Here is a 144,179-nt window from a genome sequence, read left to right on the forward strand (position 1 = left end):
GAGGGTGCTAATAAACCTGGGAAATATTTGGCATGGCAATTGAAGAAGAAAAGGGAAAAGAAAATAATAAATAAAATCTGTGAAGAAAATAAAACGTACTTGGAGCAGACTACCATTAGTAGAGCCTTTTATAAATTTTATGCTAAGCTGTATAACAAAAAAGAAGTAAACAAAGAATCAATAGCATCATATCTGGAGAAAACCAAACTTCCAGAAATCTCGGAAGCTTGGAGAAATAAGTTGAACAGTGAAGTAACTGACGAGGAAATAAGCAAGGCAATACAATCCGCAAATCTAGGAAAGGCGCCAGGGCCAGATGGACTTACGGCTAAATTTTATAAGACAATGGCCAATGAACTGGCACCATTCCTAAAAGAGGTGATGAATGGAGTTTTTAGGGATCAAAGGATTCCAGATACTTGGAGTGAAGCGAATATATCATTGATCCCAAAAGAGGGCCAAGACCTGACCAACGTGAAAAATTATAGACCTATATCACTACTTAACAATGACTATAAAATTTTTGCGAAGATATTGGCGGAGAGATTGAAGGGGTGGCTCTCGGAAGTCATAGAGGAGGAACAAGCAGGCTTTTTGCCAGACAGACAAATAAGAGACAACTTAAGGACAGTGATCAATGCTATTGAATATTACGACAAGCGTTGTGACAAAGAGGTTGGTTTCTTCTTTGTAGACGCTGAAAAAGCGTTTGACAATTTAAACTGGGACTTTATGTTTGCCACTATGGAAAAGCTACAACTGGGAGAAAGATTTGTCAGAGCAATTAAGGAAATTTATAGAGACCAGACTGCAGCAATTGTAGTGAATGATGAATTGACCAAGAAATTGACGATTAGTAAAGGAACGAGACAAGGTTGCCCGTTATCTCCATTGTTGTTCATTTTAGTATTGGAGATTCTGATGATACAAATACGACAAGATGAGGAAATACGAGGAATAAAAATAAAGGACTATTCATATAAGGTCAGAGCATTTGCAGATGACATAATGCTAATTGTAGAAGACCCACTGGAGAACATGCCAAAAGTGATAGAAAAGATCAAGGAGTTTGGAGACTTGGCAGGTTTCTTCATTAACAAAAAGAAGTCAAAGATATTATGCAAAAACATGACTAAGCAGAAACAACAATTGTTAATGGAAACAACGGATTGTGAAGTAACTAGTAAGGTGAAATACTTGGGAGTTGAGCTGACTGCAAAAAATATAGATTTGTTCAAGAATAACTATGAAAAATTATGGACTCAGATAGAGAGAGACTTGATCAAGTGGAATAGATTGAACTTGTCATGGTTGGGCAGGATTGCAGCAGTTAAGATGAATGTGTTACCAAGAGTAATGTTTTTGCTACAGACAATACCAATCATCAGAGACTCTAAACAATTTGAAAAATGGCAGAGGAAAATATCAGATTTTGTTTGGGCAGGCAAGAAGCCTCGAGTGAAAGTAAAAGTTTTACAAGATGCAAAGGAAAGAGGCGGAATGCAACTGCCCAACCTGAGACTTTATCACGATGCAATCTGCCTAGTTTGGTTAAAAGAGTGGATGACATTAAAGAATAAGAAACTACTAGCCCTAGAGGGATACAAAAAAATTTTTGGATGGCACGCATACCTATGGCATGACAAAGTAAAGGTCAACTCGATGTTCCTGCATCATTTTGTAAGGAGAAGTTTATATACAATCTGGAAGAAGTATAGAATCTACCTACAAGAAGGAACCCCCTTGTGGGTGGTTCCATATGAGGTGATAGATCCGAGAGCTGTTGATAATGAACAACAATGTTTAACGTACAAAGAAATAACTAAAACTGAAGTATCTAAACTTAGAATAAAGACGCAAGAGGAACTATCACCTAACTATGATTGGTTCCAGTATAGACAGATTAGAGACTTATACAATTCGGACTCTGCAAAGGGGGGCATACGAACAGAGAATTCGGAACTAGAGCAGACCCTTCTTAAAGAAGACAAGAAAAGAATATCCAAGGTATACCAAGTACTGTTGAAATGGTATACCGAGGATGAGACAGTTAAAACACAAATGGTGAAATGGGCTATAAATTTTAACAAAGAAATAACAATGGAGGCATGGGAATACTTGTGGAAAACTACAATGAAGATAACGACATGTACTAATATTAAAGAGAATATTTATAAAATGATCTATCGTTGGTACATGACACCAAAGAAGATTGCGCTAGGGAATTTGAATACTTCTAATAAATGCTGGAAATGTAAGAAGCATGAGGGCTCCCTCTATCATATGTGGTGGTCGTGTGAGGTAGCCAGGCAGTACTGGGGGGAAATAATAAGAGAAATGAGTGAAATTTTACAATTTCAAATTAATAAGAACCCAGAACTCCTGCTACTGAACTTGGGAATGGAGGGAATTCCAGCCCAACACAGGACGTTGATATTTTACATGACAGCAGCAGCTAGACTTTTGTATGCGCAAAAATGGAAAGTACAAGAAGTGCCAACTATCGAAGATTGGATCTACAAATTGCTGTACATGGCAGAAATGGACAAGATGACAAGAAAACTGAGGGATCTGGACTCAGGGCAGTTTAACACAGACTGGGAGAAGCTGAAACAATATCTGGAGAAGAAATGGGAGGTGGGAGGAAAACTGTGGCAGTTTGAGAACTACTGAAGTATAATAAAAGTATGAAAGAGAGGGGTGACTTAACCGGGGGAGGAAGAGAAATGTGAATTTATAAGCAGTTAGATTAACAGATTGATATATATATAGATATGTATAGGTTAATTGATAGAACATTGATAGAGAATAATTAATGATAAGGTTTAAACATGAGGATTGAGTAACTAACAATATTTTCTTTCTTTGATAAGATTTATATGCACCAAACTGAATGTATAGAAGAGTCAAATTGATTGATTATGTGATGAGCTATATAGAATTGCCATAAAATGCTGAAATGAGTAATATATAGAGAACAAATTTAAATGTGGGAAATTTTTATGGTTTATGATATATAGATTTATGATATATAGAAATATTCAAAACTGGAAAATGGGATAAATTGTTTATCCAAAGACGTACAGTTTGGGTGTATAATAAGAAAAGTAGTTAAAGAGGTACTGCTTAATATAATGGAGAATGTATATCTGTTTTAGACAGAGGAATTTAATAGAAGTAAGGGAAAAGGGACAAAGGGTGGGAAAGCTGTTGGAAGTCTACAAAAGGGGGGGAAAGGGAGGGGGTTAGAAATGAAAAATTTGGGGAAAATTGAATGTAATGTAAAAATAACAATATTCTAACCCAATAAAAAAATTTTCAAAAAAAAAAAAAAACTGGCGCAAGTGGCGCTCCATCAAGAGCAGGGAGCTGGAGTCCCGTGCCCATAGCCCCCAGACCCACATGCAGGACCTCCATCTTTGTGGGATTTATGCTACTGGACATCTTTGTGCTACTGGACTCTTGCTCTTTTAAATTATTGTACTGTCTTTTGATGCCAAATATCAATAACTTTGAAAAAAGGTTATATGTCCATCTATTTTCTCCCACCTGAGTGAAAATGAGAGCAATACTACATGTTACAGTGCCATGGGTCCAGTAGTTTAAAAATTGCCATGAGGGGTTCAGAGGCACCATGCCATCTTGTCCCCCCCCCACTTTTTCAAGTGCCAAAACAGCCCCCACAACTATTTCAGCACTTGAAAATGTGTGCAGGGGAGGGGAAACAGTCTCTGTTCCCTGTGTGGTAGAGGAAAAATGGGGGGAAATTCCACACCATGGCTTCTGGCACAAACCTGGAAGTAACGTTATCATGTTAGGACAACACTCTAGAATTCAACTGTATAGTGAAAGCATAGAGTTTTGGGAAATCCTAGCGTGCAATGATGTTGCAACATCACAGTGATGTTGATTAACATGTCCCTACCACCTAAAAGCTCCCTCCAGGATGGAAACCCTAAATCAGAACAGTAAAATATATGGAACAAACAATGGAATCACAACAACTATAATCCCTTCTGCATAGGCCAATTTCATCAGTTCAGTTCCCATACTTCAGCACTTTTTTCATTACCATCTGTACCCAATTTGCCACCATGAGTAGTCTCTCCGGCTATTATATGGATTTTCTGCAGCTTTCCTGGGTGTGCTTATACCCCAGCTTTTTAAAAACCCTTAAAAACCCCCAGCTGTTTCCTGTTTTTCTTCCGTCTTTTAGCATTCCACTCTCTTTTGCTCCCCTCCCACCCTCTGCCAGCTCACTTCATTGAGATCCCAACGCATTTTGACATGGTGCAGACTGAAAAAACGGCACCACACTGACCAAACATGAAAGGTGCAAAATGGCACAGACAAGTTGATTCCATGCCTTTCAGCTTGACTTCAGCCAGGCCTGGGTAAGTCATGCAAGACAGGTGGTACCAATTTTCCCAGTAGTTGCTACCAGGTCTGGCCTGAATGAGTCCTCCCTCAAAGGCCAAAACAGCCCTAGAAAGACTTTGTCCCTTCCCCTGGCCTTTTACTGACAGAAACCAAGGTTGGAACCAGCTGGCGATGCTTGGTAGTTGCCTAGCAACAGCCACTGAGGGCATCCATTTCTTGAAGCTGTAGGTGTTGCTTTTTTATTTGGGGAGGTTTTAACTCTCTCTTTTTTTAAGATGTCAGATTTTTCTGCAAACCTTGGGGTTTTCCTTATGTTTGAAGAAAGACATGTCTTTTCTATTAATGGCTCCAGTCTCAATTTGGCCACACTGAGAATTAGAAATATTGACGTACAACAAGCAATGGAATAAAAACTAAAGTCCCCCCCCCCCTCAGATGAGCAAAATTGCCACAGCAGCCTTTATCAGGGATGGTGGTCCTGTAGACATTTTGAGAGAATCTGTGAACACAGGAAGATCGAAACACCGCTTGTTCATGCGTTGTTCTCTACTAATGCCCTTCCTGGCCTCTGTATTTGCAGTATATCAACAATTGCCCATTTAGGCACATTTACTGGCTATAGCAAATGAGGTTGAAGGTTTAATCATTTTGTTGCTAATATTTTTATTTTCCCCATTTCTATATTCAAATGAAATAGATGACAGAGAATCAATAGAAAGGAAGAAAAGCAGGGCATCGAAAAGTGAATTCTGACCACTCAGCTGACTGGGGATAACAGGCTAAGTACATGAGCAAAGACAAAAAGCTACTAAGCACATTGCTTAACTCCCTTGAGCAATTACTTGTCATAAATCTCCCGAAGGGCTGAATAGGTGCTGTGAAGGATGTCTTATCTGTCAGTACGGAGAAGTGGTTACAGTCTGGTTGACATGGGCTATTATGCCAGTGTTTTATGTTAAAAGCTACAGTGCAGGCTTTTAGAATATCCGTGTGACTGCTGTACAAAAGAGCCAAAGATGGCTTTGACAATGTCCATATTAGGTGGAAGTAATGAGAGCGGAGTCCACTGATATATTTCAGTTTCAGAAGAATTTTCTTCAAACAAGGAGCCAAAGATTGTTCTTGTAACCTAGATAACTCCCAGCATTTCTTTCAGGTACACTGACCAATGGTGACTCAGATGTTTTTCTGTTCTGGTTCCAGCTGATGTGAATTTATGGAAAGAAAAGAAACAATGAAGATGAATCCAGGATTGCACTGGAAGTATGGCAGATTTGCAAATAGTAATTCAAATTTAGTAATAGTAATAGTAATAGTACTAACTGCACTTATATACTGCTCTTCTAGACAGATTAGTGCCTCACCTAGAGTGGTTAACAAGTTAGTGTTATTATTCTCACAATACAGCTGGGGTGCTGGGGCTGAGAGGAGTGGCTTACCCAAGGCCACCTACTGAGCTCATGGCAATAGTAGGATTCAAGCCAGTGGAGTGTTGATTTGCAGCTGAACCGCTTAACCACTGTGCTACAGCAGCTCTCTATTTCAGTGCCAATTTATAGCCTAGGAGCCACTATACTTTGGTTGATTATACAGCATAAAATAAAGGCACATTTGTGTTTCAACATTTTACTATTATAATGCCTGAAAGTTCTATTCTGCCAAATTTTGCAAATATTCCAGATCTTGCCCTAACAAAAAATTAATGTAAAGGCAAGATATGAATAAATGTGTGATCCCAAGCCTCTTCTATGGAATGTCTCCCCCTAAATAAAAATGGCAGCCACTTTCCTAACAAATGCAGAAGATACAGTCTGAGCTGCAGTAGCGGAGCTGGGCTATCTGGGGAAGGAGATCCCGGATATGAGAGAGAGAGAGGTAGATGAAGAAAAAGAGACATTTTTAAAGTTGCTGTATTCCTTTTTAGGTTTCAGGGGGATTGTTATACACATATGTGACAGGAAGAGTGTGAAATAGTCCAATAATACAACAGCATGACATTTATGTACTGGAATTTTTTTTAATACAGAAGGGATTAGTTTTGAAGAAGGGTTTTTTTAGATTTAGTTTTTATGTTGAACATAACAGGAACATTGTTCTCGTGTTGCATTTCTGAGGAAAGGTAAAGAATAAAATTAATTTTTTTCACTACCATATACAGTCAGTATAATTTAGTAATTTTCCTTTTACAAATTCAACTTGAGAGAAGTACTAAGGCACTTACAATTTCAGTCACACCTCCCCTGCAAAGAAGGAAATCGTAACTTAAGCTGCCATTGTAACTTCCATGCCATCTGAGCCTTGAAGATATTGTATGGTTTCAATTTCATGTGTGCTTTCAACTTAAGCTTTGTGACCTTGCCTTCCCTTGTTCTTTTCCTTTCCTTTTATTCCCTTAGAACCTTATTGATTCATAAATCTTGAGCAGCAGAAAATACTTATTCCTTATCTTTTTTGGATGCAAAGGCTAAAAGGACTGAAACATATTTTGCAATCGCTAAGGTAAATTTGGGATCCTTATTGCTAAGCAAAAGAGCTTGGGTTTCTGGAGTATAAGGGGACGGTTGGTTAATAAAGGGCGTAATATAATAATCCCTTATATTTTCCAAGAGCAGGGCATGAAAGGATATAAGGATCCTATTAAGGCCACAAGGGCAAATTCTGTTGGAATAGGGTCTATTAAAAAATCTCTCCTGTAAAACCATTGTGGGTATAATATTCCATCTTGCAAAAAAGAAAGCCCTGCAGTATCATGGGATGGTAAGATAGTACATATAGGTAAAGGTAAAGGTAGTCCCCTGTGCAAGCACCGAGTCATTACTGACCCATGAGGGATGTCGCATCATGACGTTTTCTTGGCAGACTTTTTTATGGGGTGGTTTGCCATTGCCTTCCCCAATCATCTACACTTTACCCCCAGGAAACTGGATACTCATTTTACCATCCTCGGAGGGATGGAAGGCTGAGTCAACTTTGAGCTGGCTACCTGAACCCGGCTTCCGCCAGGATCGAACTCAGGTAAGCAGAGCTTGGTCTGCAGTACTGCAGCTTACCACTCTGTGCCACAGGGCTCTTCTAGTACATATAGGGGGTATCAATTTGGGGGAAGGAAGACCAAAAGATAGGGGTGAACAAATTCTGCAGATTCTCAAAATCTAGCTGTTATGGTCGATTTCTAGGACATGGTTTTTAATCAGAGAAAATGCTTTGAATTTGCCCATCTCAAAAATATCATCAATTGACATTCCAACTATCATCAGTTTCTCATCCTGGGCTTTCATCCAAGTGTATTGGTGGGTATCCCAATTTAGAACATCTAACAAACCGTCTTCAGCATAGAGCAGTTTTAATCTCAGTTTAAAGGCATATAGCCATGCTCTTGCTTCCCGGGATTGCTGTCCAAATTCTGCCCACAATACAACGTTAGACACTCAACAGGAGATATTCAATATTTTCCTAAGAAATTGTGCTAAGAGTTGGTCAATAATATCGGAGATAGCTTTAATCCAAATAGCTGAAGAATAATGGGGGTCACTTTCAGATTAAAAGTTTGCACCACTCCAGGAATATACTTCCCTCCCCTATTGTGGAAAAACCTATGTATAGCATTTGCACATAGTTTTGCTTTGTTAAGCGCTGTTCTAAATTGGGGAGTCCAGGAGAGATCTGCTGAAAACAGAATCCCCAAATAGGAGAAGGTCTTGACTTTCTCAATATTGGACCTGTTGATTGACCATTGAGACGGGTTCCATTTCTTAGTCTTGGTGAAAACTAAGATCTTAGATTTCAAGTAGTTGATCACCAAGCTTTCTCAAGAGCAATAGTTGAGAAAAGATTGCAAGGTCCTTGCAGCCCAACCCGAGTTTGAGACAGAATCGCATCATCCGCATAAAGCAGAATAGGTACACCAATCTCAGCTAATTTTGGTGGATGGCAGCAGCCATCCATGATGTACTCCTTTCTTCCCTTTTTCTTTATCCCCAGTCTCTCCTTCTGAGCCCATGGATCAATGCTATATAAGTACATATATATTTGTTCACATGTTAATGTTAATGACATGGATGCCTATTTAAAGGAATGACTGTAACAGGAATGCCAATTTGGGACAAGACTGGGTCCTGTAGCACCTTAAATACCAACTAAATTTATTACTGTACCCAGATATTCCTCTTCTACTACAGACCAATTTGGAGCAGGGGTCTAAAAGGAAAAAAAGGAAAGTGCAGCTCTAAAGCTCCTGGGTTTTAAATGAGAACGAAATACCAGAGTGCGTTGCTCACATGCCAGCTAAGTGGTAGGCTTAATTTATTGTGGGTGGTGGAAGGGATAAGAGAAACTATAAATGCCTTCTCGCTAAAAAAAAATTAAATTGCATTTTTTTTTCAAAATGCTGATACCAAACTTGTCCCCTAGATGTCACTTCATTCCTTCTGGTAAAAGAAATAATATTTGCAGAACATAAATTAATTGCTATCAACTGGCTGAGAAAGGAGTAGCTCTATATAGGATTGCACTGGAAATCTCTTTGTAAGTCTGGACATATGTAAAGCTGCAATCCTATGCATACTTATGTATGTCCTATGCATACTTATGCTTTGCATACATAAAGCTGCAATGCATACTTATTTAGAAATAAGTTCCATTGACTTCAGTGGGGTTTCCAACACATAGCATTGAACTGAGTGTGACCTTTTGTTTCTAGATCAAGATGGGTAGCCATGTTAGTCTATCTGTAACAGTGGAAAAGAGCAAGAGTCCAGGAGCACCTATAACACTAACACAATTAGTGGTAGGGTATGAGCTTTCATGAGCCTCAGCTCACTTCTTCAGATACAGCTAGAATGTGAATCCATCTGTCCTTATATCTTGGAGAATGGAGTGATTACACAAACTGAATGATAATAGCTAATGAATGACAAAGGAAGCCATGACTGAATAGGGCAGGCTATGCAGAGGGGTAGTGGGTGTGGGGAAATTAGCATTGGTAATAAGACAGTAAGCCTTTGTCTCGATTCAGTCCAGGTGGCTCACTATGGCTAGATCTGACTGAGCCAGGAGTGGATGATGCTGACACATCAACTGAAGCTGGGCAAAAGGACCATTGCAGCCACCTGGTTTTCTAAAGTGACGGCTGTGTCAAGCAGCACTCCCAACCTGCAAACCCAGCTTTTTAAGGGAAGTATAACCTCATCCAAGACAGGAGAGCTCTCAAGTTCCTGGTCTGCCTTACTACTAACCCAGAGAACCTCTGCCTTGTCAAGATTCAGTTTCAGCTTGTTCACCCTCATCCAGAACATTACTGGCTCCAATAGCATCCTCGGAATTAGGTAGAAAAGAAAGGTAGAGCTGGGTCTTATCTGCATATCAGTGACACCTCAGCCCAAACCTCCCGATGACCTCTCTCAGTGGTTTCATATAGATATTAAATAGTACGGGGCATAAGACTGAACCTTGCAGAATCTTCTTTGTTGAAGGGACTGGCCAGTTTGTCCAATGTAGAGAGTGGCGGGGCATAGCTGACACGTGATGACATAAATCACATTGGAGGATGAGGAAGAGTATGAACCTGAGGTGGTATGGCTGATGTTGTTGGGTCCACTGATGATGTTGCTTGGATTTATATGAGAACAAAGTTGGCATCTTGAATACCACACATGAATACCAGTGGGAACTCACTGGTCCCAACGTACATACAGGAACAAATTTATATGAATACACCCCAGGAACCTCAACCGGGCACCTTCTACCCCCTGCCAAAGATACACAAACCTAGCAATCCTGGATGTCCCATTGTCTCGAGCATGGGCACCATCACAGAAGTAGTGTCAGGATTTATAGACTTCATTCTGAGACCGTATGTCATTAATACCCCCGCTATGTCTGTGATATCACAGACTTCCTGAGGAAACTGCAGTCCGTTGACTATCTCCCAGAAAACAGCATTCTGGCCACCATGAATGCTGAGTCCTTGTACACCAACATCCCAAATCAGGATAAACTACAAGCCATTAGAAACTTCATCCCAGAAAAAAACACAGCAGATCTTGCCACTGAACTCTGCATGTCTTTGTTCTCACCCATAACTACTTCAGGTTTCGTGAGAACCTATACCTCCAGATCAGTGGTACAGACATGGGCACCTGCATGGCTCCTCAGCATGGAAATATTTTTATAGTGGACCTAGAACAGCGTTTTCTGAATGCCTACCCATTGGCACCTCTCCTTTACTTGAGATTTATTGATGACATCTTTATCGTCTGGACCCATAGCAAAGAAGCCCTTGAGCGATTTTACCAGGCTTTCCGCAACTTCCACCCCACCATCAATCTAACTGTGAATCACTCTACACAAGAAATATATTTCCTATACACTACGGTACTGGTACACAAGGGACACATAAGTATCACATTATACTTTAAACCCATAGATCGGCAAACATACCTACATGCCTTGAGCCATCACCTCAGCCACATCAAGCAATCCATTGTGTATAGCCAAGCCCTATGCTATAGTCGCTTCTGCTCTAACCCCTCAGACAGAGATAGGCACATGGAGGATCTGCAACAGACATTTTTGCAATTCCTGTATCCCCCTGACAGTGAGAAAGATGATTACGAAGGCCAGAATGACACAGGGACAGCTTGCTACAAGACATGGCCAAAGAAAATAACAACAGAACAACGTTGGTGGTCACCTACAGCCCACAACTCAAGCCAGTCCAACGCATTATTAATGACCTACAACCTGTGCGGGATTGTGACACTTTCCTCACACAGGCACTGGGGGACCGATCTTTTCTTGCTTTTCTTTTCTTGCCTGCTAACCTGAAACAACTGCTCACCCACAATGATAATCTACTTAACACTAACATGGACTCTGGTACTAAGGCCCACAACAAACCAAGATACCAACTTTGTTCTCATATCAATCTGAGCAACATCATCAGTGAACCCAACAACATCAGCTGTACTATCTCAGGTTCTTACTCCTATGCCAAATTGAACAAAATAACAAACAAAAAAGGGGGTTTTACCTGCTACCAGAAGACAGTGATGGAAGGGGATGGATAAATATCCCAGGGGAGGAAATTCCACAGTTGTTGCCATGACCGAGAAAGTTCTGTCTTGGATTTCCACCCAGCTAAATTCTAGGAGCCAGGGGCACCGAACCACAGCTTCAGAAGGTGATCATAGTGGTTGGGTAGGTTCAATACTTGAACATTGATCAATTCTCTGTAAAAGAACCCTGTGTTGGTTGCTTAGAAAGATTTCAGAATTGTAAATTGTTACCAAAGGAAAGTATGGATATTGGTCTATCGAGGGCTGCTTCCACACCTGGGTGATTTTCCATGGCTGTCTGGTTGCTGAGATGATTCTGTGTGAAATTGCCCTTGCAGGGAGACTCTAGACAGCCCAGGGTAATCCATTTTCTCTCATTTTTTAGCAGTAGTTTTTCTTTCGCACCTGATATGTGTTGAAGCTCTTTACCCTTGCTGTGTTCTCACATGACTCTCAGGATTCTCTGTCCACCCAGTTTTATTTTTCTGTTTCATTTTTCAGAACATGGGTAATGCAGTGCTGCACAGAAATCACTCAATACATTGAATTTTTTTTTAAACCTCTATGTATTTAAAGACTCCTTCAACTATCTCCTCCCCCTCCCTTAAAAGATAGGCTGAGATTTTCTTTCTTTTTTAAAAAATGAGCATGGATAGGAATAACAGAATACCTTTAACCAGCCCTTAAAAAGAAACACATATTTTCAGTCTCCAATGAACTCCTACCCAGGGGCAGCACCACGGTTTCTGGCTCCCGCAGCCGCCCCTACATGACGTCATCACGCAGCAAGCCGGGCCCATTGGCCGGCGGGTGGCTGGGGCGGCTCAGGGCTGTCCAGCTGCAACAGCTGCGGGCCAGGCATGACAGCTCTGTGGCGTGTGCCTCTGCCCCCGGCACCCCCTCCGGCGCCCCAGCGCCTGCAGCGCCTGCCTCACCGCCTCAACGGTGGCACCAGCCCTGCCCCTACCCTGTCTAAAAGGCAGGTGATTCTCTTCTGTTTATTTTGTTTATTTATGTTATTTATAGTCCGCCTTTTCCACCAAGACTCAAGGCAGACTACACAGAGTACAGTCAATTCCAAAGACATTTCAATAAACATGTGATAGGGTATATACAAGCAACTTTGCAAAGATTTAAACCAGCAGAAATCCAATGCAGAGTTCCAGAAATGCTGAAACAGAGCATAAGCAATTCTAAGACTGACATATTAAACAACATAGGAACTACCTTGTAGGACCATATTTACAGCAATTGCCAGCCTCTGGCCCTGTGCAGTCATCAAGAAATGAAACTAATGAGTGGTTGATTAGCTCTTCACCGAAGTTCTGCAATTGCCCTGATTTCCTGTTAGACAGGAAACAGCTCCTAGAGCCCTGCGTAGGAGATACCATTTTTTTACAGGTTAAAATAAAGCAGATTTTTGTCTGTGGACAGAATGGGCTGTTAACTGTGCGCAAATAGAAGACAACATTGTGTGGAAACATGGGGGGGGGCACACCAGATGGGTTGCTGAAACATGGGAAATCATTAGTGTGGAAGCAGCCAAGATCAGCACTGCCTGGTTTGAGGGTCCTGCATCAGGGACTACCTGATCCCTTTAATGCCAACACTGACCCTGGGGACCTGCATGCAAAGCTCAGCCCTCCCTGTGCCATTCAGCTGATAAGTTGTGATATAAAACTAGAGGCCGAATTGGACGATGCCACACTCCTGAGTCTGCCACTATGGAATGCAATGCCATAGTAGGGCTTGTTTTTTTACTTTTCAAAATGCCACGGAGGGTTGATCCTGCTGGGGACTGCAGCACGGGGGATCATGAGGAGCTCCATTCTCTTCTATCACACTGTTTTCAAGGGGGGATGGTGTGGAAGTGAAAGGAGCCCATCATCTCTCCATGCTGTTGTCCCCAGCAGGACTGGGACCCCACATCATTTTGAAAAGTTAAAAACCAAGCTCTGTCAATGGCACTGCAATGCAGTATTGTCACCAGCCCCTGCCATTGCAGCATATAGTGGGCATGCAACAGAAGGATTAAGAAGGAAATCCCATAAAGCAGAGAAACCCGCTAAAACTTTTAGCCTCCCAGTTTCCTATCTCTTGCAATGCATACACAGAGGCCCCCTGCCTTGACTACCTCCCAAATTCCTCCACCACTCACTCGCTCATGGGAACAGACTGCAGCGCATGCTGATGCTGCCGCACTCCCTTGACCAGCAACTGCATGTGTCCCGACTGTCCGCCCACCTGTGAGGGAGATGGTGAACTGGTGGCAGAAGCTGCTGATTTGGCCACAAGTGAAGGAGCAGCAGGGGTCGAGCAGCAGCAAGGGTCAGACTCCTCTGGACAAAGCTGGAGCGGCTGAAGGGGCCTTCAGCTCAGAGGAGGTCTACAGTTGATGGGAGGAGGTTTTCAGGAAGACACATTACATGCTGGACTTAGTCCATGAGGGAGTGGAGATGGATCTCCTTGAGAAGGAAGCTTGGGGTGATTGTTGTGAACCCAGCAAGTTGGTGGGAAGACTTGTGCAACTTTCCCCATTGATGTCTGGTCTTTGGATAGGCTTCTCCCCCCAAAATAGTGGCTGTCAGTGGGTTGGGTTAACAATTTCTCCAGGCCAGTGCCTGCTTCCTACTGTTTCCACTGTGCAGTAAGAACCAAAACAAAACGGGTCAAATCCACATTCACCCATTACCCGCATGTTTATCGGATATCTTCCGTTTGCCTCCAATCCGCGATTTTTTCCTCTTCATTCACATTCCTGCTTCCAATCCGTCTTTCTCGCGCGTCCCTCCGGTCACACGGCCGCTCAAAAACCGCTTTTTTGGGTGGAACCTTTTTTCCCCGCCCATTTTTATTTTATTTTTTTGAGCGCACTTTTCCGTTATTTCGATCTTGCCTTATAAAGAAACATCATTGAAGATAATGATGCCTCTCTTTCCCCCACTGACAGCACTGATGGCTCTCTCCCGTTTCTTTTTTGGAAATTTGGAAGCATGTGGGAAGCTTTCGTGGGCATTTCCTATGCAGGACAGTTCAGTGCCTGAATTTTACTGAAGTTTCACTTCCTTGGAGTATCATTATTTCAATATTTCATAATTTCGATATTACAGTAATATAAAATTAAAAAAATAAAAAACAGTTAAAAAGGAAGTTTCGCGAGTCCGTTCTGAGGATGGATTCACCCCAAAATGATTTTTCAAACTACCAGATTTGATTCAGAAACAGCATAATCAATAAATACAATGCTATGAAGTCAAAAACAGTCTTTTGCAGACTATGGAGCACTTGCAAGTTGAATCAGCCAATAGGAACTCTCGGAACAGCCGGAGAGACAGGAAGGGGGGGGGTTTAAAAAAACCACGTAAATTGCGCATTGGCCCATTCACGGCCACCGTGAAACTCCCGTTGAAAACCTGTGACCACATATTCGGGAGAAATGAGAATGAAATGTGTCTGTTTAATGAGGTAATGTGACTGGCACTCAGGATTGCGTGGGGAATGCGGGGAACATGCGACTTAGAATGAGTAATGTGGATTTGACCCAGATGAATGGCACCCTCCCTTGGTTGGAGGGTGCCATTATAACTTGGTTTCCCAGATTGGCTTTGCCATTTTTAATAACGCTTTAATGAAACAAAGCAGTGAATTTCAGGTGTATTTCCAGATTTTTTGTTTTATTTTGCACATAACTACTTACAACAGACTCCCTATTTTTATTTTATACTCACAACAAGTCTGTGAGATAGGTTAGGCTGAGAGGGTGTGACTGGCCCAAGGTTACCCAGTGAGCTTGCATGGCAGAGTAGGGATTCAAAGTTCGGTCTCCCAAATCCTAATGGGACCAAACCAAACTGAATCTCATATGACGAGGATGTTGGCCCGTCAGAACTCAACATTGGCTGATTTTGCACATGTTGGATAATGCACTTTCAATGCACTTTATCAATCATTTGGGGTGGATTTTTTGTTCCGCACACAAAAAAATCCATTCCAAATGATCTATAAAGAGGATTGGAAGTGCATTATCCAACGTGTGCAGAATCACTCATAGGTAGCCCTCCCAACTGAAGTTGGGGAGGGATATGTGTGTCTCTGGGTGAAGAAATATAGCAGTTCAGATTCTTTCAAATACCAAGAATCCTTTTACATTATGACTGTATCTTAATTTGAATCTATTTCTGCCCATCTGTTTTGTGAGATTGAGTGGGGGCGGGGGGACAATTTGATTCAGAGGTGAAAATACAGTAAAATGCCCAAGTGAAATGTTACTGTTTTCATACTATGTGAAACAGGAAAATCCACTTGAAAATTATCACTAAAATGCATTGAAAGTACATTTTTCAACGTATGTGAAAGCAACCTGTGAGGCAGACACTGCTGCGAGGTGGCTGAAGCACCTTAGGGTTGGTGCAGAATCTCCCCATGGGGATTTGATGGTGGGCAGAGGAACTGCTACCCTGCAGAAATGTCTCTTTGCCTTGACTGGTGATCTATGCTTAAATATTTGTACATAAAAGGAAAAATCACAAAAACACCACAAGTGCTTTCTTCTGCTATGGCAACCATCCAATTGAGGTGAGCACCACTCCCCAAACTTCTTGCTGATTGGAGAAGTGAGGAGTGCATAGCAAATGTAATGTGGCTGTCATTCTTGGGATGTCAACAGAGTGGCTATCTAGTGTGCAGAGAAGTAGAGCTAATTATAGGAAAACAAAGTAGTTTATTTTAGGAACAAGCATAGTTGCATAGGAAGGGAGAGGTGGGAAGTGTCCTAATTACATGCTGGTGGGAAGAGAGGAGAGAGAAGCAAGGAACTCTGAGAAGAAGCAAAAAAACAGCCTGAAAATTCCTTTGGGGGGGGAATTAAAGAAATGACATTTAACAGAGAGAAGAAGGTAGCTCTCCATATGTCGCCCCCTGTAGGAGCTGCTTCTCTTCTTGTACACCAGGTATATCTTATTCTAACATGAGCTTTCTATAAGACTCTCATTGTTCCATACCCTGAACACATTTGAGAAGGCAAATACTAAGCAAAATAGTGGAAGGGGGAAAGGGGACACAATATGCCACTCAGAGGAAACTTTGCATAGAAGTTTCTGGAACCAATGGCTTCGGTTTGTGAAGCACTTCTTTAGATTCATGCAGAGCTCTGAGGATGAATATTGTTTCAGCTTCTTTTTCCATTTGTGGGAAGATCAGCCATTTCATAAGTCAATTAAATATGCGAGGAACTAATAATAATTTGCCTGAATTCACATGCCTTCTGCTTTTCAGCTGCTGGGAGAAAGTTCCTTTTCACGGATGGCCAGAGTGTACCTGGTTGGATCCCCAGATAATTCACATACAGCTTTCTTACACCAAAGATTGCCTTTATCTTTCTGGAAGCCAGCATGCTCAGAACTAGGTAGGTTAGTGCTGTACCCGATAGAAAATCTGATGATGAGGATTGTTGAACAAGCAGGTGCCAAGAGCAGCTAGGGATATGGGAGGGGGACCCATGTTAATGGGGCAGGTACACATCTGCTGCTGCAAACATGCTGCATGGGCTACATGCAGGATGATTTACACATGGCATACAAGCAAGGCTTTTTTCTGGGAAAAGAGGTGGTGGAACTCAGTGGGTTGCCCACAGAGAAAATGGTCACATGGCTGGTGGCCGCGCCCCCTGATCTCCAGACAGAGGGGAGTTTAGATCGCCCTCCGCACCGCTGAGCAGTGCGGAGGGCAATCTAAACTCCCCTCTGTCTGGAGATCAGGGGGGCGGGGCCACCAGCCATGTGACCATTTTCAAGAGGTTCCGGAACTCCGTTCCCCCGCGTTCCCCCTGAAAAAAAGCCCTGCATACAAGTTATTTCTTACAAACAATTTCCATGTAGGAAACCTTGCTGTCAATATAGCATGGACTAATTAGGGTTGTCAGCTCTGGCTTGGGCAATTCTTCGATATTTGAGGGCAGTGCCTGGAGAGGTCTGTGTTTGGGAAGGTTGCTCACTGGGGATGTGATGCCATAAATCTGGGAGACCCAGGTTCAAATCCCCACCCTGCCACGAGACTTGCTGGGTGACCTTGGGCCAGTCACAGTCTCTCAGCCTAACTTAGCTCTCGGGGTTATTGCAAGGATGGGAGAATGAGGAATGCTGCCCCGAGTACCTTGGAGGAAGGGGGAGGAGTTTAATAAAAGTGAATTAAGCAGGATTATGTGTTCAGATATCTCAGTTCCGAGCAGAAGGCAAGGCTCAATTCAGTTTAGAGCAGACAGCAGAGAATGTGTCGAACTGGCTTTCATTGTGAATCTTCACCTTTGGGTCACTGTAGAAACTTCTATTGCTGGAAGAAGTGAAATAAATCTGCTTAATGACGTGTTGCCCTTTGAACCTCTGTGCAGCTTGTTGTTGTTCTCTGGAAGGCTTCTCTGCTTCCAAAGTAAGGAGGCATTTCTTTGGAAAGGGAGTGCTTCCCACAATGGTGTTGACCACAGTTGAGCTAATTAGATTGGAAAGAGCGTGCTCAGTGGCCTCCCTTCCCCCAGAAACCTTATGGGGATATGGCCCAGCCTGTGAGGGACTGATAGTGCCTCCTGAGCAGTTTCTGCCTGGTTATTTCCCTTCCCTCCTCCCAGAGTGGACCTTCCTAACAGCTGATTGTCAGGCAGCTGACTGTCAAAGGGCCAGCTGTCAGTGGGTGCCTGAGCCTTCAAGGGCCAGCTGCCATTGGTCAGTCGGCTGATGTGCAGCCCTTTATAAGGAGCCTCAGCCAACCTGCTAGACCTGGTTGCTGCTGGCTTGATCTTGTGTGGGACTGAGAAGGAGCGGGCACAGTCTTGTTTCTGCACTCACATCCCAACAACCAGTTTAAGATTGCCAGCCCTCCTTAATATTAAGGGACAGCTCTCGTGTAAAATGGTGTTTCCATAGAACACATTACAGAGTGAGCATTGCCTTCTTTCAAAAAGCGATCATCTTCCTAATACTTCACACTACAGACAGCATGGCTCCAATTTGATCAGGCAACCTTGCTGTGACTACAAAAGGCAATCTGAGCTGAATTACTTACAGGAGATGATCAATGTTTATACATCCAATTAGGCTAGCAGTGCAGAAGGTTGGAAAGAAATTATTCATGTTATCCAGTTCACTGGGGTCCTGTAATTTTTTAAAATGTAAACTTCCTGCACTGGACGGGAGACAAAATGTCACCAGTGAGCTGCCATTCCAAAAGGTTAGCTGCTGAGATATCATATATGGATGGACATGAAAGGCAATCAGAAAATGCTTTGTAAAAAAAGATGGACCCTGATCTTGAGAAATGCATAGGCAGGACGGATGTTTATTTTGTTTTACAAGCAAAATCCCCTTCTGCTGCTTTGCAGCTTTCTTTGCTTCCCTTCCTGCGTTAAAAAAGCAGCTTCCAATGCATATGGGAAGTTGGGTTGCCAACTATCTGGAGAGAGAAAAATGTTCTGTCCCTTTAATAAAGCCTTAATGGGGTGTTATTTAGCTCCAAGCCATGGAAAGCTTCGGCTGTCCAACTCTATACATTAAGCTTCTGTTAAAGAGACAGGACATTTTCTCCAGGCCTGTGAACAACCCTAATTAGGTTGGCAATTCCCAAACAAGAAGGGAAAACTCCTGTTGTGTATGTATAAGCCTATGCATACTTGCTAGATTTCTTTCTTAAAATGTTTAACATGTATGTTACAGTATTAAATTTCTTACAAGTAGGGGCCCTGCAAGAATCATGGGGCCTACCCCCAGATTCACTGCCTCAGCAACAGTGGTGGCTATGACAACTCCCCCGGCCTGGCTACCTCCTCAGCTCTGTCCTTCTTTCCACTATGGCAGCATGTGGAACGTCCAGATGGATGCTCCAACCACAACCACTCCACAGCTCGCCATTTCAACTGGAGAAAAACAGAAATGATCACGTAATTCCCCTTTAATCTGGGAGTTTCCTTCAGGAAAATCCCTGTGTGGAAGTAGCCACTCTTTGTCCACATTGTGAATTTTCTGGAAAGAGCTTCTGAAAATTAGGTTAAAAGATGATGGGATGTCATGAACGTGATTAACAAATAGTGTTGTTAGGATACCTGAAGAAAAAAAAACCACTCGAGTGACAATTATGCAATAACAAGTGGGGACCCACAAGATTTGTGGGGGGATCCCATCCTTCCTTCCTTTACTCACTTGCTTCCCCCTCCCCCAAAGTGTGGCCACCTCTGTGTCTGGCTCCCACTCTTTCCTAAGAAAACTCACAGAGGAGGGGGGTATCCCACTTACTGACACTGTTCCGTGCTTTGCCCACCTTCCCCCACAAAGCTGTGCTCACCCACTCATCCTCCTCACCTCTTTGCCTCCTCTCACCCCTTGGTTCTTCTTCCTGTTGTGGGTATGTGTGTGTCTGTGTGTGGTGTGGCAGCTGTGGCTCCTGTCCTCTGCAGTGGTGGCTGCTCCCCACCCCCCACTTCATCTCCCACATGGCTATCAAGTTGACAAAAACCGAGCCCTTCTTTTTTGGGAGGATTTAATTCCTCCTCCATTTTCAAATCTTCTCACATTTCTCTGAGAACTTGTGGGTTCCCCTAGGTTTGCAGAAAAAAATTGTTCTCTCTACACAGCCTCAATCCATAAGGGACTGTGTTGCAAATTAAATATATTTATTATTTGCTTATTATTTGCATAATAATATATTATTATGAATTGTGTATTATTGGAATTCTTGTCCTCTTTGATGGGCAGGTATGAAAGCATACGCACTGTAGCACTGGGATGAATGTGAGAGGGCAACAGAAATGACTACACGAACTAGAAAAAATGTACAGAGAGATGGATTTTATTTATAGAATATCAGAATACGTTTCACAATAACATACAACCATATGCTTTATTTTCTGTGAACTGATGTCTTCTGTTTTCTTTTCCTTCTGAAGTATTAAATCATTAAAGTAATAAAACAGAAAAAACCTATCACATTTTGAAAGTTTTCTAATGACAGAATAAACAATAAATGATCTTGAGTGACCAGCTGCATATTCAGAATTACTCGAGCTACACCCTTCTAAGCCCATTGACTTCATTGGATTTGAAGGGGGTAACTCTGTTTAGGATTTGCACTATGAGTGATTTAATAACAAATCATATCCATTAAAACATAACTGACCGCCATTATCACTGTGTACCATTGGGTTGCATATATTTTGTGTTTTAAAATGCTATGCTTGAACAATTATGTGTAACTCTAAAGTTTGCATCCAGTATTTTGAACATTTGTTCAATCCGATAACAATTATTGTCACACTTGATTTGTGCTTTAGGCAGCAGACTTTAGTGACAATAAGGATATAGCCCTCAGTAAAGTAAATTCATTCACAGTACATTATTTTATTTAAGATACTGTCATGCTTTCTCTTCTAGAAAAATACACAAACAATATTTTATTCTTATTTATAGTTAACTAATATGATAGTGAATACCAGGTTATAAGTATATGCATACATTTCTATTAACTGTACAACTCTAAGCAGAGTTATACTCTTCTGTTGAAGTCAATGGTATAAAAAATTGATGACAATGAAATTTTCCCCTTACAATTCAGTGCCCCAAACCAAGCAAGCAAGTTACCATTTATAGAAAAGGGGATCTGTAATTTACTGGGATATATTACTCTTCTTCCAAAGACATGTCAGCTGCTCGCCATAAATAATTTTCTTGCAGAGAAAAAGCAGTGTTAAATCAAAACTACAGAACCCGAAAGAGCATTAGATTTATAGCAATCTGATATGAGCTTTGCAGGTTCATTTCAAACATCTGCTTCTGGAATTGATTGACTAAGCATCTTGATCTCTTCTGTTCTCTCCCCATCTCTTCCAACTCTTTGCTGCTGAGATTTAAGGAATAAGCAGCAGCGGGGAGATGGTACCCGTCACGGTTTTTATATACATCTGAAAGTCGCTTCCAAAAAAGAGGCCTAGGTAATAGTTGAGGACTCCAGCCACAGACATAAGGAAAAGGAACGATATGATGCGTTTCCCAAAAATGTAACCAGGTGTGCTGAGAGAAAGAAAAAGCAAAGCAATCCATAAGAATATATCAATTCACTTGAAGAGAGTTAATCCTCTCTGTCTGTCATCAAGGTCAACTTAAATAGAGCTCAGATGTACGGATTAATGGGGTCAAACTCCACACTGATGTATGCTCCACAACACAATTAATTTCATGTGAGCAGTGCAGGTGTAAATCAGCCCAGGAATTGGTGCACTGTGCAGAATTTATGTATCTATAATAAGAACATTCCATTTAAAATGTACATATATCATATTCCAGCTATAGAAAATGATGGTCACTGATTCAATAGGCAAAATTCAATAGTTTTGCATTTTTAATTCATGGGGGCTAAACATCAGAAGATGACTACCAGTACTCAGTGCCAAAGTAAAGGCATCTCAGAGAAGTTGGACTGTTGAGCTTAGTAAAAGATTTGCTTTCAGAGGGCCAATTCATGTGGTGGACATGCAGAGAGTCAACAGATGTGATCATAGAATTCTCTGTTGGGAACTGAATTCCCAGAAGAACGGGGCCCAATTCAGACTAAGCTGCATGGGGTGCAATTTGAAAATATGCTGATGTAGTGCAGTGTTGGTATAAACATGGTACCACTGTGTCTCTGCTGGAAGTTGGTCAGTAAAAACTCACCCAGTGAGTTCAATTGTGTATATATATTGCCTTCCCCAGTCATCTACACTTTACACCCAGGAAACTTGGTACTCAATTTACCGACCTCGGAAGGATGGAAGGCTGAGTCAACCTTGAGCTGGCTACTTGAACCTGGCTTCCGCCAGGATCGAACTCAGGTCATGAGCAGAGCTTGGGCTGCAATATTGTTTTCCTGTGCCTCTTATCATGCCTATACATCTCAATGTGAGGGAGAAAACCATTACAGCAAAAATACGGCAATAAACTGAGACTCGGGCACATGGCATATTTATGGTGGGGGCAAAGAAATGTAAAAATGGGCAGCCACTTGATAACTTAAACTATTTTGACAAACCAGAGAAGATATAAAGTGAGAAGTTACCTCTGTGTCCTTTCTCCCAAATAGCCAACAAAATACTTCTGTCTTACAAACAAGTACATCAGCCCAGCAAAGGCAGCAGGAGCTGAAGAGAAGGGAAAAAATCAACACCTTTTAGTTTTCAATAAACTTTCACCAGTTTCAAACCTGTTTTAAATTTTCTGGATCAGAGCCAAAGATTTGAGAGAACAAAGGTTAAGAATATAAGAAGAGTCCTGCTGAATAATGCTAGGATCTGTTTCTAAACAGTGGCCAGCTAGATTCTTCCTGGAAGCTCACAATGGCAACAGCTATGCAAGTCATTTTTGTGAACGAGGCAGAGAGCATTAATAAAGAATTCTGTGCATTTCTACAAAATTACAATTCCCAAGGTTCTTTAGGGAAAACTATTTAATGAAAGCCCAGGTGAGTCTGATCTCATCAGATCTCAGAAGCTAAGCAAGGCTGGCCTTTTGCCCGTGTCTGAAACTAAGCTTCCACTTAACCAAAAGAAAGATGTATCTTTTCTCTTGGAAAGCTTTCAGCAATTAGTTTTCAGACCTGTCAAAAAACTAAGTTCTTTGAACCACCTGTTTATCATTACGTTTATTTTATATAGGGTTCAATATTGCTTTGCAACTCTTTATCAAACACAATGAGCGGAACTACAAGTGACAAAAGGCACAGGTTGGACACTTGTCAGCTTCCCTCAAGTTTTGATGGGAAATGTAGGCATCCTAGTCTTGCAGTTTGGCTCTCTGACTGCTGTCCAATGGACTTTTCAACTGTCACTTGTCCAACATTCCACCAAGCTGCCTACATTTCCCATCAAAACTTGAGGGAAGCTGACAAGTGTCCAATCTGTGCCTTTTGTCTCTTGTGGTTCTGCTCACAGACACCTGTCTAGAGTGTATTTCACTTTATTGAAAATACACCCGTTTTTTAATGAAACAAGTAATTAAAATATAAATAGTTATTAATATAAATCCTATAAAAACAGAACACAGGAAGGCAATACGAAATAAGTTTGCTAACATTTCCTAATAAATTCTAAGTTTAACATAATCAAAGTTTCTATGAAATGCATAGGTAAAGATAAGTTCTCACCTAAATTCTCTCAAGAGATTTCTTCCATCAGAGCTCTGCCATTCTATCTGAATTTGCATTTTTATAAGTCATCATATGCAAATACCTACGGTTTATTCACATGATAGCACAAACAAATGATAATTGGTCTGATGCTTCATTGAATATTCATAATTTCTATTGTATAACCTTCCAGTTAGTAAAAAACATTATACTCAAACTTGCAAAACAAAACTATAAATCGCTGAGGAAAGTCAGAAAAAGTTAAGTTGAGAGATCACTATTGGTTGAATCTCTGAGAGAGGAACATTAATCTCGATAGAGGCCACTATTTTAATTAACTGTCAAAAGATTAAAGCACACCTGTTAGAATTACCTAACACATAGGAAAAAAAACAGAGACGGTTCATGCAAAGTCTGAAAGTTCATCTAGAATACAAATGCTTGGCCTAGTATTGCTCAGTATTGATTATTGTCATGTGCTTTTATCTATATTGGTGCAACACTTTATTTGTAATTGGATTTATTTGACTATATTTAGGCATTATAGAGGTAAAGGTAGGAAAGAGAGAGAGAGCATCAATATACTGGATCTCAGTCTCACTCAGATCCCACCTTGAGAGTCCTAAACTCACTTGCTATGAAGGTAAATAAGAGGAGATACTGTTATCCATCCTTAGGAGCAGAGTGGATGAGTAATCTAAATAGGTAGGCTTGGTTTAGAAAACTATTCCACTGAGAAACCTCTGATCATCATGTTCATTGTAATTTGTTTTGGGTTGCCAGTTTTCCCCAGGCTGGCCTTAAAGACTGTGTCACAAGCAGAAATTCAGCAGGTAAAGTTTCCCACCCAGTATGTAGATCCCCTAAGAAGAAAGCTTCACCCATTGAATTTCTGTATGTGAAATAGCCTAAAGGAGCTAATCCTAGATCCATTTCAGTCTGTAGAGTAAACCTGTTACATCTTTTCCTCTTTTGCACTTTTGAAGTGAATCCTCCTCAGTTCCTTTGCTCAAGATCAAAAAAGCAACTTCCAAAAGGAAAATACAGTCTTGCTTTTTGCCCTGAACATCCAAAAAAAAAAAAAAACTAACGCAAGAGCCAGTGAGAGTTAGCTGAATACATTACCTTGGCTACAAAGCAAACCAGCACACCAAAGCACTGCAAGAAAGGTAGGATAGGCATCTCTGCAGTTCTGGCTGGAAAAGAAAAAGATAGTTTGATAAAGAGATACCATCCTAATGAGAATTTTAAAAAAATAATGTATCCATATGATTCAAACATATATGAAACAGTGGGAGTTTAATGTAGGGCCAGAAAGGTATCTATCTCAAATGTTGCTGGGTATAAACATTGTACCCACCTACCCCGATCTCCCATGACAATGGTTTGGATCCTCTCATGCACACAAGATGTGCTTGAGATGGCTGATCTCTGCTGCCTTGATAGTGACTCATGGGTGACAAAAAGAAAATGCTAGGCGTTGGGGCTCTAGACCCATGGGGCAAAACCCATGCAATATTGTTGCTTCTGTGTTGAATAGTGGTTAGAGCATTGGAATAGAATCTGGGAAACCCAGATTCAAATTCCCACTCTGCCATGGAAGCTCGCTGGGTGACCTTTGGCCAATCGCTCTCTCTCAACCTAACCTACCTCTTAGGGTTGTTGTGAAGACAAAATGGAGGAGACGACCATGAGGTAAGCCATTTTGGTTCCCCACTGGGGAGAAAGGTGGGGTATAAATGCACTAATACAAATGCACTAATGCACTAATCAGCGCAAGCACCCTTGTGCCAGCAGAAGGGAGTCACAAGATAAATCCTATTCATTGTTTCTGTATTTACATATTAATTATTCAAGGCTTAACTTGAACTAGAGCTCACCACAACCCCTGTTTTAAGTTCCAAGACATGGCCCTTGAACATGGAACCAGGAAAGGGATTAACTAAGGCTGTCGCCCTATTAAATAAATCTTAACAGCCCAGTCTTATGCATGTTCACTCAGATGTAACCCCCAGAGAGATCAAGGAGACTTACTCCTAGAAAAGCATGGAAAGGACTGCAGCATTTGTTGATCAACCATACTAGTTTTAGTCAGATAGTTGAAGAATCAACCAAATATGCATATGAATAAACACAGCTCATTAGGGGAAAAGTACATCTCACTTTTAGGCTGTGCATGCAAGGGTACCAGCAGATAGCGCTGTAGAAGAAGCTACCTGTCAGATGCCTCTTCTAAGGTGGTTCCTGCCACCTAATTTTTTTCTAAGAACTTGGATTCAAAATTAACAAACAAATCTGCTGCCCAATCAGCTAGCAGCATCCTTTTAATCAAGCAACTGTACAACTGTCCTAGCGGTAAGCTAGGACTGAGTAGAACTGAGTAGGAATCTGAGTAGACCAGTTTAAGATTGCTCTCTTTAAGAATTAATTGTTGGCGAAACATAGAAACCCTAATATTAATGCATTTGCATAAATTATAAAGATTAAATGTTTCCACAAGACATTTAGCAGCTTTGCAGACAGAATCATATACTTGTAGTAACTGGCTGATGTTGTAAGAGACATGACATGCCCTTGGTTTGCCCAAGTTCTTCTAACAACTAAAAGAATAGAAAAACCAATTTCAGTTATTGCTTTAAGAGGAATTCTACACATTTTTACTCATGGTGGTTTGGCTCCCACAAAATGTGAATAGAAAGAAAAACATGTGTAGCACTGTTCCACTAGTACAATAAACAACACATGGTCTACTGCAACCCAAAGCACTTAATTGCGGTACTGACCCAATTAAAAATGCCTTGTACCAGAGTACATATGGAAAAGAGAGTTTGCTTCCAAATAATTTTTATTTAGTACAAGCAGACTGCAAGTTTTGATTTTTAACACTTCTACTTGTGCGAGGTCTATATCACACATGGAAATGCTCCACCAGATCCAAATCAGTGAGTGAGCTGGTAGAATCCTGGATTGTTTCACGGCAGACAGCAGGTGGGGGGGGTCCTTTTTTAAAAAAAAATACTCTTCCACATTTATTTTATTTTATTTCACTGCATTAATACCCTGCTGCACATAATAAGCAAGGCAGGGAGATATTAGCATGCTGGCACAACAGCTATAGATCTCTGGCATGGCAACACTGCAGGGGTAGTGGATGAAAGTCTTGTTTAAACAAGATGCTGGAGACATGCGAATTTGCACAGGTAAGTTCTACTTTCTCTCTAATATCATGTTCCAGTCAGACCAAAGTTCAGAGCTTACCATACTCTGGAACCTTTCTTAGAAACTTGTGTTGGGATCCTGGCTTTTTATGATATATTAGCTAAGGCCATTGTGTCTGAGATTGTACAGAGTACCCTTCCCTCACCACCAAGTCAACCCCAGTAGATTCTTCATTAGTGGCATAGAAAATTTATTTTCTGCGATGGGAACAGCAGCAGCTGAAGGTAGCTTATTTTCCTGAGGTGGCTGCAAGCAATACACACTCTATGGGTTTCTTAAAATCTCACTACTTCCTCTTGTGGGAGTCTGGCAACCATTTTGGTAGCCCTGGCAACAGGTAACTAGAAATGGTGACTGAATTATCACAAGGAGGAATCTCATGATAGTTAGGGGAACTGGCATCTGCAGTTCAGTTTGCTGTACTTTTTTTTTAATGGGAGCCAAAGAAGCAAAAATGGCTTCAGGTCACTTCATTAGATAGCCAGGCCTGGACAGGAAGATGGAGTGGTGTCTTTTTTTTTTAATAATTGCATTTTATGCCACATTTCTCCAGAACAGAATTCAGGGGAGTGTACACACATTTCCCAGGCAGGAGGCCTCTCATTTAAGTGTTGTTCAGACCTATTTACATTTACAAGATGGCTATTCCATGTGCCTTCCAACCATACTTCCAACCAGGCTTGAAGTATCTCTATAGCAAAGCATTTTTTTGTTTATGCATCAATTACACTCCTAGTGGATGCACTTTCTTTACTCTAACATGTAGGAATACTCACTTGGCAGTGAAGACTCGGTCAAAGGCAGATGACCCTCCTCGCTGAAGAACTTTGCCTGTGTAGTTCTTGCTTTCATGTTCTAACTTGCTTGCAAAAAAGGCTGTAAAAAAAAACATGGTTTAGTTTCTTGCACCAATAGTGCAAGAATAATCCAAATTTTGCTTTGGATAGAATGTATTTGGACAGAATATTTTTTATTGATGTACTACAGTACACAAGCAATCCAATTTTTAGGAAATAAAGGAACAAGACTGCAAAACTACCTGAATTTTTTTGGTTTATGAATCCAATCCTCCCATATGCACCCATTTTCCCTTCCTGCCTCATCCCACTGATCAGCTGGCAATCAGCAGGCAGAGGTATAAATATGCCAGGTGTTTGCTTGTCATAAATGGGCACATGACAAGGCTATCCTTCAGGGACAGAACAAGCAGTCTCTAGTCCCTGAGCAGCTGTTCCATTGACCAACAGCATCTCAGTCTTGTCTAGACTGAGCTTCAGTTTATTGGCCGTCATCCATTCTATTCCATTCTTCAGGCACCTCTTCTGGACTTGCATAGAAACACCTGGCTTAGCTGTTAAGAATTAATAGAGTGGGTATCATCTGCATGTAGCAGGAGGGATAAGATGGAACATTATGGGATCCCATAGCATAAAAGCCAAGGGGCAAACATTAGTCTCACAGCACCATCTTCTGGAAACAGTTGGTCAAGTAAGAACCGAGCCACTGAAGCACAGTGCTTCCTACTCCCAACCCAGCCAGTTACTTCAGAAGGATACATGGTCAATGGTACTGAAAGCCACTGAGAGATCCAGGAGAATCAACAGGGACGCATTCCCTCGTCACTCTCCCAGTAAAGATCATCAGTCAGATCAATCAAGGCCATTAACATCTCAAAGTTGGGCCTGAATCCAGATCAAAATGGGTCTAGATAATCGGTCTCCTCCCAAACCACCTGAAGCTATGCAGCCAACACCCACTCAAGCACCTTTCATAAGAATGGAATACTAGCCACTGGGTGGTAGTTGCTTAGGTCATTTGGACCCAGGGATGCTTCTTCAGGAGGAATCTCACAGCCATCTCTTTCAAAGTGGTCAGAACTACACTCTTCCCCCAGGGAGGCATTGATTACCTCCAGAACCGAGTCAACCAACCCAATCTAGCATGATACTATTGCCATGATGAGCAAGGGTCAAGGCAAGGATTATGCACCCCTCCCCAAAATCCAGTTGATCTCGATCTGGATTTCAGGGATACCAAAAAGATCTTAAATTAGAGTCAGATTCCCTGATCCGGGTTAGAGAATTCTGGATTTAACCAGCCATTATTCCCTATGGAGAAAATTACTCCCTATGGAGGGCATTTTAAAAGATAACTCCACCAACTTTGCAGGGAACTTACTCCGGAGTGTCCACTAAAGACTCTCGAAATTTCAGAAGGATTGGGCCCTGGAGTCCAGTTTTATGGGCTCCTGAACAAGCTTCCCCCAGCCACTCTCCATTGTTTCCTACGGGGAAACATTTCCAAGGCTTTTAAACTCCAAGGCTTGTCACCCCAATCCATTTGCAAGCTTAACCAACAAAGCCCAACAGAACCAAACTGCACTTCATTTCCATCATTGCCACAGAATAGGCACAATTATGAGTTCTTTTCCTGTGTTCAGTTGCATTCGCTTCAAGGGTTTTTCCACTTGCAATCTGTCTGGCCAACCGTTTATCATCCAAAACTCCTCAGTAAACCAAGGGACATTCCAGACTCCATGGAAGAAGAGAGGGCACTTGTGGCAATCATGTCCACAATATTGGACATGTCAATATTCCAGAGTCAACTAGGGCTGCAACAGGAGTGCCAACCTTGCTGACCGGAGAATACCCAAGAGACACCAAGAATCCCTCTGAAGCCATCAGTCTCCTGAGGAAGACTGTCCTAATTAACCCCTCACCCATATTGTGGTTGGTCTATGACAAGATCAGAGTGGGAAACTCTTCCATTACCAAACCACGAACCTTATCCCCAGAGAAAACCAAATCAAGCGTATGACCTGCTGTATGCGCCAGTACCAGCATGTTCTGGGACAGTCTCATGGTGGCCACGAAGTCTTGAGCTGCTTCTGTTATGGCAGCCTTGGCACAACAATAAACCTTGGAGTCCTCACTGCCAAGTCCAAGACTGCCTCTGTCTGCTTAGGCCGGGAGACTGTTGCACAGCAGGATGGGCAGGATGCCATAAGGAGAAACGCTTTGGGCATATCCAAGAGCAAGTGGACCAGTTCCCCCAGAAAGGTTTTTTTTAAGTGCCCAGAACCATTTGCAATTCACAGGGGTTTAGCAGAGCTCTCTGAAGACAGGAAGTTTGAAAGCCCTGTCTTAGAAGCATGCTTTCAGTTGCCCAGCTCACAGCGAGATATGTCGAAGAAAAGAAGGAAGGCATCCACTAAATTACCCCTCCCAAAAACAGTTACTAAAGTTTTCTTTTTTAAAGAGGAAAGGAGTGGAAGGGAAAGCTAACAGACATGTTGCAACTTTCTGAAAATAAAACTAAAGTCTATGCTCTGATACCACATCCCCTCACACACATGCCTAATGGGCTTATTCCCATGGTAACCATGAGGTTTCATTCAACCGAGCCAATATAGCTATAGGCGCCAACAGTTTTGTGAAATCTAACTACTACTATTGGATACACTGGGATACTCTCTGGACCAGGTTTTGGTATACAACCATAAGTCCTTCTAAGGGCTACCGATGTGTTACACACAATGCATATAATAGAGCCTCCCAAAAAAATGTTTTAAAAGAGAGAAGTATCTTTAAGTGGAGTTTTGAGCAGAAGTGTGGATTGGAAGCGGGTACATCAAAACCCTTTCTTGACTTGCCTGTTGTGGATTCTCCATTACAAATTTTTCTTCCCTGAAGTTTTTTCTACTCAGGGTCAAAATGTATAGAAATATGCATTTTAACGTGGGTGGGGGTGCATAAAGTGATAATTGGAGTAGAGAAACGGCAGAGAGAGTAATGAAAGGATTACCACTCCTTCCCCTTTCCCACTCAAAATCTTCCCCTCCAAGAATTTACTTTTCTTAAAATTGTCATTTGGGTTCAGTGTTTGTAGCCCTAAGAACATTCTCACAACACAGTCAGAGTTAAATTTTCCAGAAGCACTCACTTGGGTTGTCAGCTCTGGGTTAGGAAATTCATGGAGATTTGGGGTTAGAACCTGGAGAGGGCAGGGTGTGGGGTGGGGACAGACCTTTTGGGGGTATAAGGCCACTGAATCCACCCTCCAAGCAGCCATTTTCTCCAGGGGCAGTCTGGTGATCAGTTGTAATTGTGGGAGATTACCAGTCCCCACCTGGAGGTTGGCAACTGCAAGCAGTGCTTCACTATTACTGATTCCCCCCCCCCTTTTGAAGGATAAATATGACCCCTAGCTAGTAATGGAAAACACTGGAAGCAACCATTCCTCTCTCTTATTTAATACAGAAAGGGGTGCGGATTTTTTTGTCCTGTGGCAAATCTGCTGACACCCACTCACATTCTACTAATCCAGGGGTTAGAGAAGCAAAGAGCTACCACCCAAGTCACTCACAACAACCTATTGCATATAAAGCATTGTGAGTGGGATCTCCTTGTAACCTTACTTTGCCCTTTCAGCTAAGTGCCTGCAGCTATGGGTGACGCTCTGTGGCCTTAATTAAGGGGGCATTACAGTTTTTAAAAGTTCATTGTTCTCTCCAAGGTCTGGCTCTCCCTCTCTCACCTCCTCCCTCGTGTGACTCTCTGCAGTGTTTGGAAATGTAGGTATTTGCAGCTAGGTTGACTCCTGCATATTTAACTGTTCTGGCTAGCTAAAGGCAAGCTTCTCCCTCTCTGCTTCTCAAGTTATTTCCTTTAGAGCAGCCACATTCAACTTAACTCCATGCATCCAGACTTCAGAGTATAACCATGATCCGTAAATCCAAACTCATCCAACCTTTAAAAAGAGGGAAAGGATTTGGAAACTCTGACACAAGATTGATGCAGCTTCACATCTACAAACATGACAAGGTCAATTTAGTTTCCCCCTAACCAATATAAAAGTTTATTCCTCACCCAGCTCCTCAAACATACCATTTTCTCTTACCATTCTGGATGACACTTAAAAGAGTAACAATGACCAGAAGAACGAAGCTCCCCACCACTTCTTGCTCCATGTTGGCAGCAGGCTGGATAGGATGTTCTGCTCAGCTTTTTTTTAGCAGCCCAGCAAGACAAACCACAGAAAGAGGAAGTGATCTTCTTCCTTATCTTGCATCACAGACCATTCCTGATACCTTCACCGAGTACGTAAGAGCAGTGCTATATTCTGATGTGCATTCAGTCACGTATCTGTCATCTGGGAAGAGGCTGTGTTCATATTTGTCTTAAATACATTTACTCAGCATATTTATTGCTTAGGGCAGACCCAGACATGCAGGTGACTGCATGCAGGTTAATCCAGGTGACTGCTTGGGATGTCAGATTTCGGGGGCACTGGGTTTATGGTATCTGTCATGGCCCATCTACCTATTCACCAACTGAAACAAATAGTATGAAAATGTTGCAATGCTGATCTTCCTACCCTGTGTTAACATTATTTTTAAACAGGAAAATTTATATCCATTTCCATACATTAATAGTGCACACAAGAATAATTTTAATATTACATGTACCACAGAATATTCAAAGATCATGATCTTAGTAAGTATTAAACCCAAACAAAAAGAACATTCATTTGTCATTTAGTTATCCTTTTATGTGACAAGAATAAGCCATGCATGTAGATTATAGACCAAAACTGTGAAATGGGCTACAGATTAAATTTTTTTAAAGAGGCATTCAAAAGCTGGAATGGATAGAAGGAGGAGGGCTGGCTTAGGGTACCTTTGGGTCTAGGGCTGGTTGTATATACATACAACAAGCATATATCTGAATTAGCATTGCAGAGTGCTTGGGTAAAATCTGAAGGAGTCTCCTCCTGTTCTCCAGATAAAATTCTGCAGGAACTGATGGGAAAATAGAATGACAGAAAAACAGAACAGCAGGTAGCTCCATGGCTTATGGTATTTAAAGCCCATCTTGAGTCATTAAATTGTTTGCAGATTTTTGTTCAGTAAAAGTGTCTGCCTGCTCTGTGTCTTGGATGAGAGATGTGAATTCTACTCTGCACATACTGTCAAGGGGCCTTTCTGGTACGGCTACTTACTTATTAAAAATTACTTATCACACCACACATCTGTAACTAGTAAATGCAAGTAGCTTGAAGCTTTCACCAGGATATGTGTTCTTTCTGCAGATCTTTCCTTATCTACACATAGCTGGATGTTGTGCTATCATTCCAGTAATTCACAACTCACCCCCCCCCCTTTTCCTGTGTGGATAAGACACAAAACACAACCAGGGGTTCATTAGCTTCCTAAAAATCTGAGTTTTATCCCAGATCTTTCAAAGGTTCCTGCAATCAGCCTGCTTAACACTGCACTGGGAGTTCTGCAAATGAGTGCCCAAGCAGGTGTGTTTTTTTGTTTAAAGCTTGTTTCATGTAAAAAGCTATTGCATGGGGCCCAGTTCTGGATCGTCGTGACTATGTTGCAGGAGAAGAGACAGTTTAAGCCTCCTCCCTACAGCCATTTCTCCATCCCCCCAAATAGTCCCATGGAGATGCTATTTGTCCCACTCACTATGATCGACACCAGGGACATTAAATACACAATACATTCCATAACCAAAAAGATATAATAATGGATTGAAGAAATTTGAAAGCAAGCAGAAGTCCAATACAGAGCCTTACTGAAACAGAACATAAGCAATTTGACACAACATATTAAATGACACTGAAACTAACTAGTAGGGGCATACTTACCTGGCCTTTGGCCTGTGGGGTAGCGCTAGGTTCCATCCTGTCCTTGCTATTTAACATCTACATGAAACTGCTGGGGGAGGTCATTGGGAGATTTGGGCTGGGTTTTCACCAACATGCAGGTAACACTCACCTCTGTCTTGTGCTTCCAGCTGATCTCAGGGAAGCTGTAGAAACCTTGAACTGGCACCTCTAGGCAGTATTGGAGTGGATGTAATAAATGGAATAATAATAAAACTGAAACTCAACCCTGACAAAAGTGCTACTGATGAGCAGAAGGTCTGACCCAGGATTTAAGGTGTCACCCATTCTGGATGGGATTGCACTCCCCTTGAAGGAACAAGTCCATAGTATGGGGATGCTCTCAGGCTTACTGTTGGATAAGCAGGTGCCTTTTACCTGCTTTGAGTGGTTAGCCAGCTGCGGCCTTTCCTAGGCAGGAAAGATCTGGCCACTGTTGTACATGCCCAGGTAATATCTAGATTGTATATGTAAAGTGCTGTAAAGTCACAACTGACTTATGGCAACCCCAGCAAGGGGCTTTCAAGGCAAATGAGAAGCAGAGGTGGTTTGTCATCGCCTTCCTCTGCAGAGTCTTCCTTGGTGGTCACCCATCCAAGTACTGACCCTGCTTAGCATCTGAGATCTGATGAGATCAGGCTAGTTTGTGGAAAGACAGGAAAGTGGGTGCTTTCCTGACCTCCTCAGGCAGGCCATCCCATAAAGTGGGGATCACCACAGAGAATGTGTGTGAATGGACAGCTTTTGTTTTGCCCATTTGCAGGGCCCTGTTCCGAACAGCAAAGTGCTGTGGCTCTTAATGATCTTAATTCACCACAGTTGAAGGCCCTTAATAATAATCTTCCTCAATAATCGGAGCATTGCAGAGGAGGATGTAGATTCAGTTATTTTAAGAAGGTTCTAGGTTACAAAAAAGGAACTTTAAGTATGAATAATCTCAAACCAAAGGTGATGTAACCAGTAGATTGCCTAAAAAGAAGCTAATGAAAGTTGCTTGCCAAAGTACATGTTCTGATACCTGTCATACGCATAAATATCTGCAACAGTCTTGCCGTTTCTTAGTAGAAATACCCAAAATTGCAATATTTTTATCTTGCATTTAGCAAAGACCAAGAGATTAGGTTAGACAAACCACAGTGGAACTACAGTCACACTCAGCATGCTATATTTGTTTTACGCTTGATTGCTGTGAAAGGGAAGTTACAGTGCAATCCCAAACAGAGTTGCTTTCTTCTAATCCCATTGGTTTCAATGGATTTAGAAGGTAGTAACTTTGTTTAGAATTGCAAGGCTAGTTACTTCCAGATACATACACGTAAGAACCATGTAAGGTATGAAGCAATACCATACTGATCTCAGATGGGAACATGCAGTTGATGAAATATTCATGTTGTACTTCATTCTGTAGGAACATTGGATGACAGTTTAAACTGGTGGAGCACCGTAAAGATTTCTGATGCACTGAGGTGCGGGGAGGCTGTGTAGTTCTGAAACTGGAGATGCTGGCCTCCAAGTTTATTCAGTGGCTAGCAATGAGAGACAGCTTTGAGGACTGGGGCAGAGTTGGATACAGAATGAGCACAGAGATAGAAGTATGAGGCCAACATATGCTTTGATTTTGGAAATCCATCAATCTTTGCCTGATCTGTCTGCTGGACAGGGGCAGGGCTATATCTGCTCCCAGCTGTGCCCTCTCCCCAGTAGCAGCACATGGTGGATGCGGCTGGTGGTACAGATACTGTAAACTTGGGGACATGGGGAAAATATGGTTTGTAGATCGTCCCTCCTCTCAGATGCGTTTATGCCTTAAAAACCCTGTAAGGAAATCCATTCGCAGATATCCTGCCATCATATCAAGTTTTTTTTCTTGTTTTAAACCAGCTCTGACTGAGGCTTTTTATTGTTTGTTGCTGTTGCTTAGTTTCATTTTTTTAAAAATCTTTACTCATGTACCCACAAAGGAAGTGGTTGGTTTTTTTTTTAATGGCCTGGTTAACAGTGCAAAAAGGAAGAAATATACCAAGAATGTAGAACCTATTATGATATTTATTATTAAGATTTCATGCTTATAAAGTATCTGACATGCACACATTCTGTGCAGTGCTCTTCTTTGTTGGTCTATTTTGATAGTCCATAACAATGATCACTCAATGAACTTTACAGCCATTTTCTCCAGCAAGGCAAGAAAATTATTTCAATAATAAAAAATTTTCCTAACTGATACAGTGTCCGCCTGTCATGTCTGTGCCTCATCCATGCCATACTTAATGCGGACCTGTTGTTCTGAACCAATGTTTCATGCTATAACTTGATGTCATATTACACTGCCATAACTGTTTCCGTTCACAGGCTTATTGAAGCTCCAGGTGTCTTATCTAACGGACTGTAGAAACTTTCAGTGCTGCTGACCGTGTATACTGCTCACTCCCAGGCACTGATGTGTCTCAACTTTGATCTCTTGCTTTCTGTCTCAACTTGATAGTACAAATATGTGAGACGTTCTCAGGACAAGTTCGCACCAAAAGTCCTGTTTTACTATTTTACTATTGGGAGGGGGAAGGAGCAAACGTGTGAGTTAAGAGGTCACTATTCCTGTCAATCTTGCTCTTACTGCTTAGATGCTTACCTTGCTCTGAGTAATTCTATGGACATATCTGTGGAAATGATTTGATTTCTGAATAAAGCCATTTAACCAAGAGCCTGGATTTCTTGTTGCAATGGTACAGGGATCTATCTGCCATAGCCTGTCATCTATAACCTGACATCTCCCTCTATCTCTATTTTCTCTCAGCCACTACAGCACTTTGGCCCATTTCCCCACATGTCACTGGTACCTCCTCTGGATTCTATGACCCACACACCTGGATGTTTGAATATTCTCAACTCTCATTCACCCTTTGGGCTTGCAACAGCCCTGATGATAATGCTTGAAAGCAAAATGAAGCCAGTGGGGCTGTGATTTAAAGGGGGAGACTGCTATTGGGGTAGATGGCTGTTTAACATTCCCCCACCATGCCATTTTCCTGCTGAAAATCAGCACTCCCAGCTTGTGGGTAGTACTTTTCAGTCAGAAACAGAATTTCACTGGAGCTGCCTTCTGTGAAAGAAAATGGTCAAGAGAAAGAACCACAGTACTGACTCAGTTGGAAAGTGCAGCTTACCTAATATGTTATGGAAAACAGAATCACACTAACCTGTAACTGTTGTTCATCAAGATGTTTTCTGTGCAAGCACATAATAGGACTGTCCTTGTGCAGGCCCTTGGTAGGATTTAAACAAACCTGCAAGACACCATTTCCCTGCCTAAACATCACCCCTCCCCTCAGTTCTCCTGAGACATCATGAGTCTCTCAGAAACAGAATGCATTCTGTTTCTCACAATGGGTCAGGAGGAAAGGAATGTGTGCTGGCATGGAAGACAAGGTAAGTGCAACATTCTTTTTCACCTTCAGTCTTCCGTGCAGTCCCACAATGGGAGACTAGCAAGCTACTCACCAAGGCAGTGTGGTGATGCTCTCACTGGAATAAAGAGTGAAGGACCTTGCCAACTGACAAGTTCCTTCTAAAGCTCTGCAGATATTCCCTAGGGGAACATCTTGTGCAAAAGCTTCAGAAGAAGCGTGGGTCCTTGTTGAGAGTACATATGCATCAAGCAGACAAGGCAACTGAGGTAAAAGGTAAAACCTGAACAGGCCCTTTAGTAAAACTGGGCCTCAAAATCACTCTTTCCCCATGAAACTTGAGAAAAGTTAAAGCTACTCTCAGGGCAGCCAACTCATTCACCCTCCTAGCTGATGGCTACTGGGAAAGTGACTTCGTTGGATAACAAAGCTAGCGAGCAGGTAGATAAAGGCTCAACAAGTTTTAACATTAGTTGTGCCAACACCAGAGAGAAAGACCATTGGGGAACAATAGGATCCCCAGAAAGGGAGAATTGAACAACCACTTTAAAAACATCTTGAAGGTATGATGGGAGAACAATGATTTCCCCTTCCACTAAAGAATGTGACAGCTGACCTGTGTACCTTCACAGATTATGAGACTAGCCCTGAAGATTTCAGGATCAGGAAATACTCAAGAACCACAGGCAGAGGACAAGTGGTGGGAGCATGAAGATGTCAATTTGCCCATGAGGAAAATGTTGCCACTTATGACTATAGGAGAGTCTGGTTGATGGTCTCCAAGTATCCAAAGGAGCCTCTAAACTTGTGGAGTGATCTTTAATGAATTGGCCAAATCAACCAGGCCCTGAGGTGCAACCTATCTACCCTGTGATGTGATGCCAGAACCCTGTGCAACCAGAGCTGGCAGAAAATGTATAATGAAATCTTGCTAATTTTTAAGGTGCAACAAGACTTACGTTTGGTTTTGCAGCAACAGTGTGAGGTTCTCTGTAATTACCTTGAGACTCCACGCACGTTTCAAGAGTTGGAAGTGGTGATGTTCTTCAATGTGTGTTTAATGGTGAAGCAAAAATTCAAACCCAGACACAAACGGCGGATAACTCTTTTCTGCACGAAGCTGAAGTTGGTTCCTAGTTCCCAGTTCCTTATTCGCAGTTCCTAGTTCCTTATTCGCAAAGCCAAAGAAAAATATTGTGGGGAAACTGAAAAGCTCTGAACCTCAAAATCAAGTTTGCAGGGGCACATATTATACACCTCCATATTCAGCAGACTCAGCCCTCTGAGTGGACCGATACTGGGTCATCCTACAAAAATCAAGTTTGCAGGGGCACATATTATACACCTCCATATTCAGCAGACTCAGCCCTCTGAGTGGACCGATACTGGGTCATCCTACAAAACCCAGATCTTGAGTTATCACCTTCAAAATAGGGTGCCTAATCTCTGGTTCTGGCACGGCAGACCGGGGGGAGCGGCGCAGGGGGCGGCGGGGGTCGCGGCACAGCCGCGACCCCCGGGGCCCCCCAGCCCGCCGTGCCAGAACCAGAGATTAGATCAGAACCAGCACATATCCTCATATGCGGGATAGTCTCTGGATTACAGGGTTGTGTGATTTGGGGTGATCCAAAGATTATTTTGGTGTGCAGAAGTCTTATATTTTCTCCACTTCCTTATTCAAAGCAATGTCTAATACAAGGTTCTTGGACGCAGGTTCTGAGAGAAAGGTGAAATAATAGGCCTCAACTCTGGAACCAGAGACTGGATCAGAACCAGCATATGTCTTTTTGTAGGGGACAGTCTCTGGAGTTCAGCGGTGTGTGATTTGCGGTGATCCAAAGATTATTTGGGGGTGCAGAAGCCTCTTATGTTTCCCAGTCCCTTATTCACAGCAATGCCTAATGTAAGGTTCTGGGAGAAAGGTGAAATAGTAGGTCTCAGCTCCAGAAGTAGAGACTGGATCAGCACCAGCACATGTCCTCTTGTTCAGATTTTCAGATCTGTGTGATTTGAGGTGATCCAAAGTTTTTTTTCTGCTTCAGCTGCTGCCCCTTTCTTCTTATTGAATTGTTCTGGGGGCACCCTATTTTGAAGGTTATAACTCAAGATCTGGGTTTTGTAGGATGACCCAGTATCGGTCCACTCAGAGGGCTGAGTCTGCTGAATATGGAGGTGTATAATATGTGCCCCTGCAAACTTGATTTTGAGGTTCAGAGCTTTTCAGTTTCCCCACAATATTTTTCTTTGGCTTTGCAAATAAGGAACTAGGAACTGCGAATAAGGAACTGGGAACTAGGAACCAACTTCAGCTTCGTGGTGAATAAGCAAGTGGGGAACTATAAGCCCTCTGAAACCCAAAACAATCTTTGATCACTCCAAATCACCCAGCCCTGAACTTCAGAGACTGTCCCCTACAAGAGGACATGTGCTGGTGCTGATCCAGTCTCTGGTTCTGGACTGAAGGCCTGGAATGTGGCCTACCTCCAAGAACCTTGTATTAGACATGGCTTTGAATAAGGAAGTGGTGAAAATATAAGCGCCTTGCAACCCAAAACAATCTTTGGATCACCCCAAATCACACACCCCTGCACTCCAGAGACTGTCCCCTACAAGAGGACATGTGCTGGTTCTGATCCAGTCTCTAGTTCCAGAGTTGAGGCCTACTATTTCACCTTTCTCTCAGAACCTTGTACTTTATATTGCTGTGAATAAGGAACTCAGAAATATAACAGCCGTCGGCACCCCCAAATAATCTTTGGATCACCAGAAATCAAACAGACCTGGGTTCCAGAGACTGTCCCTCACAACAGGACATGTGCTGGTGCTGATCCAATCTCTGCTTCTGGAGCTGAGGCCTCCTATTTGGCCTGCCTCCCAGAACGTTCTATCAGACATTGCTGTAAATAAGGAACTGGGGAAAATGAAAGCCCTCTATGCATCAAAACAATCTATGGATCACCCCATCTCACACAGACCCGAATTCCAGAGACTGCCCTCTGCAAGAAAATATGTGCTGGTTCTGATCCAGTCTCTACTTCTGGAGCTGAGGCCTACTATTTCACCTTTCTCCCTGAACCTTATATTAGACATTGTTGTCAATAAAGAAGTGAGAAACATAAAAGCCCTCTGCATCCCCAACTAATCTTTGGATCACCCCAAATCTCACAGACCTGAATTCCAGAGAGTGTCCCCTACAAGTGTTAGAGATTTATGGTATTTTATATATTTTAGTTTAGTAACTTAGCAGAGTAACATATAGCAGAGTAATTTAGTCAGAAGCGTTTAAACCCTCACAAACGTGCATTAATTAATCCTCAGACAAAATTCATAGAAAGATAGAACTTACAGTTTATTGTAGCAGATTTCTCCATAGCAATATCTTCTGGTAATATCAAGGGAAAGAACCTATCTATAGAGTTACATTCACTAAGCTAATACCACGGCCTGAAAATATAGGCAGTGAGGCTGTAGGTGCAGGGTTTGTGGACAAAGAGAAGGGCTCCATGAGGAGCATGGTGGCTTTACATCTTTCTCTTGGAAGAGCATGAGGGAAGGTGTGAAATCTCCCAAGAAGCACAGAGGCAAGAGAGGAGGAGTCAGTAGGCGTTCCCACCTTAGACAAGAGAGTGGCAGATTGCTAGACTTATACATTACATTCAAAGAGACATGCAGCGCCCCCCAGTGTCCAAAGGCAGGCTGAGTCGCCTATTCCAACACTCCCTCTCGACTCAGAGTGTCGTCAGCATTCACAACGTTCAGGTCACTTCGTAGACCTTGGTACTTGTCTCTGGGCAGCGGCTTGGTAAAGATGTCCGCTGTCATTTCTTCAGTGGGACAGTAGTGCAGCTTCACAATTCCTTGTGCTTGAAGTTCCTTCACGAACTGCTGTCGTGTCCCAATATGTCTTGTGCGCGGAGTATTTCCTTCTAAAAGAGAAAGGGCTATACAACTCTGGTTATCTTCTAGCATGTTAACTGGTAAAGGTTCTGTAATGCCAAAATCTTTAAGTAACATTAAAAGCATTTGTAAATCTTTGCATGCTTCTGAAGCTGACACAAGTTCTGCTTCAGTGGATGAAAGGGCCACAATTTCTTGTTTACGACTGGCCCAAGTTATAGGTCCATTCCCATAGAAAAACACATAACCAGTAGTGGATTTCCAATCTGAATTATCTTTAGCCCAATCTGCATCAGCATATCCCAATAGTGTGGGATTTTTACTAGCTGGCAGCCTTAGTTTAGAATCTGCAGTACCCTTTAAATATCTCATTACTCTTTTTACTCCGGTCCAATCATTCACAGTGGGTTTACTTACCCTCCTGGATAGAATACCTACAGCTGTTGCAATATCAGGTCTTGTTGTCATTGCTAGGTAAAGAAGCTTGCCTATGGCAGTTCTGTACCCGTTGTTCTCTGGTAGAGGCTCATGTGGTTCCTTTTCTTTCAGAAAACCTACTTCCATTGGTGTAGGCATTGGATTGGCATTTTCCAGTCCAAAACTTTCCAGTAGTTCTAGTATCTTTTGTCTTTGGCTGAGAAGGTAACTGCCATCTGGTTCTCTCTCGATCTGGATCCCAAATAAAAATTAGCATTGCCCAAGCGTTTCACTTCAACTTCCTTGTTTAGATGAGATATAATTTCAGTACAATCACTTGAATTTTCATAACAAAGGATAAGATCATCAACATAAGACAAAATAAAAGTCCATCTCTCATTCTTGTATCTACTGTAAAGACAGAGGTCAGCTTTGCCTCGTTTAAAATCTAGATCAAGTAACATTTTGGTCAGTTTATCATTCCAAGATTTGGCAGCTTGCTTAAGACCATAAAGTCCTTTCTGAAGTTTGCATACTAAGTGTTTGTTCTGTTCATCTATGAACCCTGGAGGTTGACTCATATATAATTCTTCCTCAATTTCACCATGTAAAAATGCAGTCTTTATATCCAGGTGTTCTGTTTGCATGTTTCTAGAAGCTGCTATGCTTAAAAGCATCCTGATTGTGGAATATTTTACAACTGGTGCAAAAGTTTGATCATAATCAGTTCCATAAATCTGAGAATATCCTTTGGCTACTAATCTAGCTTTGTATCTCTCAACTGCACCATTCTCATTTTTCTTAGCTTTAAAAACCCATTTACATCCAATAACATTCTTACCCTTAGGTAGTTTTGTGAGAGTACATGTTTTGTTCTTGTGCAGAGCATCTATTTCTTCTTGTGCTGCTTCCTTCCATTTCTTTGCTTCTGGTTCAGGCATTTGTTGAACTTCGGCCCATGAAGTTGGTTCTTGTGGTGGCGACGACCTTGCAAGGTAGGTCAGTCTCTCGGCTGGAACTCCTCTGTTGACGCGCTGAGAGCGCCTAAGGTCCTGAGTCACCTCTGCCTCCGCAGCGGGCTCTGGCTCCTCAGCACATCTACTGGCCTGGGAATTTCCGCCTTTATTCTCTCACCTGGTCGGGCTTCTGGTTGCATCTGCTCAGTGGCTGCACCCATTGCCTCATCACCGGGTTGGATATCTGGTCGCATTTGCGTAGCGATGTCATCTGGCCGATACAGCAGCAGCTGGCTGTCATCATTCTCTCCCTCTGAAGGGTCACGTGTAGCAGCATTCTGTTTGCTCCTATGTCGCTCATCAAATTGCACAACTCTGCTTGTAGTAACACTGTTAGTTTCTGGGTTAAAAATCCTATATCCCTTACATCCTGGAGCATATCCTACAAAGATGCCTTCTAAGGCTCTGGGTTCTAGTTTGGATCTCTTTTCCTCTGGTATATGCGCATATGCTTTGCATCCAAATACTCTAAGATGTTCTATGCTTGGCTTCCTATTATGTCATAACTCATAAGGAGTTTTGTTTGTAGCTTTAGTGGGAAATCTGTTTTGTAAGTAGATTGCAGTCATGGCCGCTTCTCCCCAGTGTCTGTAGGGAAGTCCTGAATCTATTAACATACATCTGACCATATTCATGATAGAACGATTTTTGCGCTCGGCGACCCCATTCTGTTCGGGGTTATAGGGAACAGTGAATCTATGTTGGATTCCATTTTCCCTGAGAAATCTCTGTGTGGCATGGGAAACGTACTCACCGCCATTGTCGCTTTGAAAGGCTTGAGGTTTCCTGTTGAACTTGTTAGACACCATGGAAACATAATCACGCAGTTTCTGCTCAGTCTGCGATTTTTCTTTCAGCAAATAGCACACTGTATATCTCGAGAAGTCATCAATGAAAGACAATATATAAAGGTTATTTCCTGTTGATGCTGGTTTAATAGGACCACATAAATCAGTATGGATTAGTTCAAGTGGTTGCCTTGAGCACCTTTGGCTTTGTTTGGGAATTGAAGGTCGAGTTGCCTTTCCCTTTATACAACAAACACATAATTCATCATCATTGCCACATGCACTTATATTAATACCTGTTACCAAGTCCTTAGACTGCAGCTCCTTTATGGCTTGCATATCGCGATGTGCAAATCTTCTATGCCAAAGTTCAATTGGTTCTCCTTTTGTGGTAGCGGTTGTTGCCCTGTAGGCCTTTTCTCCTTGGCAGTCCAGTTCAAAGACTCCATTTCTGAGACTACCTGTGGAATATATCTCTCCTTCGCGAGAAACTGTACATTTGTTATTCTCAAAGTGTATAGAAAATCCTTTTTGTGATAGTACAGGTACGCTTAGTAGGTTTGCCTTTAAATCAGGAATGTATAAAACTTCTTCTACTTTAATTATCTTTTTAGAGAAATCATTATTGCTATGAAGCATAATAGAGCCTTTCCCACTAATTTTCACATTTGTCCTGTTAGCCATCATAACGTTCTTAGATGCACTGGTATCTAATTCATAAAACAGATTAATATCTGAAACCATGTGCGCTGAGGCGCCACTGTCGAGGACCCAAGGGCACTGTGGGCTATCATTTATTCGAGCAATATGAGACACATGATAATTACTATCAGCCCTTGTTTGAGGAAAATCTCTAAAATTACTAGCTCTTGCTTTTGAAAAATCTTCTCTGTTTCTCTCTGCCTGTTGGTTCCTGCTTGCAGCAGCATAATTGTTTCTGCCCTTGTGGCTGTAGCTCCTGTTGCTAAAACACTCCCTCTGGAGGTGACCAGGCTTATTGCATTTGTGGCAGAAGGGAGGAGTCTGCCTTTCTCTAGGATTGGCTCTTTGCCAGTAATCAATTTGCCTAGGTCCTGCCCCTCTGGGTCTGACCTCTCTGACCATGTAACATGAGTCATTCTTGCATTTCTTTTCTTGAGGATAAGATCTCTGTTCATTGTACTGTGATCTTATCTGATCTAGTACTTCCTCCAATGTAGCCCTTTTTTCAGTAAGAGACTTTGCTAAACTGGAATAACTCTTTGGTAGTGAGCTTAAAACCAGAGCAATTTTCAAATCTTCATCTAGAATCTGACCAACAGTAGCTAGTTTATCTATTTGATTCAACAAAGATTCAATATGAGCATTCACATCTCCATTATCTTCCATTTTAGTCGAAAATAGCTGTCTGAATAAATCAATTTGTAGTAACTGGTCTGACATTTTCAAGAAATTTCAAAGTATTTCTCTAGAAAACTTTACTTTTCCCTCTTTAACTTTTAGTTTCCTGGCTCAAATTAGCCAAAACGTTTTAAAAAGGAGGTTTCTCTGCTTTTTCTGTGCACGCTTGAGGGTAGGGAAAAAGCTGTTAGACTTTTCACCTAATTTCTTTCTTTGTTCCTCCTGAGGTTGCCTGTGAGGGCATTCACGTGCTAATTGAGTCCTTTTGTTCTGCCTGGCTGTTAGACCAGCAGTCAAGGGAAAAAAAAAAAAACTTTGCAGTTTAAAACTCTTTACTTCTAGATTCAGCTATGGGCTTTTCTTTGGCCCTGAGGAACTTATTCAAGACTGGGCTACCATTAACCCTGTTAGAGATTTATGGTATTTTATATATTTTAGTTTAGTAACTTAGCAGAGTAACATATAGCAATTTAGTCAGAAGCGTTTAAACCCTCACAAACGTGCATTAATTAATCCTCAGACAAAATTCATAGATAGAACTTACAGTTTATTGTAGCAGATTTCTCCATAGCAATATCTTCTGGTAATATCAAGGGAAAGAACCTATCTATAGAGTTACATTCACTAAGCTAATACCACGGCCTGAAAATATAGGCAGCGAGGCTGTAGGTGCAGGGTTTGTGGACAAAGAGAAGGGCTCCATGAGGAGCATGGTGGCTTTACATCTTTCCCTTGGAAGAGCATGAGGGAAAGTGTGAAATCTCCCAAGAAGCACAGAGGCAAGAGAGGAGGAGTCAGTAGGCGTTCCCACCTTAGACAAGAGAGTGGCAGATTGCTAGACTTATACATTACATTCAAAGAGACATGCAGCGCCCCCCAGTGTCCAAAGGCAGGCTGAGTCGCCTATTCCAACAACAAGAAGACATGTGCTGGTTCTGATCCAGTCTCTGCTTCTGCACGTAAAGCCACGAATGTGGCCTGCCTGCAAGAACCTTGTATTAGACATTGCTTTAAATAGGGAAGTGGCAAAAATATAAGCCCCCTGCACCCCAAATAATCTTTGGATCACCGCAAATCACACACCCCTGAACTCCAGAGACTGTCCCCTACAAAAGGACATGTGCTGGTGCTGATCCAGTCTCTGATTCTGGACCTAAGGCCTCCTATGTGGCCTGCCTGGAAAATACTTGTATTATATATTTCTTTGAATAAGGAAGTGGGGGAAATATAAGCGCTCTGCCCCCCAAAGTGGTTCTTGTGCTATGAGCTCCCTTTTCAGCTGCCTCCAAGAAGCTTGTATTCAGAAAAGCTTCTCTCTCAAAGCAGCCCAGGGCCGTTTCCAGATGGCTTACCTTCACCCGGGACGTCGCGCCTCGTTGCGGGGAAAATGCGAAATATCGCATTTCCTCACGTGAGTTTTGCGCGACATCGTGTGACGTTGTGTAAAACTCGCACAAGGAAATGCGATATTTCGCATTTTCCCCGCAACGAGGCGCGACGTCCCGGGTGAAGGTAAGCCATCTGGAAACGGCCCTGGTCTCTGGTCTGCTCAGATTTGGAGCCTGGACTAGAGTGTAAATTTTTATGCCCTTCCCTAATATACCCAGTCAGATATACGGTAAAACCAGCACATGTCCTCTTGTAGGGAACAGTCTCTGGAGTGCATGGGGTGTGTGATTTGGAGTGATCCAAAGATTGTTTTGGGTTTCAGAGGGCTTATAGTTCCCCACTTCCTTATTCACAGCAATGCCTAATTCAAGTTTTTTCAAGGCAGGCCACATAGGAGGACTTAGGTCCAGAACCAGAGACTGGATCAGCACCAGCACATGTCCTCTTGTAGGGGACAGTCTCTGGAGTTCAGGGGTGTGTGATTTGTGGTGATCCAAAGATTATTTGGGGTTTCAGGGGGCTTATATTTTCACCACTTCCTTATTCAACGCCATGTCTAATACTGGGTGCTTGGAGGGAGGCCACATTCCAGGCCTCAGGTCCAGAACCAGAGACTGGATCAGCACCAGCACATGTCCTCTTGTAGGGGACAGTCTCTGGAGTTCAGCCGTGTGTGATTTGTGGTGATCCAAAGATTATTGGGGGTTGCAGGGGGCTTATATTTTCACCACTTCCTTATTCAAAGCTATGTCTATTACAGGGTGCTTGGAGGGAGGCCACATTCCAGGCCTTCGGTCCAGAACCAGAGACTGGATCAGCACCAGCACATGTCCTCTTGTAGGGGACAGTCTCTGGAGTTCAGATCTGTGTGATCTGGAGTGATCCAAAGATTGTTTTGGGTTTCAGAGGGCTTGTAGTTCCCCACTTCCTTATTCACAGCAATGCCTAATACAAGTTTTTTCCAGGCAGGCCACATAGGAGGCCTTAGGTCTAGAACCACACACTGGATCAGCACCAGCACATGTCCTCTTGTAGGAGACAATCTCTCGAGTTCAGATCTGTGTGATTTGGGATGGTGCAAAGTTTTTTTCTGCTGCAGCTGCCGCCCCTTTCTTCTTATTGTAATGTTCTGGGGGCATCCTATTTTGAAGCTGTTTACTCAAGATCTGGGTTTTGTAGGATGACCCAGTATAGATCCACTTAGAGTGCTGAGTCTTCTGAATATGGAGGTGTATAATATGTGCCCCTGCAAACTTCATTTTGGAGTTTAGAGCTTTTCAGTTCTCCCACAATATTTTTCTTTGGCTTTGTGAATAACGAATAAGGAATAAGGAACTGCGAACTGCGAATAAGGAACTGGGAACCAACTTCAGCTTCCTCTTTTCTGCCACGGTGTTCCAACTAATACCGTCCCCGATTGTCTTCTTTAGTAAATACTTTCATTTAAATGTCAGGTAAAAGCCGTTTAGATTGCGACAGCTTTAAAGGGAATAATATAATTCTGCTTCTTATTAGGCAGGAGCTGTTGTGGATGTTGATTTAAGATTAACTGAGTGAGTGATAATTCAGTTTTTTACTGCTTAATCTGTGGCAAATTATCTTGGAAATCATTTGATTGAAAAATAGGATACCATTATTTCAAACTAAGGAAGTAGACATTCCTGATTAATTAATACCGAATACAATGAGGAGATCTTAAGCAAAAAGAGTCTTCTGGCATTTTTAAGACGAACAAATTTATCGTTGCCTAAACGTTTGCAGATTAGAGGTCACTCTTACATCAAATGCATGAAGTGAGTTCGCACATGGCAGGTCGCAACACGCATCCCTCCTGCCTCCCTGTTATTTGCAACCTCTAGTCTAAATGTATCTGCCTAATGGTTGGGTATTTCATGACTCTCACGAAAGGTTATGCCTTTAAAGCGCCACAGGACGCCCGCAAGACAGTGTATGTGCACACAGATGAACAACGAAACTTATTGTAGAGAAGAAGTATTACCTTTAGAACACTTCAGCCAGCGGGGTCTCTGTGGCGCAATCGGTTAGCGCGTTCGGCTGTTAACCGAAAGGTTGGTGGTTCGAGCCCACCCAGGGACGGATTAATAATTTTTCCGTCAGATTCCTTGCACACATACATGCCTCTCTTCCGGCACTCAACACCATGAAATGCTTTGCGTCTCACAAAGGAAGCAGCTCACCCTTAAATCAAGGAAATGCGTCTTCAGTGGGTTTATTTTTTTGAAAGAGCTTATATGCATTAGAGTTCATGTTAGGAAGAAAAGTGATCCTAAAATAGAAATTTCTGTTATTGCCCTAGACGCCTCCAAGCAACCAGTGAAATTTAAAAATACTCTAGAGGGACAGCTAGACTGACAGATTGGCTAACTGAGGCGCTAATTTCCTCCCACACTTGCTAGCAGATAAAGCGTCCCTCCTGTTTCGTTATGCGAAAATTGACAGTGGTCTCCGCGTAAGGTACAAAAATGAGTGTTAGCGATATTTTCCAGTGTGAACTTCTAAGCTGCAAAATGTAAACTTGGCGTGCAGAATGTACATTTTATTAGCATAGAAAAGATGCAGGTAATTGCAAGCCTGCTGTAAGAACGAAGTCGAGGAACTGCTCTACAAGCTGAGTTTCCGTAGTGTAGTGGTTATCACGTTCGCCTAACACGCGAAAGGTCCCCGGTTCGAAACCGGGCGGAAACAAAGCGGAGGGTACTTTTTCAATTCTCCAGATCGTGAGATATGTCTCTGGAACACTCTTGCTCTTTTGAAGGAGAGAAAACATTTGCTGTAGACTGAATATGGTGGACACCTTGTAGGATTCCGGCAAAGATTCCTTACATCTGCGCGCTTCACTCGAGTCAGCAACCTACACCCCCTTCCCCTTCTTACTGTTACATATAAATCAGGAATTGGCTAAATCTGCTATTTTAGAAGAGTTCTTGGAATGATATTTGATTAAAGATTTTATTCCATTGCGGGCCAGCAAAATTCATTTTAAATCCACGTAAGTGCTCTTAAAAGCTCTTTAGATGGCGCCATTGAAAATTAGGTTTGGGATTGCATTTTTACAGATTTCTTTTGAGTACAGGGCAGGCACACAAATGAACCCTTTTTCTGACTTTGAAAAAGACAACGACACACGCACGTGCCTCCAAGGAAAAACGCTTTCCCGGTAACATTCAGGAGATGTGCCCCTGTATTGAAGCCACTGGGTTTTGCGCAGGTTCAACAATTAATAGAATCTCAAATTCATTGATAGCACAGCTGCATCAACTACTGAAAAGTTAAGGCTGTAATCTTTGAATCGGGTGACAACCGTGTTCCTAATACACTTTTTCTATCAGTAAAATTAGTCCTGTGGGGAGGAGACGGGAATAGGCAATTATCTTCTGATAAAGTTCTCTCCTTTGATAGTTCAATCAAAATGTTAATGCTGACAGGTTTATTAAGAGGGAAGGGCTGGAGAGTTATTTTCCCTAAAATATTTCATTTAACAGCACAAACAAGCACAGGACATAACTGGGTAGAGGCCTAAGGCAGGGGGAAGAGTAAGCCTTCCTGTAAACTGGGCTGCAATACTTACCAGAATAAAACCTACAATCTGTCCATTATAAATGCATCTGAGTTAGTACTGCACGTAATAAGACACTTTACCACCCAAGGCCAGGATGTTACATGTTTGGTAGTTTAAAACCACCTCAGATTGCTTACCTGTAAATAACATTCCAGGGGGAACAGCTACTTTTTGTATCAAAGCCCTTGATACACGAGAGAGTGCATGCATAATGATGTGTGACCTGCTCCTAAGACCAACAGTTTTTAAAAAAAAAATTAAATTTAGTATCTGAACAAGGCCATAAATTCCACAATGTAGTTTGATAGATCAAACACATTAGCACTTGTGGGACTAGCAATGTATCATAATGCTTCAAAATATCACACACAGCACAAACATGAGAAGCAAAGGGTGAAACGGGCTGATAGGGAAAAGGAGAATCATGGCTTGTCAAAGCAGCAGTTGTTAACTAGAAAGTGGCATTGCATTATGGGATCCTTCTCATACAGCTTTTGAAAACTATGTTCTTGTTTCTAAGACAGAGATCGAAGGCAAACATTATTGAACATGTCTTAAAACTCAGTAGGCCTGGTGGAATTGCTGATTTAGTATTAACTGCTGGAGGAATGGTGGCAAACTCACTTCATCACTGTTCAGCTCTCACCTCATAATTCATTTTCTTGGGACATAATACAGAGCCTTTAACCAGGACAAGCAGGCAGTAAAGTTGTGCACTTATAGTAAAACACATTTCCATAGTTACTGATTTAGATAAAATTCACACCCAGACAAGTGTTCCTCCCTCAGATTAAAAAAAATTAACATGATAAAAAGAATAGCATTAGAGATTCATATTGCAATCATAAGCAGAATTCCACCCTTCTTAGTCCACTCAAGGGTACAAGCAGGGAATCCGCAAGTACTTACAAGGGGCCTCTTTTTCCCCCTCCCCCCACTATCTCCTCTTTTTCTGCCTCTTCTCCCTTCCTCCCTTCTGTTACTTTCCACTCATTCCCTAAGCTCATCCCTTTCTCCCTAGAAGTCTGGCCAAGTTGCACAGTGCCAGCCCCCAGGCCTGTCCCAGTTGCAGAGTGGGGAATCTGCAAGACAGGCACCTCACATTCATCTGTATCCTTTCCCCTTCTCCTTGTAGCCTCTATACCCTCATACTTTCCTGCTTCATTCTCTCCTTCCCACCCACCTACATCAGCCCACCTTCAGCTGTATTTACTGTATCTCGCATTTCTCCACAATTTAGACCCACAGCAGCTTATATTATTCTCTTCCTTTTATCATCACATGAGCCATCAGTTGGTATCCACAGGTTCTGGCCATGTTGAAAATTAGGTACGCTTTAGGATGGCACCTGAAAGTGTGTGACTGGCCCTTGGTCACCCAGCAAGATCCCATGACTGAGTGGAGATTTAATTAAAGCCCCAGTCTGAAACTGCAGCCATGCCACACTGGCTTTCATGGCATGGCTGCTGTTGAATAGTGGCAAGCCACTAGGCACTGGAACTTCATGCAAGTCAGATGGCAGCAAGTCCCTTGGAGGTTGTTCGTGGGCCTGACCCCCCCCCCCAGTACTCCCTCAAAGGCCACACAGTGCTGGGAAAAGCCTTGCCCCTCCCTACCTTTTCCTGACAGAAACCAAGGCTTCAACTGGCAAAGCTATTGTAGTTGCCTTTCAAAGGCCGCAGAGGGCATTTGTTTCTTAAAAATACTAATAATGCTAACATTTTGGGTTTTAAATAAATATTCTGGTACATAAACAGATTTTTTTTTAGATTATTCTGCAAATCTGGAGCTTTTCTTGGGTTTGTATGAAAATCTGTGTTGTTTGTTAATGGCTCTAAACTGAAGATGGTAAGTAACCACAGGTTTGGCCATATTGAGAATTAGATTTACTGACAGACCTTAGGATGATCACCTACAGAGATCTGACCTGAGACATGATTGGTAATCTAAATTAGTTTTAATGTCTTGTATTTCATATTTAGAAGTATTACAAGTACAGCAGCACTAATTCCTAAGAAACAGAGGAAAATTATCATACAAAAATGAGGGGAAATAACATTCTCTTTACCAGGATCAAGCCTCCATCTACTTGATTACTTCATTTATACCCCACTTCTCTCTCCAATAGGGACCAAAAGTGACTTATTTTTCTCCTTGCTTTTTTTTTATCCTCACAACCACCCTGTGAGGTATATTAGGCTAACAGTATGTGACTGGCCCAAGATCACCCAGCAAGCTTCCAGGGCAGAATGGGGATTTGAACCTACTTGTCCCAGATCCTGGTCCAATACTCTTAACCACTGCACTAAACTGGCTCTACTTGAAAACCCAGCCAAATGTGCATTAGAAGCTCATAAGCAATGTACAGCACACGTTTGTTTCTTCTGAGCCTATAGTAATTAAAGTAGACTGCCTTTGAATACGGTTCCCTTTTAAACTATTGTGACGAACAGTTACGAGGATATCTTATTTCCATGAGTCTGCTTATGTCAGATGACCCCAAATTCTCATGGGGTTTTAGGGGGTGGGGAGGTTATCTTAATTCCATAGCCACACTTTCCCCTATACCTTTATCAAGTTTTTCTCAATGCTACTTTATCCAAGGCACTTTTCCTTTGCAAGACTTTCAGTGTAGGAATAAAAGGTGTACATCATTATGCAAGAACAAATTACATTCCAACTGATACTTCATTACCAAGCTTGTTCTTAAACATTCAATAGTTCTACTTCAAAAAATATTTTATTTTAAATAGTTCTGCTCTTAGTGGTGCTTTCCAACCATTTTGAGACAGAAATTAGGCTGCCAGGCAATTCCAACCCCACCCCACCCCGTAGTAGTCTTGATTTTTTTAAAGTGTTACATTAACCACCTGCTAGTTTTCTGAAAACATGGTATATTTTAGAGACAGCAAACTATTTTTAGAGCTCAGCTGCAGAAGATTTAAATTCTTTAGAGAGCAATCATAAACAGGACTAGTCAATTGGGCTTGCTTCCAGTAAATGTTCTTTGGAGGGTACTTGCTGAATGCCATTCAGCCATCATGACTTTTTATTTTTTTAATTTATCAACAGATCATATTGATTTCAATGAACATCTTTCCTCCACTATGATCCTAAAATATCTTACAATACCACCCCTCCCTATAATTAGACAACCAAAAGAAAATTTAGTACAACTCCAGCACTGGTCTAAGATCTAATGCTACGTACTTTTTTTTTTTAACAGCCAATAAAAACTGCAGTTTATTAAGTTTCAAAGAATCTTCGTACTCTTGCAAGCAACTTCTGGTGCATGTTTTTAACAATCACATTCTGTGAGGAGAAATAACATTAAAAGCCACGAACTTTTTTTCTTTTCATCTCAGAGTTACAGACATCTTAAATTCAAAATGAAAGGCAAAAAAATATTCAACAGGATTTTTTAAAAAACTTCCATCCCAAATTTTAAATGATCAGGAGTTTTTTATTCCTACAACTCATTGCTAAACTTCAGCATGGAAAACTGTATTGACTATTTCAATCCGCACATAGGCACATATGTATTTAATACATAAATATGCATGTGTGTGTGTGTATAGAGATACACAATACATATGTAGAGTGCGTGTAATGAGGATGAGATGCAATCACTCTGAGAAAAGGGTATTCAGCTAAATACACTATGAAAACTTGAGAAAACACAAGTCTGCAACCCAAATCTGTGCATAGTTCATGATCCTCTAGAAAATCAGCTTTTGTTGATTTGCAATCTTGCAGGACCCTCTTTAATTGGACAAAACCATTAAAAAGCTAATCTTTAACAAAAAAAAATAATGCTACATACTTTCATCACCTCTATTTGATAAAGTTTTCATCTCTTCTGGCTCATACATTTTGAAGGATTTAAAAAATCACTTTATTAAGAATAAAACATCTCACAGGATTTTACATTTTAAATATTCAAGTAGAACCATAGGCAAATTAGTTACGCTTTGCTTCAAAGCCATTTAATTACAAAAATCTGAAATTGTTAGAACACAATTCACAATGGTAACAGATTTTCATCAAATTCATCCATTATTGAATTCAGCACCGAACTGGGTAATAGCTCTTCAAGAATACCTTGTTCTGTGGGGCTCTGAAAGTTAAATTTCTTTAGGGGCGATTTGGTTTCCAACATGTCTGGATGACCCCCATATAAACTTTCCTTTTCAGGAACACAGTAATCATGCTCCAAGTACTGTGCACCCTCAATTTTCTCATTAGATACTGGAGATTCTATCCCGCAACCCCCCATTTCTAGATATTTACATTCTTCTTCTGTTGGATGCTCCAAAGAAGCAACAGTTGTAGCAGGAGAAAGCAGCTCAGATAAAATATCATCATAACTTAAACTACTGCACTGGGACATACTGGTGCCCGGAGAATTCAGAGATTTGCCATCTTCAATATCAATCTGGCACTGCAGTTCCCTTAACAAGCTCTGCAGGGAATCATTTTCCTTCTGGGATCCAAGCTGCGACTGCTCCTTAATGCTTTTCTTGGGAGAGCTTCTGTTATGCAACTGGGTGTTTGCCTGCTTCTCTAATAAAGCAAGTCTCTCTTTTTTATCTTTAAGCAGTTGACGAAATTGGATACGCCACTGGCGTGCTTTATTAGCATTTGAGTCCTCATCTTTCTCAACAGCTGTAAAGTTTTGATTTCTACTGCGACTTTGTTTGGCCTGATCTAGCTTATTTACAATAGAAGTAACTGTGATGCTGTTCACAGTTCCTTCACTTCCAAAGATCTGTTTCTCTATAGAGTTGTTTGCAAGAGGAGGAATGGTGGAGGGTAATGAAGGAAGTGCTCTCTTTGCTGACTTCTTGAGCTCTCTTTGTGAACACTTACCTATGAAGCCACCAAAGTGGGCTGGCCCCTTAACGAGTGGATTTAAGACAGCTCCTTTCTGAAGAGGCTTTTGAGAACTCTCTGTTTTACAAACGGAGACACTTTTAGGCATAAAGGAAGTTTTTTTCCCATGTAAATTCTTTAACCAACTTGTTACAAACGGTTTCACTTTGCTTTGACAGGGTAACTGGGAGGAACAATTTGGAGCAGAAACCTGGCAATTGATAGCCATTTCTCTTGTGTGTCCCACAGCATTAGGCAATTCCTGCACAGTGTTCAGGGTTTTTTTCCTGCTGATATTGTTCTGTAGCTTGTCTGGGTCCAAGCCAACGCTATTCAAGACAGGAATTGGGTTACTTTGAGCTACTGCTGTTCGAATTGGTAAGGTTTCTGGTGAGTCTCTGTTATTGTTTGGAGAAAGTGCTGACATAATAAATGTGGTACTTTCATTGTTTGGTTGTCCTCTGTGCAAGGGAACATAGGTATTTTCTAACAATGAAGACACATCAACCCTGCCTGGATCTTGCTGCGGCAACGTTTCAGCTACTAGATTTTTCTCTGTTAACTTGTTATCTTCCAGTGGTTTATCGTTAGAGTTAGGAGTAACATTTACAAGAGTCAATGTAATCTCATCATCATCTGCAAAGTTTTCAAAGCCCCAAAGTGAATGACATTTGTCGCTGCCAACTATGTCTTGTGTGTCACTGGAATGAGCGTTCAATGGGTCCTCTCCATGGCAAATTAAAGGTGCCTTATCCACAGCCTCATCACCAAGATGTTTCTCTGAAGAATTTGGCTGTGCTTTCTGAGGAACTTCCCCAGCTCCCTCTTTCTGCAACTGCAAATCCAGTTCCTTTATCACTCTTTGTGGCTTTTTTTCCCAGATGACAATGTGAACTTCAGAGGGAGGCACCCCAAATCTTTCATGCCTACTGCAATATGAACCTTTTAAGTCATCACACTCAAGCCATGTTCCTGAAAGATAAGAGGAAGAGTTTGGAAACACAGGACATACAATCGTTTATCTAATGTTTGTGGAGATATTTTAATCACAAAGGACCCGCACTCTTTCTACTTTTACTATTGTGGAAGTGAGCCTTGCAAGTATATTCACAAGAATTATGAGCCAAAAATTTTACTACCCTGTCCACCAACATGACCTGAAACATACGGGACAGGCAGAAAAAGTCAGTCCTTTGAAGGGCCTTGGCCTGTAGAAAAGATCGATTGAGAAGAGTCTTGCCTGACATGTGGCTGGTACACCTGAGAGATTGTTCAAACTGTTGACTCTACTGCACTGTACTGTAGTGTGTGACCTAAACAGTTAAGCCACACTGGGCCCTGATTGCAGGAGAAAGGCAGGGCATAGCATTTTAGAAACTACAAAATACATGTCCGCTCTAAGCATTTATTCAGCCACTACAGAATTTGATTCTATGTAATATCAGATGTTAAAACCTCAGCTGATTTTCTTAGGACAAGTTGACACAAACTAGTGGAGGTTACTTTCTCTAAGGTAAATGACCTCATGAAAAAGTTTTGCTTTTATTGGAATACGGGTAGCCACTGCAGTGGGCAAGAAACAACCTGAAATGAACTGCTGCCATCACAGAAACAGCTCGGGTTCTTTGTGATGAATGAATATTTATACTGTTGCTCCATAAGACTGTGAATCTAAGTACACAATAACAGAGGACCTGCTTTTTTGAGGGCAAATGTATTAAAACCCTTCTCTAGAGTTGCACACCAGGAGGTTGCAAGAATATTGGTGATGCAGGATTAGTTTTGGAGTTCTTTCCCTCACTCTCCTGGGAGAAGGAACAAACAATGACTAGTCCCTTTGAATGGGTAGAAGATGCCATTATTGTGGAAGACTCTTTAACACCTTTAGGACAAGAGAGACAAGGGAACGATCAGGCATATTATAGAAATACTTCTTGTGGTGTTGGAGTTAATTCCTTATGTACACGGAAAAAGAAGGGAGTATGGGCTGTCATTCTCTTGCTATGGAGAAGTCTGGGAGCTAGGGGTCAGTACAACATCGGTGTAAAAAGGGCAAAAGTTTAACCGAAATGCACTTAATTACCATCTGAGTTAGAGATCCATGCTACAAAGTGCTTTGGCTCCTGCAGATATTGAATTACAGCTGTTATTTGATAGAAATCCTCTTGAAAATGAAATGAATATGTCATCAGGTCATTATGTGGCAAGCCTTCAACAAAGTGCATCATCAGTATTGAGGGGATCCTGGCACAAGAGACATAAATTGTAGTTTTAGAATTAAATCGCTCACATGCTTAAGGATATTATGAACAGGTATTAGCAGTTCAGAGTATCACCACTCTTACAAACACTTACAAAAATCCAATATTGTTTCACAAAAATAAAATGCCAATGTCATATGCAACAGGACTATCAAATTGCAGACTTTCTTCAAGAGACACCTTTGGAACTGGAAATTTTGTCTTTCATTTTACTGAGGACATTTCCCCCCAGACAATTAGGAATCAGGGAAGGTGACAATATATTAAATTAAGTTAGGTTTCAGTAATTAAATGATTTGAAACAATTTTTAAAAGTCATTAGAACAGTTAAACCAGAGCTCATTCAAGATGTCCATAAACAATTTTTAATAATAACATAGTATTTGATTTCTATACCACCCTTCAGGACAACTTAATGCCCACTCAGAGTGGTTTACAAAGTGTGTTATCATTTCATTTATTCCCCATTTTTCTCTCTAATGGAGTAGCTTACATTATTATTCCTCTCCTCCAACTGTATCCATACAACAACCCTATGAAGTAGGTTAGGCTGAGAGATGACGACTGGCGCCAGGTCACCCAGCAAGCATGGCAGGAACTGTAGGGTTTTGAACCTGGGTTTCCCTGATCCGACCCCAAACACTACACCATGCCGGCTCTTGCAGACTTGCCAGAAGTTCCCAAGAGCAGATGCCTGGCTCAGCACTTTTGGGAGGCTGTTCCATAACAACAGAAAAGGTTTGGGCTGGGCCATTGTAGACCATATTCTCAACAGCAAGGAGACTTTTAGGAGACCGTTTTTTGAGTATAATCCCCTTTACATGATGCTGCCCAACAAGGCTATTCATGGTTGTTGGGGGTTTTCCGGGCTGTATTGCCGTGGTCTTGGCATTGTAGTTCCTGACGTTTCGCCAGCAGCTGTGGCTGGCATCTTCAGAGGTGTAGCACCAAAAGACAGAGATCTCTCAGTCTTGGACACTGAGAGATCTCTGTCTTTTGGTGCTACACCTCTGAAGATGCCAGCCACAGCTGCTGGCGAAACGTCAGGAACTACAATGCCAAGACCACGGCAATACAGCCCGGAAAAACCCCCAACAACCATCGTTCTCCGGCCGTGAAAGCCTTCGACAATACAAGGCTATTCATGTTTATATAAATATGCAATTCAAGTTCATAACTAAAATATTCACTGATTTTTAACCCAACCAACCATGAGCAATGCTCTGTTCACAGACCAAAACTTCTGTCTTCCTCTCCCTCTGCAGCACACTGCATCCCCAACCCCTCCCCGCAAACAACACTTGGCATGGTGTGGGGATCTGCACTGTGTACAAGGGGGAGGGGACTGGCAAAAAAAAAGCCCAGCCATTGATTATAACTGTTAATTATCTGCCAGTCCCCAATATAGTTTTACTCACTTCATAATCCAAACAGGAGTCACACTTACTTTTCCAGAACCATTTTTCTTCTTTGAGTTCTATGATTACAATTATTGCAAGGAGCAATATGGACAGCATTTAGTGGGTGCCATTCTGGGATTATATTTGTAAATGTTGTTAAGGTCTTCTGACACCTGAAATAGGGAAACAGAGAGTTAATCCACTGTTACAGAAATATTCCTTGTAAAGCAAAATATCAACATTAACTTGGGAGGGTCAGAAGAGCAACTTAATGGAACAATTCAGAATTGATCTGCATCTGGTGTAATTTGATAGGTCAAAGTCAATTGGAAATTACTGCTGAGGCTACCTGCAACATGTTAGAAATTCTTGACCATATCTCTTTTAGGAATTGCAGTTCTTCCACTCACCACCTATATATGTTTCAGCTGCTCCTATGCATGCATTTGGACAGGAAAAAACAAGATCTAAGTTATACAGGATTACTATTGGGTTACCTCCAGGAGGGGCCAGGAATTCTTCCAGAATTACAACTGATCTCCAGACTATAGAGTTCGGTTCCTCTGGAAGAAACAGCAGCTCTATGGCGTACCAAAGTATAGGAAACAAGCAAGTTCTACAGTGCTATCACACTACTACTGTGTTTCCTTTCCTCTTCAAACCCCCACTTGTGCTTCAAAAATATCACATCATTTCTAGGCTAGTTTATGCCTTGTTATCCTTGCTTAGAAAATGTTCATGGATTCTTGTTATAGATTGTTATCTTATATATTTTAATAAATATGAAGTAAAAACTGTTCTATAAATGCTAATTGTATGAATTATGGAATTTCTGAGTAATGCACAGCTGAGTTCCATGAGGACCCAGCAGCCTTGGAGAAAGGAAAGAACGAAACTTCCTTTGTACTACTAAGGTAATCAGCAAGGTGGGGTAGCTAGTTCCATCCATCTTGGAATCTCTGCGAAGAACTAAGAGCCAGAGGGCAGCCGCTTTAAAGATACTTAAATCTGTAAGCAAAATAGTCCCCCTGAAACTACACAGGAGAATGGTACACGTAACTTTCAGATGCTTGAAGTTCCTTTTACAGCTGATAACTTGACTTCATATACAAGGCTTGCATGTTCAGCAGAAAGTATTTAGGCTGTGTATTTGCTTCTCCCATATGTGTATACACAGGGTAAACCTTATCTAGCATAAGCGGAGCGGTACTTGTAGCTTTTCTCCCTTCCCTCTGCACTCCCCTAAATCGTGCCCCTAAGCTAACTCGTATAGTGAGCATGCTCCATGTTAAGCTCTGAAATGCTCTGCAACCTACATGCAGTCACTGAATGCCCTCATTTATCCCGATGGGTACTCAGTGCACCCAAGAAAATCAACACTGCATTGAATATTATTTCACCAACTGAACCAAAGGAAAAACATCTTCCACAGAAACCCACCTGTCACTAACTTGGTGGCCACACTGTAAACATTGAAACTTCCATGAAAACGAATGGAGAAAGAATTTCTCTATTTGAGGATCATTCTGTAAAATTAGCGGGAATGCAAACACTGGGCTTTCCTTTTTACCTTTGAAGAAAAACAAACACACACAACCACACCACATCATAATGCATATTATACAATGCTGCACTACTAAATTCAACTTAATATCAAGTGTTATTTATTTCCACAAAACTACACAGAAAGGCAGAGTTTATGAATGTTGAACTGAAGGCAAGATTATTCAAAACTTCATATTCATGATACACAGTGGACAGAGGGGGAAAGGATACTGCCTGAGTAATCAATTACACATAAAAAAAGCTAAAAATGCACAACGCATTAGATCACTTTAACCAGGATCTTAACTGAAGTTAATGACCATGAAAAGTGGTTTCCATCTAATGGACAGGTCAAAAAGAAATGGCATGAGAGTACTGTCCTATTTAGGCACACAACTCTGCAGAATGACTCCCTCTGGGCCCATAAATATATATATTTTTTTAAAAAGGACTTGGGGAAAAAAGAATGTGCACTGGAGATTAGAAAAAGGTGGTTTAGTGTACCATCACATATTTGGAAATACAATTCTACAGTACTTGAATGTCGACAGTATTTGAACGTCTATCGAAGAAGCCCCCATGCATCTCTTTCTGGATCTCGCCACCATGTTTGTCTGCGGCTATGTCCATGGTTGAGGAAGGCAGCTTGGTCACCTGTTCTACACTGCTGTGCTTACTCTGTCCAAGCCCAGTCATGTTAGGCTTGTCAGGTCTGACATATGTTCCTTGTGTATTCTAACCAGAGAGACTCCATTTTAATGCTGTCAGTGTTTTAAGCTCTTCTTTTGCAGGTGCCAAGCAGTCCAGCAACACTTATCTCAACGAAGAGCACTGTTTTGACTACAGCCTTTCCAGCCTTGGGAAAGTTTCATTCTCTCAGCTTCAAGCCGCATGTTTTGAGAACTGTGGGGGGAGGATGGGATTTGCTGGGCTATGCTATTCTGTATCTTGACCCTTACCTTCATCCGTAACAATATACGTGTACCAGCCAGGATATTGAATCTTGGCCAGTGGACTATAATGGTTGTTTATATTCAGTAAAATCTTTTGGAACCAATGGACTCATGTCTAATTGCAAGAGAGAGTCTGGATTGCAACTCTTAATAAGCCACAGTCTGACAATGCTCTCCCTTTAGCCTGAAGTCTGCCTGCTTCCCCCACCCCGCATTGGCCAGACCCTTCCTCCTGTTAATGAGTTTCCTGCCACACCCTAAGAATCCCAGTCTTAGAATCTAAAATGCACACTGACTGAACGAACTTCCAGTAAAAATTCCCTTAACTCAGTTATTTTCAAGAGAATCCTGGCTCCAAGTGGAGCTATGTGCATTCTTGCATTCCATTAGGCGACTGAACAGGAGTGAGATGAGGGAGACCAAATCATCTAGAACTATAAAAAGGAGGACTAGCTGATTTCTGCCTTTTGGTGCTGGAGGAGGCACAGAACCTTTGCGATGAAGAGATTACAGAGGCTGAGGGGGACTTTGATTAGTTAAGGAAACAATCAAACATGAATCACTTGCAGCAGACTACCCCAGACAGCAGTCAGCAACATTCAGGGGTCTTTCCTTCTCACAAACATAGTGAGAACTAAGGGAAAGGGTTACTACTGGAGGTTTTGAGGAGAATGGGGTGGGGGGTGGGGTTCATAAGAGGATTTACAAAAATGCTTTTGAATGCACAGGCTGACAGTGCTGTCCTAAGCAGAGTTACACCCTCCTGAGACCACTGGCTTAGAAAGTGCAACTCTGCATAGGATAGCACTGTCAGTTGCTCAATTTGCACATGGTTAAACAGAAGTAAAATTGCAGGTCTTGGTTCAGTACGTAGTTTGAACTGAAAGGGGTTAAGAGTTCCTGTCTGCTGTGCAAACGCCCTCATAAACTTAGCTCACAACGATCCCATGATTATATGAACAGAATCAGGAACAGAAATGAGAATTGTTTCTGAGGACAGCATGAGGGGCTGAAATGGAAGGAAGTCAGGACTGTGGATTTCATTAAAGTCTTACCTTTTCATGGCAATTACAGCCTGCTCCCCCACCCCAAAACTAACAAACCAACGAACAACACCGATTCAAAAAGATGTAGCATCTGTGCTCATATACAGGGGTGCTCCCTTCGAAAACAGCAGCCCTCTGAAAAGCCCTCTCCTCGTCAGAGTGGCCACCCAGAACAGCAGCTGTAAGACATGAGTGGATACTGTCACATAGCCCCAAGTTATGCCAACTACAGCTGCCAGCTGCCTCCTGGCAGCCCCTGGAAGCTTTTGTAGGCAGAACAAGGTGACAGTGCAGCATCTGATGCCACAATGTTGCTTCATTATGTACCTGAAGTTGATGTTGTGGCAACACTGTAGAAATTCTCCAAATTTCTATGATGGAATTTGAGAAATTCTAGGGCATTGCCATGATATCACTTCCAGTTACATAATCAGAAGTGATGTTACAGTGTCATGGCAATGCTGCTTTCCCTCTCATTTTGCTCCTACTGCTCTACTGAGTTGGGGGTGCAGAGCCCGGGGGCAGGAGGTGTTCCGTCACAGCAGGCAAACTGGCCCCTCTAGTGCCAACAGCTTATAAAGCCAAAAAGTAAGAGACTGAATACCTCTCTAATAACTTACCCAACTGACACTGAAGTCGAGGCTGAAGTTGTGCAAAAACCGTATTTCTGATTTCATTAAGGTGCGATTCAGCCCTTGAAAGAACATCTACAGGAACCTCTGAAATGTGTTCACCTGTATAAAATAATTTTGATCAACAGAAAACTTTACAAGATTGGCCACTAATCACTGTATACTACTTAACAAATGAAATTCTATCACTCGTTTTGCAGAGAAGTGAAGCCATACTGCAGATGTTTGCTGCTTAATCAAATTACAGCAACCACCTTCAAAGCATCTAACCAAAGATAACTTGCATAAGCCACTTATTCAGGTAATGTCTATGCCCCAGCCAATTCTGAAGTCTTGTTCTCCTGATTTTCAAACTGTACTCTGCAGAATCCTGTGGTTCCCTCAACAATTTAATTAATTTGATTTTTTTTTAATCTGCCCTCCCCAAAAGTGGGCTCAGGGCTGGTTACAACAGTATAATAAGACAGTTTAAAATACAATACATGGAAGTAAATACAGTTGCATTATCAAGTTAAAACCAGATTACCCAAGATGGCTATCAGTGTTCATATTACACCCCATCACTCGAGATGTTATGAGGTAGGGCAGGCAGATGATATATGATGTTAATAACAGTGTACTACAGATCACAGCAGGGGAGGCAGCTGGACAGTTCGCTTAAGCCTCAGTTGCAACCATAGGCCTGGCGGAACATCTCCACCTTACAGGTCCTGTAAAACTGTAACAAGTCCTGCAGGGCCCTAGTTTTGATGGAGAGGGAGTCCCACCAGGCCACTGCCAGAGCCAAAAAGGCTGGCACAAGTGAGTAATCATGGCATCACCATTGATTTTCCTTTGCAATATGCAATCAGAGGAAAATGCTAGGTGTTTTTTAAAGTGCGCTTCCTCTGGGACAACAGTGATGTCTGGCTAACGCTCTGCCTGAACCACACATGCTCTGGAATGTTCTCCCCAAATTCTAAGTAATATGCTGGGAGTATTGTGGTAGATGTCTAGGGGCTCTTCAGCAGACAAACTGATACAGAATCCCCTGAAGGCACAGCTCTTGAAAACCTTTGTGCGCCAAACTCTATGAAAGCAACAGAAGTGGTTTAGTGATATGGCTGCATGATATAGGTAGGACTATTTCAAGACTTCACATAACTGCTGCTTATATCACCACCGTGGATAATTTTTATGCCAATCATGTGTAATGTGATCAGAGGCTCAAGAACTATCTGGCTGACAAGCATTTGTTTTGGCAAAAGGACCTTATTAAGATGAAAATGAGGATTTCAATGAAAATCCTTGACTAAAAAGTACTAGAGGTATTCCCCCCCAAAGGATGTTCCACAACCAAAAGCTTGTAAATCTGACAGCTGAACTGTGTGCCAAATACAATAATTTGTTGGGGGGGGGGAGACATGCAAAGCTTGAATCAGTGTTGTTATAAACACTGTAATAAAGTCATCTGCCTTATAAAGGCTCAGATTTCTGCGCATCTCACAGAATTCTTGTAAAGAGAAAATTATTTTTATAACAAAAGAAATACTTGTGTCTGGGTTACCTCTTTCGCAATTGTTCACAAGTGCTGTTGCTCGATTGTATTCTGCAAGCAGTCTGTGGGTTAGTGATGAATTTTCTAAGACAGATCCCGCCAAAATTATTTTTAATGTTTCTAAATGTACTAGTATTGACAGAATGCAATCTAACCAACAGAGAGCATGTACATTCTTCCACTGAAGCCACTGCGGCTCTGACACAGAGTTGCTGTCTTGAGGCAAAATTTTAGACACTGATGAACAAGGTTCAGAATTTGATAAAAAAGGTTTCTGCACAATGAATGCATGAGGTGGATCTTCTTGAGCTTCCTTTTCCAAGCCAATTTCCTGCTGTGTGGATTCCATTGTACTACTAAAACTGCTCTGACTAGCTGGTGAAAAAACAGGTTGTCCTGAATGAGTTCCAGACAGATTCTCTCCATTGCCCTTGGGAACAAGATCAGGTTTTGAGCAGGATTCAGCAGGAGTGGTTACCAAGTTTGTTTCAAAGAATTTTCTTTTCCGACAAGTGCCCCAAGATGGATAACCTTTTGGATCAATAGGAACTATAATGTTACTTAGTGATTCAAATCCTAGAGGGTAGATGCACTGCAAGAAAAAAAAAGGGAGAATGCAAAATACAAGACATCAAACTGCAATTTGATACATTTATAAGATATAAATATGAAAGACAGGATACAGAATTCATAGCTATAAGACTAAGCATCCAATGGGCGGGGGGGGGGGGGGAACCCCACTAGGTTTTGAATAATCAAGAGTTTAAAAAAAAATTGAGAAGCCAGCAAATAAGTTTTGATACTAGTTAATCACACTATAAACTGATTCAATGAAACCCCAAACCTCTATATAACCAAAGCTGCTACTACAGCCAAGACTGTAAGATGTTTTTCTTATCTTCAGTTTTTGATATTAAATTATGATTTATGTCCGGGGTCTGCGTCCCAGCCCCCAGACTTGCCAGGAGGGAGCAGTGGGAGGCAACTGGGAGGCAGTGGCCCTACCACCCCAGCCAGCAACCAGGTCCAGAACCTGCCCACTCCAGGGGGAAGGAGAGAAAGGCCAAAGCCTCAGAGGGCGGGAGGGAGCAGGGAGAGACCAGCCAGTCCCACCCTCCAGGGGGAAGGGAGGGGACTAAGCAGGCTAGAGGAAAAGGGCCAAGGCAGGGGGAATAGGGACCCAGCAGCAGCCCAAACAGAGCCCTTACCAGCTGAGGAGGAGAAGCAGCCACTACAGCCCAGAGCCACACCCTGGCTAGAGGACAGCAGCCTGGCTCAGGAGTTGCTAGGAGCCAAAACCCTCCAGGTGGAGCTGCCACAGGCATTCTGGGGGAGGAGATGGATAGCCCTGCCCAGCATCAATGAGCAGGCAGCCCAGAAGCTGGCCGGGGCAGCTCCTTGCGAGCAAGGCCAGGCAAGCTCAGCAGCACAGAAGCTGGCTGGGGTAGCTCCTCATGAGCAAGGCCAAGGAGACCTCAGCTGGGGATGGCTCACACTCAACTCCACCCTGCCAGCAAGGCAAAGAAGCCTAGAAGGGGTTAGTGATAGGAGGGAAACACCTGAGGGAAGGCACAGCTGGGCCAAGTCAGGAGAGGGAACAAGCCTGGAAGGAGGGTGGGGTGGAGAAACACTATAAAAGCTGGTTGGGAAGAGCTCTGGGGTGGTGGGTGTGAGTGAGGAGTGGAGTGGAGTGGAGTGGAGTGGAGTGGAGTGGAGTGGAGTGGAGTGGAGTGGAGTGGAGTGGAGTGGAGTGGAGTGGAGTGGAGTGGAGTGGAGTGGAGTGGAGTGGAGTGGAGTGGAGTGGAGTGGAGTGGAGTGGAGTGGAGTGGAGTGGAGTGAGAGCAGAGCAGAGCAGAGCAGAGCAGAGCAAGAGTGGAGGCTTGGAGGAGAGTTCTGGGAGGAGGAGATGATGGAGGACGCAGAGGGTAAGCAGACCAGGTTGAGCAGGCCAGCGAGTGGATTGAGAGGGAATCAGGGTGATGTATACCACCCCTCCTTCCACAGAGCAGGGTCCTGGAGCATCCCTGGTGCCCCTCTGATGTCAGGGCCGGCCCAGCCTGCGCCCTGCTCAGCGGCGGCAGTGACAAGCCCTGACAATTTAAACATTGCTTTTCTGAGCATAGCTAGGCTTGATGTTATTTTTATCCTTTCATTTTTGTGCTTATGGTACAGGAAAAGAGATTTCTAGCTTCATTCTATCAGAGCTGGATTAAAAAGTGGATAGGCTATGCTGACTGGGATCCTACAGTCCATTCCAATCTCATAGATATATCATGGATTAATCTAATTTTTCTCTCATAGCCACTGCATCTTTCTCTGCACGCTCCCTCCCCCGCCTCAAAACTTACAGGAATGCCATGGCACTACAGAGGCCCTCTCTTTTTTCACAGGCTACAGTTCACACATTCCAAACTACTTTTTTCATATGTGATAGGCTAAAAGGTGATAACAAGTTACTATCAGAGAAGCTAAAGTATAATTTTCTCAAGTCTAGGATTTTGTGGAAAGATGCCTCCAAAGCATTTACACTCCAGAAGATTACAAAAAATGGCGTATCTTCTGCTTTTGTAACCATATAGCTCTCTCTTCATCCGTAAGACACAAACGCAGTAACAGATAGAACAGCAGCAGTGCTTGCACATTCACAAACATATGAGGAATTTATTTATTGTAAACATTTATGCTCTGCAATTTCAACCAAACTTTGTTCACAAGACACTATACAGTAAAATCATCATCATATGATCAGCAGCTAAATATAGAAAATAATTTTTTAAACCGCTGCTGTATTAAACATAACAGGGTGCATAAAGAGTCTCAAAGCCAGATATTGACATTTATCAATATCCTGAACATGTGGTATGAATGTATGAACAGGTATCTGTAAGTGTTCAAGTGAGATTCTCTGAATTAATGTGTCTCTATAAACAGAAGTTGACTCAAACAGTGGATATGCAAGTCAGTCCAGCAGAAGAAAGCTGTCAAAGTATGATTTAACATAAGGATCTATGTTCTCACATTTGGTATTAGTGTGTCTACACATAAAATATTCATTTGGGAACCTTCAGGCAGCATTCTGCTAGGAATCACAGGAAAGTAGAACCACCTCTCTACATCCATCTCATGTGTCAGATGACATTACACATTTTTCAAGACAGTTGTTTATGCATTCAGATTTAACATGATTTTCTGTGTTTAACAGAACCTAGATATGTATGTCAAAGAACAGAGCGCTATTCTTTTATAAAACACTATGGAAACCACTTGGTAAGAAAGCACAAATGCTCAGAGAAAGCCTAACTCAGAGAGCAATCCCAAGCAGGTCTACTCAGAAGTAAGTCCCATTTTATTCACTGGGGATTACTACCAGGACAGTGTTTTTAGGATTGCGGCCTCAGCAACCTAAGCCATGCCAACGTACCTGAGGATTTTCACATAAGGAAACAGACTCTTGAAAACTGATGCGATATTTTCTTAAAGCTTGCAGTAGACCTTTATTTTTGCAAAGAGGGCAGTGTCCATCTGGAATTATTTCAGCAGAATTACAACCCTAAAATGATGTAAAATATACATTAAATGTATTATTGTAGAGGGCCCAAACAAAACATTGCAAAATGACCTTCATACCATATAAGTCATTTATGCATCTCACAGTTAAATTAGACAGCATAAGAGCAAATAAAATCCAAATGAGATAAATTTTAGTATTTGAGCAAACAATATTAAACATAACTCGATTTTTACATTGACCAAGTGTCCATTTTATTTCCACCAAACAAAACCTTTACTATCATGGTGAACTCTATTCTATACACAGCATTCAACACTTTCATAAATCTTTCGCCATTTCATTAGATTTCCGTGGGAAAATAATTTTCCAATTTTTAAATAAAGGCCAAATAGTAAAAGTACACCAATAGGAAGATATCTCCCAAAACTGAGGAGACAAAAAAAAACTTTGCACAATGTGAAAGAGAACTGAACTGACTTTTCCCAAATACCCCACCATGTGGAGTGCAGATGCCCCTATACCAGCAACTTGCAAACCATGTCCAATCTTCTGGTAATCCATCATTCTGAGGCACTGGCTAAATTATCATGTCACTTGCAACATTTTCAACTTTTAAGGATTTTTTTCCATATCGCCTGAAAAATAAGAAGTGGACAGAAAAGTTCAATAAGCATTCGATCAATCACAATTTTTAGAAAGCACATTAAATATGAAAGAGATAGGAGAGGAGGAGGATGGTATTTGAGTCCAGATGAGAAAATGTACTCAGTAAGAGACAGGCACAACAACCATAATCACCACCACCACGAGGCTGTAAAGCAACTAACTGGAAATTTGTATTTGCTACCAAGAGATCACTTCATAGTCCCAGCAGATCCTGAATAGTTTTCTATAGTGCCACATGCAAAACGGCATAAAGCACTTGCAATAGAAGCAAGGGAAGGTGTCACAATAAATACTACACCACAGCTGTTCAGCAGCAGCCCTATCTATGGTGAGATGCAAATACCTAACACAACATGGGGTAGATCTCAGCCTAAGGTAATGCCCAATATGGAGCCACCCAGGTTAGTCAGAAGGCCTTGTCTCTTGCCTATGCTCCAGCTGCATCATACATAGCAGTCTGACTCAGATGCAATTATGCCAAATCTCTTAACTAACCTAGGCATATACATAGCTTTATACAAAACGCCAGAAAGTACTTTCGTTACCTGGCAAGTATCCACTGTGGAGATCCAAATTTTTGCTATTTTCCTCTGCAGACTAGTAAAACTATACACCTGTTTCTATGTGGAAGCAACATCATTAGAAAGGCTGTAGTGGCATGCAGGGTTCTTCAAAGCTTGCTAAAATTCTTTGAAAAACTCTCCGAACATGCCATAGAACTTCAGTCTCTTTTGAATGAGCATCAGATGACAAGAACATTTAAATCTAAAGCAGGTAATACATCAAATTCCCTGAACAGACAGAAACATATTCCAAAATCTCATTATTCTTCCATGTTTAACTTGTAAGAAAGGTGTAAATTTCACCACTGGATCCTCAATAATGCAATGTTAATTCAATCTAAACCACAGTATCTCTGCACTGTAAATATTTTCTGCTCTAGGAAAAGAATCTCATAAATGAGAAGATGCTTTGGAAAAAGTTCTGTTAAGAGTTCCCAACTTCTGTGTCCCAATTCTATGGTCAGGAAAGGTCTTTTAACTGATCTTGAATAACACTACAGGGTAGGAGGCAATACTTCTCTTAGATACTTATGGTCAAAAATGTTTAAAATCTTGTATATTACATCCATGATTTTGGATTTGCTCACAACCTTATAGAATTACAGACACTGAACTACTAAAGGGAAGCCTATACATAATACAGTACAGCAAGCTGACCCTGAAGTTAAGGAAACGGAATGGAAATTGCTTGCCATTCCCCACAAGACATTCCAATCCTAAACATGCATACTTGGAAGTAAACCTTACCAAATGCCATAGGTTTTAGTCTTAAGCAATCATGCTCAAGATTACATCTTTTTTTTTACAATTAGCTTTTATTGAAGATTTTGCTTATTATCAAAGTAACATTTAAAGAAACATTGCCATTTTTCTACCAGGACCTAGATACTTCACCAGACGTATGCTTTACAGTGAAGAACGCAAGAGTCCTCAAATACACACTCAGATGCTGAGGAAGAGCAGAATGCTGCTTCTACAACCTGGTGTTCAAGCTCAAGAATGAACCCAGAAGTAGCCCAACGCTGAGAACGTGACTGACCAGAGGAGGTGAAAAACCCTCCAAGATTGTAAGGCGTAACGATCACTGGGTGGGTACATTGGCAATTTTGCGTGTAGAAAATTAATATTTTTAAATTTGATCAATATGCTAAATAGTAAAATTTTATATTCTAAGTTGTAAATTATGCATTTTATATTGTTAAAGTAGTTAAATAAGTTTATATTTGATAAAAGGAAGTATTGCATATATTTCAATTTCCCCAAAATTTCCATTTTATTCCTGGGTGAAAAAGCCTATTTTTTTCCCTGAATGGTTTTAAAATGTCTGGAAATCGTACATTTTTTTCCAAGTTCATTAAAAATGTTCCTTTTAAACCACAAGCTTGCTGACAGTTCAGTCAAGTAATATTTATCTTGCAGCCAAGTGTCACCAATCTCAGAAAGTCATCATATGGTTTGTACAAATTCCCTGAATTCACGAACTGGGATTACAGGATCTTGCTAAAAGCTTTGGAGGATTTTTTAATGTGCTGAATTAAAATTCAATGGGTGCCTGCTCAAAACTATTAGGCATTTTGATCTATTCATAGATACTGAAGTAAATCACCTTAATATGTTGTTCAAGTGTTCTTTAACAGTGATTGCTTCCAGGTGCAAGACAAAGACATAATGCCTCATAACTTTTAAAAAGTACAGACAACTATCAATATTTTAAAATGTTCATTTAATGATGAACACACAGGAGAGCCATACAGGCCCACAATTGTATCACATAACCATGGAGGCCAATTTGGGTTCATTAAGTGTACATGTTTCAGAGATATGCACGTTTGTGTCCTCTTTTGAACAAGAAAGTACAATAATGTACCATTCAGGTTACAATCAGAAATTTCCACAAGCTGTCAAAGAAGCAACTTCATCACCTTTTGAAGCATGACGGAGAATAAACATAACCTTGACAACTTGCTTTGAAATCTGATGGGTTTGCTAAGTGTAATAAAACTGCATGCCTATGAGTAGGTTCCTTTATCACCATGCTCATTTTGTATGCGCAGAACATGAAACCAACTAGACATTACATTTTGTTTGACTATGAAAGCAATGCTCTCCTATTTCTTTGCAGGAGGAGACTGGAACTGTGCACATTGTGACTTGTACCACCTTAAGACCATAGAACATGTGGAACTGGAGTTTCTTGTAAGATTTCTGGAAGGCAAACATGTGGCACATCACAATGCAGACATCTATATAAAGAACAGTCCAGATGTTGACAGATCAAAATGGTGTCAAAAAGCCTAAAGTTTCCTTGCTCAGGAGACAGTTAGAGAACAATAAGCATGGCATTATTGGTTAAGCCACTGTCCCCCATTAGCAAGAGAATTTACAGACCATGCCTTCAGGATGTATTTCATTAGGTGCAATGCTGCTCATACCTAAGTCTGGCCAAGTGGGGTTAATTACTCAATAAGAAAACAATTATATGCAGGTATGCAAGTGACTTTCATTCACATCTAACAATGCTATCCTAACCAAAGTTATACCCTTCTAAGCCCACTGACATCAGTGGACTTAGAATGCTGCACCTCTGTTCAGGACTACACAGTAAAAAACATATGCTGGTACTGGTCTAACTTTAAAGAAATGTTATGGATTGAACAAGAGAAACTATTGTTTCATCATACTGATGTAGGTGGTACAGGTAATGGGATACGGCAATATAAAATTTTATTTGGATTATATTGTAATTAAACGTTAACATCTGTAGAGATTTATGGGGAAAATGGAATAATTACAGTTAAAAATAGCTGTATTATTTTTTGAAAGGTCTTTTCAACTCAAGCAACACTTTTAAATAGGCATAATGCCCACAAGTTGTGAGCCAGCACCCAATGGGTTTATGTTAATCCAAGACACATGAAAACAATGACAGCAAAAATTACTGGGGCCTAGTTTTGCTCAAAACCTAGTTTTTGATGTCATGATTAATTGTTTAGCATTTAAAAACAAGGAGCACAAAGGGAAACCAGAAGGGGACGGTGTCTGATGACAAATACAAGATTAGAAAAACTGCACTATTAAAATCTATGTTAATTAATCTGAATTACTACCCCCTAATTCCCTACTCAAAACCCCTAACAAAACAAAAAGACATGTTACCAGTACAAGATCCTGAATATTGATAGAATGGAAGCATCCATGTGATGTTCATTCTTTAAAATACCAGGCTAGATCAAAAGGACAGTGTGTGTAGTAGTTAATGTTATGGTAAGATCTAGAAGACCCAAGTTTGAATCTCCACTTTGTCATGGAAGCTTGCTGGGTGATGTTGGACCAGTCACACATTCTAAACCTAACCTACCTCACAGGATTGTTGTGAGGAGAAAACTGATAAGAGGAGAATGATCTAAGTCACTTTAGGTCCTTATTGGAGAAAGATGGAAAATGAATGAAGTAAATAAATTCTGCTAATGGTATATCCTTCCAACGGTGCAAGGCCCTTAACACCAGTAGAACACAGCTCATTTACTAAAGCAAGACTCGATGTATTAGAAGAAGGCTCCACTGTTAGCAGAATGAAGCTTCTGGATAACAAGGAAATAAAGAGCACTGGTAGGTAACTAACGTCAGGTATGCACAAGCAACTACCCAGTAACCAGGATTCTTTACTAAGGTTCTACCTGTGAGTGTTCTCACTGATGCAAGTGAGGTGCACAGTTACCAGAAGTGTGGACTTCCCTGTAGCAGCGCCAACACTTTTGGTTAAATTAGACCCCCATATCTGTTTTTAGTCAGCTGGATTTTAATTGCTTCTATTTATTCATGTTTTAATTGCTATTTTATTTTGGAAGCCATAGGTTGAATAGTATGGTATAATTTATGCAAAACACATCAATCCTGAAATGGCACCTAAGGGTTTTTTTCTAAATTTGTACAGCCTAGGTATAGGTTTTCTCATCACTGTGCCAACGTGGAGGAAAAAGCAAAACCAGGTACTACTCTGTTGTTCATCCAATTGATACAAGGGATCTTAAGTACACAGAATTAAATCCTACAGAGTTCAACAGAGTCTGATCCCAAGGGCCAGTGCTTACGAATGCAGCCCTTACAGGAGTTCTCTTAGGATCTTGACCCTCTACCAACCTTAGATCTGAACTCACGATTTCCACTTATGAATGGTTTTCCATGAACATGGAACAAAAGCTCCAATTCTGCAGGCTTCCATGGGAGCAGATGGGCACCTACTATGGTTGAATCATCGCACATGGCCCACTACGGGTTTCTCGAAAGGGAATATTCAGCATGTGCGAAGCCGCCTAAGAAGCCTCCCACGTAAAGAATAAGCAAACATGCAATAAATAACACAATTCTACACATGACATTCAGGGCAAACTGAATACGAGAATAGGTGGAGCGGCCCAGAGATTTATAAGCTACAGAGGCACCTCTACCTGGCCGTGCTATTCTCACACGTCGAGATGGCGATACCCACAGGATAGCTACCAGGCCGCGAGGGCAGACAACCCCCAGTCCTAACTCACCCGCAGACTCTCCGTGCGCCACGAGCAAGGTGCCAGGTCGGACCGCAACGAACCCCACCACCGGCTCCTCAGGCTACGTCATCTGGACGTTCAAGCGGGCCGAGGGCTTGCGCAGCTTCCGGCGTGTCCCTTTCACCCGTTCCCCGCCGAATGCGGTCCAGGCTCCTCCTCCTGGCTGAGGCGGGGAAATGGCAGCCGAGGGAAGACGTTGCCGACGGTTTGCGTTTTCCTGTTCCTCTAAGCGAGAGAAAAAGGGAGGAGGAGGTGGGTAGAATTAAGCTGGTCGTTCCCTCAGGCGAGAGCGAGGCGTTAAGTCGAAGGGAGCGAGGAGAAGGACGCGGTTCTGTCGGAGGAAAAACGCTGAAGCGTGTGGTTGAAAAACTACCCAAGTCCTTTCGTGGGAACGCTCTGTTGCCCGCGCCTGAAAATACACACTGGTTGCAAAGCGCAGGAAGTTTGAAATGCCTATTTAAAACTGCCTTGGGAAGGGGTGGGAAAGCACTTTTTTTTTTTTGACGAACGTGAATTTGGGAGGGAGGGCACCCCAGGAAGACTGATAGGAAAGAGATTTCTCGTGCTGATTTACTTGCTTCGTTTCAGAGATGGAAATTCTTTGGCGGGAGAACTGGAAATCGGGGGGGGGGGGAATGAAATATATGCAATACTTGCTTTCCTGTCAACCTTAAACTCATTTTACTGATTTAACAACTTAAAATGTATCGTGTGTAATTTAACACAAAATTGCACTATTTGGAATATGTATTTTATTTTATTGGCTATTCTCTCACACTGAGACTCAAAGGGGATTATAGGGAAGCAAAAGACAACCCATGAAAAATGCAGTAAAACTGGGATTACAGAATTAGAGAGCCTTGTGAACAATACTACAAACAATACAGCAAGTGGATTACAAGGTATAAGTCAATGTGTAAAACCATCTGATTTACCTACAATTGCAATTGTATTCCATTATAAAGTTTTCCTCCTAGATTGTTCTATTCTACTGCAATTTTAATCTCTTTTTAAAAATGCGCTCTTGAACATCACTGCTACACACATTCTGTGGAACCAGCAGGTAATCTGCAAGAGTTTGGGGGGGGGTCTCATTTTCCCCGCTCTACTATTCTTTCATTTTTCTGAAAACCCCCTCCCCAGCCAGGCTGATGTGTGCAGTGGGAAATGGGCAAGGACTTGCAAGGGCACCTCACTCCCCCCCCCCCCCGTATCCGCTTCCCCACACTATTTTCTTTTCCCCACATTGGGCAACCTTTCCCTGTCTCTTTTCTCTTTTCCACCCACCAACCAATCTTTTATCTGTCCTCTATTGTCAGCTATTTTATTATTTACTTACTTCATTTATATCACTGCTTTTCTCCAAGCAATGTACATCATTCTTCTTTCCCCCCTTTTATCTTCACAACAACCCTTTGAGGTAGCTTAGGCTGAGAATGTGTGAATAATCCAGTAAGTTTCCACAGCAGAGTGATGATTTGAATCTGGGTCTCTCAGATCCTAATATGAAACTCTAATCACTGCACCACACTGGCTTTCATGGGGTGACTGCTGTTGAACAGTAGAAAGAAGCCAGGCCTGGATGAGTAATGGAAATAGCATGGTATCAAGTCACCTGGTGGTTGCTGCCAGGCCTGGCTCCTTTGAATTCTCTCTCAAAAGCCAAAACAGCCCTGGGAAGACATCTGTCATTCTCCCTGCCTTTTACTTGTACTGCTTTTTACCAAGGCTTGAAGGTTGACAGTACTGTTGAAGGCCTAGAACTCTCAACAATGACCACTACATAGGGAATTTGTTTCTTAAAGGTGCTGTTTCTATTATTTTGGAGTTTGTTAATTAAAAAAATGCATTTTTGAGATTTCAGAAACCTGGGGCTTTTTCAGTTTTGGTGAAAGATCTGGTTTGTCCATGGCTTCAGGGTCTGGATTTAATATTCACAGATTTGGCCATGGTGAGAATTAGATATATTGAAAAGCAGGAACCCTCAAGGACTTATGAAGAGCATCACATTTCCTCCTTCTGTGTTATTTCGTCTTTCCTTTCCCTGAAAGCCCTCATAGCCTCTTCTATAGTCCTGTCTCCCACCATCAAACTTATCTATATCTGTCCCTTGCCCTCTCTTCAGTTTTCCTTCACCTCCTCTTGGCATCCTCCTTCCAGGAAAACTGTGGCCCAAATTAGCATTGCCAGTTGCAGGCTGGGCCCAGTTGCCCAGTGGGAAACCTGCAAGGTCTTAGAAGTGGTACTTCATTTTGTTCTCCACACTATTTTTTGTTTCCCTTCCCCCTGTAAAAACTAAGGTGTGTGTGCTAGGGCAGCAGTAGAGTGAAGCAGTTGGCAACTCTCCTTAGAAAACTAATGCTTTTATACTTTTGAATTTCATAAATATCATGGTACAATTTTATATTTCCTACTAAGTTACAGATGGTGCATTTTAAGTTGTTAAAACAACAAGAAGTTTGATACGAAAATAAATATTGAAAATATTTCAATTTTTCCTAAGTGTTATGCATACTGCAGTGCAACCACCTCATGTTTCCCCAACGCTTCAGACTTAAAAATATATACATAATTTGCCAGGTTGTGAGTAGGGGGCACCTTGCTATAGTGCTTCTGCCTGGATGATTGGTTTGAGAAAGTGGTGTTGGGTGACTACTGCTCCACCTTGTGGCATATGTGTTCATCTTCGTTCTTCTGTGCCTCCACACATGGGACTGCGCAGGCGCAGGCCAGCCGCCGGAGAATTTTCTAGAGCTTCCAAGGCTCCGAAGGGGCCGTTTGTCGCGCGCCTCAGCGACCGTCTTCCCGCCCAAACGGTCACGTGATCCTACAGCGACCAACGGCCCCTTCCCTCAGTTCTCTTCTTGCCGCCGCTTGGAGAGAACGTGAGCTTCGTTGCTCTGTGCTTTTTTGTGCTTCGTGCTTTATTCTGACTGATTGCTTGGCTTTTGACTTCGGACTTCGTGACCTCGACTATTCTTCGGATCTCGTTTTGGACTTTGTTGTGGACTCAGTAATTTGACTCGGACTGTTTTTGACCTTCCTTTCGCGTGCCCCTGAAGATGGCCTCAAAGGCTCTCTTCAAGCATTGCCTCCAATGCCACACGAAAATGGCCAAGACCGATGGCCATGAACTGTGCCTGTTCTGTTTGGGGGAGACCCATAATGTGACGGCCTGTAAAATTTGCCAGGGTTTCACCAGCAAGGCCCGGCAGGAGCGCAAGGCCCGACTGAACTCCTCCCTGTGGCAGAAGGTCATGTCCGGAGGCGCTCCGTTGCCCTCCTCCAAGGCCGGCCCAAGCCCCTCTGCCGAACGGCATTCCAGAGCTGGCTCAGTGGCCTCCGCGAGGTCGGGGTCGAAACCGCGTCCCCCGAGTACCTCGGCGTCGAGAGCGGCCTCTCCAGCGCAGGGACCGGTGCGGCCGCCCCGTAGCGCGTCATCTACCAGGTCGGATCCGAGACCTACGTCGGAACCGAGGGTCCTGGTACCGAGTCCCCGGTCGGAACCGACGTCCAGATCGGTTCCGATGAAGCCTAAGAGGTCGAAGCCGAGGTCCCCTTCGAAGGCGAGGAGCGCGTCGGTTCCGAGGTCTTCTTCGGAACCACCGAAGAAGAAGAAAAAGACCAAGCACCATCGGTCGCCGCGTCCCGCTCCTCAGGAGGAGGTCATCGTGCTTCCTCACACGCCTTCCCCTCATCTGGGCTCCCCGGAGCCAGAAGACATCTCCGTTCTGGTGCCGGATCCGATGGCCTTCGAGACGGTGCCCGCAGAATTCTCGTCGGGGCCGGAGCCGAGCCCGCACCGTCGGAGCCGACTATCGCTTCCCCTTCGGTCGCCGAGGCTGGAACCGAGCCCGTCTCCTCGTCGGAGCCGTCCGTCGCCTGCCCGTCCGTCTCCACCTCCGGCCGGTCGTGAGCGGCATGGTTCCGGGGACAGTGTCCGATCAGTCCGGTCCACTGCGTCCCGGCATCGGCAGGCTTCCTACCTCCCCTCGCCATACCGTTGCCAATGGGAGGGGGCACCTGCGGGCTTCTCCGTGTCGGAACCGAGGCCTTCGACATCGAGGTCGGCGTGGGCTCCCCCTCCGCTCCAGGTTCCGGAATCCCAGCTCGGTTCCGATGAGGAGGATGGAGAGAGCTTTGGCGGCTACCAGTCGGAGTCCTGGTCCGAACCATCGCCGGCTGAGGAGCTAGTACCATCTGCGGACTCGCCATTCGAGGACCTCCGCATCTACGCCGACCAGATGGCAAGGATGGCCAAGGCTCTCGAGATGGACATCTCTTCGGCAGTCCCCCAGACCAAGGACAAGCTCCTCAAACGCATTTACGGGGACAACCCGGCGTACGTTGGCTTCCCCATGCTCGAGGGTATTGAGGAAATCGTGGAGAAGGTATGGCAGGTGCCCTGTGATCAGCCTCCAACATCCAAGAGGATTGAGCAGCTCTATAAAATCAAGCAGGGTACCTCGCCGGCGCTGGTGAAACACCCTCCACCTTCCTCCTTGGTCACAGAGGAGTTCAACCCCAGGCGATCGGGTCACTCCTCGGTGCCTGCCGATAAGGAGGGCAAGAAGCTGGATGCCATGGGCAGGCGCCAGTACATTGTTTCTTCCCTGGGTCTGAGGATTGCCAACTATCAGACCATCATGGCAGGGTACCAGCTGTACCTCTGGGAGAAGTTGGCATCCTATACACGAGACCTCCCTCCTGAGCAGAAGGCTGTGGTGTCCCTGCTGCAGACAGAGGCTGTGAGGCTGTCTAAGCAGCAGATGAACGCTGGGAGCCACGCTGCTGACACTGCTGCTAGAGGTATGGCGTCGGCGGTGGTCCTCAGGCGCCACTCCTGGTTGCGGTCAACGGCCCTGTCCCAAGAGGTACGTTCCAGGGTGGAGAGCATGCCATTTGAGGGGGACTCGCTGTTTTCCAAATCGACCGACGAGACCCTGAAGAAAAAGAAGGAGGACCGGCAGACGGCGCGGTCTTTGGGTCTGGCTCCAGCGGACAAGCCCTCCTCCAGGTCACGGTACGCTCCCAGGTCTGGCCCTTACCACTACCAGGGCAGATACCAACAGCAGCGGCCGGGCTACCATCAGTATCCTGCCTACCAGCAGCGGCCTTACCCTCCCGCACAACAGCAGAGGAGGCGTCGGCCCTTCAAGCCTCGTCAGGCACAGCAACCGGCCCAGCAGAAAGACCAGCAGGGCACCGGGAGGCAGTACTGACGGGTCGCGCCAGCCGTATCCCCGAACTTTTCGGACAGACTTAGTCCACTCCTCTCTGAGTGGGAGTCAATAACATCTGACTCATGGGTCTTAACTATTGTTGAACTGGGATACGGGCTGGAGTTCGTTGAGCTGCCTAGATGCAGTTCACCCCTGACAGCTGTCAATAACACTATGGCCGAGCTGGATGCGGAGATCGTGTCGCTCTTGGCCAAGGGTGCTGTGGAAGAATTGCCCTATGAGGACTCTGTAAAGGGTTTCTTCTCTAGGTTCTTCCTGGTCCCTAAGAAGGATGGGGGTTTACGTCCCATTTTAGATCTGAGGGGCCTTAATGCCTTCCTCAAGGTGACCAAGTTCAAAATGGTTACGTTGGCGGCGGTGATCGCCTTACTGAAGCAAGGGGATTGGTTTGCGGTTCTTGACTTAAAAGACGCATACTTTCACGTGGGCATACGGAAGGAGCACAGGAAGTACCTGAGTTTTGTTTACCGGCATAGGGTTTTCCGGTATAAGGTGCTCCCCTTTGGCCTGTCCACTGCCCCACGAGTGTTCACTAAATGTGTGGCCCCTGTGGTTTCCTTCCTACGGGAAGAAGGCTGTACCATCTTTCCGTACCTCGATGACTGGCTCATCGTGGCCGAATCGGAGTCTAGGCTGGTGCAGGACATTGGCTTGGTACTTAGCACTTGCCAACGCCTGGGGCTCCTGGTGAACTTGGAGAAATCCAAGCTGGTGCCCAGCTGCAAGGTGTCCTACATTGGTGCGCTTTTAGACTCTGTGGAGGGTAAGGCCCTGCTCCCCTTGGAGAGGGCTCGGTCCCTAAGGGGTCTAGTGTCCATGTTTAAAAGGAACCGGTTCCAGTCTGTGCGCACTATCCAGTGCTTACTAGGGCATATGGCAGCGGCCACCTCTGTGGTGCCTTTCGCTAGGCTGCGTATGCGCCCTCTCCAGAACTGGTTTGTGCGGAGGTATGATGCTCTACTGCACCCTCCGTCCCTCAAATTCTCTATCCCGAGGGTCATCCTCTCCTCCTTGGACTGGTGGCTGTCTGATGACAACTTGTTTAGAGGGACCCCTTTCGGGTATCAACACCATGACATCACGGTTACCACTGATGCCTCTCTGTTGGGATGGGGGGCTTACTGTGGTGATGTGTCGGTGCAAGATGTCTGGTCTGACAGGGAAAAGACCCTCCATATCAATGTGCTTGAACTAAGGGACATTCGTTTCGCACTTGTGTCTCTTACAGCACTGCTGAGAAATCGTCATGTCTTGGTGCAGACGGACAACACGACTGCCATGTACTACGTGAATCAGCAGGGGGGCACAGTGTCCATGGCCCTGTGCCGGGAAGCCACACTCGCTTGGCAGTGGGCTATCAAGAACGGCGTGTCGCTCCGTGCTATACACGTGGCTGGGTCAGACAATGCCCGGGCAGATGCCCTCAGCAGGGCCCCGTTACTAGACCACGAGTGGGAACTGAACGGAGAGTGCGTTGGGCCGATCTTCCGGATGTGGGGTCATCCAGTGATAGACGTGTTCGCCACTGCGGCGACCACCAAGGCCCACACGTTCTGTTCCAGGGCAGGGAGCGACCCCCTCTCTATTGGGGATGCCTTCCAGTTTACGTGGACGCAGGGCTTGCACTACATGTTTCCTCCGTTCCCCTTGATTCCCAGGGTCCTGTGCAAGATAGAGGAGGACGGGACGGACTGCATCCTGGTGGCCCCCCTTCTGGCCACGGCAGGTTTGGTTCCCGAAGCTCCTGCGGATGTCCCAACGGACATATGTCAGTCTGCCCCCTCGGCAAGACCTTCTCCTAAGCGGGAGCCTGGTCCACCACGATCCCAGGAAGCTGCACCTAACGGCTTGGCGGATCGTTCCTCCCCGATAGGCTTTACTGACGAGGTACAGAGGGTCCTCCTGAATGCTCGTCGGCCATCCACTAGGCGCGCTTATGCGGCCAAGTGGCGCAGGTTTGAGCTCTGGGCACTTGCCAGAGGAGTGGTGCCTGACAACAGTCCCTTGGGGGTTGTGTTCGAGTATTTGTGCCACTTGCGTGGCCTGGGCTTGAAGGCTTCCTCCCTCAAGGTCCACCTGGCAGCGATATCAGCTGCTCACACCCGAGTTGAGGGTGCTACGGTGTTTTCTCACCCACAATCCCGCCAGTTCCTTAAGGGCATGTACAATCTTTACCCACCTGTGTCAGCGCCAGTGCCTCAGTGGTCGCTGTCCTTGGTGCTCTCACGTCTCATGTTGCCTCCATTTGAACCTATGGCTACCTGCCCCTTGGATATGCTATCCTACAAGGTAGCATTCTTGGTGGCCGTCACATCGGCCAGAAGGGTCAGTGAGCTGTCTGCACTGCGGTCTGACCCTCCCTTTCTTGTGTTTCATCCCAACAAGGTGGTCCTGCGTCCCTGCCTCGGGTTCCTGCCCAAGGTGGTGTCCGCCTTCCACCTCTCGCAGGATATCTCACTGCCTGCATTCTTTCCTCAACCTTCCTCTAAGGGGGAAAAGGCCCTCCATTCCCTAGACTTGAAGAGGGCCCTAGCCTATTACCTTGATAGGACAAAGGAATTCCGCACCTGTCCTCACCTGTTTGTATGTTTTGGGGCCAAGGACAAGGGTAACAGGGCTTCCTCGCAGACCCTGTCTAGGTGGATTGTGACGGCCATTAGCAAGGCCTATTCCCTGGCAGGGGTGGCTTGCCCGCTCCATGTCGGAGCCCACTCCACGCGGGTCCCAAGCATCCTCTTCGGCACTCCTCAGGGGGGTGCCCCTGGTTAACATTTGTAAAGCAGCCACATGGTCCTCTGCAGACACCTTTGTCAGGCATTACGCCGTTGATGTCAATGCGGAGCAGGATGTATCTGTGGCCAAGGCTGTCTTACACTCCCTTTTTTCCTGAGGGAGTTTTGGAATGACTTTCTTGGCGTACCTGCTGGGTACCCTTGAGTGACAGTGTGTATATATGTAAATATTGAATATTTATGTGTCCTTACACAGTTTTTTACATAGATGTATATATGCATATCTATTTATTGTTGTTCTTGTTTGTTCAATAAAATTGTGTTGGACTTCACCCCCGCCTTCCTTATTGTGTGAAGCTTGGTACACTCCCATGTGTGGAGGCACAGAAGAACGAAGATGAAAACAGGGTTAACATACCTGTAACTTATGTTCATCGAGTTCTTCTGTGCTGACACACAACCCTCCCTCCTACCCCGCTGTGAACTCCAATGCACAATACTGTGATGGCTGTAACGGATATTGGTGTTTTTAAGGTGTTATGGCTGAAGTGTGTTGGTCAAGCGGCGGCAAAGGAGAACTGAGGGAAGGGGCCGTTGGTCGCTGTAGGATCACGTGACCGTTTGGGCGGGAAGACGGTCGCTGAGGCGCGCGACAAACGGCCCCTTCGGAGCCTTGGAAGCTCTAGAAAATTCTCCGGCGGCTGGCCTGCGCCTGCGCAGTCCCATGTGTGTCAGCACAGAAGAACTCGATGAACATAAGTTACAGGTATGTTAACCCTGTTATATAGGGTGCAAAAAGAATCCATGTTCTCTCCCAAAACTATTAACAGTGCAGTCCTCAGTATAGTGCAGTCCCACGTTTCTGTTGAAGTCAATTGGTTTAGAAGGATATAATGCTGCTCTATAGATAACTGTGAAACCAATGGGGGAGGGACTGCAGGAATTTATCTATTTTATATATTTGATTTGATTTAATGTCCACTCTTCCTGCAAACGGGCTCAGAGTAGATGACAATGTAATAAATATATGCAGGGCTCATTTCGAGGGGGAACACACAGGAACGCAGTTCCCCAAAGAGGTCACATGTCAGGTGGCCCCGCCCACCTGACTCTTGGCCATTTTGAGCCTGTTTCGGCCTGGATTGGGGCCAAAACAGCCTGGATTGGGCCTCTGATGGGTGGTGGATCACTCTCCCGCTCATCAGCGGCTTGATCCTGACCATTTTGGGCCCCTTTTCAGCCATTTTCACCCCTTTTTGCCATTTTGGGCCCAATTTTGACCCTGAATGGCCAGGATCGGGTCCAAAACAGCCAGAACAGGTGATGTCAGGGGGTGTGGCATATGCAAATCAGTTATGCTAATGATGCACTTCTGGTGATGGCAAGAGGTGTGGCATATGGTAATGATTTATGCCAATGAGTTCCTCCAGCTCTTTTTCTATGAAATGACCCCTGAATATATGTATAATAAAACACAATAAAAACAATAATATTATCATATAAATATTATAAAAACATAGGGCAGAACACAATGCATCCCACATCTCAGTTCTTAGATATCTTTGGGGTCCATGGGGCAGGATGGTCAAAAGTTAATTATTACAGGGTCAGATTACACACATCCATCCACACACTGGCAGGAGGCTGGTTGGGATGATCCACCAGCCTCAGCCATGAGTATGTTCATGACACTTGTGACGGACTCCGCTTCAGAGGCTGAGATTTCCAGTCAGTGAGCTATGATTGACTTGTCCCCCCCCCCCAATGGGGCTAGCCTGAAATGGCAGTTGGGGATGGAATGTTAGGGAAGCTGTCAGTTGGAGTTGGAGAGAAAACAAGAGAGTGAAAAGGAGTTGGAGCCTGGCTTTAGACCAGAGAGGGTCAGCCAGAGAATCCTCTGTGTGAGGAAGAAATGTTTGTGAAGCGCTGTTAGCCCTAGGACTAAAGCGGGGAAAACCAGCACTAAATCCTGCTTAGACTTGAGAGATCTGGGAATTATAGAGGGACAAGGAAGTGGGTAGAAAGGAGTCTCCCCTTCAGTGCCAGGAACAGGGTTATAGCTCATAACTATAACACCTGCCCAGTATCTAGTAAGGGTTTGTCTCAGTGGAGCACCCTTAAGTCGAGAGGAGGGAAAGTCGTGCTGTGTCTGTGCTTTAAAAGGGAAACATCTGTGAAGCAGTATCAACCTCTGAAAGAAGCCAGCAACCTAATGTTATACCAAGTGTTTTGTGCCTCACACCAGTGAAATTCTTGTATAAAAACCTTTCTGTTACGTCAGTTCAAACATCTGCCTACCTGCCTTTTGATTTTAACCTTCTGCAAATAAACCTTCAGTTATGTTTTGAACCTCCCCAAGCCTTGTGTGCCAGTTTCTGCTAAAGGGAAGCGCAAACCCCTGATCTGTCCCCTATTAAGACTTGGCTGGGTAACCATTTTTAATATTTCTTAAGGGTGGGACAAGAAGGAAAGTTGAAGCTACACATCAACCACACTACCAGAGGCTTCCCAGCCCAGTACACAGCTTCATAGGCTTAAAGAGAAGTTTTACCTCAGAGTAGGGGAAGGTCAGCCTAAGCCTGAGTTGGACATGGGTTTGTGGCAACACTCATCTCTATTTCTCATTTTCCTCTGCTCCAGATGTGGTGGAGGCTGTCTTGAACTCATGCCATAACAGTCTGGAGAAGAACCAGTAAATTGAAACTCAGCCCAGAGAAGGTCAGTGTCCCATTGGTAGGTGATGTTGTTGACAATGGAAATGATATTCAGCATGTTTTGGATTCAGTTTCACTCCTTTAGATTAAGGTTTGCAATTTGAGGGTGCTTATTCATATATTTAAAATATTTTTGTCTTGTATGCTTAACTTAAACTATGCAGGAGCTTCCTTTGCTTATGAATGTCCAGGTGATAGTTGTGGCTCATGGTGCCTTTAACCATTTTTAGTTGATCTGCCAGTTGTGGACACACCTTAAATGTGATTGTTTTAGGTATTTTATTTGTACCTTAACAGTGCTTAAGTTAGATTATTATGATGCATTTTAGATGAGTCTGCCAATAAAAAGTACTTGGAAACTACAGATAATCCATTTGTTAACTGATAGTTGCTGTGTATAAATTATATTTTGCCAGTGCTGAAACACTGTAACCTCCACATTGCTCATAGCTGTTGCTGTTTTACCTGTGTTCCCACCTGCACAGAAGCACCAACACAATGAGAATCTTGCTGCCTCCTAAATCAAATTAAAATTAAAGCTTTTAAAACTCAAACAACTGATGGTGTGTGGGGGTGGGGAGCCATTTTGAATGCTTGTATTGGCTATAGGCCGATACTTGCCCACAGCCTTTCAAATATTTAAAGAGAGCAATCATGTCCTCTTCTACAATCTCCTCTTCTACAAACTAAACATTCCCAAGGCCCTCAGCCTTTCCTTGTAGGGCTCAGTCTCCAGAACCCTGATCAATCTCCTCACTCTCTTCTGTACCCTCTCGATTTTGTCCACATCCTTTTTGAAGTGAGGCCTCCAGAACTGCACACAGTACTCCAGGTGCAGCCTGACCAAGGCAGTATAGAGAGGGACTGTGACCTCCTGCGATTTCGATGCAATGGCCTTTTTGATACTACCCAAGACTGAGTTTGCCTTTTTTGCCACTGCATCACACTGACTGCTCATATTTAGTTTACAGTCCACTCTTACTCCAAGATCTCTTTCACATACACTACTACCCAGAAGTGTATTCCCCATCCTGTATTTGTGCTTCACATTTTTGTGGCCCAGATGTAATACTGTGGGATCGGGTCAGTGCCGGGTGGGGGAACCCTCCCCTGCCCGGCACTGACCTGGTCCTGGCTGTTTTGGCTGGGATCAGGACCAAAACTGCCAGGATTTGGTCAGTACCTGGCGAGGGACCCCTGCCCTGCCCAGCACTGACCCGATCTGGGCCGTTTTGGGCCCAATCCAGGCCAAAATATGCCCAAAAGGCCATTTGGGGCCTGTTTTGGCCTGGATTGGGGCCAAAAGAGCCCTGATTGGGCCACTGCCAGGTGGGGGAACACTCCCCCATCTGGCAGCAGCCAAATCCCGGGCATTTTGGCCCAATCAAGGGGTGTGGCATATGTTAATGAGTTATACTAATGAGTTCCTGCAGCTCTTTTTCTATGAAATGACCCGTTGAGAACTGTATTATACTAAACAAAGCCAAACACAAATTTATAAAAAGAAGGTTTACTGTGGAAAAAATAGGGGTTGTGGAGAAGTGATTAGATTCAAAAGGGGTGGAAATGGGGACAAAACACAATACAGGGAAGAGCATACCCCGCTGGGCACCGACCCAATCTGGGCCGTGTTGGCCCTGATCCAGGCCGAAATGGGCCATTTTGGGCCTGTTTCGGCCCAGATTGGGGCCGAAACGGCCGGGATCGGGTCATGCCGGACAGGGGACACTTCCCGGACTGCGTGATGACATCACTGCATGATGTCATCATGCAGCAAAGCTGCAGCTGCAGGCCAGGCACGCCAGCTCCGTGGTGCATGCCTCCGCCCCCGGCACCCCCTCCGGCGCCCCCGGCGCTCACCTCACAGCCTCAATGGTGGCGCTGGCCCTGGGTCTAGTACTGCACTAGGAGGACACCTTTTTAGTGGGTCAAGCTAGATGTTGTCAGGAGGTACCTGAGGAGTGGCAGGCACTTACCAGGGTGCTCTCCAGAGATCCCTTGGTTTAAGGGAGCTTTTCGGCGGGGACAGAGTACGTCTTTGGTAGGTGCCCTGACTGGCATGGCAGAGTTTATATTGCGCCTGATGTTTAAAACCTTAAATTTATTTTTCTTTCTGATTTTACCAACTACACAAAGACAACTTTGTATGGAGAAGATATACTGTACTTTTTCTACTGTTTAAGTATCTAGGTATGTGATGAATATAAAGCGTTAGTTGGATTATTACTTGCTTCTGACATGAGTGGTATTGGGGTGTGATTAATATGTCCCTCCTTGAAGAGATGTGCAGCCCTAGGAAAATGGGAGAGACTCCCCCACACACACTTTATTTCTTCAAAGACACCCCCCCCCAGTTTTTCTGATTGAAAAGCAGAGGAATTTTGGAAAGTGCTGAAAAAAATCACTGAAATAGTGCTAAGGATTGCACTGTTGGTCACTCAAAATGTCTAACGTGAATATTATTATGTAAGACAATTTATAGCAATACACATAAATTTTCAGCATGTTATGCTATATTTATTTATGCGAGAAGATTTTATGTTGCCTCTCCAGAGCCCTAATCAAGATGGCTTACAATGAAAACCATACATTCTAAACATAAAAAAGCAAACAAACCATTAAAAACAAAAACCCAGGGACATAAACAGCATAAAGCAGACCTCAGGCCAAAAGCAGATCATAAAATACTGAGAAGATAAAATTCCTAATTAAAAGCCTGGGTCAAAAGAAATATTTTGGCCTTAATCCATAAATCCAGATGTCATCAAATCCTTGTTATCCATTTCGTGTAAAAAGACTATAAATGGTTTCCATTCAGTCAAGAAGTTAACTAATGCCCTTTCTCTAATCAATGAAGTAAGTTTTGCTATTGACACGAACTCCAAAACTTTTGTCCACCATTCCTCCACTATAGACAGTATTGGAGTTTTCCACTTTTGTGCATAAAGTATTCTTGCTGCCGTAATAAAGTATAAAAACAAAGTTCCAAAGCTTTTTTCCAACTGGCTGTCCATTATTCCCAACAGAAAAGTCTCTGGTTTCAACTAAATTTTAATCTTCAAAATTTTCTGAATCGATTATTGTATCTGCAACCAGAAACTCTCTGCTTTCTTACGTATCCACCACATATGAGAAAATGTCCTTTCTTGTTTAGCACATTTCTAGCATACATTTGAAGCACCCTTATACATGCTAGCCAATTTTTCAGGAGTCATATACCAGCAATACATCAGCTCATAAAAATTTACTTTAATACTAGAGCTTAATGTAAATTTCAACCCTCTTGTCCCCATATTTTCCCATTGCTCCATTAATATGTCATGTCCACAGGTTTTTGCCCATTTAATCATACATTCTTTTACTTGCTCTTCTTCTGTTTCAAATGTCAACAAAGGTTTAAACATTTTAGAAATAACATGTTCATCATTTATACAAAGGGCAATTTCAAATTCAGTTTTAGATTGCTCAGAGTCATAATGACTCTTGTCTAATTTAAATCTCTCTGAGATTTGCATATAGGGAAACCACTGGCAAGCGTGCCCTTCTGCTGCTAAGAACTCTCTTGATTTAATTTTAACTTGGCCTTGAGAGAATTCCAATAAGTCCCGATAAATTAACTGTTTAGGTGGACTCACCATTTCCCTTCTAAAATGAGCATCTTGCGATGACAACAAGAGAGGTAATTTCAAACAAAACCTACAGTTTGTTTTTATTCCATACTCTCAAAATGGAACAGACCATAATTATTATTAAACTCTGCGTTGGCCTTAACTTTGTCATACCATAGATATCCATGCTACCCAAATTTTAAGTTGTGCCCTTCAAGATCCAGTAGTCTTCTGTTTTTTAACAATATCCATTCCTTCATCCAAACCAGACAGTTAGCCGCAAAAAATAATCTCAAATCTCCTCTTTCCTTTGCATCCTGTAGAACCTTCAATTTAACCCTTGGTTTTTTGCCTTGCCATATAAATCTCGATATATTCTTTTGCCATTGCTTAAAATGGTGCCTCAGTTGTCAATACTGGAATTGTCTGAAATAGGAATAACATTCTAGGTAAGACATTTTAATTGTAGCTATTCTTCCCAACAACGATAATTGAATCTTATCCCATCTTAACATACTTCTTTTAATTTTGTTCCAAGTCTTAATATCATTATTTTGGAATAACATACTGTTCATATTTGACAAAGTAATATCCAAGTATTTTACCTTTTTCTCAATTTTGAACCCTGTTTTGCTCTTGAGTTTCATTTGGTCCTGTATTTTCATATTTTTAGTTAACACTTTGGTCTTCTGCTTATTAACCTTAAAACCAACCACTACACCAAATTCTTTCAACTTTATCATTAGAGTTTCAATTCCATTCAAAGGGTCCTCCAAAACCAACACCAAATCATCCGCAAAGGCTCTTAATTTGTAATTCTCCTGTTTCACCTTTACACCTTGAATTCTCTCATCTTGTCTTATGTCCCTGTTCAGAACTTCAAGCACCAGTATAAATAACAAAGGTGACAATGGGCAACCTTGTCTTGTGCCTCTTTGTATTCCACATGGTTTGGTTAACTCTCCATTCACGACTATCCGTGCAGTCTGGAATGTATAAATTGACTTAGCATTTAGCTATTCATGTCTGCATAGTGAAGAGCAGACTGTACAAAAAAAAATTAGATACAGTATCTTAATTGTGTTGCGTTTTAATATATTTGGTATGAAGTGTCCTGAGAAGTGGGCAGAATAATGGGGAGAGTCTAGGGCAGTGATCACATACGTTAATACATTTATTTTGCTTAATTAAAAAGGTGAGATTGATTAAACAATAGATTTTAAAAGCATTATGTTTTAAGAACTGGGAATCATGGGTAGTAAGCACACTTTCTGAAGAAGCATTTCCCTTTACTCTCTCACATTGTTCCTTTAGTATGCTGATGTTAGTGAAGTAATATTCTAAGAAGGCTTCTGTTTCTACAAGCATTCTAGTGATTATAAACCTCTATATTCAGATGTGGAATGTTGATTTGAAACTGTAGGGCAATTGGAGGAAGTGAAGGCATTTCTAAATCATTTTAGCCAGTAGGCACAATGTTTTCAAATACTCTGGGAAAAGTGCAAATACGATTCAGAGTCATTTGAGGAACATAGCTTCAGTTTATGGAGTGGCGTAAAATGCAGTCAATCTCCAACCCCACTTTACTTTTCCCAGTTGCAGATTTTCCAATTAACTTACTTGAAAGGAAAGGTTAAACCAGGCTTTTCTTAATTCAAGAACTTTCTGTGTCCCTCTTCTGTGAACTGTATCTTATTTATTAATGGACATGGGTCATTTCGTAGAAAAAGAACTGCAGGAACTCATTAGCATAACTCACTAACATATGCCACACCCCTTGATCGGGCCAAAACAGTCAGGATTCGGCTGCTGCCAGACGGGGGAGTGTTCCTCCACCTGACAGTGGTCTGATCAGGGCTGTTTTGCCCTCAATCCAGGCCAAAAGGCCCAAAATGGCTCAAAATGGCCATTTTGGGCACGTTTTGGCCTGGATCATGCCCAAAATGGCCTGGATTGGGTTGGTGCCGGGCAGGGCAGGGGTCCCCCATTGGGCACCAACCCAATCCTGGCAGTTTGGGTCCTGATCCCAGCTGAAAAGGGCCCCAAAGGGCTAAAAATGGCCATTTGGGCACCGTTTGGACCCGGATCACGGCCAAAACAGCATGAACGAGATCAGTGCTGGGCAGGAGAGGGTTCTCCCACCTGGCACTGACCAGATCCCGGTAGTTCTTGCCCCGATCCCAGCAGAAAATAGCCCAAATGGCCGAAAGTGGCCATTTTGGGCCAGGATTGGGGCCGAAAAGGACCAAATCTGGTCATAGCCGAGAGTGAGAACCCTCCCCTGCCCAGGACTGACACGGTCAAGGCTGTTTTGGCCCAGATCCAGGCCAAAAAGGGCCCCAAAGTGCCAAAAAGGGCCATTTAGGGCTCATTTGAGCCCAAATTGGGGCCTAAAAGGCCAGCACCGGGATGGTGCTGGGGGGGGAATGCTTCCTCCACCCAGCACTGACCCAATCCAGGCCCCTTTGGCCCCCAACTGGGCCAAAATGGGCCCAAAATGGCCGGAAATGGCAATTTTGGGCCCATTTCAGCCAGGATGGGAGCTGAAACAGCTGGGACTGTGTCTGTGCTTCCCCCGCCTGGCACCGACTTGATCCTGGCTGTTTCGTCCCCGATTTGGTCCGTTTCAGCCCCGGGCCCAAAATGGCCAAAAATTGCCATTCTTGACCTGTTTTGGCCAGGATTGGTGCCGGCCAGCCTCCCCCTGCCCAGCACCGACCCAATCCTGGCCGTTTCAGCCCTGATCCGGTCCGTTTCGGCCCCCAAACAGGCTGAAAATGGCCATTTTTTTACCCATTTTGGCCAGGATCGGGACCGAAATGGCCAGGACCAAATCGGTGCTGGGCAGGGGAGGCTCCCTGTCCTGCTCGGCACCGACCTGTTACTGGCCATTTCGGCCCCGATCTGGTCCGTTTCAACCCCGAAACGGGCCGAAAATGGCCATTTTTGACCCGTTTCAGCCAGGATCAGGGCCGAAACGGCTGGGACCCGGGTTGGTGCTGGATGGGGGAGGCTCCCCCTTCCTGGCACCAACCCGATCCGGGCTCTTTTGGCCCCGAGTGTGGCCGTTTTGGCCCCAATTGAGGCCTAAACGGCCCAAAATGTTTGAAAGTCAGGTGGGCGAGGCCACCTGACTTAAGGGAACTACTGGAATGGCATTCCAGTGCGTTCCCCCTCGAACTGAGCCCTGAATGTACATGAGTACAATTGTTCAAAATCAGTATTCGTTATGAGAGAAAAAAACTAAGCAGCCAATTTAAGAGGGAAAAATGTGTATGTCAAAAATGTATGACGATTTTAATACCGGTACAGTCAAGGTCAACAGTAAAATGACATACAACTCGATTAATGGTCTGAATGTATCCTAAAGAAGTCAGCCAACATTGCACCAATTGGAAGGCAGTGCACTAGTATTAAGCAATCATTTTAAGATATCAGATCATATAGGAAACAGACCAAAATACATTGCCTGTCATGTATGAGAACAAATTTTCAGAGTAAGGACCACTTTGAAGCTGTGGGGCCTGAAATAAGGACCAACCTTTATGTTCTATATTAGTGAGTAGCCAGAGCCAGCGCACCCATTGAGGCCAGGTAGGTGGTTGCCTCAGGGCATGGGGCGCTGGAAGAGGCGCTGGGCGCGGGAGCGCATGTCATGGAGCTGCAGCCTCCTGCCCCGCACTGCCGCCGCCGCCGCCAGCACACGCCCTCGGCTGGGCACAGCAGCTACAGGCAGGCGTCTGGGGCGGCACAGGGCAAACGAGCGGGAGAGCTGGGAGGCTACCCACGTGCCGTCCCAGCCGCCCGCCACAGCAATCGGGCTGGCTCGTGTGCATGCCTGTGATGATGTCACACACGATGTCATCATGCAGGCTGGTGTGCATGCGTGCGCGTGCACATGGGCCGCGGGCGCCAGAAACCCTGGCGCCGCTCCTGTGAGGAGCTTATATAACACCTCTTGTGTTCTTAAAATCAGAGTTGGAAAGCACCTCCAGGGTCATTTAGTCCAACCCCCTGCACAATGTGGGAAATTCACAACTCCCTCCCAAACCCCCAGTGACCCCTGCTCCATGCCCAGAAGATGGCAAAAAACCCTCCAGGATCTCTGGCCAAATTGGCCTGGGGAATTGCTTCTTGACCCCAAAGTGGTGATTGGCATTACCCTGGACGTGTAAGAAAGGACCATGAGACCTAAGTACTGATGTAACCCTTCCTGCCCTCCCTCTGATGATCTGCCCAGGTTCACAGAATCAGCATTGTTGTCAGATGGCCATCTAGCCTCTGCTAAAAAACCTCCAAAAAAGGAGAGCCCATCACCTCCCAAGGAAGCTTGTTCCACTGAGGGACTGCTCTATCTGGAAGTTCTTCCTAGTGTTTAGCCAAAAACTCTTTTGATTTAATTTGAGGGTGAAGATAATCCAGAACAAGGGACAGCTGAGTAGTGGTTCCCTTTAGATGCTGAGCTGCTATCATATTGCAGGGTATTTTACAGATGTTCTTGGAGCCAATGCTAATGTTACTATCATTTGCTAACCCCAAAACCATGGACCAGTTCCTTCAAGGGGAGTGACATCATAATTTTTTTTTTAAAGTGGGGGAGTGACATTTTACATTCTGGGTCAGACCTTCTACTCACCAATTAGCACTTCCATCTTCTAGGGATTAAGCTTCATTTTATCAGCCTGCATCCACTCCAAAACTGCCTGCAGGGTTCAGGGTTTCTGCAGCCTCCTTGAGGTCAATTGGAAGAGTGAGAATAGAGGTGTTATCTGAATATTGGTGACAACCCAGCCCAAATCTCCAGATGACATCACGCAGTGGTTTTATGTAGATGTTAAACAGCATAGGGGATAAGATGGAACCTTGCAGTACACCTCAGGCCAAAGGTGAAGGGGCTGAGTAGCAATCCCCCAGCACCACCACCACCATCTAAAAAATTTCTGAAACCTACCCTCCAGGTAAGTCCATAACCAGCGCTGATCAGTGCTTCCCAATCCCAGCTCAGAAAGATGGTCCAGAAGGCTGCCATGATCAAGAGTATCAAAAGCAGCTGAAAGGACCAGGAAAATCAACAGAGTTGCACTCCCTCTGTCCATCTTGCAGTGCAGGTCATCCACCAAGGTGACCAAGGCTGTTTCAAGTCCCATAACCAGGCCTAAAACCATATTGGAAAGGACCTAAACAATTTGCTAAACAAATCTAAATAAGTATCTAGCAGGATCTAAACAAATATGCTAATAGTCCTGCCTGAGACTGTTCTAGTCCAAATGATACTTTTATTTTATTATACAATTTGTCTTCTAATTTCAAGTTTTATTTTTTCCTTTCTCTTAGCAGAACTTAAGATACATGTATCGAAGGTAGCATAATGGGTAGGAGTTTGCTGCTCTCTCTGAAGAGCCAGTTTGGTGTACTGGTTATAGAGCATTGGACTAAAATTTGGGAGATTGTTTTCTGCTGTGGAAGCTTGTTGGGTGACCTTGGGCAAATCTCACACTCCCTTCCTAAGCTACCTCACACTGTTGTTGTGAGGATAAGATGGAGATGGGGAGATTGTTGGGGAGAAAAGTAGGATATAAATGCAGGATATAAGTACCTACTGGATGGATTTGCAGTTTTGTTTGTGGAAAACTAAGGCATTTTTATACTCTTTAAATTCCACAAATGTGCCAGTTAGTACAACTTGATATGTTAAATTACAAGTGACACGTTTTATGTTGTTTAAAGCAGCAAAATAAATGTACGTTTGATAGGAAAGTGAGTATTGCATATATTTCAAGTTTTTTTCCTAAACTTTCTGTCTTTTCCCTCCAAAAGATTCCATGGCTTCAGAATTTCTGAAAATTGTCTCTGTTTGTTCCTCTAGATCTCATGGTCCTGCCCTACTTCAGGCATTTATCGTGTACAAAGGTGCTGGAAGGCAGTAATAGACAACACACTAAGAATTTATTTTAAGTCCTATTGGTTTATCCTACAGATTGCCTTGGTCACTAAAGAAAGGAAGAGGAGGAGAAGAAAAACGCCCAAATCAACATTCACAGGTAGCATGTTTCCAGTATAAATTTGCATATCATTATGGGAAGCCAAAGCATGACCAAGCAGAAGTAGTTTGGGACTAGTGATTGTCAATTGTTGAAATAATGTATGTGTTAATTGTACCTAGGCAGAGTTGCCACTTGCTTAAAGACTATATGCAAGTATTAGCTGTTCAGTTGTAATGCTGCTGCTTTCTTTATAAAACAAAGCGTGCAAGGAAAACCAGAAATACTGGACCCTTCATACCAGCCCCTTGCTACATATCTGCCAGCAGTTTGTAGTACTCCATAACTTTTATGCGAAAATACTGATATGGTGAAACTGATAGTCTTGGTTCAGGATATTTCTTTACTGTAGCGTTTTTGTTTTAAACTGCCTTGGACCTTTATTACAGCTCCTCTTTATGTTACCTTAAACGTTCACCTCAAGAGGGCCCTAGTCACAACCAACACTCCTTTTTTCCTCCACACACACAAAGCTTCAGGTGTTCTCTACTTTACTCAGGCTTTTATCTTGAGAACACCTTCGCTTTGGAGTTTGAATTCCACCACTAACACCACCTGTGGCATTTTGCCCTGCTTGTGTGACATATATTGCCACCACGGAAGGCTTTCATTTGATCTCTTCTGTTTAACTGGTATTATAAGAAGGCTTAGTTACAGACAGTAGTATAATAGAATGATCAGCATGTTGTGGTGGCTGTGAGATAAAAAAAAGGATCCTGTATTCCAGATGAAAGAGGTGTTTTACTTAACCAGTAGTAGAATTTACTTCTATATTCATAAGAACATATGTGTGCTGGTCGCCGAGTATTGATAAACATATTGGTTTCAGAGAAGGTTCATAAGTGCCAGGGCACACCAACTTGGCGGAATTCTCTGTCTGTGGAAAGTTGGATTTGTTTTCCTTCCACTAGGCCTGCAAGACTGAAATGTTCCACCAAGAATATGGTGGTTGAGGTGGCTGGGCCACCAAACCAGCCTCCAGCCATTGAAGGGGAGGGTGTTACTGTTAAGGGATTTTTAGGAGCTCTCTTCTAGAATCTGTTTGAGTACATTCAAGCAAAACACACACACACACACACACACACGAGACAAATTTACCTCTGTGGCAGATTCTTTCTCCCTGATTTGTGTGATTGAACTACAGGTCAGCTCAGTCTAGCAGTAAAGCGAGAAAGTTCCTTTTATCTATAAACATTTTCTCATTTTCACTTTGTAACTAAGGCTTTAACTTTGAATGTGTTACTTTCCAGAAGAATTTCGAATCCATGACAAAAGTATGACTTCAGCATTGAGGTGTTTAAATTACAGTTTGGTGTAGTGGTTAAGAGCGCGGGACTCTAATCTGGAGAGCCGGGTTTGATTCCCCACTCCTCCACTTGAAGCCAGCTGGGTGATCTTGGGCTAGTCACAGTTCTCTGGAGCGCTCTCAGCCCTACCCACCTCCCAGAGTGTTTTGTTGTAGGGATAATAATAACATACTTTGTAAGTCGCTCTGAGTGGGCATTAAGTTGTCCTGAAGGGCGGTATATAAATTGAATGTTGTTGTTGTTACTACAGTGAGATCTGATTGTCCTGTCAATCAGCCTTGCTGGTCCCCATGTATCCTGGGAAATGTAATTCTGAAAAACTGTTTGTATTAACTTTTTGATCTTTCATTCTGTAAACAAATAGCAATTATTCTATAAACCATCAGTGCTGAGGGTATATAAGATCCTCTGATGTAACTGGTCTTTACACATATGAGGGTGATAAGGGTCATGGGATTATTCTATAAACAATAAACCCATTTTTCTTTTGTAAACACTGTATTTGGTGTCTTGAAATATATGTGGGTAAGTGGTAGTAGGGGACTTATAATTGGCAGCAGAGTACTATTACAAAAAATTTTATATTCATCTGAAAGCTGGCCCAGGTTTTGTATTCATTTGGAAGCTGGCCACCCTGCTGCCCGGATTTGTAAATGTCTGACAGATGTGCACGGCTGTTTTAATGGATTGTTTTACTGATTGATGTTTTAATTTATATTACCATGTTTTTATTGTATTTATTATATTACTGTGATCCACTCTGAGGTCGCTTACAGGGAGAGCAGAATATAAATTTAATTAAATATGAATTCAATGAAATGAATAAAATAAGTTTGGTTTTTTAAAAAATTATATATTCGTAAAGGTACATTCAAAGACCCAGTCACAAATACTAATTTTCTACTTAGTCCTGTTACATCCAAGCCTGTTTTTGATAAAAGAGTCCTGCTGTGGCTAAATAAGCTTTCCTCTTTTCAGCTTGTAGAGAAACTGTTACCTGTCCTAGACAGATCTGATCTTGCTATCTTAAGCTTGCTGTTGCCTTTCTGTTTTCATAACCTCATATGTCAGTATGATGGCAGCCCATAACCATGCAGGATCTGCGGCAGTGTTGATGTTCTGGTGCTTTTCTAAAAGTTGCACCCTCCACCTTACTAATGTTCTTCTCTGAGGATTATGCTCATTTTTGTTTTTTAAATTATTTTAAGATCAATTTACTATTAACAACTAATAGCCTCTAACAATTTTTCCTGTACTTAATATGAAATTAGTAAAACACCAATTAATTTCACAATTTACAGCAAATAACAATCCATTTATTTTTTCTATATGATCTACCTGTGTAGTTTACAATAGCTATGTTAAAATACAGGAATGTATAACATTTCCCTAATTGTCAGAAAAATTTGAATACAAAATTTATTGTTGTAACAACTTCCTGACATACAGAAATTCAGCTGGTGAATTGTCGAAGGCTTTCACGGCCGGAGAACGATGGTTGTTGTGGGTTTTCCGGGCTGTATTGCCGTGGTCTTGGCATTGTAGTTCCTGACGTTTTGCCAGCAGCTGTGGCTGGCATCTTCAGTGAAGATGCCAGCCACAGCTGCTGGCAAAACGTCAGGAACTACAATCCCAAGACCACGGCAATACAGCCCGGAAAACCCACAACAACCATCAGCTGGTGAAGTTCTTTACAGCACACTCTCATGCACTCTCTCTCTTTCTGTGTACTTGGAAAAATTTTCCCTCGTGAAGCATTAAAGGCATATGAGCACTACTAGGGAAAAAAAGCCACTGCTGTTGTATATGCAAAGTTCTTCCGGATCACAATTTCAGATAAGCTGTATGTCTGGTTCTGGAGTCAACAGATAAGGTGTGTACACCTTCTTGGTAGACAACAATCATTCGCTTGTAGCATGACTTAGTATTTTGCTGTCAGTCTGAATTCACAGTATAGTAGATAGAGCTTTGTCCTGTTATGTTGACTGAACAACATGAATACTTTAGTTTAGTTTAAATATGGTGCAATATGATATCTGAAGAAAGCCTCTTGATCACTGTGCTCTGCTGTTACACATTAGTGAAGACTGTGTTTGAGGAGGTTCAAGTAACTAGTTGCAAACTCTGCACTCATCCTAATTTGTAAAGGCGACATAGTACTCCATTCTGCAAGAGTACGATATTCCTGATGGCCTTTGATCTTCATTTGCCCAGCTTATGCCCAGTGATCTCTTGGGACTGTGTGCTAGCCCATGTTCCATAGCTACTTTCTACTTTCTGCATGGTTTGTCTGTTTCTTATTTAATTATATTTCTACTGCTCTTGAACACACACGATCATAGGAAGCTTAATTATACTGAGTCAGATCATTCATATGTCAAGGTCAGTATTGGCTACTCTGACTGGCAGCAGCTATCCAGGATCTCAGTAGTCTTTCACATCACCTATTGCCTGCCATTTTAACTGGAGATTGACCTAGGACCTTCTGCATACAAAACACCTACTTTAAGCTACGGCTTTCCCCCGCTTTTCCATAAAGCTCAAGGATGCTTACAAACACTTCAGAACAGATTCATTATACCTGCAATAATGTTGCACAAATATCATAACAAATACAGCTCACTATAAAACATCAAATATAACAGTAAGCAAGAGACATCTAGTAGGAAGAACCAAAAACCAATTTTCAGCAGCCAGTGCCCCAAATCAGCAAAAAAAGCTCACAGAGCACTGACTTACCAGTCTTCCAGAATGTCACTGAAGAAGGTTCTTGGCAAGCACTTCCTTTGGCAGGCTATTCTTTGAGAGTAGGAGCAGCTATGGGAGAAACTCGTGTGAGTTGCAGAAGTCTGCATTATCTGGTAAGAAAGAATAGCAGGGATTACCACAAGGAACACATGTTGATATCACTCATAGGTTCCAGTGAATCTGGATGATACAAGTCCTGGGTTATGTGCAAGTCCAGTTTACAAACAGCTCATTATTCTGAGCTGTTGCTTATGTCCTCTGCCAATGACCTGTTCTTAGATTTAGGCCTACAGATACAGATTACGTAATTGCAGGGTCTGGCAGGTCCTCTATAATTGTTTTCGATTTTCTCCCCTGGTTTATGGCAGGGCAGTTCCATGAGTATAATAACCATAGGAAGCTATCTGCCATCTCTTGAGAACCGTCCTTGTGCATTTTCATAACAGTCCATTTTGTCTTCCCTTCTCCTTTTCCTAGTGTCTGGCCTAGTATCTGCATACAAGCTGATCGAAAGAGGATGAATCCTGACTTACGAGGTAAGGATGGCTGGTAGACCCAATTGCTGGTAGGATTCAGTTTCCAGTATATGTCAGTTCATAGCTTGAGTTGCACATGGACTTCCAGGAACCATGTGTGTTTCCTGTTGTGGATTCAAACACAGCAATTACTATTCATGTGTTTATAGTCACAATTAATCTGTGGTTCTGTGTGTGGGATAGCCTGTGAAGACTGGAGATTGCATTCACACATTTCTTTTCCAGGAACTGCCTAAGAATGGCTCCACAGACAAGATGTACGTGGCTCAGCAGGATCCAGATGCAAGATCCTTGATAGTAGTTTCTAGAATAAAGAGAATGTGAAATGATTAAAAATTATTGGAGGCAAGTAGTTATTTGCAGCTGTCTGTAGGGTATGAGGCAGGCCGTCCTCACTACATGGTGGCTGGCGAAGCCGAAGCTTCTCCCTTATGCTTTCCAGTAGTTGTATTGATTAGACCAATAGGCACAGGGATAAACATATCATTATAGTACATTTGACATGCCTCATTGTTGTCAAATGTACTATACATTGATCATTTCCATATGATGGGACATCTATGCGGATCTGTATTTTAGATAAGAGCGGAGTATTCATTCTAGGGATGTGCGATTCGGATATCTGATTCAGAAAGATTCGGGATTTCTGAAACAGCCCCATCATGCCGGGTCCGTTTCGGAAACCTCAAATCAAAGATTCCCGAAGCTATTTGTATAGCTTCGGGAAGCTTCAAGTAAAGGAGTTCAAATGGCCGTTTTCGTGCTGCTGTGCAGCAGCACGGAAAAGGGCATTTAAACTTCTGGATCAGCTGCTAGTCGGGGGTTTCCCCAATCAGTGGCTGAGTGGAGGCTGCCGGGCTTAAAATGCCCCTTTCTGTGCCGCTGTGAGAGGGGTGAGGGAATCTTCCTGGTTCTCTCGCACCAGGTGCAGCATTCTGACAGCGCCCGGTTTCCCAAGGCAAGAGGGAAGGGAGAATCCGCCTGTCCCTCACACTGGGTGCAGCAGGCCGGCGGCCGCTCTCCCAGTGCATGAGGGATGGGGAGATTCCCTCGCCCCTCTTGCTTCAAGTGAAGAAAACGGCAGGTTGTAGGCTTAAGCCTCCACCTTGCTGCCGGGCTGCCCCTTTCACCCGCTGCTGTCGGGGTCAGGGAGTTCCCTGGCCCTGTCAGCAGTGGTGAAGGGGGCAGCGGGGAAGTGGACTTCAGCCTGCGCCTCGCCACCGAGTGCCTCATTCACCCGGTGCTGACGGGGCCAGGGACTTCCCGGGCCCCATCAGCAGTGGGTGAAGGCAGTGGCAGGGAAGTGGGGAGGCAGCGGCAGGGAGCCGGGCCACTGACCTGATGGCAGGGAGATGGAGAGAGACTCCCCGCCTCCCTGGCATCGGTTGAAGAGGAGGCAGCGGCAGGGGGCTAGTTTAAACTGACCACCCCGCTCACTGACCCAATGCAGGGGACACAGGGAATTCCTCCCCCCTTCCCCCCCCCCCCACAATCAAGTCAAGAAGAAGTTGCGGGACAGGTACAGGTTCAGTGTGCTCTGAATCTTTTCGGAGCATTTTGAAGCGAGCCCAGAAGCAATTTCAGAAGCGGCTTGCCACTTCAGAAATTGCTTATTTCTGACTCTTTTTCTTGCTTCATAAATTACAAAGCGGGAAAACCGAATCTTTTTTTGCCACACACCCCTAACTTCACACTAGCAGTCCTTATCTAAGCTATGTGAACTTCCCACTTAAAAGCAGGAAGGACATCTAGCCCTAAAAAGTCTGAACTGAATAAATCAGATTTGCTGATCAGTTCTACTTCAGTAATAAGATAGTTGACCTACCTTCCGAATTTTTTTAAAAATATGGCGCTTTGAAGTTAGCCAGTAAGTTCTTCCACTGATCTCTGGATGTCACCAATTTTTTGTGTGGCTCTAGTTACAAAAAGCTGCTGTTACAAAAAATCCTTTAGTCTAAGGTGCCCTAAGACTATTACTGCAAGAGATTGACACAGCTGAACTTCTGAAACTTGTCATCTTTAGATAAACATGCTGAAAATGGTGGTGTGTAAATACAAAAAGTAACCTTGCTTCCATGAGCTTTAATTCAGTAGCCCAGGATTCCTGGTTGGCATGGAAATGTATGTTAGGAGAATAGTTGAGTGAGAAGTTCTACTGTTGTCTCCAGTGCATGAAATAGGAACTGATCTGTGCCATGCAGTAGAATTGGGGTTAAATTATTGTTATTATTATTACTGTTTATTATTTATTTATTGTCTGTCTTTCTTACTGAAATCCAAGGCAAATTACGCAGTGCAAGTGAAAATACAAAATAATCAACAGGTAGGACAGTCACTGAGAAAAGTACAATAACGAACAACAGTTTGAACATTGAATGAAAGAGATACAATAGGGCACAGTAGCAGAAAATTCAAGCGTAAAGCTGAACACAGATTAAATATTTCTGAAATAAAGCATAACTAATTTATATGGCATGTTTAGCGTCGTGGAAACTCCCTAGTAAGTACATGTATACATCAGCAGACGGTATCTAACAAAGTAGTATATAGTGCTTAATTTTTTGTATTTTATGTTGTTGATTTTGTAACTTGTATTTTATTGTTGGGCACTGCCCTGAGCCCATTTGTGGGGAGGGCGGGATATAAATATGATTAAATAAATAAATAGTCCCTGTATCTACCAATTCTTCTCTGTGAGCTACTTCTTACAAGCCCTCCTGAATAATTCAGTTTTGCATAGTTTGCAGAAAGCCAGGAGAGTGGGAGCTTTCCTGATTTCAGGCAGGCCATTCCATAAGAGAAAGCCCGTCTGTGGGCAGCTGTTGATTTTGCCCAACTGCAGGGCAGTATCTGCAGAAGGCTTTGTCCAAATGAGCAAAGTTGCCATGGCAGCACATAGGGGGAGAGGCCGTTGTGCAGATATGAGGGGCTGAGGCCATGAAGGCCTCATGTGACAGTCGGGACTTTGAATTGAGCCCAGAACTGATGAAAAGCCAATGCAGTCTACAGCTACAATTAGTCTACAGCTAATGTTGAATGTTGAGATTATGTAATGGGATACTGAATAGCAAAAGTTTAAGAATGTAGGTATATAAAATAGTTACTACAGTTTCTAGTAATGGGCCACCTAACTCCACCGACATGTTAGAGGGGCAAGAAGGCCAGATGTATTATGAATATGAAGACAAGACTTGTGCAAAAAGACAACATTTTTCAGAGAGGAAAAAAGGTTACCTTAGAGGCAACTAGATGCTAGACAGTCACATAAGTAGTCTTATTTTTAAATTCAGTCATACATTTCCAACTGAGAGAATCTGGTAGCCATGAACTAGTGTACATCAGTCCAGCTAGTAATAGCTCAACAACATGCTTTCCACTGCCCTCTCCAGGACAGGGATAGATTTAGTTCAGTGTCTGAAATGCAGTTTGCCGGAGTCTTGTCGCAGTGCTTGTCTACGTAAGGATAGATTTTTCCATGTTGCCAAAAGCCAGTGTTGTGATGTTCCATTCTAGCAGAACTGCTCACCCCATCTTCCCGTTTTCTATCCCATCCCCATGGACCAGGACGGATTGAAACACTTGATGCCTGTGTGGCTAAAACCATGTACTTTCACTCTAGCGCTAAAAACATATACACATAACTTCCTTCTAGTTTGTGTAAGTTTGAACCACTTTCAACATCTACGCATCAACCCTTGGGGTGAGTGACACAGCCTCTTCTAAATGTCTTTACTCTCTTTTCTTTGAGGACAAAACTGCACAGTTTGGAAAGAGATTCAGCAAAGCTATAGATCTTCTATAAAAACTGGAGGTTTTTTTTTTTAAAGTTGCTTAGTTCCTATGGCTCTGCTCAACAAGGTTTGTTGCCTTCCTCTTAACATGAGTGGCTTGTTCTCCAAAGGAATATCTACTTTAGTTGGAGAGAAGGCTCCTTGGGCTGAAGGTATTTAAACTTTGAGTGAAGTGATACAGGCCACTAATTTGAAGGGGTAGGTCTCTGTGCAGTCCTGTATGCAGACATGTGCAGGCCAGCTACAGAAGATCCCAGAAGTTCTCACAGCACAAGGTGTTCCCCATCACTCCTCTAACATTTTTTTCTGCCTAGGTATTACATGAGGAAGGAATAGCTCTGTATTCTCTCAGTTCTATCTTTGCCACCATGAAAAACAAACGTGTTGGAGGTTTTTTGGTTGCATTTTGCTGTGTGACCTTTTTGTTGGATACTTTCTTCAAGAACCAGAATTACTTCAGAGGCCCTTGCAAAGAACTGTGTGGATTGTAGATGCAAAATACAACAATCTATCACTCCTGCTTTATCTATCTAGGCAAAGGGCTTGAAATCTAGAAATGCCTAGTGTGCAGGCATTCTATTATGGCAGTTCTGACCTCAGAGCCAAAGACAGCAGCACAGGCAGACACTAATGATTGCCTGAGCAGAACAAGAATTTTCATATCTGAGTTGGTCTAATCGTCAAGCTAAAAACAAAACGGGGAAAAAACACAAGGATAAGGAGAGAAATCAAAAACAAGATCAACAAACCCAGCCCTGGTTTGGGAGAAGATAAGCAAGTTAATTCCTACTCCATGATGCAGTAGAGATTGGAACCATCTATCAGGTTTGAGTAGGACAATTTTATTTGTATTAGGGGCATTCGCTGGTTCTACCTTGAGAGTGAAGAATTCTCTCCCCTCCACCAGCAAAGAAACAATACTTGTAAGAGTGAATGTGACCCCAGTCGTGGTGTGTGAAGATACTGTGAATGAAGAATAGGATTTTGATACCAGTAGATATCAATCATTCAGTCTGTAGCTCCCCACATTGTGCCAGAAATGTGCAAAGTTGGGATTGTGAGTTGTGCTGAATGATTGAGGTGGATCCTCCCATATCTACAAGACGTGCCCATCCTGGTAACATTCAGGCCAAACATTCTGACATAAATTGGAACAGTAAACTTGCATCCAGGTCCATTAGAGGCTGATACCCTCTAATCAGCAAGATCTTACCTATATGAGAGTAAGCCCCACTTGGAAGATAACATTGGTTCTGAACCAGAAAGCAATGAGATGCTACTACCCCAGTCAGAGATACCACTGCATCCAGGTGACAATTCAGTAGATCTTAACCTAGTGCAAACTTAAAATGGTACAGTGAACAACTACCTAGGACATAAAAATCCCAGGAATAGAATCAGCACTGAGAGAATCTGAGCCAGCCTTTTGAGTTTTAAACTCTGAATATTTGGGACCAGTAGCCTTTCTGATTATGCAAGGACTTCTAGATGTCTCAGTGAGGCTAGGCTGAAACCTGCTTTAGTTCCACACTCCATGTGTAAAATTGAGGCTATGTATGAAACTAGGCAGAATGATGGTCTTTTTTAAAATTTATGCATCCATCAACTAATTCAGTAGTTATAGAAGCCCTGAAGGAGAAGGAATACAGCACACTCAGCCCCAGTTGATGAAAAGGGAAGAAAATTGAATTTCATAAGAAAGGAAAGTACATCTCATCAGCACTGACCTTTAAAGATAACTAATTGTCAAGCTATTATGGCTATCGGTTTCTTTGAGAATGGAGATCACATTTTAGATTTAGTTCCAGATTAGAAGAAAATTGGCTTAAAAAAACTAGAAATGATGAAATTATCTAAACAACAAATACAGCTAAATTGGTGCCAGATTGTACAGCTAGAAACTTGTCTGCAGCTATTACCTTAGGAAAGGTATACATGCCACAAATCTACCACTCTACCAAATGAGATGAAAAACAAACAGCCTCCCATTTGATGTCTCTGAGCTCTTATTTCTCAAATAGACAAAATATTAGAATTGTATCAATTCTTACATTCCTGTTATGCAGAAAATAGGCTTCAAGGTCATAAATAAACCATGCTTTTCACATCAAAATAATAGGAGAGTTGCAAAGGTCCAGTAGAAAACTCAGTCACCTAATAATACTCAGGATTATCTAAAGAGAGCTTTTGAGTATATGAATCACTTCCCAACCCCTCCTCCTTTTCTACAATAGATTGTCAAAGAAAAATGGGAAGACATCAAACAAAATCAATTGGTTATCTCCATAATTAGAAGGAGTTAACTTAGAGTTTGAGGAAAATCCTGGGGGCAGCAGGGTGGTGGTGGTGTTAAACCTTAAACTGTGTTAAATGTTCATCTCTATTGTTGTTAGCGGAGAGGAAGTAAGGACGATGCTGACAAAAGGTATGGTGGAAATGATACCCCCAGTCAGGTCCCACTGGAGTCCAATTTGAGGTATTTTCTTATAGACTAAATGAGGAGAGAGAGAAGGCCCTTACTGCACTTAGAAGTATAGAACAAATTCATGAAAACTTAAAAGTCCAGATTGGCAAAGAGCATTTCTCTGTTTCAGTAAAAATATGGGATTAGATTTAAAATATGCTTATTTCCACATTTCAATAAATGCATTGCAGAAAAAATTCCAGTGTGGGAATCTCTGTTTCCGGTACACCACTACTGGAGAATTAGCCACAGCCCTAAAGAATTTATAAAATATATCGTTCTAGAACGGTGTATCTATCTATATATATTCTAGAATGGTGTATCTTTTCAATTGACACACCGTTTTTCATATCTAGATTCTTCACAAGAAAACCACAGTGCTCCAAATCAGGGAAGATCACAAGAACGCTTCAGTAGTTTATAGAGCTCTGAAAAATCTTACTGTGGATCCCTGTGTCTCTAGTTAGTTGATATGACGGAAAGAAAGCACAACAGTTAGATATAAGTTACAGTAAAAACTGTGTTATCCAGCAGTGTTGAAGGGCACACTCGATTAACCAGCCTGCCACCTGCAGCTGCTGTAAGAGCAAACGTATAATGGTAGAGGGGGCTCTGCATCTCAGCCATGGTTGTCACTGGCTTGCAGGGAGTGCCTATGGGCAGAATCCTACTGCCAGGATCCTTTGTTCTCTGTCCTGTGTGGCAGGCAGGGATTTACAGGGCCAGAATGTGTCCAGCCCTTGGAATCCCCTTCCACAACACAGCTGACCAGCAGCATGGGAGTGGGTGGGAGGCAGTCCGGCCATCTCAGGAACGTCCCTCTCTCCCCCCCCCCACCACCACACACACAGCCTGAACACATGGGAGGCAGCTCCCCCTCCTCACCACTGATCATCTGTGCAGCAGGTAGGGATTTAAGGGAACAAAACGCTACACATTCCAGGCCTTAAATCACTGCACATCTGTACAGGAGGGGGCTGCGCATTCTGCCATGGGTACCACCCATGTTCCTACCCGGGCGAAATCACCAGGACCCTCTGCTTGCTCCGCCTCTTCCTCACTCTGAGGAGGACCTGGCATTGTTTAGCTGACTGGCAACTCCAGTTCCCCGAAGCCAATGGTTAACACAGCTTTTACTGGACTTTGCTTTTGCAACAGAATAATCATTCTCACAGCAAATATTTTAAAGGATAATTTTAAATACTTGTTTTTGTGAAATTCTTATCCTAAATATGTCTATTGCTATTTGATGGACGTATACTTGAGTGCAGTGGGATGTACTTCTGAGTAAATGTATTTAGAATTACAGTTTAAAATAAGAATGAATTTATATTGTCAGACAGCAGATGGTCTGTTTTGACAATATTCTGTCTATAGAACATAAACATAGGGTCTTAGAAATGCTTCTACAAACAGTATTAAGAGTTGTTAGACTTCCTGCCCAAGGTTGTGAACTGTTCCAGGGTATTCTTCCACTTTTCTCAACATTCTTTATGTCAAGTGTGGGAAAATGACAATCCAGGAGGATAATGGCTGGAGAAGTGTTTTGTAGCTATAGAAGAAATAACAAGAGTATTAAGGTACATATTATTACAGCAGTACTCATTGGAGAGATTATTCCGATGTCATATCTACACTGTATTAAAGAGTGTTAATTGTGAATGAGTCACATTGTGTTTGCCTTATTTATTTTGTGTGAAAATGTATGCTTTTAGTCTTGCAGTATGGCTAATTAAGCTTTATCACTGGATTCATTCTGACAGGGAGTTCTCAATCATGTCCATGTAGCTGCTGAAAATTATTTGATAGTAGCAAAACACAGAGACTAATGTTTGAAAGTTGAATACCAAATGGATTTCCTGCATTGCTTGGAGAGACTAACTTTTTATATGTTACATGAATTTTACACAGAAGCAAGAATAAGTTGATGTTTGAGTAGTTCACGTAGAAGTAGTCGCTAAAACTGTACATTTTAGATAGTCTGAAGTTATTTGTGTTGTGGGCATGTAGGATATAAGGGTACTTTAGGAGTCCATCATAAATAAGTGGGAAAGAAGAGTGTTGTTTAGTATGTTTTTAAAGTCACAAAATAAACACTTGGTCTCTGCACTAACGGACCAGAGCACTAGACCATGGGAGCAGATTTCTTATGGAGCAATTGGGTAGAATAGTGGCTGCACATTTCCTCTTCTGTAAAGTACAGCCATAGATCTACTGGTCTGTTTGTTTTTTCAAATTTCAACATTCCAGAACATGGAATGTTGGGAAAGAGATCAGTGGTCCTGTGACTATAGCACTACTAGGGTGGCAGCGGGTTAACAGAAAAATTTAATCTGTAAATATTGGCTTAAAATATATTTTAATAGGAAATTGTGGAGCCAGGAAGATATTGCCATCAGTTCATGACCAGCAATTGTGAGAACAGATTATAAAAACCTAAAATCAAACATGTTAGATTCTGTTCTCTATTTAAATTATATTGTGCTTATAGTTTACTTCAGTGTGAATGCTTGAGGGATATTACTGTAAAAAAAGTGTGTAAAAGGCATTGAAACCAAGGGCTGACAGCAAGAGTGTGCATCTAACTTAATGAAGCCTTCTTCTATCAATGTATGATTTCCATGTTCCTCAGTTTATTCATAAAGAAAATGGAACTAAATATTGTACTAGTATTTCTTGACTTGCTGAATTGTGGTATTAAATGTGTTGTTAGTACATGATGTATGTTTCAGTTCCATCAGTGATTTAAGTACAGTTAGGATAAATAAGTTACATTAAATAATTACATATTATGTGTACTGCCTTCAACAGCAGAGATTGGGTCAGTGCCCGTGTGGTTTTGGAGCCCTTTATAAAGCCCGCGGGCATGCTTACTTGACGCTAAGAACGGCTGCGTAACTACGGCAGTGAACCTCTTTTAACCTCTATCGAGAGTTATATGATTGCCTATGAGCCCGCTCTTTTCATACACAGCAGTACAGCACTAGTTTCAGCCTCAGAGCTGTACATCCCGCCTCAGCCATCTCCTTTTCGCTCAGTTTTATATTTGCGCGCCGTTTCAATCCCCAGTGACGTGTCTCCCACCACGTCCAATCCGTACCCTCCTCTGGTCAGGACAATGGAAGGCGCTCTACGAATCGGCAGCGCTCCTGGCTTGGCGGTAGCCAATCGGGAGAGGGCTGTGTTGAGAGTAATGTTACCAGCGCTGAGAGAGTGAGGAGGCTGCGTATCGATCCCGCTCACAGCCATTGCAGTGCATTGGGCTACATACGAGATTCAGGCGGCTTGGGTGGCCGGCGTTGAGTGCGTTTTGTAGCGTGTGGACGGAGATCCTTGAGTGTGACGCGAGGTGAGTATTCCGCGAGGCGGGTCCGTTGGACGCCTGAGCTGACTCGGGAGGCAGGCCGAGCCTGAGAGCAGAGTAGGGGGACGGTGGATTAGGGTGCGAAGGGGCAGGATTCGCCCCTCTCTTGCACACAAAGGCTGGGTCCGAAACACACAGTTCCCTCAGAGACTAGGAAGAAGCGACTTTTTAGGGGGGGGGGGCAGTGACTTCGGGGAACTGGCCGAGGAAAGACCCCCGATGCGGGGAAAGCCCCCCCTCATTGTGCTCGAACACAGCCCTGACCGGATCGAGAGCCGCATGACGGTGGGGATAAAACGGAGAGCTGATCCGGTTCGGCCTGCTGAGAACTGGGTGTGCGGGGGGGGTAGAAGGTTCGGGCTGACCGTGTGGAATAAGCTGCTTACATTCCGCCCGGCCCTGGCCGTTGCTGCAGCGCCTGGGAGAGAGAGGCGGACTTTTCCAGGCACGCCGCCGTGGCTGGGCTTGTGGGGGGCGGGTGGGAAACCGACCAGGGCGGGGAGGGTCTCGCCGCGGTGAAAAGCGGGGGGCGGGAGGGACGTCGCCCGGCTGCCGAATTGGCGGGGAGTCTCAGGGCGTTGTTGGCCTCGGGGCGATAAATCACCTCGGGGAGCTGCGCTCACTGTAACATGGCTGACGGGGAGCCGAGTGTCGAGAGGGAGCGAGAAAACAAGGCGAGAGGAGACTGGCTGGAGCGCAGGCAGGGGGAGGGAGGGAGAGAGGGCGGGGGCGCAGTTCGGGGGAACTTTTTTCAAGGCGCCTTTTCTGCCTGGGCGGAAAAAAGGGGTTGCGGCGACCGTTTAAATGTCCAGCCTGGCGGGCCCAGGGAGGGAGAAAAATGTATAATTTGTGTGTGAGAGAGAAGGACCCCCCCCTTTTAAGTGGAAGCGAGACGCTTTTCTCCCCCTTCCTTCCCTATTGCCTGTAATGGCTGAGCGTGTGCGCCAGAGTACAGAGCGCACCGACACACACACACACACACACACACAAAGGGAAGGAAGGAAGGAGCCATATTCTCTCTGAGCAGCGGCCATTCCGAGAAGCGGCACTGCTGCCTACGAAAGGGAGCGCTGCTGCCGCCGCTGCCGCGGATGTGCCAGCCGCCGGGCTCTGAGTGCCGCGCGCCCGCCGAAAACGCTGCCTCTCCGCCGCAGTGGAGCGGCCGCCCCGCGCATTTCAAGGGGACTTTCTCTCATCAGCAAGGCGTTCGCACAAAATGGAAGGAGAATCGCTGCCGCCGCCGCCGCCGCTGCTGGTGGTGACCTTACATAGAAGCCTGCGCCATTGTGATTTCTTCCCCTCTGTCCCCCCCACCTATGCTAGGGGGGGCGGGGGGGAATTACATACGAAATACACAACGAGGCAGAGAAAGATCCCTGCTCTGGCTATAGATAGATTTACTGTTAGGAGCGACGAAGCGCTTCAGAACTGCCTTTGCAGCCGTGGTTTCTTGCACAAGGCTAATTCATGGTAGTCTTATACAATGAAACATTAAATGAATTTAATTTTTTTTTCAGCCAGCTAGAAAAGTCATTCTGCGAAACATAGTCTGCATAGTCTATAGTAGTTTGGACTTACAACTATTTTATTTAATGGCGAAATCACACTTCTTTGTGCCTCCGCCCCCTTTTTTAACAAACGTACATACAATACTTGCAGTGCAATTCTAAGAAGAGTTACTCCAGTCCAGTGAAATCAACTTGACTAAGGAAAAAGGCTCAAGTTTTTAACTTTCCTTATGTAGAAAATTTTAAATAGTGTCTTGGATTTTCTGAATGCTGTTGCAATTTTTTTTTTAAATAGGATGATTAAGACAGGTTTAAAGGATGTTATAAAATTTAAACCCTTAATTCCGCCCCCCCCCCTTAACTTCCATTATTGAGTCAGCCAAGCAGCCTTGTAATTCTGGGTAGCAGCCCCTTTCCTGATCCCTGATTCCACTGCAAGCATGAGGAGCTCTTGGCTTTTAAGTCTTGTTTACTTGATAGAAGCTTTAAACCGGACGTGTTTAGTCAGAACAAATTTTTTCTGTCCACATGCCAAACTTGATAGGAAATTCTGCTTTCTGTGGCAATACCAGCTAGGACTGTACACATTTCCTTATTGGAGTTGTGCAACCTTTAGCAGAGGAACAATTTCTTAGATGGTCAGTAATCTCAACTTTTAGTTTTTCTAAGAAATAGAATCTTGGCATAAGTTTATCAATGCAAAACTCTTATAGACCTTTTCGGCTATTCAGTGGAGTATTTTTATTTGAAGGATAGCTGATTTACATGGTGTTTTCTGTAGAACTTTTTCTTCCAACCAGTTCATACTTTCCCCATCAGTTTGTTTTAAATACAACAACTGGTTGTGTGTGTTCATTGTGTGCTCAGACTGTAGAAAACCCATGATTAGTGTTCCTCATTCCATCCCCTACATGGGTGTTTTGGAACCTGGGCTTGCAGCTGAAATTTTCTTAAAGGACAAAAAGAAAGCCTGTTTGTTTTAACAACCCCTCTAAAAACGTGATTGTGACCAGCTTGTCTTGTGCAGAGGCTAAAAGTACAGTGACACCATAGAAACTTAACTTGTGGCATGAGGTAATGTAGTCAATAGCCTTTTTCATTAGATGTTATGTCAAATGGTGATATATACTATTCACATAAGTAATGCCATAATAAACTCTAAATTTGTTTAACATTCCTTGTGGTGGTTGTAGTTATACACTCCAGTGTAGTAAGTTTAACTTGCTTCCATGTGTGGTATTGAGTTCCATGGGTAGACCTAGATGTTATACACTACACATCCAGTACCTGGGAGGCATGCACAATGTTCTCTCCTTTATTGAGTTGGTGAGTGCATTCCTCTAGCAGATGCTTGGTGTGTCAGCATTGACAGCACCAGTTGCTGGGGGAGGCCGCAAATCCATCCCCTTTCATTGCCAAATAGGTGATTGGTGCTGTTAAAGCTGACTGTGCCTACCATCTGTTCAGATTTATGCAGGGAGATCTTTGTGTGTGAGCTGCTATGCAGAGTGAAAATTTTTTGTATTGAAATTATAAACTAAGAAGAATGGTTTTTGCAGTAGTTAAAGGAAGGAAAAGGTAATTTTCATGTTTTAGCATCTTGTTAGAAATAACTGCAAAATACTAACTCTAGTTAGAGTATAGCTGCTCTTATATATCGCTCTTCTAGACAGATTAGCGCCCCACTCAGAGCGATGAACAAGTTAGTGTTATTATCCCCATAATACTGCTGGGGCTGAGAGGAGTGGCTTATCCAAGGCCATCTTCTGAGCTCATGGCAATAGTGGGATTTGAATCAGCAGAGTTCTGATTCAGAGACGAACCACTTAACCACTGTGCTACAGCAGTTTTGGAAGTCTGACGGACCTTCATAGGATTAAAGGTGTACAGGGCTTACATTTGGAGAAAGATAAACTATTCAGAGTAGTACCAGCATACCTTAAACCAAATCTCTGGAAATAGAACTGTTGAGATCAGTAGTATCTTCACTAATTTACCTTCAAATTCATTGCAAATGTTAATTTCAAGAACGTGATGGCCTCTGGCTAATAAACTTCGTTGATGTTGTTGCAAATGTTAATAACCTTGTCTGAGTCCAAAGGGTCTATGCCCAGTAATGGTGGAGCCTTCTACTGGCAGAACACAGGTCTTGCATTAGAACGAGGCTCCTTGTGTTGGAGTAAGGCTCCCATTAGGAGAATGTAATCTTTGGACCTAATCCCTTGATAGCAAATTATCAGAGGCTAACTTTCCCAGTTTGTCTTCTAGGGTAAGATCCTGCACAGTGGTCATGAAATGTTGGCTTGACCCATTTTTCTTGGTGCTATAGGACCAAAATGAAATTCAGAACCTCTTCTTTCTTTCAGATATCATCAGTATGGGCAAAGGAGATCCTAAAAAGCCGAGAGGTAAAATGTCCTCTTATGCCTTCTTTGTGCAAACCTGCCGGGAAGAGCACAAGAAGAAACATCCAGATGCTTCTGTGAATTTTTCAGAGTTCTCAAAAAAATGTTCAGAAAGGTGGAAGGTAAGTAGTTATGAGCATGTTTTTAATAGCAGTGTAGTAAATAGTGAAAATTTACAAGCAGAGATTTGTTAGGACATGATATAACTTAATAAGATTTTAAAAATTCCACAGTAAAATTGAGTGTAATCTTGAATTGAGAATTCATATGGCATTGTTCTTATAGACTATGTCTGCTAAAGAGAAGGGAAAGTTTGAAGATATGGCAAAAGGTGACAAGGCTCGTTATGAAAGAGAAATGAAAAATTATATACCACCTAAAGGAGAGTCAAAAAAGAAGTTCAAGGACCCAAATGCACCAAAGAGACCTCCGTGAGTATATTTTCTGGTTATCACATATTGTACTACTGGGCAGCAAACTAATTAGTGTTTCACTGTATGTTACTTGTATTAATCTGTTTTTTGTTACAATGTTCTCTGTAATATTTAAAAAAATATTAACTTTGTGTGTAATCCAGAAGCTTAACCTTTATATCTCAAATGTTTGTAATATTTTTCAGTTCAGCATTTTTCTTATTTTGCTCTGAGTTTCGTCCAAAAATCAAAGGAGAGCATCCTGGTCTTTCTATTGGGGATGTTGCAAAGAAACTTGGAGAGATGTGGAATAACACTTCTGGAGATGATAAGCAGCCCTATGAAAAGAAGGCTGCTAAACTGAAGGAAAAGTATGAAAAGGTAAACTACAAATAGCATTTTTGCTATTCCAAGTATTCATGTTATATTAATAACTTAAGTTAAAAGGAATGGAACCACAAGTCTGGAGTATTAAGTGGTCTCAATCTCCTTCCACATACATGTTCTTAATGTTCTTCCGCATACTGCACCCTGTTTTATTGCCTAAAGCTTTAGTTTAAAAAATCTTATTAATAAAACACGTCTTCCAAGTAACTATATTTGGAAGCCTGTGTATTGAAAAGATCCAGTAAAATGCTATTAAATGTTGAAGAATGTCATACTGGTTTGTCTTAGTGGTACAGCAATTCTAGTTCTACTTGGCTTGCAGTTAGAAGTATGGTTTTTGTGCAGGTCAAAAAGATAAACTTACCATGTGCTGAAGGTGGTACTGTCTCCTCTAACTGAAGTCTCTGTCAATTTATTTTAATAAGTATTAAGGTGGAATTCCTTTTTTTCATGGAAGTTCTGTTGTCATACTGCCAATTCATAGATAAATTTGTCAAATTGGGGTTGCTCACATTTCTATGAAGGATGCATGTGTGTATCCTTTAAATTTTTGTAGCACATCTGGAAATACATAAGTTGTGAGTACATGTTGTAACAAATCCTCTCTCTCCTCTTTTCCCCAAGGATATTGCTGCCTACCGGGCTAAAGGGAAGCCTGATGTAGCAAAAAAGATTGCTCCTAAGCCTGAGAAGAGCAAGAAAAAGAAGGAAGAGGAGGATGAGGATGAGGATGAAGATGAGGAAGAAGAAGAGGATGAAGAAGAGGAGGAGGAGGAAGAAGAGGAAGAGGATGATGAATAAACCTCTTCTAGAGCAGATTTTCTTGTCTATAAAAGCATATAACCCCCCTGTACACAACTCACTCCTTTTAAAGAAAAAAATGAAACATAAGGCTGTGTAAGATTTGTTTTTAAACTGTACAGTGTCCTTTCTTTCTTTTCCTGATTTCCCCCCTTCCCCCCCCTTTTTTTTGTATAGTCAACACACTACCAAATGTGTCTCTAGGTAGCCCTGTCCTTTTAGTGGCATCTAAGCAGCCACTAACCTTGCCTAGTACAGTATGGGGGTTGTAAATTGGCATGGAAGTTTAAAGCAGGTTTCTTGTTGGTGCACAGCACAAATTAGTTATACATGGGGATGTAGTTCTTCATCTTCAGTTGTCTCTGCATCATAAAAATAGCTGTTCTGTTCTCTAAATACCACTCTGTAATTGCAAAACAAAAAAGTTGTAGCTGTTGACATTCTGATTGCTTCTAAGTAAATGCAATTTTTTATTAGTATTGTTGTCCTTTTAATAGGTGCCCTTGTAAAGCCATTATTCCCCCCCCCCCTTTTTTCTTGTCCTTGGAAAGCTTGTCCTTTGTTACACCCTTTTGGGATCACGTCAGAGTTACAGTTCGTATCTTCATATAAGAGGTTTGTTCTGCATACCCTACATAATCATGATAGGGTAGGAAATATGTATCGGCATATGTGCAAAGCAGTTTTTTTTTATTGTAACAGGCCACTTAAAAAAAGAACTTGTTTTTAGCCAGTCTGTATTTGCTCAGCTTTTGCTGCGTACAATATTCTACTGAGTTGTGTAAATTTACCAGTCTTGTAAGGTTGATAAGTATAGAATTCAATTCTGTGGCATGGAACACTTTCAGGGGGGAAATAAGTTCAAATCAGTGTCCTTGGAGGACCAATAAGAGAGATTCACATTTTACTCTGTGAAGAATTTATGTGTGACTCCATTGGCTGGAAATGAGAGTTATATTAGCAAAAACCTGAACACAGAGGTGGGTGTACCCTAAGCAGGTAATGTTAAATGCTAAATTAGCGTAATCCTTTTAGGATGCCATGTCAAGTGATAAGTTATGGGTTTACTACCAGGACAGTTTTATGGTATAAAATGTCCCAAGAGAAAAGATTTTACTTTGGTAATGTTTTCTATAAGTGATACCATCGTTTGAGCTGTAAAAATTCATGTTTTCCTAGCCATGCTTGTTTTAGCCCATTTACAAAACTTGTCTCAAACTAAAATGAGATGTATTTTTTTCTGTTAGCCTTTTATAGCGCATTCTGGATGTCTGCCCATTTTGTAAGTTAAAAATATATGGAAAATACTCCCTCCTTCCATTTAGATATGAGGTATTCCAGTGATCTCTGATTTGTAGGTTGCTCTGAAAACCAAAGTTCAAAGTTTTTTTCGTATTTGGTAAAAGCTGCTGGCAATTCTAACTCTTCCATGTTTACCTGCAGACTAATATGGGGATTGATTGACAATTCTTTAGTTATGAAATTATGGTTCTCAAGTGCCAGTGTTTAAAGATAGCATTCTTGTAATTTTACACACTTTTTTGATGGAGTATTGTTTTGTTATACAATTTTGACTTTTAAGATTCTTACTTCAATTTGCATTGGTTTATGTATAACCTCAGGAGAATACTGAACACCCGATTTCCTGGTTGATACTAATAAAGTAATAATTACAGAGGTTTTATATATTTAGTTAAATGAATTTACTTATCTTTGTCTATACACTTAAGACTGTTTCAAAGAAATATAATTTTTGTTTATAAAAATTGTATTAATCTTTAAGTCTCAGTGGCAAGTAGCGGTCACACTGACCAAAGAATAGCACAACACACACATCTCCTTAAATGAAAGCCTTAGACTTCTAATTCCATAGGACAACTCAAAAGTTGTCTGTGGCAAGTTAGCAATAGAAATTATTGCAAATGGTTAAATAGAAGGCAAAAGAATTCAGTGGGCATTGCATCTAGAAACAATTTTTTTGAGAAGGTTAAGGTTCTATGTTTGCAATATCACATTCTTGTAGGGAGGGAATAAGTGGCAATGTGCTTTTATATAGTGTGATGGAGTTGCACCATCCAGATCTGGAATACTGAAGACTTGAATTGGTTCCGGTAATCTCTGAAGTATTTTAGATAATATTTTTTCAGAGGCAGATAAACAGATTTCTGAGTTGATTTCGGGACGTGTGTGTGTGTGTGTGTGTTAACATTTCTTAAGACAACTTTGTTGCTAACAAAAAGAACTACAAATTTTTAATGCTTTAATGAGAGACTTGTTTCTGAGCTTAAGCTGTAGCATTTAAACAACTGGGCTTTGTTCAGATTCTTAACTACATAGTGACAATCTTTTCATTGGATGTACAGTGGAGAGGCTATCTCTCGCTCTTCAGCTACGTAATGTGTGATGGAGTCTCTCCTGGCAGACACCTTATACACGAGGCTCCCCAATATGCATATCAGGCTTGCACATGTGGGTCTTAATACTCAGTGCCTGTTTCATGCTATATCATATATAGAATTGAAGGGAGTTGTACAGCCTTTTGTCATGTAAAGCCTATCCAAGGTGAGTTTCTGAACTGGACTAGAGTAGTAAAGTTTGTGAGCTTTCAAGCTTTTAAGTAAAGCATGGATATATGGGGCAAGCAATTGTTCAGATATGGTTTACAATTGCCGAAATTCAAAAATATTGGTGGGCTTAATGAGGAAGGTCTTGGTGTCTCGCAAAACCTACGAACAGGTGCTCACTTATTAACTGAGCAACTTCAGATAAGAGAAATAAGAGGAAGCAGGATGTTCACTTCAGGTGCCAGGAAATGCACAAAGTAAGTTGTGCGTGTGAGAGAGAGAGAGAATATAGGTAGAGGGCAGATTAGATGTGGATCCACCTTTAACAGCATGAATAAAGCAACATTGGACAGTTTTCCCAAAGGCATTCTATCCCATTGGGTGCAATTTGCAGTGGGGAAAGTACTTGTTATTTGACAATCCAACAAGAAAAAGTTACTTGAATTGTATAGTATTTGTAATGTATAATCTGCTGGATTTGCAGGTTTCCTTGTGATTTCTTGGGCCACTTCTAAAAATAGCTTTGTGGAGGAATGCAAGTGGAAAAAGCTTCAGAACTGAAAATCCATGCGCATTTTTCACAACAGAATTGGGAAGAGGATGTCCTGATTCCATGTGTCCTTTCAGTTGCAGCATCAGTTTCCCACTGGAATCGTTCCTGAAGCATCTCAATTAATGGGGGGCACTACTGTATTCAGCAATTTATACAGCTGTGGAAAGTTGTTTACTAAAATTTAGACCAGTGTCCCGTGAGTTCATCTTACTGCATTCAGGCATGACATACTCATCATTTTTCTGATTACTTGCTCTAATTGAGCAATTATCTTAGATTTATTCAGATGGAATTGCAAACATGTTCTCGTATCTAAATGGAGTGTGTTTTTCATCATGATTCTTAAGGTCAGCCTGTGATTGGACAATCGTACTATTTCTCAGGTAAGTAAAGTTCTTCCTGTTGGAATTGCTTGTATAATTTTTGGGGTTAGCTGGTTGATCAAGGCATAAATAGAAAAGGAGTGCTCCGTATTGTATGAATATGCATATATAAACAACAGGAAACTGTTCAGGAAAAATGCTGATATTTTACTACATGAGTGTAATTAAAGCATTTTAAAAAAAACATTCTATTCATATCTGAATCTAAAATGTTTTAAATAATATCAGACACTTGCAACGGTACAGCTGAGGTAGCTTTCATCAAGTATATCAAGGTTCAACAAAATTATTCTGCAGAGAGCCAAAGTCCTATAGTTAAAAGAACCATAGCAAACAAAGTCTTCCAACCAGAATAAAGTAGCACAAAGCAATTATGGTGAAGGTAAAAATTTAGACTCGGTGCTCTGCAAGCAAGAATGGAATTCTCAAGCATAGATACAACAGTACTATTTAGCTACCCGCTTCAGAAGATGGGAGCACAAGTTATTCGTTAGATTTTTTTGCAGCTTCTCTTAGGTTAAAAACTTAAACACACATCAATTAATTACATCAGTTAAAAACAAAAATCCAAGCAAAATACATAAAATCACACTAGTCCTAGACCTAAACTATAAAAACCTACAGATAAACATCAGTATTCCTGGTAAATAAAGTGCCCACATGGGGCAGACCTTGTTTGAGGGTAGGCCAATACCGCAATTTCAGAGAACAAACAAGATCAGAAGTGACGGGAAATGGATGTGGGGATTTTTATCTTTAACCTAGAGCCTTGAGAAGCTTGATATTTTTTCCTAAGAGGAGAATGTTCACTCGAACATTCCTTTTTAGGACAAACAAATGCGCTGCCATCACTCTTGGTTTGCAATTATCCCAGTTAGAGCATTGTCATGAAGCTGTTACCTGCCACCACATGTGTCCTGAAATGGACCTTCAAGCAACAAGATTTGTCCAAGGGTAAAAACCCAAGTGTCAGTGTATCAGATACTACATAATTAGGAGAGTAATAGATGCACAGTTTGACAGTTCTGTGCAGTAATATTGTAAGTACCTGAATTGGTTTTTTACTTCAAACTTCGAGTTCGTGTGGAGAAATGCTTTATACACTATGGTTCCTCTGAGGAACTTCCATACATATTTACAGAGCTGGAGTTGCATAGCTGTGTATATACCTTCAGCCCTCTATCATGGTGGCTAGATTGAAAAAATACTTCAGCGACTGAAAGAGGCACATAGCCAATGCTGTATTCATACGGTGTGATAAACTCGTTTGTCCCAGTCCCAGACTGTTGTGATACCCAAATGTAGACGATCTTAGAGAGAGGGATTTCTAGCTAGAGTTTGTAGATGGTTTCCTAACTACATTGTGGGGGTTTCTGAACTCACAGGGGCAGGTTTAGTGAGTTGTCATTTGTGGCTGCTTGGCTACAGACATGGTAGTACAGGGAGACGGGAGAAAGGCAATAATGAGAGAAATGGAGGTAGGAGAGGGTTGCACACTTGCACACTTCTTGTAGAGGAACCAGAGTTCATTGCACAAGTTGCAGTTTATACGGCTATCTGCTTGCAGTTTTAATTTTGTGATCCTGATACAATCTGGAGGAGATAATGGTGGTTTCAGAAGCAGTTAATTCAAACTTGTTTCTCTGAACCACTAGTATATGCATTTCATTGGTAAGCCCAACGTGGAAACATTCATTGCAGCTGCAGGATTTTCATAGCCTTGATTATAGTGATCATAAAAAAGCTCCCCTGCCCCATTCTCAGGACCAGGTCAAATGCAGTGCTGGCAAAGACACCTCTTCCTCATCCCCATCTGATTGCTGAAGAGGAGGGGGAAGACTTTAGGTGCCAATCCAATGTTTAACTGAATTGCTATACAAACACTTCAGGGGGAGCTTGCTCAAAGACTCCCTCCTCTCCCCCACGCTTGAATTAGCATTCACCCTATTAGCATATCACACCCTACAGTATCTTGGGGTCATGGTATGCAAAGGGGGAGCTCAAAAACAGCCTCCAAAGAGGCTGCACTGTAGCTAATGAGAAAGGCAAGGCAAGTCACCTAAAGGGCAATTAGGGCCAAAGACTGCCAGTATTAGTCTTTTCAGGGCTAAAGGTTGCCGTATGAGTAGAGACCTCTGGAGTCAAAGCCTGCTCAAGTGTAGACCAAGAGAACTAGGGAATGTGTGTGGCAGAAAGAAGGAAAATAAAAAGCTAGAGCAGGAAGAAGGAAGGGAAATGAGTTGGATGACAGGCAGGACAGCTGGCAAGGCCTGGGTTCTTGGAAGTCAGAACCTGACCCCAGCCCCCCTCAAAGACCAGGAAGGTAGTGTTCATGGCTCTGAGAGCAGTGGGATACTCTCTTGGGACCTCACTCTCCCAAAGCCTACTTGTGGTAAGGATGCAGTAGCTTGAGGCAGCAACTACGGAATCCAGAGAGCCAGAATAGCAGCAAGTGAACAGTAAGGAATAAGTAGACCTCTCCACTGTAAGTACATTTGAACTGAGGGCTCTGTTATGAGCAAACCCTACAATAAAACACAACTTTAGTGGTCTCCCTGATACTTGCCTTTTATTGGAGAAGCCAGTGCCTCACGCAGCATGGAATTCCTGGATGGTAGAAGCAGCCTTGATATCAGGAGCTTTTTGGGGTGTTGCTGAATTGCCTGACAACTTTGGCTTGATTAAAATTCAAGCTTTTAAAAAATAGTTTCACGTTTGGAATAAAATGTGGAATAAAATGCTCTTAAACACATTCGCTAACTTCTATATATATTTGCCATTAAAATTGTAATTTGCCAAAGAAAGTCAGAGAACGAAAATGATCCTCAGAATTACACATAAAAACAAATAGAAATTTTAAAATACTATATCCCTATTGTTACCTACTGTATTGTTAGAGTGGTCACATTCAGGTTCCGTTTCCCTTACTTCAAAACACTTAGAAGTTTGCACACAAATCCAAGGTTAGGACTAGTTAAGAGTCTGGTATCTTTGGGTAAGTAATTATTGAAACAAGCTAATGGCCACCCACAAGACAAAGAAAGAATGTTAACATGGTTTCATTGATAATGCTATTACATTTCTAGAGGAAATGACAATCCTATAGGAAAAAAAGGATCAGCACGGAAGGCAAAGTAAACTAATAATGATTTTAAAGGAGACCTGTTTATGAGTTATTCTAGTACCATTTAAAGCAAAGCATATTATTTCAGTATTAAAAAAAAATCGGAATGAAAAGATGTTCCCTCAGGCACCATGTGAAAAATCTTGTCATAGACCTCCACATCTGCGTTGCCATCACAAATATTTCTTTTCATGTAGTTCCTTTTCAAGTTCTTACACTGAAGCCTAATTCTTATTCAAGCAGTAAACCTCTGTCTGGACTATTGTATTGCAGACAGAGTGATACCTGACTAAATATTTAATGTAATTTTTTTCCTGGGAGCTCATAGAGGCCTTCTCATTTTATCCTTAAAAATCCTGTCAGGAAGGTTAGGCTGAAAGAGTGTAACTGGTCCAATATCACCCAATGATATTCATTCCAGATTTGAACTTGAGTCTCCATGATCCTAGTTTGATAGTAACTGTAGTCTTATATCACTATACCAATCATACAAAATTCCTCAGACAGAGAAAGCAAGGCTTTGAGAAAAAAAACTAAACTAGAGCCTTTCTCAACATCATCTTTTCTATGTACAGAGGCTGTGCATGTAGAACAGTATTATTCAGTCATCTGAAAGTTAAAAGTGTTACGACCTAGACATGTTTATTACCCCTGTGTGAAATTGGCCTGAGTTGTTAGGGAACCAAATGTGAAGTTGATATACCTAAACCATTAAAAAGCTTACACTGTGCCAAAATATACTTCAAGATGGGTCTTTAATATTCTGAGTCTGTGGGCATGCTTGGAATTCCGAGAAAGTTTAGTGGGCACTATCACAAAATGGTTGCCATGTAGTGCAATTTCAGAATGTTGGAAGGCTCCAAGCTAAGCATTTTCCAATGGTATGTTCCTGCACACCAAAGGTGGTGGTGGTGGTGGTGGTGGTGGACAGTGAAGCTTCCTAAATTCTTCTGAAGCACTTGCTCCAATGAAGTGAAGAAAAGCTAGGATTTGGCTCTTTGTTTTGGAAAGAAGTGTTTTTGGAAAGAACCAATTGGGCACCAGGAAAACACATAGGTTAGGCACCATGGTGCCGTGGGAACCATAGTGGCGATCAATATACTACAATGGCCGAATCCACATTACCTTCGCGCGTCCCGGTGTTGCGCTAAATGTCCGCGAAACACCCGGAAGTATAGAGTCTTTCAAGCGCGATTTCAGAAATCGCGCTTGAAAGACGCTATACTTCCGGGTGTTTCGCGGACATTTAGCGCCGCGCGGAGGTAATGTGGATTCGGCCAATGATTGCTGATGTTTACTGCTGAGCACCAACAGTGTGCAAGAAGCAGTACAGAGTACAGACTATAGACTTGTCTTCATTGAACCAATATTCAAGATGAGTAATAGATTGGAAGAGAGCACATAAACCTAATCCCCTGATAGCAGAGGGCTCAGTGGACTGGCTAAGTGTCTGCCTGGACTTACATTCCCTCTGAAGGGGCGGAGTTGCAATGTGGGACTAACTCTTGGCTCAACTTATAGATTGAGTGCTTTTTGCTAGCTTTTTAAAAAATAATAAGTTTTATTAAATTTCTTCCAAACATTCGCATATACAACAATCGTAGTACACTTATACAAGAAAAGCTTTGGACATTAAGGTTACACGTATAATATTAAACACTGTGTTTACACTATCTTTACTATTTGTCATCACTCATCACAAATATAATTTCCTAGAGGTATTACCAATTTGGATTCATGTAGGTTTCTATTGTTATTTTAACATTTTTATTATTTTGAACTTAAATTTCCAGTTTAGTAAGGCAGTTTTGTTAATAATAAGTCATTTTTAGAGAGGAAATCGTTTCCTCTATCATTTCTCAAAGAAATCTGTAGTTCTTGGTTTGCCAACGATTGTATTCTGTCTGTTATTTTCTCCATTATTAGTTGTTCCCAAATTTTGGTGAACCATGTATTGAGATTCGGAGGTAAGTGCAACTTCCATCTTGAGGCTGTAGTGGTTTTAGCTGCTACTAACAAGGTTGATAGGTCTTGTCTGATTTGTGGTATGGTTTGATTTCTCCAACAATCTAAAAAGATTAATTCTGGTTTTAGGGGTATGGAGTAAGATGTAATAATAGTAATTTGGTACAATACTTCCTGAAAATTCTGCTATATATTTACATTTCCACCAACAGTGTGCAAATGTGCCGTTCGCCGCAATTCTTCCAACATAGGGGTGATTTGTTTGAAAAATTATTTGCTAGTTTTTGTGGTGTGAGATACCAATGATGAATAATTTTGTATGTCTGAAGTCTTGTGTTAATAACTGGGGACTTTTTGCTAGCTTTGATCAATTGGAAGCCATATAAGAGCTTTTTATTCCACTGTGGCCTGGGAAAAAAGGATTATTTTGTGATGTTTTAATGGTTCTTTTTATGAATTGAATTGTGAATATTTAGCTGTTCACTGGCAGTGAATCCCACAATTTAAACTTCTGAAGAAGGGAGCTTTGACTCTCAAAAGCTTATACCCTGAACATCTTGCTGGTCTCTAAGGTGCTATTGGACTCAAATCCTGCTCCTCATAGAAAGGTGCTTAACCTCTTAATCGTCTTGGTTGCTCTCTTCTGCACTTTTCCCCACTCTGCAATATCTTTTTAGAGATACAGCAACCAGAATATGGTACACAGTATTCCAAATGAGCTTGCACCATAGATCTATACAAGGGCATTACAATATTGGCCATTTACCTTTCCTAATAATCTGCAGCATGGAGTTGGCCTTTTTCAACATTGCTTCACAGTCAGTATTTTCACTGAGCTGTCCACCTCAACCCAAATGAAGCTCCAGACCTCATAAGCATATATTTAAAGTTAAATTTTCCCTCCATTGCAAATTACCTTATCCTTACATTTGTTGAAATTTATTTACTGCAATTTACTGCAATTCTTACCTATTTACCCAATTTGAAGAGATCATCCTGGAGCGCTTTACAATTCACCTTGTTTTTCACCATCCTGAACAATTTTGTATTGTGGCCATCTAGAAATAATGCCACATGTAGTATCATACCAGTGGAGGGCATAGGTGAATGGCTCCGCCCATGCACTTGTACATGCGATTCATTGAATGAGTGTCTGCATCTGTGCCTGTTCTTCCATTTACCCATGAGTAGCAACATCTCATGCTTGTGTGTGTGAAAGGTAGAACTTTTTGCAGCTACGAAGCAGCCTAAAATAGGAGTAGGCATGTGCAAGGTATAGTTCCATGTATGCATGGGTAAAGGGCTTGAATGGAGTGAATATATTTATATATATAAAGACAAGTGTCCTGACTGACTCATCAACACCTAGCCCAAACCCCTGGACCTAGAAACTTGAAATTTGGGGAGAACGTTCCTTTTGTGATGTAGAGGCTCACTAAGAAGGGATTTTAAGAAATTCACCCCCTAAGGGGATAAAAAGGGGTAAAATATGTTTTCCCATAGGGATACAGCTTCCCTGTGTGGCTGGGAGGCTGCTCATCCCCCCCCCAACTGCCAACTCAGCCACTCTGCCCTGAAGTCATTTGCATATGCAGCCTGATTGGTGGAACTCTGTGTTCTGAGGTAAAAATCAGGCAAAGGAAACTGCAGACAGCTGAAGAAAGACAATACAAGACTCCTGAATAGGGATTTTATATAAAAGTCAGTGTGGGAACTAAGTTTTTAAATGTTAATGGAGAGATGGCACATGACCTTTCTAGGGGCCATTCAATGCAAACTTCTCACATGAACCTGCCGAACTGCCCACCACACCGCCCCTCCCTCAGTCCAACTCCACCTCACACCTCTTGCCGCCATCACCTCTTACTGCCGCCAAGAAGCCTCCTGGCAGACGTCATGCAAGATACACCAATTCAGCAGAGTCTCTCTATGAGCAAAGCAATCCTGGAAGACGAGTAGAGAGGCGCTCACTTCCATGGAAGGTCAAGGCTCACTCAGGCATGGCAGATGATCCTTCGCTACCTTCAAGCTGCCTCTTAACCTCATCCATGCCGAAACACCCGTTCAGCATCTCAAAACAAAGCAACGTGGCCCAAGTGCTGTGGAGCTGTAATCTCATTGTTTGGGATGAGAGCACCATGGCGCTTAAGGGGTGTTTTGAGACACTGAGCATAACCCTCAAAGATGTCAGGGGCAACGAGACAGTGATGGGGGGAGTCACAGTGCTGCTGACTGGAGACGTCTGGCAGACCCTGCCAGTAGTCCCAAGAGGAACTTGAGCTGACAAGGTTACCATGTGTGTCAAGGCATCATATCTGTGGCCCCTCATCAGGAAACTCACTAAAAAAGAACATGAGGTTCCACTTGAGAGGCGAGGTGTCCGCTGGGGAATTCTCTGAACTCCTACTAAAAATAGGGGATGGAGCATATCCCAAGTCCAAGGGAAAGGTGACCATCCCTGCAGGCCTGGGCACAGTAGTAATGAACCTAGCAGACCTAACAGCCATGATATACCCTGATATCGTCACTATCACAGAGAAGTCCATGGATTGGCTGTGCAAGCATGCCATTCTGACCCCCAAGATCGACAAGGCTGCCATCATTAATGAAACACTAACTCAAAATGGAGTACAGATCTGTGGACTCAGTGATGCAAATGGATGATGCTGTCCACTACCCTGTGGAGTTCCTCAATATGCTCAACCCTCCTGGCTTCCCAACCTACAAGCTTCTCCTCAAAGTGGGGGTTCCAGTGATGCTGCTCCAGAACCTCAGGCCACCCCAACTCTGCAATGGCACCAAACTACATGTGAAAGCCTCCACAGGACCATCATTGAGGCCACATTGTTCACCAGCAGTGCTCAGGGGGAGGAGTCAGTATTCATACCATGCATACCACTCATACCATCAGAGAACCCCTTCAAATTCAAGAGACTGCAGTTCCCCCTCAAGGCCTGCTTTGCTATGACAATCAGCAAGCCTCAGGGGCAGACACTGAAGGTGGCAAGAATTGACTTGAGGGAGGACTGCTTCTCACATGGGCAGTTCTACATGGCCTGCTCCAGAGTGAGCTCACCCAGCAGCCTGGTGATCCTAGCACCTGAGGGGAAAACCACCAATGAGGTCTACAAAGAGGTCCTTCAGTAGAAAAAAAAAGGTTGTACATATTTTTCACTTTATTTATTGCAGTACAATCCTTTCCTTTTAAAATCTCTTCAATAAATGTTACATTTCAAAATTTACTTCATCAGTTTTCAGCATCAACACACTTCACTTTATTCAAACACCTTTGTGAAACTCAGGTACTATGCTATTATACTACAAAACCAACTTAAAAAAAACCCCACAAACCAAAAAATGTCACATACCCATAAGAATTATAACTGGATTTAAAGTAGTTAAATACCGTAGCAAAGCATGGACATGAAGCTACTCTCATATATATAAAGACAAGTGCCCTGACTGACTCATCAATGCCTAGTCCAAACCCTTGGACCTAGAAACATGAAATTTGGGGAGAACATTCCTTTCATGATGTAAACACCCACTAAGAAGGGATTTAAAGAAATTCACCCCCAAGGGGGTCAAAAAGGGTCAAATGTGTTTTCCCAAAGGGATGCAGCTTCTCTGTGTGGCTGGCAGACTGCTGCCTGCTTGAGCCCCTGCCCCCAGCCAGCTTAGCCATTTCCCTGATTGGGCCAGCCTTTCAAGGTCATTTGTGTATGCAGACTGATTGGTCCTCACCCCCCACATTCTAAACAGTCTGCAATTGCTATTGGGAGTCATTGAGTATGTCCTGAGGTCAAATACACCTCCCAGTCTTCCCCTAAAAGTTCACTTCAGCTGTCAATCTCCCTGTGTGGCTGGCAGACTCCTCCCTCCTTACACCCCCCCTCTCTCTGATTGGTCAGCTGTGGATCTCTGTGTTCTTAGGTAAAAATCAGGTCAAGGAAACTGCAGCCAGTTGAAGAAAGACAGTACCAGACTCCTGACTAGGGATAACACGCTTCGCTTTATTCAAACACCTTTGTGAAACTTGGGTATTATGCTATTATACTACAAAACCAACTGAAAAACGCCCCCAAACCCAAAAAATGTTACGTACCCATAAGTATTATAACTGGATTTAAGGTAGTTGAATGCCGTAGTGAAGCACGTTGGTCAATATATTCCACAACACATTTGCCATGAGGCTTTGCAAGGGTCTCCCTTCAAAATCCATCCATTCGCTCCTGGATAGGTAATTCAGCCAAGCACTGCCAGCTTTCCCCAAAACAGGGGAATAGAAATTTTGTTTTTGAAGAAAATGAAAGCTGAGATTCTTAAAGCTGAGAGACACCAAATTCTGTCCTAAGAGCCAGATATGCACATGTAGAGGGAAAACACAAGTGAATGGAATAGCCTCCTCTTTTCCGGGATGTTTTCTCTGTGAACAGAAGGGGGGGGGAGTGAGTGGAGACATTGGCCTATAAAACCGCTCCTGCAAATGCAATATGCTGCTCCTCTGTTTTGTCAGTAGCCGGAAAGGACTGACACAACAGCCGCAGCTGAAGCAGAAGCTTCCTCATTCAATTTTAATGGATGCAAACTTCAAAAGCTTCCTTATGCCCTGTGCTTTATAATTGTGATGCGGAGGGTGGGGTGGGGGAGCAATGGCCTGATGAATGAGAATAGTGAACCATTACGGCACATGTGTTGTGAAAAATTATTCAACGCCTTTAGAATTCCTCTATCGTAGAATGTGATGTTGAGGCCTTAAGCCTCAATGATGAACCACACAAAGGCTGAAATACAGTAAGATCTTAGTGTTATGCCAGGCTTCTTGTGCTTCTATTCTTTTTGTTTTATGATTGCTTAGCAAAGGCTAGAGGCGGTGCAGAACTGCCAGAAAAAAATAAAAAATCATTCTCCTCCCCAATATATTTAAAACTCTATGTGTTTCACACAGAAGTGCAGTTTTCTGGGGAGCAGGATATTTGCCATTTTCTTTTTAGAATAAGTAAGGCCAGATGAGCATCCCCTCTACCCTGGAGTTGTTTAGAAATAAATTTTAGCACATTAAAATGCCAGGACAGGAGTCTTCAGACCACAACAGAATAGTGAAACTGTTAACTGTGGCTGTCCTGAAAAACAAGAGTTCCTGTAGTAGCTCAGCTGTCTACAAACAAGAGGAGTACAAAATGTGTCGTTGAGTCAGATGTTTCTGCCCGAACAGCCATATGATCAAGCAGTCTCTCAGACAAAAAAGCATTTGCTCGAAGGGCAGGCCTCAGCCAAGTTTTCTTGTGTTTCACGCATTCAGAGTTGATTTGCAGATGTTATGAAGAGCAAGTTGCTGCCACCCAGTGTTGGCTGCTCAAAAAAAATTGAAAAGAGAAAGGTTACCTTGGGTTACAACCAAGCAATGCTCAGTTAAACACAGGAAAAAAATATAATCTTGGCTCTTGAGCAGTATGTCAGAGGTGAGCTGTTGTGTAGAAACTAGCACAGTTCTAGCAGAGCATGAAAGTGCTGTTTCCACAAGGCTCAGCTAACTGAGTCACTCTTTTGTTTTGCTTGTGTGTGGTTTTTTGAGATGGTTTCCAAATAATTTAACTGGTTTTGAACTGTCACACTGTTGGAGAGCAAGATCTGCCCTGGTTTTCCAGTTACCCTGGAATCTGTAGAAATAATTTTACTACTAGTCAGAGGGATTTATTAAGAATATGGATCAGGAATAGCAGACTTAGTATAAGGCCAAACAATTTTTCTCCATGTCTAAGATAAAGAAGCAGTGGCTGATTTTGTCTCCCTCCTTTTCTTTTGCATCTGTCTTATATTCTGCCTCAAGTTTCTTTACAGTATATTAGTTTTTTCCTAGTGATTTCAAGCAAAAGTGTATTTACACTGATAAATCTGACTTTGATTTTTGTTTTTTAAAAATGCTTTGTACTTATTGCTTATATTTTATAATTTTCAATTTATAAACTCTGCTATCAACCCAAATTACAATAATACAATCATGAAAATAAAGTATCTTATATACTAATAGCCAAGTGGCCCTGATCTAAGGATACTTAAATCCAGAGACTGGAGCCATGAATAGACAAGACAGGTCTTTCTATAAATCTGAAAAATGCCCCTGGTTTGCAGAAAAATCTGAAATCTATATTGTATTATATTATGTGATCAAGCCAATACTTGAAAGTCCCAGAAATGTACGTTTAACTCTCCATAATATTTAAAAGAGTATAGCTGTGACTGGATCATGCTCTTTAAGTTTCAGCCTAAGTGCTCTGAAAAATTATTTCACTGAATTTTAACTTGCTGGAAATCAGAAAGAGACCGTAGAAGCAATCGAGGCAGTCACGTGGTATAGAAATATTTTTAGGGGTTCCACTGAAGCATTTGTATGCTGCTTTTCTGCTCGAATAGGGTCCCCAAGGCAGCAAACAACAGACATTAGAACATTTAAAACATTAAAACTGTATTTAACATGTATCTATAAATATTTAATAATAAAATAAAAATATTCAAATCCAAGCAGGGATTCAGATCCAACCAGGGAGGAGGGCCAATAAGAATATTGATTATGCAACAAAAAACAGTAAGAATCAAAATGGAGGAAGAGTTATCCTCCTGTTATGGATGGTTCCAATATAGACAGATTAGAGACCTTTACAACTCGGATTGTTCAAAAGGAGGAATCAAATGGAAAAACTCAAGAGTTGGAAGAGACTATACTACAAGAAAGTAAAAAGAAGATATCTAAAATTTATAAAATGCTTTTGAAGTGGTATACAGAGGATGAGACAGTCAAAGTACAGATGATGAAGTGGGCAATTAACTGTCACAAAGAAATAACCATAGAGTCATGGGAATATTTATGGAAAACTACATTGAAGATTTCAACTTGTACCAGTATTAAAGAGAATGTCTATAAGATGATTTATAGATGGTATTTAATGCCTAAGAAAATTGCGCTTGGAAATGCAAATATGTCAGATAAATGCTGGAAATGTAAAAAGCATGCAGGATCATTGTATCATATGTGGTGGACATGTGATGTAGCTAGACAGTACTGGGGAGATATTTTAGAAGTAATAAACGAGATTTTGCAGACCCAAATAAAGAAGAACCCAGAGCTTTTGCTACTGAATTTAAGTAAGGAAGATGTTCCTATGCAATACAGAACATTACTATTCTACATGACGACGGTAGCAAGACTTTTATATGCGCAGAAATGAAAGGTGCAAGAAATACCAACTATTGAAGACTGGATATATAAATTGCTGTTCATGGCAGAAATGGATAAAATGACAAGAAAGCTGAGAGATCAGAATCTGGCAGAATTCTTTACTGATTGGGGAAGACTGAAAACATATTTAGAAAAGAAGTGGGACGTGAAAGGGGAACTATGGCAATTTGAAAATTATTAGAATGGGTTTCTTTTTATTGGAACAGATGGAATCTTTACCATATGGAGTGAAGTATTAGCTAATTGTTAGCTTAAATTTAAGTGGATTTGGAGTTAATAGATATTGGTAAAATTAATAAAGTAGATATTTTATTTAATTGTTAGCTTAAATTTAAATATATCTGAAGTTAACAGATAGTAATAGATAACAGATTTTAAGTTAATAATAATAGATCTGAAGCTAACAGATAGAGCTTAGCTTAACAAAGTAGAATGTAAACACAATATAATGAGTTATAGAAAAAGGGAATAGATTAGGAATAGATATAGGGTTGGAAAGCTGTTGGAAGTCCTGAAAAAGGGGGGAGGGAAAGGGTTGGGGAAAATGATATTGAGATGTTATTTGAAAGTTGTATGTATTAATATTCTCACCTAATAAAATTTTTTTTTTAAAAAAAGAATTTGTCGGGAGTACACCTAATGAAACAGAAAAGTGTTCACCTGCTGGTGGAAGAACATGACAAAAGGAGACTGACAAATCACACAGGGAGTTCCAGAGGTTCAGTTCCAGGACTGAGAAGGTTGCCACCCACCTAGCATTGTTCATGGGATGGAACAGGACCAGTCTCTTGACTAGCATAAAAAATAACATAAGAATGTTGATGGATCAGACCAAAGGTCCACCTAGTCCAGGATATCATTTCCAGTAGCGGTCAGCCAGATGCCACCTGGAAGAAAAGGTATTGAGCTGGATCCTGCAGCACTAATCCACTAGTAGAGGTATTTTCCAGCATCAGGAGCCTTCTCTTGTATCTTGCATGAGGGGAAGTCTCAACCTGCTAAGTGTATTTTTTTTCATGAAGGAAGAATTCTTGGATCCAACACATTACCATCACAAGGCAAACCTGCAGTTCATGTACCATAAGGTTAATCAAGGATAAGTATTAAACAAAATTAGCATCAATGTTAAAAGTTCCACTTGGTTAAAATTAAAACCATGTGTACAGATGCTCCATCTGGGGCTGTCAAAACAGCAAAATAATTCCCCCCCCCCCAGCATTGTTTTTGTGTGAGAAGGCCTTCCTCCCACTTCGGCTCCTTTCTGAACCTGTCTGGGCTCTTCCCATTTTACAGAAACAGTCTCCCTCTGCTGCTGTACAGCTGCAGGGAACATGTGAAAACCTGGAAAAAAAGTTATGTCTAGTTTGACCTTGAATTTGGCCATGTTGGCTGACCTTGTGCTGGAGTGCAGAGGGAGCACGCACATGCATGTTTCATGCCTCAGCTTCTGTTTATCAAAGGAGCATCTTTCTAAACAGGGCAAGCTGTGACAAGCCTGTGTGTAAGTAGCAGGCACTGCTTGCACTATTGGTAGGAAAGCTGTCATTGGAGGTTTCCACTTTGCCACATCATTCATTGCCAGCCTGAGGAGGTAGAGCCAAATGGCATGGTTTCTCCTCATTGCCACCATGTTAACTAACTCCAATGATAAATTAATGAATTTGACAACTGAAAAATCTCCCATCTTTTAATGGTGCTCAAAATCCAATGCCTGAGGCAGTTGCCTCGCTCTGCTTTGTGGAAAGCTGCCTGGCCTGGCATCTTTCCTGCCTAAAAGTGAAATTGTGCCACCACCACCCCGTGTACACACACACATATTCCAGACAGGATCATTGAGATGTGGCCCAGCAGATGAATTATGTGGCTGTAAAACATATGAGAATGGTATGTAATTATACAGCTGCACTGCAAATCTGCCCATTGGATTCTTGCCTCAACAGTCATTCTCATTACATTCTGCCTCTCCGTGGTTCTGTTTCTGGGATGAGTAATACGTTTACTGTATTACTATATAATGGCTGGATAGTTCCTCCCCCACCCCCCACCCCTCCACCAATTCCCTGATTTGTTGGGAAAGAATCTGCAGGGCAAAATTTTGCTTCAAAGCATATCTTCAAACATCTGCTTGTACTTATTGCACAAGTATTTAGTGCGGAGTAGCACATACTTGCCTCTAGCTTCAAGGCAAAAACAGTTAAAAAACAATGCCGCAAGAAGCAGCATTGTGAGTTTAAAACACCAAGAAGATTGCCTGGAACAATCTCGTGGATAAGACGTGTTCCTTTTGATTGTATATTCCCTGACATAGTGAAGATAGTAGCTCTGTTCCCTGCCTCTTCAAGATGAAGGGGCAACCAGTGATTCCATTACCAAGTACAAGCAAGAACTGCCTTAATCGGAATCTATAATGAAAGAATAGTTTCTGAAGTAGAAAATCACAAGTAGGGAACCCACAAGACTTGAAAGGGGGGGTTGTCTCATTTCTCCCTCCCCCACTATTTCCTCTTTCCTTCCTAGCAGCCTTCATAACCTCACCTTTTCCTGCTTCCTTCTCTACTTCCCACCCATCTACCAACCTACCTTTTATTTGTTACCACTATCTTCAGCAATATTTATTTCATTATATCCCACCTTTTCTCCACAATAGAAACCCAAAGCAGCTTACAGCATTCTCTTTTCCTCCATTTTATCTTCACAACAAGCCTGTGAGGTAGGTTGGGAGAATGGAAATTCAAACATGGGTATCTTAGAGCTTAGTCAGACAATATAGTAAGACTTCCAGGTCCCCCAGGGACCAAATCAGGAGACGTTAAGGGCCTGTGGGCCGCAGGTTACTTACCTCCCCCAGGAGCATGTGCTCCCCCATTGTGCTGGAAAATGATGTCATTTTCTGGTGTGATGGGTGAGTTGCAGGTCGCACTGATGCCAGATTAATTAAAAATCACCTCCAAATAGGTGGCTGTTAATTAATCTGGCTTCAGTGCAATCCACACTCCCATGTCACACTGGAAAATGATGTCATTTTCTAGCGCAACAGGGAAATGCTGGACCATGTAATTCTCTCTCCCCCCCCTTGACCTTCCCCTTCGCCAGCCAAGCAAGAGGGGCCAAGGGGTGGCAGGTGTTGGCAGGAGATTTCCCACCGTGGCTGCAGGGAGGGTAAATCTACACTTTAGCCAATACACCACAGTCACTTTCTGTGGGGGTGGCCACTGTTGAACAGTAGCAAACAGCCAGCCCCGAATAAGTAATTCAAGACACATGATAGCAAGTCACTCAGTGGTTGATGGTGGGCCTGGTACCAATGTGGGCGTTGATTAAGCTGATTTTCAGATTTAGAACCTGTCCAGGATACGGAGTTTGTGTTGTTTGTTTGTATATTTTCTTGATTAATTGTTGCTTATTTTAGGCATTTTTGTCAACTGCTTTTGGGTCCCTAAAGAAGAGGAAAGTAGAGTAATAAGTTACTTAAATAAACAAACTACTATAAATAAAAATTGAATGTGATTTATTTCTAACAGTCTGGTAAGAACAGAAATCAAGAAAGATTTGGGTTTATAAAACACGGGGGTCGGAGCCTATCAATCCATTCTGCTAGTGGCAGAGCCGCCTTTTGGTGATGGAATTTTGCTGTGGCAAAAGAAGCGCGTGACCCCAGCAGTAGGCTTCGTATGCTGAAGAATGCTCCACTCTAGCAGAGCAGATTGATAGGATCCAACCCCTTGTAATAAATTGTGGATGTTGTTACGTTACCAGTTATCTGCTAACTGATAACTAAATGATGTCTCTTTTCCTTTGTTCAAACATTACCATGTTACATCATTAATTAGAGCATATATGTGATAAATATAATAGAACCATCAACTTTGCCAAGAGCTCAGGGGCTACTTGGCCAAAACTCTTTAGTGGCATTGGCATTGGAGTCAGTTCACCAATTGTATCCTCTTACAGGATTGCCAGTTTGCAATGGGTGCAGAAATGCCGATTGTTGGCACAGTTGAGCTCAGTGGTCACTGAAGTGCTGGCTTGTAGTGCCACAGGGGCCACTTGGCTTAGCTTGTTCCAGGGCCGTTTTCACTTCCCACTTCCCTCTTGTTGAAGAGGAAATTTGAGCTTGGGGAAGTTTCCCAGTTATTTAGTCCCCCTCCACCGTGATTCGTTACAGCATGCTTCCTTTGAAACTATTATCTATCCCTTAAACTTTCCAACATAGAAAGATAAAAGTAAAAATACCCTTCTCCTTGCACTGTATTATCGGGTTTCAGTCTTGAAGAGCAGCTTTCAACTCACCTAGCCCCATAACTTCTGCTGTCAGCGCTCAGAGTAAATGTTCTATTGGACTAGAGTGCTGCTGAGGCTCAGAGCTGGGAAACGTGAAGATACTAATCTAGCCAGAAAGAGCAGCCATTTTTCTCTATTGTACAATGGGAAAAGGGGGAAATCTTCCATATGCTTAACCCTTCTCCTCCATGATTCTTCCCAGGCCCCACTCTGTAACGAGAAATTAAATAAAACATTCTAAACAGCATACCCAAACCTGACTTCAAGATCAAACTGAAATCTTAACTTCCAGATAACATCCCAGCCAACTAGGGTTGCCAAGCTCCAGATGGTGGCTGGAGATCTCCTAGAGTTGCAACTGATCTCCAGGCCACAGACATCTGTTCCCCTGGATGAAATGGCTGTTCTAGAGAGTGGACTCTATGACATTATACCCCACTAAGGTCCCTCCTCTACCCAAACCCTGCCCTCTCCAGGCTCCACCCCCCAAATCTCCAGGAATTTCTCATCCTGCAGCTGACAAGCCTAAAGCCCACAAATAGTAACTTCATTAAAAGCAGGGCTCATTTCGAGGGGAATGCGCAGGAACACAGTTCCGGCAGTTCCCCAAAGAGGTCACGTGTCAGGTGGCCCCGCCCACCTGACTCTCGGCCATTTTGGGCCCATTTCAGCCAGGATTGGGTCCAAAACAGCCAGGATAGGTGATGTCAGGGGGTGTGGCATATGCTAATGAGTTATGCTAATAAGTTCCTCCAGCTCTTTTTCTAGGAAATGACCCCTGATTAAAAGAGGTGACTGGATAGCCTAAGAAACAGAAAGTTATTTTGTCTTGCCCAGAAGGTTGACCAAAGAAGATGTTTCCTGAAACTGAATTATCTTGGCACAATTATTTCCAGAAATCCTCCTGCTTCTGAATATGGTTGTAGTGGCCAACTGCTGGGGAGGAAGGTGATGTTTATTTTGGAACATTGGTTTCTAATTTTTACATTGGCTATGATGTGCTATTTCAGGAGAGAACCAGATTTCCCTTTTTATATTTATGTGCACAGTATTTAAAAAAACAAATCTGATTTGTATGTGAAGATTGCAGCTTCCTGCAGTCCAGTTTCATTTATTCAGCGTGCAGCTATGAGTGCAGGGAATGTTCTGGGAAATTGCAGGTACCTGTTTCCCAGGAAGCCAACCATGTAGTTTATTTAGGTTACTGATAGCTATGCTGACTAGCAGGAGAACCACCCAGCAGTGGAACAGAACACCTGAACCCATAAATTAGAATTGCCTGGATGGGCCCTAAGCAAAACATGTTCAGTTCCTTTAGTCTTTATCTCATAGGTCATTTTTTCAAGACCTTTATCCATTTTGTTCACCGTGAAATTTTTTCCAGTCTGATAGCTTTTTAAAGCTGTGTCATCTCTAAACAGGGGTGGTCGAACACTGGAGCGATTACACTGTTGTGAGCTTGGAATTCGGTCAATATGAATTGGTCTTCACTTAAAGTGCAATGCGGGGGCAGGGGGGTTACAGAGCCTAGGACCCAAGGAATGGTAATGTTTCTTAACTATTATAAATGAGTTCTGAATGGAGCTTGAAGTGTTAGGAAGTGGCTCTTTTCAAGCACCCGTCTGGTCTTGTAGGAGAAGGAATCCCCTTCTCCTGTAAGCTGAAGGGAGGCAGTAGATAGGTGTCTTTACAAATTAAGTTCAGGTTAGATGCTGAAAGGGATGGAGAGAGAAGCAGACAGACACTGCTTAGAAAGGGCTGAAGCACCTAATACATGCAGATTGCAGAATCTTTCTCTTTTGGATCTGATGCATAGTAGTGTATAGGCTGCGCTTTAGGGGTGACCCTTTGCCTCTATGTGTACTCTATGCTTAAATAGTTGTATATAAAGCAAACATTACAATAAATGGCATACGCTTCAAGTGCTTTGTCCCCCAAGGAGAATCAACCTAGTTAACTGCTAGTCCCTGGAACTTCTCACTGCTCACTGCACTGGCAAAAAATGTAGAAGGTGGTCCTCACTGGTGAGAGCCTGTGAGTGTCCCAGGCCTCCTTTCCTGAGTAATTGAAATGTGGAACAGCTTCTGACTTCCCTGGGTGAGATCTAGTCAGTGACTTCAATAGTCCCATTGGCTGATAACACAGTTGATCTCTAGAATAAGAAACTGGACTTGGTTGTTTAGCTTAGTGGTTCCTAGGTATCCTGTCTATCGCAGAGACAGCTCTCCAGTATGGAGAAGTTACATTTTCCATTTCCGGGTAGGCCAAGCGGAACCCCTTCCAGCTCAGGAGGGAAGAGTTAAAATATTCTGCTTGCTCTGTGTAAGCTGCCCAAGTCGAGGAGCCTGGCACGTGTGGGAAATGGAGCCTGCAATGACCATCCTCAGCTGTCTTGCACCCATTTCTCTGGGAGAAATGCCAAGGTAAATTCAGAGACCAGTAGCTTCATGCTTTGCTTTTTGGATCATTTTCTAGTTTCTGCAACACCTGGAGCTTTGTTCTGAAATGTGTTCCTATCTCTGTGTTCTTAGTTGAGAGGAATGCTTTCTAGTTAAATCAACATCTCTTTATCTTTTAAAGATCTCAGATTGTGCATAAGCAACTCATTCACGAGTCTGACCATTTTTTTCATGCTTAAATACCAAACATGTACTCAAACCTAGAGGATTTAACTGAGGCTAGGCAGAGATTACTCCATACACATGCATAAGGGACATCCCACTTTCAGGGAGCCAGACCACTGGGTGAGCAAGATTCAGGTCCAGTAGCACCTTAAAGATGTCCAGGGTATGAGCTTTTGAGAGTCCTTTCATCAGATGGGAATTTTAGGGGTTTCGTCTGGATTGTTGGCATGCTACCTCAATGATAGAAAGGAAGCTGTGGATTAGAATTCCCTAAAAGCAAGTTCAAGTCCTTCACACATTGATCTCTCATCCTCTTGGAGGTTTGTAGCCTAGGATGGAAGGAAGGCCAGAATATGATCCACCTCCCTTCCACGGTGCCATTAGAGAAGGACTTGGGTATTCTGAAAGCTCCTCCAGTATCCTGATTGTTAGTAACAGGGTGGCATTGTCCAGTGATAGCCGTGTACCCTCTACAGCCAGAGGAAAGGTGGCCAGTAAGCAAGCAACAGATAGGACATCCAAGTAGCCAGGGAGCCTGAGGATGAAATTACTTCCCCAGGCATTATGATGGTCCTGGGGGCTGTGTGTGCCACTGGAACCATGAGCCAGTCCTGGACTAAAAGGTCTGTCTGTGGCAGCAGTACTAGGGATAGAAGCTCCTTTCCCATTATTTGTGTAATTTAATGATGGCCATGCAGAAGAGAAGCAATCCAACCGATTTGGACATGTTTGCTATGCACTTTTGCAAATCAGATCATTGATCTCTGGGATAAGTTATATGCCATAGTTACAACAGATTTCATGCTGAGAGGGTCTTGGGCTGCATCTTATTACAGTTGCTTGGATCACTTTCAGCCTATTCTCCTATGGATGCTGGAGAAAATATGTGCAACAGTGTGCTAACTGGATCCATATCCTCCCTGTGTGATTAAGATCTCTGGTAAGAGACTGAGTAGATTGGAGAACTGTTAATCCTTCGTTGGCTTGACGTATACAGTTCTATACCGTTTGAGGTATAGCATGTTTTAAGAATTGTAATTCTGACATGAGACCATCTGTTATTATTGACAAGAAGGACCCTGCTGAGAGTTCCCTTTTTCATTAAATGAGATCTTGGGGAAGGGGAAACACTGCAGGCCCTTTTCTGCTCCTGTTGTATGCAATGTGTCTTAGCATCATTTTGTTGATCCTGGAAAAATTTCTATGAGTTTAAAACTGGTTAAACTAGTTTTAGGATCCATATATTTTATATTTCAACCTTCACGTTAGTAGCTGGCTGGCAAGGATGCCTTTTAGATTTTGAGTTGTATAACCAATTAATAATGATTCCTGAAGTTCTTATGTAGGACAGTGTATTAGGGATGCTCAAGCCCATTCTCTTTATGTTTGCTTTTTCTGTCAATTGCTTAAATAGTTGTAAGCTCTTATTTCTTCACAGCAAGTTAGCAGAAAAAGTGAAATGTGCTGAGGCATGCATGAGCTGTGATGTCTTTTGAACACTTACTACCGGATGCCCAGTTCTGCCCAAGTTTGCCCCAAGGGCATGCAATTGTGATAGTTGGCTGTACTTGAGCTGACCTTTGGGACCAGTTATGATGCTGGGATTTCTAGAAGGTGCTGGGATCTTGGACACCGAACCGCAGAAACCACAACCCAGTGCCTTAGAGTCGGGTCTGTGTTTCCCTGTCCTGACTCTGGTGCCATCAGCCACACACCATGCTGCTGGGAACTCATTTCCCAAGTGTATGGGGCCCCGATTTGGATTGAAACTGTAGTGCAGGGGGAGAAATGGCTTCACCTTTCTCCTTGTGCCATTCTCTTGATTCATAACAGCCCACAGGGGGTGTTATTTGCCCTCTTCAGGAGTTGCATGTGTATCCATCAGCACATGTGGAGAATAGCACCCCACATGCTTAGCAACTGAGTTCTCATCAGGGTGACGTGTAGCTGATAATAAGAGTTGGCTCAGGAAACCCAGACCTAATATATATTGTCACTAAGCTACAAGTGACGAATTACACTTGAATGGCAAGTGAACAGACTCACGTATATTCCTCCCTGTTCACTTGCGCTCCACTTGGTGGTCAAGTGGAGCACAAGTGATTGGCCGTAGCTGATCGCTTGGTCTTAGCTGATCGATTATATGAGGGTCATTGCCATCCACCAAGTGGCCATTTCAGGAACTGCAGCTTGAGCCGGCCCATCAGGAGCATGTGAGTGGAGGAGCCAGTCAGAGCAGATGTGGCTGGGTCTACATACAGTCTTTCTCTGACTTAGCTCCACAGTCCTAGTAATTTGTCTGTAAGCTAAAAAAGGGGGGAGGGGCTAGCTCTGCAGTTCTTGCCTGTCTAGACCTATTGTTAATTCTTTGGACTTGACCCACTGTAACTCCTTGAGGCTGCTTTATCCTGATCTAGCTCCAGACTTGGGGAAGGGATGTGACTTAATGAAAGAGCCTGTGTTTTGCATGCAGAAGGTCCCAGGTTCAGTCCTGGCATCCTGAGATCCCAGAGAGCTGCTGCCAGTCTGGGTAGAGAGAAAGTCCTGACCTTGATGGACCAATGGTCTGATTCAGTATAAGGCATCTTCATGTGTCTGTGTTCAGACAACGTCGACTAAGGGCCAAACTACAAGTGACGAATGACACTTGAACGGCAAGTGTATTCCTCCCTGTTCACTTGCCTTCCACTTGCTCTCCACTCATCAACTTGCCGTTCATGTCTCATTCGTCACTTGTAGCTTGGCCCTAAGTAAAAACAGATCTTCCCACCACAGAAAAAGCTGCTACATGTAATCTGGTTTTGGCCTGGGGCCACAAAGTGAGAGAGAGAGGGATTTAACTCTTCCCCCTGCCCACTTAACACTAATGGCCCATTTTCACAGATCACATAAATCCCTCCCTGGATGGGAAAAGACAAGCCCCTTCTCTTTGCCTGTCTTTCCCTCTTTTCAGAGATAACAGCTGGAGGGAGGGTGAGTTTTGATCAACAACGCTGTGCACAAGTGGAAAGCGTTAAACTCCCTCTGCTTGGCACCACAGCCCCACTTCAGTTTGGGATCCTTCACTGCTGCCATTTCTATTTAAAAACCACTGGATCTACTAGTGTTGGGTTTAGTTTGACCTTGCGTTCATTGAGCATGGTGTCTGAGTTCCCTGTTGCAGTAAGACTTGCTGCCTGAAAAGAAAATCGTAAGAATACAAATGCAAAACATGCTAATAATCCTCTCCTCAAAAAAACTAGGTCCAATGTGTGGCCATTTTGTGCCTCCATTCTCTTATCAATGGAGATAAAATAGTATTTAACCTCTAGTAGGGCCATCCCAGAAACATGGTATCAATGCTTACCTCTGGCACAAATAAAAAGGGCTTTTTGCAAACAAAAACTCAAAGCCGTCTATAAATATTTAACAACTTCTTTTGAAAAAGTATTTGGAAGCAGTAATGACCAAGCACTTGAAGAATAGTTATGCATGAAATTCTGAAAGAATGCAGCTTAAACTTTACAGTTATACAGCTGTCACTGCAATAGACAGGATACCTAGGAACGATAAGTATGTCAGACCAGACCCTTTTGAAAAATCTAGGAAGCAGAAGTCTCTTGCATGCCATTAGCACTAACATCGTTGAGTTTCCTCTATGTGCTGTTTATATCACAGGCGCATATACAGAAGAAGCAGGACAATTTCAGGTGCCAATTTTGTCAGATATTTAAAGCAAAGTTTTAACATAGTTTCAAATAACTGGTCAGTGGGCATTTTAATGTAGATTAAGACAATATACCACTCTGCTTAGTCACTCAGCGCCAAAATACATGTTGCATGCAACACGGGGCAGGTCACAGCTGCCTGACCTGATTCCCAGTCACAAGTTTAAAAAGATCTCCATTGTTCTGCGTGGCTCTAAATGCTGTGAAGGGGAAAGAGGGGCTTCGGGTTTCCCTCCTGCTCTGTTTTTGTCAGCAGAAATGGCTGCGGAGGGGCCTGTTTGGCCCTTCCTGAGAGCCAAGCTACAAGTGACGCCTGACACAGGTTGGACACGTCAGCTTCCCTCAAGTTTTGATGGGAAATGTAGGCGTCCTGGTCTTGCAGCTGTAATGGAGAGCCAAGCTGTAAAACCAGGACGCCTACATTTCCCATCAAAACTTGAGGTAAGCTGACAAGCGTCCAACCTGTGTAAGGCGTCACTTGTATCTTGGCTCTGTCTCCACATTTCTATCCCAGGGCACTGGGAGCCTGAGAAAGAGGCAACCCCCCCCCCCAGTAGCTGTTTATGTTGGTGAAAATGGCAGGGAAGGGGAGCCTGAACTCCCACCTTCCCCTTAGCAGCATTTGGATTCAGACATAATGACAGGTTTTTCAAGGTCTGTCCTTGCGTGAACATGTGACGGAGAGTTGGTCCTTGCACCCATGATCTGACTTATGTCATATATATATATTGTGAATTTTGGCCCTCAGTCCTCAAGATGTAAGCATTGCCTCTGTGTGCTCATTGGTCCTAAAAGATAAATAAATTTTTTCCAAATCATCTGGTTTTTGAAGAAGTTAGGTATTTTGCATTTGTCTCAAGAGCAGTACTTTACTCCTTCAGAGTGCAGGGCCCTTCGTGGATTCTAGGAACATTCACACTCACCAGTTTCTCTGAAGGATCTTTCGGACTTGCACTGCCTAGCTACAAAATTACTAGATACATAATGTGAAAAGGTCTGTTTTTGGTTTCCCCTACTGCCTTTGCACTCTTAAAAGCATGGTACTACTTGAAAATTTCTTTGCAAAATCCAGAAATAGCATCAGTTGTGTCCGCTCCTTAGTCCAAGTAAATTAGTCTTAATAAAAAAGAAAAGGTTTTAGATGAACTTTTTAATAAGCCTTTAAAACTAAAATAGTTTAAATTAGGGATTTTTTCATCTGAATTTTAGACCGGAGACTTCAAGAATGCTGTCGAATTCTGTAGTCAGGTGCTTCCTGAAAAGCCAAAGGAATGGCAATATTGCTCCATAGAAATTTAGAAAAGTACAGACTTTCAAAACGTAACCGACCTAGAAACTAGATTTCTCACAGTACAGCTTACAAATAAAGGGCGAGTCCTTAGTGCTTGCCTATATGTATAGTCCCAGTACTAACACTTCCCATGGACTGTTGTGCAATTTATATGAGATAAATTAATACTTGGTGGAGATTGGAAGGAAATACTAGGGCTATTCATGGATAGAAGCATATCTACAATCAAACTGAAATCTAACATCAGGGAATGTATCCAGGCACAGATGTGAGAGGCTGCTCTCTGCAATGTATGGTGGCTATTGTATCCTAGAGTAAGAGAATATTCCTTTCTTTGTGCATAACAACTGTTTCTGCTGAGCCTGTTTCCTACCACCCAACACTTCAGTACAGGCAAATGAGGAATGTAAGATCCACCCCCCCCCCCCGTAGATATAGCTGACCATGCCCCAGTAAATTCGTACTGACTTTTTGTTGTTGTTGTTGCAGGAACCTTCACACAAACCAACTTGGAAATTGAACATCTCTCTTCTAAAAGACACAGGTTTTTAAAATACAAATGGTAAAAGAAATCAAAGAGTTCTTTGAGATTAACTCACCCACAAGCCTTTCAAAAGCAATGTCTGAAACTCTTTTAAAGCGTACATCAGAGGGAGTGTAATTGCATACGAGTCTTATAAAAAGAAAAATAGAATCCAAAATTTAATTAAATTGAAAGAGAAGGAAACCGAAACCATAAGCCTATGCCGCTTTGTCCTCCCCCAAGCTTCTGAGACCAACACCAAGGCAATAGTTCAAAATTAATACAATTTATATGGATAAAGCCAAATTTGCATTAAGGCTGAGTACAAAAGTGCATAATTTTAGCAGTGAGTGGACTCGCTGGATTTTGGACACACACACAGTTTAGGGAACACGGATTGGATCTTGGGCTGATCATAAATTCACCTCCTCTCCCTTCTTAGAGCAGTTTTAATTGCTAAGAAATTAGCTGGTTTTGCTCTGTTTTGTTTTTTTTTAAAGCATCAAGCAAATATTTTATCAGATAATCATTCAAAGCATGGTGAGGGAAGGGGGGAGCCTGCCTGCCCCAAGTGTTGGAGAAGGGGAGGCAAAGAAGAGGAGGCATTTGATTCAGTGGTTGCAAATATCTAAAGAGAGAAAGCGAGAAGAAGCACTGCTCACAGCAGAAATACTTGCCTTCACTCCTGTTTATATATGCATCTGCTTCCAGGCTGTATTGCAAAAAACAATGTCCTAGGAAGAACCAAATAATGCTTTCTTGCATAAACTGCAGCTTCCAAGACTCCTGGAGTTCAGAGATCAGTAGAAAGTCTCAAAACTGCTAAAGCACCTGGGCTGAACAGCTTCACAACCAACCAGTGTAAAAACATTCATATAGCAATCCTAAACAGAGTTACATCCTTTTAAGCCCATCCATTAGAAGAGAGTGACTCTGCTTATCAGTGTGCCACAACTGGAGATCATATATAAAAAACATCACTCTTTTCAGCGTGTCAGGAATGGTGTCAGCACAGACAGGCAAGAGATTACCATGGGAATCAGTGTCTTCTTGAGCACAATGGAACTGGCAAGCATGTGAAATGGAAGAGAGACTTCTATATCCTAAGTCAATCCATTGGACACGTATTGAGAGGTTGCCTCCTTCCACTAAGAGAATAGTGAAATACAGCTTTTTGGCTTGCCATGTACTCTAACCACTAAACCACACTGGCTTCCGTGGAATGGCTGCTATTGAACTGTAACAAGCAGCCGGTCCTGGGTGAACCATGCAAATTATGTAGTAGCAAGTTGCCCAGTGGTTGCTGGTGGACCTAGCCCCATGAGTCCTTCCTCAAAGGCCAAAACAACCCTGGAAGGGGGCCTACCCGCCCCCCGCCTTTTACTGACAGAATTCAAGGCTTGAAGGTTGGTAATACTGTGCTGTTGGCCAGCAACAGTGACTGAGAACATTCGTTTCTTAAAGATACAGGTGCTGCTTCTATTATTGGGGAGGGAATTAACCCCCAAAGGGTTTTTTTTTTAGATTTTATATTTTTTTTCTGCAATGCCTGTGGCATTTTTTAGGTTTATAGAAAAATCTGTTTTGTCCATTTGAGGTACCAAGATCTTCATTTATGTATTTGCAGATTAGCCAAGTTTGAGAATTAGATATATTGATGCTGCTTGTTTCTTTGTACACAAAACCATATTCCCAGGAGGAAGTTCCTAGTGTTGTAGAACTTCCAAGCACTGGCAGTGGATACCTCTACAAAATGGCTGCCACGGAGGCCACTTCAGTTTTTGTTTTTTGTTTCAGGGGGTACATTCTATTTATTTAGCACATTTGTATATAACTCTTCTTTTGATGAATTCAGGGATGCACCAGAAGGTCATCTTATTTTATCCTTACAAGAACCTTGTGACACTGAGAGCCGCAAGCCTGTATGGAGATTTGAACCATGCTCTGTTCCAAAAACCAATACCATTTTTACAACATTACATAAGCAGAAGTGTCTCCTTCATATTGAACATTTTAGTGTTGAAGGTGGACGGTCACATCTACAAATTCCTGAAACTCTGGGTACAAAATTTTGGGGTTGTACAAGGTTGTTTGCATTTAAGTAAAATAATAGTAATTATTTTATTTATTTATTTTATTTATAGTCGCCTTTCTCACTGAGACTCAAGGCAGATTACATAGTGTGAGGTAGTACAATCAGTATCAAGGACATTTCCTTACAGTGTCAAAGACATTTCCATAAATAATGACATAGGGTAAATAAATAAAAGTTTACGAAGACATAGCATTAGCAAGGATCCAATACAGAGTTGAAGAAATGCTGAAACAGAACATAATCAATTCTAGGATTTACAATAGACAACAAGTAGTACATAGGAGTACATATTTGAAGCAACAGATAATATGTAAGGCAACATAGTGGTGAGGTCTAAGGTCCCTAACTCATTGGCGAAGCATCTGCAAAATATCATAGAAATACAAGCAATTTATAAAACAGCTGTGAAGATTTCCAGTAGTCAGTTTTTTTTTAAAGTCTGATTAATCACTTTCCCCAGAAGACTTCAAATAACACAATGCACTTAGGAAAAGATCTGGAGGTGGCCATGTTGAGATTAAGACCTAATTGTGTCATGTTTGGCTCCTAGTTCATGGGTTTGGGGCAAAGCAGAAAGTAACCCACTGATTCCCATCCCTTATCTTCATCTAGTGCTCTCCTTCTATCTTTCTCTTGATCATTCATTAGATCTCCTGCTCAGTACTTGAGATAAAACATTTTAATCCAAAAATAAAATGTAGAAATAAAAAGTTTCAAACTGGGGGTGGGGAGGTGATGCCAGGTGAAGACTTCCTAGCAGTACAACTTGTTAAAGTTGGGAACAGCTCTTTCAGATGACACCTGCTGGATGTATTTTTCAAAATTAAACATAGAAAAGTAAGAGACCCTGCAGGCAACATCAACAACTACAGCTTTGTTGTGTAATTTTCCAAGGCAGTGAG

General features: G+C 42.5%; 3 protein-coding genes and 2 non-coding genes across 8 annotated transcripts; 3 read left to right on the forward strand and 2 right to left on the reverse strand.

Moving 5' to 3' along the window:
* Positions 1 to 20,248: 20,248 nt before the first annotated feature.
* ALOX5AP (arachidonate 5-lipoxygenase activating protein) lies at positions 20,249 to 31,766 on the reverse strand. Its single transcript, XM_054974284.1, has 5 exons — positions 31,689 to 31,766; positions 27,566 to 27,665; positions 24,696 to 24,766; positions 22,506 to 22,587; positions 20,249 to 21,481 (listed from the first exon to the last, which is right to left on the reverse strand). The coding sequence occupies exons 1-5, from the start codon at positions 31,756 to 31,758 to the stop codon at positions 21,319 to 21,321; spliced, it is 486 nt and encodes a 161-aa protein (XP_054830259.1). The 5' UTR covers positions 31,759 to 31,766; the 3' UTR covers positions 20,249 to 21,318.
* Positions 31,767 to 47,775: 16,009 nt separating this feature from the next.
* On the forward strand, positions 47,776 to 47,849 carry TRNAN-GUU (transfer RNA asparagine (anticodon GUU)). Its single transcript has one exon. It is a non-coding gene; the product is annotated as a tRNA-Asn (tRNA).
* A 536-nt stretch (positions 47,850 to 48,385) lies between these two features.
* On the forward strand, positions 48,386 to 48,458 carry TRNAV-AAC (transfer RNA valine (anticodon AAC)). The gene has a single exon. It is a non-coding gene; the product is annotated as a tRNA-Val (tRNA).
* Positions 48,459 to 52,792: 4,334 nt separating this feature from the next.
* On the reverse strand, positions 52,793 to 72,986 carry USPL1 (ubiquitin specific peptidase like 1). Of its 2 annotated transcripts, XM_054973801.1 has the most exons (9): positions 72,857 to 72,986; positions 67,567 to 67,724; positions 67,000 to 67,128; positions 63,588 to 64,170; positions 62,030 to 62,143; positions 59,306 to 59,435; positions 57,913 to 58,038; positions 56,288 to 56,448; positions 52,793 to 55,176 (listed from the first exon to the last, which is right to left on the reverse strand). In XM_054973801.1, exons 2-9 carry the CDS (start codon positions 67,651 to 67,653, stop codon positions 53,354 to 53,356), a joined length of 3,153 nt encoding a protein of 1,050 aa, XP_054829776.1. In that variant the 5' UTR covers positions 67,654 to 67,724; positions 72,857 to 72,986; the 3' UTR covers positions 52,793 to 53,353. The 2 variants fall into 2 exon arrangements, with proteins under 2 accessions (XP_054829776.1, XP_054829777.1); XM_054973802.1 differs by lacking the exon at positions 67,567 to 67,724 and having other exon boundaries at positions 72,857 to 72,923.
* A 58-nt stretch (positions 72,987 to 73,044) lies between these two features.
* On the forward strand, positions 73,045 to 114,614 carry HMGB1 (high mobility group box 1). 3 transcript variants are annotated; one of them, XM_054973232.1, is made up of 8 exons: positions 73,045 to 73,120; positions 83,484 to 83,561; positions 93,143 to 93,206; positions 97,739 to 97,797; positions 111,291 to 111,451; positions 111,615 to 111,760; positions 111,949 to 112,123; positions 112,754 to 114,614. In XM_054973232.1, the coding sequence occupies exons 4-8, from the start codon at positions 97,779 to 97,781 to the stop codon at positions 112,928 to 112,930; spliced, it is 678 nt and encodes a 225-aa protein (XP_054829207.1). In that variant the 5' UTR covers positions 73,045 to 73,120; positions 83,484 to 83,561; positions 93,143 to 93,206; positions 97,739 to 97,778; the 3' UTR covers positions 112,931 to 114,614. The 3 variants fall into 3 exon arrangements, with proteins under 3 accessions (XP_054829207.1, XP_054829208.1, XP_054829209.1); XM_054973233.1 differs by lacking the exons at positions 73,045 to 73,120; positions 83,484 to 83,561; positions 93,143 to 93,206; positions 97,739 to 97,797 and adding an exon at positions 107,242 to 107,401; XM_054973234.1 differs by lacking the exons at positions 73,045 to 73,120; positions 83,484 to 83,561; positions 93,143 to 93,206; positions 97,739 to 97,797 and adding an exon at positions 108,072 to 108,090.
* The last annotated feature ends 29,565 nt before the right edge of the window (positions 114,615 to 144,179 follow it).

This window comes from Eublepharis macularius, chromosome 3 (assembly GCF_028583425.1).
Source record: "Eublepharis macularius isolate TG4126 chromosome 3, MPM_Emac_v1.0, whole genome shotgun sequence".
NCBI classification, from domain to species: Eukaryota; Metazoa; Chordata; class Lepidosauria; order Squamata; family Eublepharidae; genus Eublepharis; species Eublepharis macularius.

Excerpts from the sequence above, each read along its gene's own strand:
- ALOX5AP (XM_054974284.1), bottom strand. The coding sequence starts at position 31,758 with ATGGAGCAAGAAGTGGTGGGGAGCTTCGTTCTTCTGGTCATTGTTACT. Across the intron at positions 27,666-31,688 it reads TTTAAGTGTCATCCAGAATG|CCTTTTTTGCAAGCAAGTTA; the intron begins GTAAGAGAAAAT and ends TTTTTTTTACAG. Across the intron at positions 22,588-24,695 it reads TGGTTTGCTTTGTAGCCAAG|CTCCTGCTGCCTTTGCTGGG; the intron begins GTAATGTATTCA and ends CCTTCTCTTCAG.
- USPL1 (XM_054973801.1), bottom strand. The coding sequence starts at position 67,653 with ATGATGGATTACCAGAAGATTGGACATGGTTTGCAAGTTGCTGGTATA. Across the intron at positions 59,436-62,029 it reads TCGACTTCAGTGTCAGTTGG|GTAAAAAGGAAAGCCCAGTG; the intron begins GTAAGTTATTAG and ends TTTTCTTCAAAG. Across the intron at positions 56,449-57,912 it reads AGAAAAATGGTTCTGGAAAA|GATCCCCTCAATACTGATGA; the intron begins GTAAGTGTGACT and ends CTCTTGTGCCAG.
- HMGB1 (XM_054973232.1), top strand. Across the intron at positions 111,452-111,614 it reads AATGTTCAGAAAGGTGGAAG|ACTATGTCTGCTAAAGAGAA; the intron begins GTAAGTAGTTAT and ends TTGTTCTTATAG. Across the intron at positions 112,124-112,753 it reads TGAAGGAAAAGTATGAAAAG|GATATTGCTGCCTACCGGGC; the intron begins GTAAACTACAAA and ends CTTTTCCCCAAG.